Raw genomic sequence first — 134,013 nt, 5'->3', positions numbered from 1 at the left:
AAAAGAAGAACGTTGACGGTGTATGCAATTTATAAGCAATTGTTAACTTTGAGACAACACAAGAGGACAAATTAGATAAAAACTCAATCTTTAATTAAATTACTCAGAATCATGAAAGTTGATAAACTTGTATGAGAGAGGGCGACCTGTTACCGATTTGGTAAGTGCACTCCAGAGGTGGGACAAAGTCATTGTGATGCAAGTCCAAGTCGAGTCGCAAGTCATCAAATTCATGACTCGAGTCTGACTCGAGTCCAAGTCACATGACTCGAGTCCACATCTCATAGGTGGGACAAAGTCATTGTGATGCAAGTCCAAGTCGAGTCGCAAGTCATCAAATTCATGACTCGAGTCTGACTCGAGTCCAAGTCACATGACTCGAGTCCACATCTCATAGGTGGGACAAAGTCATTGTTATGCAAGTCCAAGTCGAGTCGCAAGTCATCAAATTCATGACTCGAGTCTGACTCGAGTCCAAGTCACATGACTCGAGTCCACACCTCATAGGTGGGACAAAGTCATTGTGATGCAAGTCCAAGTCGAGTCGCAAGTCATCAAATTCATGACTCGAGTCTGACTCGAGTCCAAGTCACATGACTCGAGTCCACATCTCATAGGTGGGACAAAGTCATTGTGATGCAAGTCCAAGTCGAGTCGCAAGTCATCAAATTCATGACTCGAGTCTGACTCGAGTCCAAGTCACATGACTCGAGTCCACATCTCATAGGTGGGACAAAGTCATTGTGATGCAAGTCCAAGTCGAGTCGCAAGTCATCAAATTCATGACTCGAGTCTGACTCGAGTCCAAGTCACATGACTCGAGTCCACATCTCATAGGTGGGACAAAGTCATTGTGATGCAAGTCCAAGTCGAGTCGCAAGTCATCAAATTCATGACTCGAGTCTGACTCGAGTCCAAGTCACATGACTCGAGTCCACATCTCATAGGTGGGACAAAGTCATTGTGATGCAAGTCCAAGTCGAGTCGCAAGTCATCAAATTCATGACTCGAGTCTGACTCGAGTCCAAGTCACATGACTCGAGTCCACATCTCATAGGTGGGACAAAGTCATTGTGATGCAAGTCCAAGTCGAGTCGCAAGTCATCAAATTCATGACTCGAGTCTGACTCGAGTCCAAGTCACATGACTCGAGTCCACATCTCATAGGTGGGACAAAGTCATTGTTATGCAAGTCCAAGTCGAGTCGCAAGTCATCAAATTCATGACTCGAGTCTGACTCGAGTCCAAGTCACATGACTCGAGTCCACATCTCATAGGTGGGACAAAGTCATTGTTATGCAAGTCCAAGTCGAGTCGCAAGTCATCAAATTCATGACTCGAGTCTGACTCGAGTCCAAGTCACATGACTCGAGTCCACACCTCTGGTGTACTCTACATAGCGCCCCATTGGTTTGTCCAAATTCCACAGGTTCTATTTCTGTCGCCAGCTCACCATTTCAGCAACCGTTTGATATTAACAGTACGTTAACGGTGTTAAACACCACACATGCTATTAACAATCACCTGCCTAAGGGCAATGAATAAAACATATATATATTTGATATGATCCGAACTTTTGATCCAAAATCACCAACATTGCTCCGAGCTCTTACCGGTTGTCAGCGTCATTAAACGTAAAACTATTTTGAGTTGCGATGCTTTCACCCCCACAATCCTTTATACGCAACATACAGTTGCCTCTCTTGGCTTTTCCCCACAATCCTCGAGATGCAACGTACAGTTCACCGTCTTGCCTGTGAAACGGCTCAAGCAGAACGCTTTGAATGAACAGACTGCATCGTGCCACGTGATGGTCAACCCCCATGAAGGCTCTTTAGTTGATTGGAAGGCATGCGTGCGTTACATTGAATTCACAGCTGTTTTGAGTTCAACCGGTGTTGATGTGCACTGACACAATCGTATGCATCCTCACATGCAATCTGCGTAACTGCAGCCGTCAGGTATTTGGATTATGCAATAATATAAAGTCACCTGAAATATCACAATGTATTGTGCATTCACATATTGTAGCCGCGGATGTGTTCTTTGCAAACGTGTTTTAAGATTAAAAGAAGTCTGCATGAGCAACACATGAAAGCATTAGATCAGCAATTATTTTGTTTTGCGAGGTTTTTTTTGTACACGGGAATTACTATTTTACCGAGCCTGATACGTACGTAAATTGGCAACTGCTTAGAGATAGACCTGTGGCGAGATGTGAACTGCCTCGCCTGGTATACATGAGGTCGTGGGTTCGTTCCCAACCCTGACGCCTGCTGTATATCTGGAGTTTGCGTGTTCTCCCTGCGGTCGCGTGGACTGTTCTCCGGGTCCTCCGGGCTTTCTCTCCACATTTAGAAACATGCATTTGGACGAGTAATTGCCTGCTGTACATTCCCACGTGATAAGCCATTTCGTTGAACCATCATTTGTGGCCAGGTCGCTTCTGAATAAGAGAAATATATCTCAGTGGGCCTTAAATAAATAAAAAGTTTAGTTTAAAAGAAACCCAGTATGGTAACAATTTTCTCACGAACCATGTGCCAAGATGCACTGCATATCCGGACACCGGTTGTGCAGGGATTTGCAGTTCAAAGAAAACGCCGAACCTGCCCGTACGTAAACCTTGGAAGCATCCCGCCGTAGTATGATGCACAACCAGATTAGTCATGCAATGGATTAAACATCCCTGTAGATTATTGCAATCTGTACAATAGTGGCGCGGCGCGTGCCAGGCGTGGGTAATTGTACAGGTGGTTCAATCTTGATTTGAAGCTTTCGTACCTGCAGGAATCCATACTCTTTGGTATAATTGTACAGGTGTTTTCCTGGATTCAATGGCCTGAGCATCGATTACAGCCAAACTGCAGATTAGGAAGGATTACGTTAAAGGAGCCTCACCCAGAGATTCCAGCCGTCATTTGCGGTTCGTTGAGTCAATGGTGAATTTCATTTTAAGTTCACAATACATGCATCGAATCATGCAAGGAATGTTTTATTAAAATATATTGTTTAGAATGGGTTCAAGTGACCCAGGAACTCGAGGCCCCCACACGAACCTCAATATTTAAAATAATAATCAATTATTGAAACCATTCATTGAATTGCACCATAACTGTCATGGGTAGCGCGTCATTTCATAGGCTTTCGCAAGCAACTTCAAAGCAATGAAAATGGAAAACATTTTTGAGGTCAGTGTCGCTCTTGGGTTCTCGACACCAGTGTCCTGCTGTTATCCGGTCCGATTTGCCCATCTCGATGGAATGCGTTTAACATTGTTGACCGACGGATGAGATAATCAGGTCCCGTATTGAGAAGCGGCAGCCAACAAGTAGCTCTCAGCCCAGTTTCCGAGTGCCTCTATATGCAGCAGCATGTACTTTGCTCTGGCTCAGTCAATAATCACCAACATTATCAAATTATGGCAGGTCAATGTGAAGCCCATCTTGTTTTTGTAAAAAAAACAACCGACCCATGACCAAAAAACTACTTTTAAAATTTATAAGGCTGTATTGTTATCTCAATTCTAAGAAAGTTTTAAAACCGGTACACGAAAAAATATTTTCGTACATTAAGCTTTCCGCTACGGGCTGCTCAGTTTTTTTTCTTAAATACATTTGTTTATGTTGGCAAGAATGGCTGATGTTCCGCAGATCACTGTGCCGCTGGGGAGTCATGCTCTGGCTTTCAGTTTTGCCTTATTTGGTCAGGCCGCCGAGGGGCCAGGGCCCAGGGAAGCATTACTACCGCATTTCCTCACGACAGCAAGGGTGTACCACATACCCGCCCCCACACACATCAGGAAATACCGTCTATAGCCTTACAAATTGTTGAGGCGAGTCATGTACGCGAGCACCTATTAAGGTCGGCATGGCGCAGAAACACGAGGGGGTGATGTGGCTAGCACAACGCCCAGCCTTTATACTTTGTCTCCCCCTAGTAGTGATGTTTTACACACATGTATCTAGTAGGAGACACCAAGATAAAAGTTTTGTTACCACTTGCAACTGATGTTATTCAAGGCCAGGAATCTAACTGAAGTCAGCAGGTTTGTCACTCAGCAAGTTAACCACTGTACCACTGCTCCACGCTTGCACCCAAACAGGGTTGGTGGGCAGCGGTGCCCCATCAGTTGATCTCAGCAGTGGGCACACAAAGCATGACACAGTCAGAACGAACCCCATTTTAAAATTAGGTGAATGTAAACATTTTTGTAAAAAAAAAACATCCACTACCTTATCCAAGGATTGTTTTATTTTTCGAACATTTTACAATTGGGAAGATTCTTAACCATCTAAACTCCCCGCCCATAAAAAAAAGATTGCAGTCAATACAAAAGTCCATAAAAGGCAGGGTTTGGTATCCACAGCATAAAATGTTATTGCTTGTGAGAATATGTAGTTGGTTCAATGGCGATGGGCAACGGGCCAGCTATGATCGTCCCAGCTCACATGGTTTGGTAACAATTTAAAGCACAAGTTACTCATGTTGCACAATACTGTTGTAATAAACCCGTGGCGTAAGTTTGTAAATGGACAAAGAACATTGGCTTTGGAAACTGGCAAGTGACGAAAAATCAGGTGAGGTCAATTATCTAGAAAATAAAGCCTCTGGTGTTCCATGGCATTAAAAAAAAATCAACGATGTCTGCAATCAAGAAGCCTTTTAAAACAACAAAGGGAGCAATTGACTCCTTCCCCTTTGAACACGCAACATTTTTCCACTACATGGCGCCACCGTTTCATAACCGGTAGCAATACAACAATTAAATCAGTGGATTACGTTGTGTTCAATATAACATAAACCAGATTACCACCTCCTAAAGGTGAACCCGAATTTTCAGCACAAAGTGTTTGCCACAAAGGAGCATAAACCATCACGTAAACTCCGGTCATCATCGCTTTTGGCTAACCATTGAACAAAGACGGTCACTGCATCACGTGCTTTCAGTTGCGTTTCTGCGGCCGTCTGGAACGCTCTTCCTTCTAATATTAGGAAGCCACTGGAGCTATGCTCTTTTAAATCGAAAACTCATTACTTTAGAACTACTTTTTGTGTTTAGCTTTTAGGCCACGAGTGCATCACCTGCGTTATCATTTATTGCCATCAAATGGCGAGGTTTTTTTGGTTGGCATATTTAGGTAGCCATTTGCTAAATGTTTATGCTACCATAAAACTGTAATATTTTTCATATACAGTTGAATATTATGAAGCTAATACTGCCAATTACTCAGTCGCCAACTCGTAACATGGCCGATCTGAATGGATAAAAACAGTACCCCACGTTTCCCTTCATATGGCAATGCAGTGACCTGTGGCCGATTGCATTAAGCACCTTCAGTCCCTTTTACTTTTTTTCCTCCATTGCCTTAGCACTGCAGGCTCTGGTAGCAATTATCAGAGCGCCTTTCTACAGTCACCGCTACTTTGTACCCATCGCTACAGATGTCTCCCTAGGCATCCACTTTTTCACATCGTCTAACGATGCCTTTATCGGACCTCAACCCCATTTGCCTTTGGCTACACATTCAGTCAAACACTGTTTTAAAGAACACTGGGGGTAAAATTATACCTAAGCTGCTTTAAACAACCGGCTACTGAACCCTGGTCTCCTGAACGAACGCAAATGTCCATAACACAAAGTGACTTTCACGTCCCCTTGGCTCATGGGCAATGCTCACACACAGTCTTTTGAGCACATCTCTCAAATTCGAGGGCTATCTGCAAAGCGGCGGCATTGAGGCCGACTGACTGCAGGTTGCACAGGATGCACACCGCGATGCCACGTGGGAGGTGCGGCCCTTGCTCAGGGGATGGCGTCCCTTCGGCAGGGAGCACGAGCAGCACGGAGCTGGCCCCGACGGCACCGCCAGTGTGCGAAGCGTAGCGGCGAGTGCGCCGACAAGCGCCGCACTCCTGCCGGCTCTCAACCACGCCCCACCCCATGCCATATCCACCCTCCCGGTCCCAAGACATCTCGCTGCCGGGGACAGGTGACCATAGCGCACGCATGGTCCCGGACTTGAGGTAGCCCGGCAGATGGCCGTTATCTACGTCCGAGGCTTCCGTCTGCAACGGGGCAATGGAACACAGGGCGAGAGACAGAGAGCAGCTGGATGGATGAAATTTGGGCTACTGTGTTCTGGAGGATTGCAGCAGCATGGGACTGAAAATGATAATGGTGTCGGTGTGAGGCTTTCATGCAGCAGCAGAAAAGGAATGGCTGCTCGTAATGGTGGCCACTTTAAAGATGCTTGAAACAATAAACTGGTTAAAACAATTAGCAAGATAAGATGTTTTGTCTTATGGGATATGCTATCTGGGAGTTAAAAAGATAGCTTGTAATGATACCTCATTAATTTAGCCCGGAAAAACTCTTGCGTTTCAAGAATATTTTCAGGATCCGACATTGGGATGATTTGCATGTGGGGAATTCCACAAAACTATGCCATCCACAAACTCGTACGTCCAATACATTTTCAACACAAATTATGAAAGCTACTGCAGTGTAAAAGACTTAGGTCAGGGGTCAGAAACTTGCAGCTCCGGAACCGGAAGCGGCTCTTTAAGGATTGCTTCATAACGTTATTTACATGCATTGCAGCTCTATAGTGATTTTTTTAAAAGAAATTCGAAAATGGTTCTTCTTGTTATGGTTGCTGACCCCTGACTTAGGGTGCATGTTGATAAAGTGCAGATGATGATACCTGATAGCTGTAAAGCATGGCGTTGGCAAACTTCAGCAGGTCTCCCACAGTGGAGAGGAAGCCACCCCCAGCCCACTTGTACGAGTTGTCGACATACTGGGCATTCACAATCCGACCCCTTTTGTTAAACACGTAATACCTACAAAGCAGGAGAATGGTGGAACGTAAACACACTTAACCTCAAGCATAATGCACGATTACTCGGCACACGACATGTATATTTATCAATTAAAACCGCGACTCTCACGCTCACGATACATTCACTGAAGCTCCCGACTCACGTCGTCAAAAGCACATCAGACAAACCATGGCGCGAACAGCCTAAGTAGGTAACTATGAATGTTTTATACATGCATTGCAATTAAATTCCTACAGCTGTGAAGGCACAGTCAGCTCCATGCCCGAGGCAGTGCGTGCCCCTGCATCCCATCCGGCTTGACGGTCAGGGAGACCCACCTGGAGCGGTTATAGATGATGGGCTCATTGAGATCGGCCAAAGTATTCAGCATGTTGAGCTGGCGGAACATCTTGAGCATGTGCTGCACGAAGTCGTCACCTGAGCAGCTCTCCACCACGCTGCTCAGCAGGGTGAAAGCGTGCGTCGAGTAGAGAAACTCGGTGCCTGGGCGCAACACGGGACGGGGCGATGGGAAATATGGCTCGGAAAAGTGTCAGGCTCTAAACAAAAAAAGATTAACATTGATTTGTTTGTCAACGACTTCATATTAGGTTTCTAATGATGCAGATGTTCATTGATCGAAATGATTACGCTTACGTTACATGCACTGAATTGTGCACTTGAGAATCAATTTAAAAATGTGCGTTTGGAGTATTTGGCTGCTATATATTTTCACATGATAAGCGACTTTGTTGAGCTATCATTTGCGGTCAAGTCACTTCTATAAAAAGTTATTTAGCTTCGTGAACCTTACCTGGTGACATAAAAAGTTAAGTAAGAAAATGTACATGAATTAATAATAAATGTTGCTTTGTATATACTATAGGCCATTGTTTCACATAGTTATTTCACTATGAGCTTGTCTAGTTTTTATGAAAGTTTTGATAGTTGAAAAATCCTACATCTTTTCTAAATGCTTACCTGGTCTGTATATGAGGGGATCATTTTTAAACAGTTTCAGCGAGTCGCTCACACTTGAAAATTTCTCCATCAGATAATATTCCTCTTTTGAAAACTCCTGACTATTGCCTCTGAGTTTTGGTGCATTTATCACTTTGTCTGTTTCTTTAGGGTTTCCTTCTAGATGCTTTTTCTTGTCCTCCGAGTTGTTCTTGCTGGCCAAACTTGCTTTCTTCTCGGTCCTGTCCACTTTCTGGCCACTTCGGGCTTTTTTTCGTTTTTCCTCTTCATCCCGGACTTTCTGGGGGTCCTTTTCGTAATGGCGAATCCCCGAGAAGTGAGACAAAATTTGTCGAGGCGTGATGGTCACCTGCCAAGAATGACTCGAGTTAGGCTTAACTTCTCTTGCAATCCAAATTCAAACACTGGCAGCACAAAATGTGCAACTCCATTCTATGCCCCAAACAATTGCAGCATAGTCGCTAACACAAAACACACATCCAAAATACAAAGCAGCAGTTTAATTTCAGACATAAGGATAAAAAAAAAACTCAGGACAACAGTGCACAAAGCCAGCCTGGTTTTTACAGAAGAGCATTTCCAAAGATTTTAATTTGTAATTTATGACAATGTCATCTCATACATGTGTGCAGCAGTTGTATCCTATTAACAGCCCTGAGCCAGGAGTTGGAAATTCTATTTCCATATGGCAGGGGTAAGTCCATCCATAGGACAACCACTGCTGACTGCTTGCAAAGTGGAACTCGTTTTATTTACCTCAGATGGTTAAAGACCTCAATCGGCCCCACACTATAATTTTAATATGCAACCTTTCAATTGCAATCCTTGCACCTAGCTGCAAGCCTTGCACTCTAACCAATTACCAGAACATTAATTAATAGTTTATAACATTATGTATTAGGCATGTAACAATGCATCACATCATTCTTTATAAGCTGTGATTAGGCTCACAATTATAAATCTATTCTTTTCAGAAATTATGATAATTATTAAAATTTTCTTTTGGCAAATGAACGAAGCATACCAAATAAGTATATTTAGTCTTGCACTGTGATGCCGCATCTTGCTGACAAACTATCGAATTACTGGGATGGTGAAATGTTCCACGCCTTTTAGGCATTCCACAATGCCAGACAAGGCCACAATGTGGAAAAAACTCCTGAAAAGTTTTGGTGACGTCAGGACTCACCTTTTGGCCCTGGAATTCCTTCTCGGGAAAGTCAGGCACATAGGTCTGCACGGGTGCATCCAGATCAACCTTTCCGGCCTCCCACAGCCGCGCTAAAGCTGCTGTTGTCAGGCTCTTGCTCACACTTGCGACGCGCATCACCGTATTGCTGTGACATGGCAGGCGGTTCTCCAGGTCAGCGAAGCCCAGTCCTGGAAGTCAAAGAAAGGTGGAGATTAGGGGCATCAGGCACAGAGTCTCATGATTCAGTTTCTCCAAATTATTAAAACTCATTGTTAGACATGTAATAATCCAACCACACATTGATTAAATTGATTCATATTTGCTTATCATACATGCTTCGAATTACAGATGTGAGAAATTATTACAATGTATGGAAATTATACACATGATATGTTATATTACATTTAGGATGTGGAAAACGAAATTGTAGGATACAAAATAAATAAATACGAGACAGTAAAAATATGTTAAGTTTAAAAATGTAGATTTCCATTAACCATGGGAAAAGGTAGGCTTTTGCTATGCTATGTAGCCAGGAAATTGGATAATATTACGTGCAATACTTGAAACTAAAATAAATGAGAAAACCGTGCTGATTTTTTTTATAAAGTAGACTACGTCTAACAAAGTTTGTACTGAGGAGTAAACACTATTCGACTATGTGGTTTACGTCATACTGCTGTGTTACACTGTGTGGAATTTCCAGTCACCTTCAGTCCAAACAACCTCTCCATTCACCGACACTCCAACAACCATGCCAGGCGCTCCCACTTCGTCCTCAATACCCAACATGTCCAAATAAGGGAAGAAGAGAAAACCATTGGAACATTCATTATTATTGTCCTTTTGAGATTGGGCAGTGACTGCAAAACAAATGCGACTCAGCTGCCCTCTAGCGTAGAATACAACCTTGTAATTTTTTTTAAACAAACTTCACCCAGATTTTAGCACTTTGTAGCTTGTTACTGAAAACGTCTGAGCATTTAACGTAGTTTTTGTGAAAATGATAAAAACATTCAATGAAAAAAATGATTTGCTAAGTACCATGCAGATTGAAAAATACCCCGTTATCATCTTGAAGGCTTTTTTAAACTGATAAAGAACATCCAAAAGTTTAATCACATTTACTAATGGAATTCGACCAAGTTCCCAATTTGGGTTCCAATAACATGTTTTAACAATTGGATTGGTAAAATCCAATAATTTATGTTATTAAATTGATTCAACTCATCATGGATGCAGTGGTGATGCATGTCGGCAAATACAGCTATTGGGAGGAAGGGTTGATGGATCACACATAGATGCATTGTCAGAAACCCACCGATTGGGCAACCAGATGATTCCTACAGCTGGTAGTATGGTAAGTAGGATTCTTACAGGCTGCATGTACACCAGTGTTGGAAAAGTCCTTATTTAAGACTTATACACTTTATTATTTGAGTTCTCTCAGCAGTTTGAGCATTCTTTCATTTCCGTGGTTCTTCTTTCCATTGCTGATTATAGTTCCGTCTTCAGTATATTGCAATGAATTCGGGAATGCCACAATGAGCCTCAATATATTTTGGGAGCCTGTGTTTGAGTGCCAATCGTATTTTGTGAGGCAAGAGTAGTGGCGCAATAGATAGCACACTTAACTCTGAACTCAGCGAACCGAGTTTGAACGCTTGCCACTGCCAACATCAGCGGTGAGTGAAACTTTGACCGGTCAACCCTTCACCAACTCTCACTGACAAGTGGTGTAAAGCATGGCCAAGCCACTCTCACGACTGACACGGTGTGGACAGGCAATTTATGCAATGGTATGGCTGTCATTCAACGCTTTTAAGGCAACGGGAGGTAGATCAAAGAGCTCCATCAAAGGTGGCCAAGAGATGGCAGTACACATCCATTGGATTGTTATCCCTCGCATTGTATGCCAGGGTTTTCCCCGGGTACTATGGATTCCTTCCACAAAAAAAAAACAACCACTAATTGGTTAATTTGGCGCAAATATCGCAAAGCAGGATTATCCTGAAAATGGGTCTTTGGACTTATTTTGGCTTTCCTTAGTAAAGAGCATTAATCATTGTTATCATTATGTAATGACCATTGCTGGATTAAAGCCTCCCTAATCCATAGTCCTCTCTCATCGACTTGAAATGCACCTGCCTGATGGATTGAGCCCAAAAGTGTTAGCAGTATGCCACCACACAACACAATTTATAAATTAGTCCGAGATCCCAGGCAGAACTCGGACCCTCTTAAAAATACACACACGCAACTTTGTACAGATACTTCAGGATTTTTCTGAACTTAAGCGACGGTATAAAATCAAAACAAGCCAAACTTGTGGGCCATCAACAATTAGCTCACCTTGACCTTTTGGAGTAGATCCCTGCCCGCCCACACAGCCGAGCCCCATGGTCCCATGTCTCTCTTCAAATTCCCCTCGCACTCCGTCCTCGGCAAGAGACCCATCCTCTCTTCATCACCACCACCACCATCATCATCTCCATCGTCGTGGACTTTCCATCTCCTGGAAGATTTCACCGCGGAGAAAAGAACTGAGAGGTGGCTAGGGCCATCACGGAGGTGCTCGGGGAAGCCCACCACAGCGAGTCCCACCAGCAGCCAGGCCGCCACCTTCACAAGCTGCCGGCCCCTGGTTCCTGGACTCCGTCTCTGCCACCAGGAGCCCGTCGAGTAGTACCCACAGTGCTGGCTTCTTATTGCCAGCAGCCGCGGAAAGACCGCACAGGCCGCGCTGAAGCCACGGTCTGTCCTGGAATGGCAGCCGAAGAGAGAGGGAGTCTGCGGGCAGAGACCGAGAGGCAGCAGCGGCGGCCCTGGCTTCGCTCGGACTTTGCTGAATGATAAACTTAGCAAACGAGCGGGTAGACGCCACTGCATTGTGGCGATGAGTGAAGAACACGAATTCGCCGGGTGGCTCAGGGCTCAGGGAGGGCTAGTGTAGCCACAGAGACGCTGAACCGGCCCCTTCGTGAAGACGCTGGGGCATAGCGAGCAAAGTGCAGTACAACAATGGGCTTTGGTGCACTGCCCCCTGCTGATGATGTGAGCCCGCAATGGCACGGGCAGCTTCTTGATTTGCCAGGGCCGCTTCTCACCCCGTGTGCTCGAACGCATTTGGGGAGGGGGGGCGACGGGGGAGGGGGGGGCGACGGGGGAGGGGGGGGGGGCGACGGGGGAGGGGGGGAACGAGGGGGGGGGGGCGACGGGGGGGGGGCGACGGGGGGGGGAAGCGACGGGGGGGGGAGCGACTGGGGGGGGGGCGACGGGGGGGGGGAAGGCGACGGTAGGGGGGGGCGACGGGGGGGGAGGGGGGGAGCGACGGGGGGGAGCGACGGGGGGGGGGGGGGCGACGGGGGGGGGGGGCGACGGGGGGGGGGAAGGCGACGGTAGGGGGGGGCGACGACGGGGGAGGGGGGGAGCGACGGGGGGGAGCGACGGGGGGGGGGGGGAAGTGACGGGGGGGGGCGACGGGGAGGGGGGGGGGGCGACGGGGGGGGGGGGAGATGGGACGTAGGCTGCGGCACGGATACCGTGCAGGAGAAGATGTTAACGCCGTTAATAGCACAAGCTAAGTTCACGGTTCGATTTCCAGAGGCCGCCCTGGTTAATACTGCATGCGTTTTTTAGCATAAAAAATTTATACGCGTCGTCTGCTTCACGATGGATTTTAAAGATCAAGGAACCTCTACGCCTGAGTAGGGTCGATTGTGTTGCTATGGTCCAAAATTTGCCAAAATTAAATAAATACCCGTAAATTACTCAATTGGGATTATACATAGCAATATTCGCTAAAATTTGTCAGGGCCCTGTTGAAAAAGAGTCCAATGAGACCCAGTGAGGCATTTCTGGATGAATAAATGCAGGAAAGCGTGAACATCTGTTCTCTCTCCATTGTGGCCTTTTAAACCTGGAGCAGTGGTCTTCAGAATCAGAATATTTATTGATACTATCCGGGAGGAATCCGATGAGCTATGAAGCTATTTCGGGACGGGTCAGAACGTTTCAACAACAAACAATACACACGCACGATAGGAGTGAAAAGTATAGGAAAGGTAAACAAATCGCTTAAATGTGCAAATAAAACTAAACTAGTTTTTTAAAGCTTTCGTGACTGCAGGGATTCACATTCTTGGTTCTTTCGGTAAATTACTCAATTGACTTTACCGAAAGAACCAAGAATCTTCTTGGTTCTTTCGGTAAAGTCACGTAGAAGGGAAGTAATAAAATAATAAAAATAAAACATAATAAAACAATTCTCACGACGTTTCGGCCACAACGCAAGCAGCCGTCCTCAGGCGAAGAATGAGAACATTATCAAGCTAGGAGCTTATATAGGTGTTGCGAGGAGGAGCGCCTTAACAAAAGAATGTGCATATGAAGAGGAATTTAGCATACCAATGGGCAATGCGTAGGAGGTGGGCGGAGGGGTTTCAAAGTCCCATTATGCCCATGCATTATGCAGGATCAACAGCACCACGGGGGGGCGCAAGGAACAGCGTTAATAAAGGAAAGGAATGTTAGTGATATGTAGCTGCATTTACCAAACAACCACGTAGAAAACCAAAGTAAAAACTACATAAAAAACTAAAATATAAACTGAAACTTACTATACTCTACAATAAGCTGAGTTACTAACAACAAATAATAAATTACAATTCTACGTCGTAAGAAGTATATAATATACTTCCATCTAAACTTTATTCTCTTAGCATATACAGTACTATATACTGCCATAGATAAACCCAACATTAAATTATATACTGTATTGCTGTAAACCACCCTATACTTTATACATTTTAATATAACACTATGTATTATTCAACTCACCCTAATGTGTATCGAAATGGTTTATTACGTCCTTCCAATGATTGCTAAGCCTGAATCCATCTTCTCGGTTAAAATTGTCTCTGTGTTTGTATATGTGGATCGCCTCATGAACGAATCTCTCATGATAGCCAGATGGCTTGCAGAGAACCTCCGTCTTGGAGAAGTCAATGTCATGTGAGCCCACTGAGTTGTAACAGTGGTCTGCCACGGCTGAGGTGTTTGTCCTACCGTGTTTTAGATCAGCTTTATGTTCACGAATGCGGTCTGCGACGTGTCGTTTGGTTTCCCCAATGTAACTGCTACCACAGAGGCAACTTAGTTTGTAGACGCCAGGGTACTGTATGTCTGGAATCACATCTTTTACAGATGGTACCAGATCACGGATTTTATGTACTGTGTTGAATCGGACCTGGATCTTGTGTTTAATCAGGATATAAACTATAAACTATTTTTTATCTTAACATGTCTTGATTTGGGGGGGGGGGGGCAGCGTGACTATCTCCAGAGATTGTGGAGCGGATCAACATTAATCACAAAAAAACAAAACGGCCTTTTGCTGATCACGACATTTACCCGAAAGCAACTGAAACTTAATTTAGATGTTTTTTCAAATGTATTTTTAGCAGTCTCACGAGCGAGCACACGATGTTACTCATCAGGAATTTGTACTTAGGTGTTGTTTGCTTGCCGGCCCGTGATGTTTTCCAGGAACACTTCCGAGAGAAGAAAGATCACCAGCCGTAACCTATCCACTGCTTGGTGAAGTTGTTCCACACGTTGTGCGGGGTGCGAATCGTGGGGATGGGTTGACCATACTTCACCACGATGGTCGGTGCGGGTTTGTGAAGGCAGGGAGCATAAATGCCGCAACATTGAAGTCCGGTTCATTATGAAAAAAATAAGATTTGCTGCTGGCCACCATGTAGCCCCAAGTGATGTAGCTGTTAATTTATGATATTGTTGTTTCCATTGCCAAGTTATGCATGCTCGCCTGTTACCAATGAAGTCAATAATGTACGCGTTTTATCATCTGGTATCTCGGTATAAATATAAGCATGCACTTATGCATGCTTCTTTGTGCACTTTTCAGCTTTTGTTTCATTTTATTTTTCAATGTCCATGTGCGTGCTTTAATTCGAATCCGCGTTATATAAACGTTGCATGAATAGTATACATTGACCAGTAAGTATTGCTCATTTATTACATATGAAACAATCACGTCAGAATCTGAATATTTCTTTCTACTGGAGAAATCCGATGAGGTATAAAGCTATTTTTCAAAAATGCCCAGTTGGGGCAGGTCAGAACGTTATAACAAACATTACAAAAACACAAGAGTGCAAAGTATTGAAAAGGTAAACAAATCACTTAAAATATACGTATAAAAACAAATAAACCATGTTTTTATCTTACCAGGTAAATCCTTCTGAGCTAATCTATTTTTTTCAGAAGTTACCTGGCCACAAACGATTGCTCATCGAAGAACTTATCACGTGGAAATTTACAGCAACAAAATAACCTGAACAACATAGACGCATGCTTCTAACCGCGGAGGGAAAAACCCAGAGGGATCCGGGTAAAAAAAAATCCACTTATGTTTTCTAGAACTTCTGTATGAATTTGTCAGACGCGTTTGGGAATTCCCTGCTTATTCATGGGGTGGCTTTAAACGTGACAGACGTCACACGTGGCGTAGAGTGTGGCGTCATCACGCGCTGCCAGGGATAAGTGATGTCATCGTGCACAATTGCGAGCAGTGACGTCACCACGCACAATTTACTGTTCTATTAAACAGCATACGTCACTGGCTTGTGATCTTCGATAATGAGCGCAATTAAATGACGTCACTAATTATGAACTGATCAAAATTGAATCTTTACCCATGTCGTGAGTAGTTAATTTAAAAAAATGCAGCCACTGCGGCTTATAGAGTAAAAAAATGTAGGGTCACACCTGTAATTGTAGGGTAGGGAGGGGAATAACTACAAAGTAACAACGCGCAACGTGACATCATCCTTTCACAATCCATGGCGTCGTTTAAGCGCCGCAAATGCGTCAGCGTGTTAACCTGGTGGATGACGTCACCGCAATCAGCTCACCCGTCTTGTCGGGCTTGCGTGGTGACATCATCAAGAGCTACTCACGCTGGGACCATTGCGCAGAGCGTGATGATGTCATGGCGGGGTGGGATTGACGTTCAAAGCCTCCTACTCTTAGGTTTTTTCGGTAAAGTCACGTAAGTAAAAAAGTATAAAAATAAAATAATAATAAATGAATAGATTTTTTTTAAATAATAATAAATGAAAATAAATCACATAAATTTTTTTATAATTATTTTTAATAATAAAAATAAAATAATAATAAATGATTTTATTTATTTCCTTTTTTTTACCTAAGTGACTTTACCGAAAAAACCTAACAGTATGAAATCCTTGCAGTCACGGAAGCTTCAAATCTAGAAAATTCAAACCCCTCATCTCGCACCGCTCGGTGACGTCACAAATGTCCGGAGCGCGATGACGTCATCTCCGCCTCCTCCTCCACCAAAATCACCGGAGTGACGTCATCGCTTGCAGGCGGCAGGAAGCGGCGGCGGTGGTGGTGGCGGCGCGAGATGCAAGATGGCGAAGACGTACGACTACCTGTTCAAGCTGCTGCTCATCGGCGACAGTGGCGTGGGCAAGACCTGCGTGCTCTTCAGGTTCTCCGAGGACGCCTTCAACTCCACATTCATCTCCACCATCGGTGGGTGAAGCAGTTCGAGCGGTCAGGCGGCGTCGGTGCACGACGATGATGATGTTGAGTATCCCTACCACCCACCCCCCCACTACCACCGCCTTGCTCCTCGATCTTGCGTTGGGCAAAAGGCCCCTGCCGCCTCTTGGCTCGAGAGTCAAGAGGCAGGCAACGTACAAGCAACGAGGAGGATCGTCGTGAGCAACACAACGATCGACCCCCCCCCCCCCCAGGGAGACAACCGAGTTTCACCTTTTTAGTTTTCGTGATATTTAAAAGGATAAAGTTGCGGCGGACGCGACATCGTAACGCTCTACCGACGTCGCTGCCGAAACGTTGAAGATTGCACTACAATTGTGTTGACATCACGAGCGATTGAGACGCGATTGCTTAACTTTGCATTGTGTTCGTCGGCCCCTAAAAGCTTTACAAGGGCTTAGTGTTGTTGTCCGAAGCGTGTCTGTTAAGTTTGCGTAGCGGTCAAGTTTGTGTTTACCAGCGTCATACTTATAATGTTTACAGCGTGGTCCGCACACTTGTAGACATGTATTTCCATGACATGGAACCGTAGTTCATAAAACAATTCGCAGTTCTTTGTTAATTTATTGCTATATACCACTAGCTTGTTGGCCCGTCCTAGGACGGAAGCTGTAATATTTACGAAAGAATTGGGCAGAGTATAATTGTATCTTGGCTACATTTAATGGCAGTGAACCTTGCACGAAAGTATGTCATCAAATACTTCACTGCATTTCAATGTAGCACTGTATTAATGGCAGCGAATCTTGCACAAACTCTGTCATCAAACACTTTACTTTATGTCACTGTAGCACTGTATTAATGGCAATGAATCTTGCACGAAAGTATTTCATCAAACACTTCACTTCATTTCAATGTAGCACTGTATTAATGGCAGTGAATCTTGCACAAAACTATGTCATCAAACACTTAACTTCATTTCAATGTAGCAATGTATTAATGGCAGTGAATCTTGCACAAACTATGTCATCAAACACTTCACTTCATGTCACTGTAGCACTGTATATAACTGACCTTCAATTTGTTCAAATTCGCTGCTCTGATACTTGATTCTCTTCTTTCGGTCGCTGGGGTTGAAATAAATTAGAATTCGATACAATATCTGGGAAATCACTGAGATATGTCTACTTGACCATAATGTAGAAGCATAAATTAGACTTGCCTTTTGTCTCAAGTGCTGAAAAAATAAAGACACCAAATACACTTTTTTGCTGCGTATAATTATTTATTATATTAACTTTTAATACTAAAGAAACGTCAAACTTAAAGCGAATTTGCAAAACATTTTTTTATTTCCGCTCGACCCGCGTGAGTAAAAATCCATCCGCTCATGAATATTAATGAAGGGGGGGTTCGGCATGTGGAGTGACGTCACGCGCGTTACACACAGACATTCTTAGCTCAATATAGTAGTAATATCCATACATATCAACCCATACTTGTTACCCGTATTCTTGTACAGGGAAATTGAGTTTTCAGCTCCACATGGCGTACAACCGTTTCAATACGGGCAAAACAATGTTTTGCCTATTTGTGTTTCTCCCTTGTGATGGGACTTTGTAGGTTGAATGTTGAGATTTATAAGGGCACGGGGTGACCAATGAGGTCTGATCTGGTCTGTAATACGGTAGTCACTGATTAGGGGTTGACAGGTGTGCATATCTGTACGTGTTGTCACGTTTGTGTATGTACTTATTAACAGGCGAAGGCAACAACCGCTTAAGTTAGGACTATAATGTATTGCATCTCTGTGTATGGTTTATTGTGAATGTGCTCGACAGGATGTCAACGGTGGTTGGAGCTTTCGTGACTGCAGGAATTACTCTTTGGTTCTTTCGGTAAAGTCACGTATAAAGAGAAAATATTATTAAAATAGTATTAAATTTATTATTTTCTCTTTATACGTGACTTTACCGAAAGAACCAAAGAGTAATGTCAACGGTGGTTGTATTATGGTGCGACTCATCTCCACCATAGGAATATGGAATTTACACCACCGATTTAGGGCAGTAAACGGACGAGCGTCTTGCGATGCTCATAGTTGTGAATCGCAAATATGAATGTTGTACGTGTATTGAGGGTCAACTTTACATCACTGCATGTACGATATACTTACACGCTGTATTTGTGGAAAGGACTGGCACAAATATTTTTAGGAAGGTATCTAAATAGCAGTTTTGGTTTAGCTTCAGTGTAGTGACATCTATCCTTAAACCGACTAAACTATTGTTTGAGCGGCTCGCAATTAGTAAATTAATAAACATGATGTGCTTATTCCTGCCTCAATTCTCAGTTACTCCAATACAATGTTTTATTAGAAAGAGACTTTAGGTCCACTTCTCAAAGTATCATGCTACTGTATTTAACAGTTCTGCATATATTTGCGATTGTCAATAGGCAGTTGTGAAATGTCATCATTTAATACTTCCCTCTAACGTATACGAGTAAACATTATTATTGGATGTTTACTGTTGTGGAATCCTTGTAATATGGATGTTAATTGCTGACAGTCTTTGCAGTATAGTTAAATAAGTGCAGTCATTTGGTCTCTGCTAGTGGATAAGAGTTTGGGAAACCCCACTTCTAACAATCTTCTGGCCACTATTCTATAATTGATTGACCAAAAGCCACTAAAAATGATAATCCCTGCTAGCATTGGTATACCTTTTGTATTATTGTTGCTGTTCACATTCCTTAAAATATTTCACCGATAAATCACATGTACACTTTTTGATAAGCACACAGGAGCCACTTGCAGTGCGCAGTATTCATCTGCCGCATTTTGGACCATACAGTACAATTCCAGGAAGTGGCTTTCCGGCTCTGGACAGGAAGTTTTACGGGTCAGGTTGCCTGGGTGTTACATGGAGCTATGCATGCCACTAATGATTATTTGAGAAGGCACACCCCAAATGATCTCCTTCAATTCAAACATTTTTCTGCAGCAGGAAAGCTATTTCCAGAAACGCATTTGAGCTGAGCCATAGATGGTCACTCCTATGTACAGTTCGTAATCTGATTACCGTTTTTAACCATGAGATGCCCTGTGGCTGCAACGATTAGTTGAATAGCTTTATCAAGATCTGCTTCACCTTAAGTTTCTCCTAACCCCTATTGTTTCTTGCAGGCATAGATTTTAAGATCAGAACAGTAGACTTGGATGGAAAGAAAATCAAACTTCAGATATGGTAAGCGGCTTCCGTGCTTTCTGAGTGAACACATTTTTCACCACTCCTCACAAGCTGCCAAGATTTTCTGCAAGATTAGATCTCGGTATATTACACATCTTTTGAAATTTCCTAAGGCTATTACAGTGCTTTGCTTTGTGAAACAGGGTGGCTACATATTGTCTACATTAATACATGTACAGTATAACTATTATTAATGCGTACACTATGACGTTTTTAAAGGGACACAGCAGGTCAAGAGAGGTTTCGGACGATCACCACAGCTTACTACCGGGGAGCTATGGTACGTACACACAGCTGTTGTTCCGTTCATTTTTGTAAACGGCAATAACATGCCCTTGCATCACAAGTGTTCAGCTGTGTAACTAACAGTTGCAGGAAATTAAACGGACCTCTTGTTTAAATATTATGTATGTGTATGCTGCAACTGACACTTGTGAGTGAAATGATATGTTTTTGTTCTTGTCTCCATTAGGGCATCATGTTGGTGTATGACATTACCAATGAGAAGTCATTTGAAAACATCAAAAACTGGATCAGAAATATTGAAGAGGTATAATGGACATCAACCGTTTGTGTTTTATGTGACGTTCCTCTTTGTACAAATGTAATAATCGTAGTTTTATAAAATTATCTATTTTCAAGTAATGAATAAAACAATTCTGGAATTAGAACTAGATTCGAAGCTTTCATGACTGCAGGAATTACTCTTTGGTTCTTTCGGTCAACTCACGTCGAAATAAATTAAATAATATTTAATAAAAACAATTTTTACGTGACTTTACCGAAAGAACCAAAGAGTAATTCTGGAATTCATAAGTATTACTCGGATTATTAGTGAGTAACCGGTAGCAGCCAATACCCACTTACTAGCTAAAATAATAGCTGTTGTGTTGCACTAGACGGGGTAAATTATTCAGTTTACTGATGAGGATTGTATATTTGTATGTATTTAGCACGAGAAAAAGCATTGTAGACTGTTAAGGTAACGACTCTGAGTATAACCAGTCAACCTTTAAGCCTTAATTTTTCTGGACCAAAATCCTAAAATATTATACCCAACTGTATTTGGGGAAATTTTAGTCTGTAATGTCTTTGTGAGTGACATGATATGAGGTGGGCTTTCATCCAGCAGGGGATTGGAATGAGCTGTACATATTTTTTTTTAACACTTTTAGAACATTGTTAGTATTTATATCAGTGAATGCTGACTTGAGCAAGAAATCACGATGACTCTTTAACTTGGCCACAATTGTCTGTATTAAGGATGTGAAACGTGTATCCGCATGTTTGATTCATTATTTTGTTCAATTTCAAACAGCATGCATCAGCAGATGTGGAGAAGATGATTCTAGGGAACAAGTGTGACATGAATGAGCGGAGACAGGTGACCAGGGAAAGGGGCGAGAAGGTAAGCTCTAATACCGAGCTTTTGCATGTGGTCACTTTGGCTTCTGCATGCATGACATCACTTTGTACAACCAATCTTGAGTCTTGACATGAAGCAGCCACATTGCATTGCATGAGTTATGATTGCACCACATTATGTTAGAGGTTAGAAACTCAAGTACCCTGGCTGCCATGTTACATTTATGTCTCCCTATGTTTCTGATCTAGCTGTGCTGATATCTTTTCCAAACGTAGTTGCACTTCCGTCTGACTTCATGCAATGCACGCATGTAATGACTTGTTGTGGATTTATAATATATTGTCAACAATTATTTTCAGCATGACATTTTAATTTTAAGTCAATGAGAACATGTGTAGTGTCGTGACTTCGGAAACGATATTTGTAGAGGCACCTTTTATTAACACACACAATCTCACCTGCACACACTCTACTTGCTAGCCTTGACACAACACTAGCTGTCTAGCATCGGCAGCGCTGACTGAGACAGTTAACAGACTATTTAGCAGCGCAATGTCGAGCGCAGACAGCAGCGACGATGGCGATGAGACGACAGCAACGACGAGATGATCCAATCCCAAACCAGCAACCTCGAGCTCCCGCTCTCGACCCCTTTTATCCTCGCAGCGTGGCCTGGCTCCGCCCTGGCCGCGCCTCCCTTCTCGAACCCACTATCAGGTTCCAGGGGCTTTCAGACGGGGCCCCCCATGACCTTTGCCCCAGTTCTTCCGCCCTGTTGACACACCCGTGTATATGCTCACTGGCGTGTGTACTGTTTGTACACCGCAGTTGCCACTGCTGGTCACCAGCCGGTGCTATTACACTACACATGCATTAATTAAATAAGGTGGTCTTCTCTAGTGAGCCCTCATCATAAGTGTTCAGAGGAGTATTTTATGGGTTCTGCACATTGATGGTAACGATTCTTTTCATATTGTTCATGCAGCTGGCAATTGAATATGGAATCAAGTTCATGGAGACCAGTGCCAAGGCCAGCATTAATGTGGAGGAGGTAAGCGTGCTATAATTTTTATTTGCAATTGTATCATCTAGTGCACAAAAGTGAAGACTGCTCTTTCAATATGGTTTACTTCTGAATGTCTGTAATGCAGGCTTTCTTCACACTGGCCAGAGACATCAAAGCCAAAATGGACAGAAAGCTGGTAAGCTTGAAAGTTAAATATATCATCTCTCTTTGAAGATTGATCGTTTCCAGTATAACATGGGAACGTAAATGTGTATTTATGTGAAGAGGCATTTGACTACAACACCAGTAACCGTTACCTGATCTCATATATAAAAAACTCAACACATTCATCAATCACCAAATAATTAATATCTCAGAATCTAAACAGGTTTGAGTCTGGATAGGCGTTGGGTGGGTGATCACTGCACAAAACTGTGTTTTTATTAACTGTAGGGCTACGTGCTGAGTAGCAAAATGGCTGTGCAGCAAAATCCCTCGTACGATATGTATGTCCCTGACCTTCACGAACCTGCTGTGACTCGTGACGTGTGGTCCTTTTACCACCATGACCTGCACACCATGGAGAGGCCCTTATCCAGTAATGCATTGACAAAGGGAATATACATCTACATTTTAAAGACAGCAGGATGCAAAAACAGGATACAGCATCTAGATCCATTTCACTGCGGCCTTTGGTTAAAGAAGGGTTAGAATGGTGTTTTGAACATCGATCAGATATGGCATAATGAAAGTATATTCTCAACTTAATATTTTAAAACTCTGTATTCGTGGCACTCTTGTAAAATAAAATTATATTTGATGAAGAATATTTTCCGTGCTTTGTTGTTGGGTTAAGAGGGAGGGATCACGCTATTTTCTTAGTTATACTGTGCATAATATCGTTAAACTGTTTGCAGGATTTATCATTTGCAAAGGTTGCTGTTAAATTCGTTACTTATTTATGATCATAACTACTTTGAAACAACACGTGCAAATGTGTACCTTTACCTTCGACTGTCGGTCCATTGTGCTACGCAGGAAGGAAACAACACCCCTGACAGTAACGCGGTGCGGATCACGGCTCCATCCCAGGGCAAAAAGACCAGCTTCTTCAGGTGTGCCCTGCTGTGACAGGGCCCACCCAATGTATGATGACAACAGCAGCGGCTGGGAAAATGGACTTTAACTCCAATGAAGAACGGCTGCATCATCCAAACGTCACCTTTAAGCATCTGCTGTGTTTTTTTTAATTGGGCTGAGCCTTTATCTGAAATTTAAAGCAGAGGATATGATTAACTACACACATTAAAACATGGACCAAATTGTTATTTTACTTTATGCATATGAATCATTTCAAACATTTAAAAAGAAATATTTCCCACAAATTGAGTGGTTGAAATGTAATTTAATGTTTAATAATTTAACCACTTATTTTGTCAACAGTTTAGGTCCCCTTTCCCCCCAAATGATTATTTTTGTGTTTGTGTCCACTTGACGTGATGCACTGGGGTCGTGGGTGAATCTAAAATGTATAACGGCAGGCGATTGTCGTGTATCTCTCCCCCAAGTTGGGCAGTCAGGCACATTGCATCATTTCTGATGTCGCGAGGTGTATGTTTGAATTTTGTAAAAGATAATTGTAAAGATTCCCTGGTCTTGCTAAAAATGCACATTGATATTTTTCTTATGCTTTCAAGTTGTTAAATATGGTATATATCGTAAGTAGTATTTACAAACTGACATTCCATTTAGATATTTTAGTGACTAATGAGTAACCACTTTGCCATTTCACATGCCTTCAAAATAATTGCGTAGTTTTGTACTGCACGCATTGCAAAAGCTGAGCACATCCAATTATACATTGTAAATGAATGTTGTGGTAGCCAGGTACAAAACCACTGTAGTGGGATTAAACCACATGAAATGCACCACTCAGTTTTGGATTCATCGACTCAGTACACGTTTTATGAAGAAGATAGGTGGCAATTTAATCCCAAGTGTTGTCTTAGGAGAAGACTGCTGTGTGTACTTGGTTCAGATTAGGCAGCTTAATTGTGTAATGACTCGTCAAGCTGTCATTCTGAGTCAAGTTAATGACTGGATTTGTAAACATGCTCACTTAATGTTTGCAATCGAGCTATTTAAATAATATTGGCGGTCTGCAACAGAAAAGGAGCACAATGTCAATTTACTGAACATCAAAATTAATGTGAAGGGGCTTTTGTTATTTTGTTTTTATATAAAGCACATGTAAAGCATCTTTAATGTAATATTAGCACACTTCCTGTTCTGTAATCTTTGTAGGATGTTACTAGTAAAGTCTCTTTTTAAAAAAAAGATGTTAATAAAGTTATGCGTATGAGAAACTTCCAGAAAGTGTGGTCAGTGGTAAAGCCACGTAGAAACTGTTTCGACAACAATCCCTTGAAAAATGTAGTTTTCCTAGCATGTGATTCACAAATAATAAATGCGGCGTGGTTTCCTGTTTAACTCGTTTGCAGAAACTAAAAACTAATCGACCATTGTACATGGTAGCCTAACTGCATGCCATTTCCCACGATTATATTTAAATTTAAAGTACACTACCCTAATACTGTTTTCTTGGTAAATCCCCTAACCATAGTTCCCTAGTATTGTACATTCAGTATCGATAAGTAAGGTACAGTATTTGAATAATTCACATGAACATTTCAGTTCCTCAAACATCTACAGGTGTTGATGCCATTGATCAGCTAAGGTTGTCGACCACTACGCACGTGTGTTTGACATGTTTGGCATTCCATGGATCCTTGAGAGTGAGTATATCTCCAACGATAATTCTACAGCCCCTTCGTAAACCCACTGCTGAATGAGGGCCCTCCCCGTGCTGTGGTGGGGTTTCTGACGTACTTCACGCAAGTCATCGCGGGTTCGTGAAGGCGAGGAGAATCCATGTGGCATATATACACAATGGGTTTTGCAACACAGGCTTGTTCTGCCTGCCACCTAGCCCACTATAACGCCAATCGTAGGGATTTGGCGATCCGTCACGTTGGTCAGTGCGGGTATATTTATTTTACGTTGTGGCTTCGTGGGTAAAGGCCGTTCGGTTTCGTTTTTCATATCACCCCGGCATGCCAGAGTACCACACGTTTACAGTCCCTTTGTAAATCCACTGCTGGATGATGGCTTCCCTCGCCTCTCCACGTCGTGCAGAAGGGTTACTTGACCATACTTCACCACGCTGGTCAGTGGAGAATGGAGAACACCGACAAGACGACACACTGGTTCACATTGAGTTGGTGAATGCGGAACAGACAAGACGACACAGTGGTACACACGCCGGATTGGTGAATGGGGAATACACTGAGTTGGTGAATGGGGAGTATAGACAAGACTACACAGTGGTACACACACTGGCATGGTGAATGGGGAACACAGACAAGATGACACAGTGGTACACACGCTAGCATGGTTAATGGGGAACAGACAAGACAACACACTGGTACACACACTGGCATGGTGAATGGGGAACACAGACAAGATGACACAGTGGTACACACGCTAGCATGGTTAATGGGGAACAGACAAGACAACACACTGGTACACACACTGGCTTGGTGAATGGGGAACACAGACAAGACGATACAGTGGTACACACACTGGCTTGGTGAATGGGGAATACACTGGGTTGGTGAATGGGGAACACAGACAAGACTACACACACAGAGGGCTTTGTGAACATGGGCAGCACAGACGCGTCAACTCTCACCACCACCACCGGTGGGTTACAACACAGCGAGAGGACGATGGTGGTGGTGGGTGGTCTATAATTAAACAGCTGTAAGGGCATCTTTAGGGGGTAAAGGGGCGAGCGTTGCGTGCGCCGTGGGAGGAGCGCCGCCTCTTTTTTTTCCCGTCCCTTCACGTGGCGCCTATGACGTCACAGTGCCGGCTTCCAGAAGCTTCTGCTTCATCACCACCACCCACCCCCCCGTACCAAATTTCCTCGTTCTCTCGTGAAGACGGAGCGGCAGGACAACCTTCCCCCTCCCCACTACTACCCCCATAGGCAAAACCCCGCGTTGCTCTCGCACGAAGCGGCGGCGAAAAAAAATCGGGCACCGGCAGAAACAACCACAACCACCCCCCTCCACCACCACAACCATCACCACCACCACCACGACAACAACAGCTCTACCACCGCTGGCTTCTCCCCCTGTTCTGAGCCGGTAAGTGTGTCTCTCTCTCTCTCGTGTCGTGTGCGGCTACGGGGAAAGTGACGGACGGGCCCGGTCAGCGATGGGTGGTTGACGGGACCCTGTGGCCGGCCGGCGACACCCGCTGACAACCATTACCCTCCTCCTCCTCTAGCCACCACCGCTAATGTGGTTGTACTGTGAACAGAGGGACGTGTGCGAGGATATAAAAAGGTTTTGCTCGTTTGAAACGTGGCCTCGAATGTCGTGCGTATCGATACTAAAGGTTGATTGATTATCGTCAAAATCCGCAGTTGGATGAAGGGCCCTCCCCCCATGCCGACGCTGCATCTCATGGCCAAACGTTGCCACGATTCAAATATTTACCCCCCCACGACTAAAACGGATTATTGCTCTATAACACACGTATTTGATTGATTGATTGATGATTATAATAATTGATAATGATCGCATCAGCCGGGCGCGTTAGGGGTTGACGGGCTGACGAGTGCCGGTCCCCAGTTTCGGCTGAGCGTTCGAAACTGGCTCCGAATCCCAAATGTTTGATCACCGGGGATGTGGTAATAAACTACTAAGTACGGAATGTACCCCGCAGATGTTTCGCAGAACTTGGTGTGCCGTGTATTATGCGGGACGTTCTGAGGCTATTTTAATTTCAACGATCTTGGTGGGTTGTGATGGTGGGGGTAGAATAAGAAAATGCCGAGAAGATGCCACACGTGTTGGCTTTAAAGCCACGGCGATTACAATTCGCGTGGCGTTTAAAACCCAACGAGATCGTGATGAATTGAGACGCTGTGAAACACTGTGCTAAGCAACAACAAGAACCTTAAACCTGAGTTGTTTTTCATCGGTTCGGCTCTGCGTATTCTCAGCTGGTCCGTTTCGCAATGCCTGGTGTGTGTGTGGTGTGGGGTGAATGCTCACACACAAATAAATAACCCGTGGTGCAACGTGAAATGCAAGGAGATGATCGTATCGATAAACAACTGAAGCCCGTTTCAATCCGTTGCCATTGAATCCACTGCGATGTATTGGTTACTCTGTGTGTTAAAGCCCGCGAGATCCACATTTCGGTAAACAAAAAAATGCCGGCGTTTATATAAGCGATGGCTTCATTCCCCTCCCTGCCCACACACAATGATTTTCAGTTATGTAATCGTTAGAGGGCCCATTGAGATTCAGTTTAAATGTTCTTTTAAATACGTGATATGGTTATCAGGATTAGTTCATTGCCCTTTGTGTGATCCTGTTAGTATGGTCTTTATTAAACAGGCTTTACCTGTTCAGAGCCTGCAGTAATAAGAGCATGTCATTGATTTTATTCATTGAAACACTGGAGTGGTCAATTTTTTGTAATGCACAGTTATAGGGATATCTTTTAAGTCTTTAGTTGATGGTGAATAGCAAGTGTTGAGGGTTTGTGGCCAAATCACCCATAATGCACCAAATCTTGCCAGATCTCAGAATCTAAGCAGGGTTGACCCTGGATAGTGCTTGAATGGGTGGCCACCATACACAAACAGGTTGTCAAAGGCCTGCCGGGGGGCTACGTGGTGGGCAGCAGGGGCCAGTGAAGAAACATTGATTGTCATGCTGTACGATGCTCCCACGCGTACACTGTCTGCACTGATCAGTGTGTTGATGTATGGCCAAATAACCCCCACAACCGACACAGCTTGTGGAATCCCTCAGACAACAGTGGATTGTGCTGGGAAATACACTAGTTTACTGTCCAAAACCCCACCTGTCACGGAAACAAGGAACTATTCACAATTTTCTGATATGTAATAATGACAAGCCGCCTTCAGTGTTATTTGCCATTGTGTCATGACGTGACTGCGTGTGTCAACAGGTGCCTCATCAACCTCAGCCTGAGCAACCATGGTGAAGGAGACTGCTTATTATGACACCTTGGGCGTGAATACAAACGCCACTCACGAGGAACTCAAGAAAGCATACCGCAAACTCGCCTTAAAGTACCATCCCGACAAAAACCCCAATGAAGGCGAAAAGGTGAGCAGTTTCATTTATTTAGTTAATCTTGTTCTTCTCAAACACGCCATTTGTTGAGAGGTGGAGTACAAAGGAGGTATCTATAATCTTAATCGATTCTACCATTAAAATGTATTAATATGCTTACAGCACACCCATCAATTTGCGCATGTAAGAATAAATTAAGGATACCAATTTGCATTTATTTTTCACTTATTAACAAAAAGTAACTGAATTCACTTCAATATATTCAGAAAATACAATGCACTGAGACACAAAGGGGAAATAAAGGAAAATAAAATTTACATGAATGATATGCAAATTTTAGGTTTCAGCTCAAAGCGAATGAGACGATACATACGAAAAAATACAAATTAGACTATTAAGTAGGTGAAAATATTTAATATAATAGTGAAATAAAATAATAACATAACATGTTGAATTTTGGAGGTGAATTGTTACATGCCGAGTGAAAAACCAGAGACTGAGGACATCCTTCACCCACCACATAACAACATTATAGCCACAGCTCTCGACAACATATTTACTGTCCAGGACAAAAATAAAACTGCAAAACTCCTTGGTCAGCGACCAGTAACCTCAGCACTCTCTGCTAAGCAAGATATGAATGTGCACTTTGTATAGTGATACGTGAACTCTGAGAGCTATGTGTGACTTCATAACTTTACAATAGAGTGACATGGTACATAATATTTTATATGGCGTTTGGTGACGCAGAAGGGTCGTTGCAATCTCATGTAGCTGAAAAGTCAGCTGTAAATTTACAGCAGTTGGCCACACTAGATAGGCATCTATTTAGAGCGCTGCCAGCCATCATGAGATTTAATGAAATTGAATACAAAAGTTTGCTTGGATTCTCACTGCAACTTGCACGTATGGGCTTGTAAAATAGATACCGACAGGCACTAACGTGCGTGTGTTGGCTTGTCTTCTGTTTTTGCTTACACAGTTCAAACAGATTTCCCAGGCATATGAGGTTCTGCTGGACCCCAAGAAGCGAGAGCTTTATGACATGGGAGGGGAGCAAGCCCTCAAGGGGGGCAGCAGCAACAGTGGCAACGGCTTCAGTAGCCCCATGGACATATTTGACCTCTTCTTCAATGGCGGCACCCGCATGCAGAGGGAAAGGAGAGGTACATTTTGTCAAGGTCATCACGATTGGACAAGCGGGCATGAGACCTCGCAGCAGATTTTGTGGCGTTGCCACCTCCATTTATTTCAGGATTAGAGCCAAAGTAGCAATTGGGCATATGTGTGACTTCTTACTTCACCACACAGAATTATGCCCCTATGTCATTCCAAGCAGCAGCTTTGAAATGATACATTGGTTTGAGCAAATAATCAATCTGGCACGCAAAACCAAAGTGTGCGTGTATAAATATTTGCGTGAGTGTAAAGTGCGTGTAAGCGCATACTACTTATAAAATACTCTAGTATGTGAGTGTATTTGTATCTTTCACTTGCAAAATGAGAAATATTTACTTGGTGTGCTGTCACATGGTTTAAATCAGGTTGAATCACATGTTTTAACTAAAAAAATCCTTTCATTTATCATTGTGAATGGTTTAAGGTTAAATGAATATTTGCTTAAGGAGTTGTATGTAACCAGCTATTAGATTCTTCCCTTTGTTTAAGCTCTTTGTTTAAAAGTTTTGTCTGACATTCTTGTCTCCATCAGGCAAGAATGCTGTACACCAGTTGTCTGTGGGCTTGGAAGAGATGTACAATGGCTCAACCAGAAAACTGGCACTTCAAAAAAATGTGCTGTGTGCAAAGTGTGAAGGTATGCCAGGGGCCAGCACATGACATTTGATTGTCCATTGAAACAAGTAATACTTACATTCTTTTGCAAAAATTGGCCAATCCACCCTACTTGGATGAAATAAGCTGAAAGTGAACATTTTATTGTTGGAATTCCATTTTAATCACCATGTTGCAAAATTGCGTCACTCGTGATTTCATTATTTCGCAACTGCTTTAAGGCATATGATCTAGTATATTTTCTCCATTACAAAAACAAGGTTTAATGTACATCTACAGTAGTATTTTGGTACAATAAGCATTCTTGTGTATGCAGTATCTTACATGCCAGCCTTTCTAACCCTGACACATAAATGTTGAAGCTGATCTGCCACACCGAGTTTCTAACAACAAATGGGGGTTTTGTGTGATTGCCGTGCCTGGCAGGTCGTGGGGGCCGCAAGGGTGCGGTGGAACGCTGTGTGCCATGCCGGGGAACAGGCATGTACCTGCAGATCCAGCAAATTGGGCTGGGCATGGTGCAGCAGATCCAGTCTGTGTGTCCCGAGTGCCACGGCCATGGCGAGCGCATCAACCCGCGGCACCGCTGCCGCTACTGCAACGGGCGCAAGATCGTTCGCGAGAAGAAGATCCTGGAGGTGCACATCAGTAAGGGTGAGGCTGTGTTTTGTTAATTGACATCTCTCTTAAATGTTGACCTGAATACAAATATTTTCCTGATTGCACTATCAGTGTAATGTCATGAGATGAAGAATCCATTTAGATCTCGTGCAGAGCAGTGCAGCCCTTCGTGTTAGGGAAGGCCCATGGCAGCGGATATCACAGAGTTACCTCCGAGATCCCTTCAAGTGATTTGTGGTCTATACAGTTGGGGGTAGCACATTTCCACTGCCCTACCAGAGCAAAAACATATATTTATCGAATTGTGACGATTCATCTAATCATGGAGGCAGGGAATGATTACATCCCTCCTGTTTACGATAGTCATCAAGTTCCTAAATGATGGTTGTTTTATTTTAATGCCCTCGATTTATTTTCCCCAATATCTGTGCTTATTAAGTGTGGTTAATGGAGTTCTGCATTGAGATATCTGTCTCTTGCTATAAATAAAACGTATTCATTGTAACCAAATGTGTGCCTTAGAATTTCTTAAGCTTGAAATATTTTGGCAGGCATGAAGGATGGCCAGAAAATTACATTGTATGGCGAGGGCGACCAGGATCCAGACCTCGAACCTGGGCACATCGTCATCGTTCTCGACCAAAAAGAACACCCTGTGTTTCACAGGTATATTGGTGACCAGACATTCATAACCATTCTTCACAAAACAGTCGATAAAAATAGTAACTCAGATGTTAAAATGGCTCTTAGGGAATACAGTGGCAAGTGTTGATTCTGTAAATCTAGTCTGTGTTAACGCAGCATCTTGTGATATTTTACAATTTTCACTAGTTTACTGTCTTATTACAAACCCAATACACAATGTACTCTCATTGCCACTGTGCCATTTATTATGCAGGAGAGAAGACGATCTGGTGATGAAAATTGAAATTGAGCTAGTTGAGGCACTGTGTGGTTTTCAGCGATCCATCAAGACTCTCGACAACCGAACAATCCTCATCACGTCTCATCAAGGTCAGTATACTGATTTAATGCAGTCATGAGTTTGCGCTAAGACATTCCAATACCACAATGTGTCAGCTTTTTGCAGTGGTCTAACATTTATGTTTTCCCTTTATTGTTAAATCCATCCAATTCAACGGATCTCACCTTGTTTGGGTCACGGCATCACGCAGAACGACGTGCTCACATTTTCAGTCTGAAAAAAAATCGTGGCGCCGGCAGGAACAACACCAATTCGCACCGTGCAGCTCTTCTTCCAATAGCCATCGTGCATCGCTGTCAAATACACGGCGACTTGCACAAATAACACCACTAATCTGACATCACTAGAGGTAGGGTGTGTGCTAGTCACTGTAATTAATTTATCTTGTAGAGGCTTTTATTCACTAAAGCTTGTCAGCAAGCTTTAAACTTAGTTGCTGCAACATTATTCAAAAACATTACAATTAGCATACTGCGTACTTGTTCAATTACATATTAAATGTTATTTTAGGCCTTCATTAAACCTATGCATGTGTAACGGGTTCGATTGAGGCGCACACCCAACTTGGAGGCAACACTATTTATTAACGGAACAACTTGAACACTATATATATAATAAATGTAACTAACACTCGGGGGAATACTATATAACGTGACCAGGGCAGGTTAACGGGCTGCCTGGTCACGGACGAAGATAATAGGACTGCTGATGGCATCTTCATCCCGGGGTTGAACAGCCACTCTGTCTCTTCACACCCTGCTTATAACTGCTGCAGTGTGGCCGGCCCCGCCCTCAGCCACGCCCCCCTTCCCGATCCTTCAGGAAGGGGGGCGTGGCCAGCCCCGCCCTCGGTAACGCCCCCCTTCCCGATCCTTCGGGAAAGTCAGGGCTCCTTACCACGTGACCACCAAGCTCCCCACTGGGGCTCCTGGCCCCCCTTCGTCCGGTCACGTGTTCTGTCGGGTTTACGCAGTGTCACGGCCTGATGCGACCTCAGTGACATGCCGCCTACAGTACCCGTAGACCCAACACAGTAGTGACTTCATGTCACTACACTCATAGTCCCAACACAGTAGTGACGTCATGTCACTACACATGCGTGAAAGCTTTTCAAGTATACAAAGTTGCATCTGCAATGGAATTTTGTGTTATTTCTGTTGTGGCAATTGTAACTTGTTGTACTTGCCACAAAACGTAAGATACTTTTTTATATTCTGGCCCCTGCCATTACACCTGTGCAACACTTGCAAATGCTAATTTTCCCACTTTCCTTACAGGTGAGGTCATCAAAGAAGGCGATGTGAAGTGCATACTGAATGAAGGCATGCCTCTGTATCGTGACCCATTTGAGAAAGGACGCCTCATCATCCAATTCAGCGTAAGGGACAACATATTGTACCAACTAAAGTTGGCATAACTGCAAATAAACCTACTCATTGCAAAGCACTTTTGTAAAGATTAACTTAAATGCAGGCTTGATCACACAATTTGGAAACCCAACCATTTTTCTCAACAAGCTTGGCCAATTGGTGTTTAGTTAAAAATACAACATTGTCTCTTTACTAATGTTTGGGTCCATTATTGTACTCTTGGTCTAAATGATGTAATATACAGGAGATAAATTGATTTAAGAAGGCTTCGTCTAGTCTCGATTATTTTTTTAGGATGGTCCTGCATGTGGGAGCAAACCAGAGTACCTAGAAAGTCCGTTTAAACGTTCATGACACACCCATGAGTTGTAATGCTTCTTCTGGGCAAATAACAGGTTTGGGATTTTCAGAAATCTGTAATATACCAACAATTGCTGGATTAATGGCGCACCACCTCCTTGTCACGTCAGGCAATTTGACACATTTCAAAGTATAATCATGACAACACAATTCAACTGTCGCTATAACCATCGATTTCTTGCACCATAGCAACTGACGTTTCTCGTCTCCTCGTGGTCGTGCAGGTGAAGTTCCCGTTGGCGGGATTCTTGCCGGCGCACAAACTGCCGCAGCTGGAAGCCGTGCTGCCTCGGCGTGAGCGCTACGTGCAGTCAGACGATACCGAGGTGGTGGTGCTTACAGAGCTGGACCCGGCACACGGGCGGTACCACAGCCACTACGCCGGACAGGTGTACATGGAGGACGATGAAGCAGACTACCATCAGCCACGTGGCATGCCATGTCAGACCTCATGAGCACTTTTATTTCCACGTTCAGCACTCGCCCCCCTCCGTTGCCTTCCAAATATAGAAGCGGATTTACGTGGGGGCACGACCAAGCCCAGATCAGGTTGACTTTGGTGCATTTGTTTGAGACTTGCAAAGCAATGACCACTTTTGTACAGTTGGGCAACAGGCCCCTTTGCAAATAACTTTCTCAGCAGGTTTGTACAAAATGCCAGCAACAAAAAACTTAATATCTTTGATCGTTTGTGTAGATTTAGGATGCATCAAGTGTGATTTCTATCGGGTTCTCAACCCATCTGGGTGTGGCTATCCTTCACTTTCAATGTATTTTATGTAAATGTGCAATCTGAATTTGTGTCAATATGCCCTTAATTGTACAAAAAAACCCTTGTGTTGGAAAAGCTTCAGGTAGATATTCCATTTCTGTATTTCCAAAAATGTCCCCACAAATGTAAATCGTATTACACTGGTTGTGGGTTAATCTGTATAAGGTTGACTTCAAAAGTTACCAGCAGCACAATAAAACAATTGATGTGACATATTGAGATGTTTCGATATAGTTTTATGAAATGCATTATGGATGTCTTTCCAGGTTCGGTAAACCGTGAATATATGACAATATATTGAGAGTATTTTTAAAACAATTTAATATATAAACTTTAATGCAATAATCGAAGCAGTTCCAGGAATTTCAAATACATGCCGCAACAATATTAAACGAAGTGGAAAGGGAATGAGTGAAAGCAAATTTGGATTAGAACAATGCTTGCAGAATGTCTACATTTTTATACACGAAATCGAAAAATACTTTTTACATTTACAGCTCAACTGTAGACCTTTGTCTAGTCCATTTGATCGCTGCCAGTTGCTGTAATGTGCCTTGTCATCACATGGGGCAATCGTAAATGTGAACTGCCCTGTCGTCAGAAACAGAGACGATCTTGGAGCCAGTGCTGTTGTACTTCACACCCCACACCTACAGAAATGGGTGGTAAAAAGGCACAGCACAACTGCATGGGCAACCAGAATCAAAGTCACTGGCATACCCATGGATACTAGACAAAGCAGTAGGAGGTGCTGCAGATACACAGTGATTTACAGATTAGGACAAAGGGGCAATGGTACAATGGTTTGTGTTTAAAGGTTTACCTGGTCCTGATGGTCAAAAAATGTGTGCACGCATGTCCTGGACCCACAGTCCCACACTTTTACGCTTTTATCCGAAGAGCTGTAAAAAAATAATTGGTTAATAAGCAAGCTTGCTTGCTTCAGAGGAAATAAACAACAAAAGAAAAAAATATATAAAATGTTCAGCTTGTATAAAAACAAACTCACCTGGACACAAAGTGGGTATTGTCAGGACAAAAGGACACGTTCAGAACCCAAGAGGCATGTCCGCTCAAAGTCGCTGCCAATTTTGCATGTTGTCTGCAAGAAATTGCGTAATTCTGAATTACACACATTTAATTCCACTTGCACAACTAGCTAGTATCCACTGCCGTTTGTTGTATACAATACATTTGATGCTGGCAAGAGCTTCGGTGAGCACTAAAAGCTCCTATAACCCGCACAATATTTGGTGATAGAAAATCAATACCACACTTATCACCTAAACCATTCAATAAAAATGTTGTTCATTTTAATTGTTCAACAATTAAGGGTTAGTTTAAAACGTTGCTCACAAAACGATGGCATCTCATAATTGTCCCGCCAAGAAGATCTCCTTGTGTGACACACTAAATTCTCCTCTGTATATTCCCAAACATAGAAGGTAAACATTCACAAGAAGGTGAATTGAAGATCTACTCACACATCATATATTTTGATGTAACCATCGTCCGAGGCAGTGATCAGAAGTTGGGAGTCCGGAGAAAAGGTCAGAGACCTAATGGGCATAGCATGGCCTCCACGTGTCCAAGGTAAAAGGAAATAACTTCATTGTTAGCAAAAATAACATTCAATATTGGTCAAGCAATTTTTTTTTACAATTATGCAGTATATGCATGTCTATGGCACGATATGCATCATAGAATGTTAAGTGCTCCTTACCTTCTAGCGTATGGAGAAGTTTGCCAGTTGAAATGTCAAAAATGTTTATGATGCCATCTATGGCACCACTAGCCAAGTGTTTACCATCGGGACTCTAGCAGAAGAGATAAAACATGTATATGAACTCAAAACATCTGAGAATCGGCCACACGTCATTTTGAAAACTGTAATGTGCCTCAAGTTACGAAGTGATGGCAACGCTTACGTAGGCAAGGCTGAGAATGAATTTTCCTCTTGTGTCGAGAGTGGACTCCTTTTTGCCACTTTCAATGCCGAAGATATTTATTTTCCCCATGTGACTGCCTGTAGACAAGAACCTTGAGTCTGGGGAAAACGCTACTGACCAGGCATCCACTGTCAAGGAAAAGAAAAGAGATAATTAATTACCTGTTGAATTTCCTTTGATACAATGGTAGCAGAATACTGACAGAAACGGACGGGTGTAGGTGTAGCAGTTATTCTGACAACACACAAGTGGCAAAGGATTGACTCATGGTGTGAGACCCAGAAGCAAGGGGGAAGAGTATGGAAGAGTAGTACCATTCTTGGGATATCCTATAGTCTACAGGCCGGCTGCTTGGCTAACAAAATACAAACTACCTCTAGCCTCTGTGAAGTGTTATTGACAAATGTGATGAGTTTTTGTTATTTGTGCTTGTGGACTACTGCCAATGCAGTATCACGAAATAAATTGTTTTACATTTACATGGTGCTGTAACCAAACGAGAAAGATACCTGCTTAGGAGAAGGGTATATACTCAAACAACAGGAAGAATTCATGCATTTGAAGTAGCATAAAAAGATGTCACTTCATAAAGCAGCGACAGTGCAAAAATGGTGGAGGATGTAATTGCAAGCAAGCAAGCATGCGGCAGTCGGCCAATCTAGACAAGTCTGTGGAAGGTAATTGCACAATTTCAGATGATATGACTTTTGAGAAGCACGATGTGTGCATGTTGCATGTGATCAATGCTGCTTATTTATCATGGACTGTCTTGTCAGTAAAGTGAAATGTTAACTGTCCTACGAACAAATAAAGTTGCGTGAAGTGTTGAACACATTAACAGTTAGGAAGTGTCCCAGCTTAAATAATTTGTATGACCTGGTCCTGCATCGATCGTTTTGAGCTCACTGCCACACTCCAGGTCCCAGAGGCGAAGGTTTGCATCCAGAGAGCTGGAGGCTGCTAGTGCCCCTGTAGGGCTGATATCCACAGACACCACTCCCAGCTGGTGGCCCTCCAATGTCCACTGCAGCTCCAGCTTATCATCCGCCCTGCACGACAACCAGAGGGAAAATGCCCTGTTAATGGCTTAGTTGGCTTAAGTTGGGACTTAGCTTGGGGAAAAGAGCTAGAAACGGATTGAATTAATGATAGTTCCTGTCAAGAGTTTTTTTTATTGTGGCTATTAAGCTGTTTCAAGCAAATACAGTAAAACATTGGCTAGCCAGGCAAATATGAATACTGGTCCAGCGAGCTAAAACGTCTAGCTAGCTGCTACAATGAAAACGTCTGTAATATATTTCTAAGAACACTACATTACACCTAACATTACAAACACATAAAAAAGGAATTGTGCATGCATTCTACTGCAAATACAGTAAAATGTGATATAGGTTACGTAATATAACCTACATGACTATCCATTACTGTTACGTTTATTAGTGTCACTGTGATGTACAGTCCTCACCGTTGTAGTATGTTGTGTTCCAAGACTTATATAACTAGTGCAAAATAGCTTCAAAAAGCAATCAATATGAAAGTGGAGGGATAAAAATAAACTAAACCTGAAAACATGAAAAAAGCTAAGAGGGAAAAAATGATAAACATAATCCTGAAAATAGCAATAGACAAAAATATTAAAACCAAGTAAGGAAAGTAAAGATGCTAACACCGAGTTAAACAAAACACGAAGCAAAAACACTCTACAATTACTGTAAAATAAAAAAAACACCGGTGCTAAATCCTAATCCTTTCACTAATGGGCTGCAAGGTGGGTGGTAGGGACTGCTTACACGTGCTCCAATGAGAGTCGTGGAGACCGCAATTATTTTATTATTTAACGAACATGGAGTGGCTAAATGCAAAATCCGGTTAGTCAGTGGCTTGCTGTGATTTTACTGTGTTGAAAGGGCATTTGGCCTTGTAAAAATTATCCATTCAACAATAAATGTGTTACCAAAATGCAATGCTTTATCAGACTTTTATTATGACACTCCAGACATTGGCATGGTTGTGTTTTAGAGCAAGGGCAGTGCATCATAGTTAAACTCCCTTGGACTCCCTTCTCTTTCTTCCTGTGAATCGCGCACCATTTCCAGCACTTGACGTGGTCATCCACGGAGCCTGTGATGATATTGTCCGTGCCGTCCTTTTCGTTCTTTCCCCACGCCACTGACCAGATGGCATCCTCATGGGCTGCGGCGGAAAGCGGTAAACATTGTACTTGGCTACTGCCATGTAATTTTGCTGTACTTGCATAGCACAGTGTAAAATGTGTATTGCAAATACGATTATATCATTCGAATTATGATTGTACAGAAAAAAATATAAACCCACCTTGTTCTTGCTTGAACTGGATGCTGTACTGCAATGGGGAAATTAGTATGTAAATATACATTGAACCAAATTTTTTGAAGAGAAATAACATCCATCACTACAGTACTCTCACTATACTATATATTGCACCAGTCAGGATTTTACACACCAAGCCAAACAAATGACCATTGTCGCAGCTAAAATGAATTATTTCCCCACATGTGATCACCTCTTGAAGTGAGTTTCACAATCCACAATGCTGATCCATTTGAGGCTTTCAAACATCGGCTGTCAGAAGTATTTGGTCCATGGGTATAGCATACATTACAACAAGGTGCAGCCCTGCAATTGCTCGCTTATTCTATTACAGGCAGGTCGTCTACTACCGCGAACATTAGATAGCACATCTTAAGAGGGTTAGTTGGCTTACTCTTTAACGATGGCCAGATGGAGAAGTTAGCAGTACACATTATCCCACCACATACGGACCTGCCATCCGACTGTGGTTCATTTCTACTGCTGGGTGGACAGAGGAGACGGATTTAAGACATGCCCATTGTTTCAACTGCTGCACTGCCCGGTAAAACCACCGACCTCTAAACAGTGTTCTAATCACACAGCCAAGAGTTAAGGGAGCCACACGTCAATGATATCAGTAAGTGCAATTAACATTTAATGTAATGTATTACAGGACTAATGTGTTTATTGCTCTAATTTGCACTATGCAAGATTCTGTAATACTCTAGTACATTTATGTCCTTTTCTGGTATGTAACAGACTGTCGTACTAAGTGCAGTTATTGTTTTTATTTATATGTAATATACTGTATTACTACAGGAACTCGTATTCCTCTGTGTACAAATGTAGTGAACTGCAGTAATGTCATATATTGCTCAGACTGTTCATACTCTTTGGTTCTTTCGGTAAAGTCACGTAGGTATAATGATGCCGTACGCTTGTGTTGCGCCCGAAACGTCGTGATTTATTTTATTTTATACCTACGTGACTTTACCGAAAGAACCAAAGAGTATGGATTCCTGCAGTCACGAAAGCTTCAAATCAAGATCAGACTGTTCATCTTTTGGAAAGTGCGAGGGGTAGATGAGGGGATGTTGTTGCTAAGATAACAAGATAGGACCGTCTTGAAATATAGGCGCGGTCTTCGTTTAAAAGTCAAAATTAAGCGAATTCCACCCGATTCGGGGCTTTAAGTCTTGAACGTTAACATCAAGTCACGCAGCTATAAATGGTCAAACCACAGACCTGGGTTCCAAAGACACAAGTGCATTTTGAAAAATCGACTTTCCTGTTCATCCATGAAACAAAACGCTCTATTGTCGTGCCACTGTAAATTAAAACATGCCCCCCCCCTTTACCTGCGTGGTCATGCTGGGCTGAATGACGTGACTCTATCGGGCAGGTCGAGTCTGTAAGACAGCACAAATTAACCAAATCTATAAGTACGTATGTATGTTGAACTTCTTTCTCACCATACGTAGCCAACCGTGCTTATCGGAGGTGTGTGGGGGGGGACAAAAAACTAAAAATACCGCATAGACACACCTATTGCAAACCTTTACCTAGGTCCCGCCGGGTGGCGTACGGCTTGCATGCTGGATTAATATCAAGAGCACCACTATGTGGTAAAGTAAAATTGGTATGGGGTGCAGTCAAAAAATCGTCCAAATGAATGTGAAATTGTTACCGCTGGTTGGGGCTTAAACAAGCGATACGAGCTGCATCGGCCAAGCACCCCAATGTAGCAGAGCCCTCCTGAATACAAGTCTTTAGACTCGCCGAGGCTTTCCTAGATATAAAAAGGAGCTATTGTAAATATCCCTTGTTTATTGATACATTTACACGAGTGTCAACTAGGAATTCAATGAGGGCCTAGTTATTCTAGTCCCACCACAGTGACCAGCTCAACTGACACGTAACCCGCGTTTTAAATTAAATCCAAACAAACATCGCGACAATACGGCGCCAAACAGTTAATATGCTAAACAAATAACTTAGCGCGCCCAATGACGTAACATAATAGTATTTTTATATAAACAAAATTCGCACATTTACCAAGCGGCGACTTCGTTGCCACCTCCACGCCGCCAACTCTCACGAGACTTCGAGAATGTCTCGCGAGATCTCGCACCGCGTGATTTTGCGGTCACGTGGACCAATCCCATTCAGCTGATCGATATTCAGTGTTCAGGGCTTGATATTCCCGAAGCCAGCACACCACATCGAGTATATCTCTCGCTGTTGCTGTGGCTACTACCGCTCTACCAACGACTCGGCAAATATTAATTGAGAAATTAAGCCGTGTATTAAATTAACTCATCAATTCATCAGTCGTTTAATGTAATGGCGTGAAAGCCATCTGATGGTAAAATATTGGTGTGAAAGTATGGTTGGGATACCAGAGCAAGACGTTTGGAGGTTGGGTGTCTGGTAGAAGGAAGCGATGGCGTGGTGTGGTAACATCAAAGCCACTGCATGTGATGAAATGCACTGCAAATCGGCGTGGAGTCTGACAATTGATCTCAAGGCCGTAGCCATGGAGTCAACATGGGGGGGGGGGGTGACCACATCTTCCCCCCCCCAGAAAAAAAAATCTAAATTTGAAAACTAATATCCTGCCATTTCCTGCCTAAAATATAAAAAAATTCTATAACACATAGGATGGACTTTTTTATTTTATTTTTTACAATAATGTCTAATAGTGTATTGTATTATATTGCTCTGTTTTTTTCTTTTTTACCTATTCTTGTTTCATTGTATGTAATGGCATATATTAGGGATTAATAAAGTACAACCATAACCACAATCATATAAACAAATCTATTTTATAGCAATACATGGGGGGGGGGGACATTTTGAGCATATTTGAATTATTGGGGGGATGTGTCCCCCCCCAATATAGATTATAATTACGGCATTGATTCATATTTTCTGGGCTGTGCCAATTGCACGCTTTACGGATGAACTCGACCCCGCCCATGGGAATGTGGCATTTTCAGAAATGCGTCATGCGTGAAAACAGATGAGCACCAACAATTTTATTCATTCACTACATTATGCTCTTATCCATTCCTTAATGGGTTTTATCTAATCTGTTAAGCGTGAATCGTAAAAGGGACAGGACACTTGGGGAAAAGGAATGTCCATAGGTCAACATTGAGTAAGTAAGCCGGCTCGTCTGCTCGTTTAGTTACAGTACAGTACTTATACAATCTACAACGACACTCGCGAAGACTGCACAATGTACTACTGAACAGCCTAAAGTTTTGCGTCGAACTCTGGTTCAATATATCCAACAGAGAGCATCTGTGCCTATACACGTCTGGCAATGCATCAGCATTGGTTCAAGCGAGCCCGAATGGAATGCTGATGAGACATTGACAGTTGAAAACAGTCTTATTGGTTCTTTCGGTAAAGTCACGTAGAAGGGAAATAATAAAATAATAAAAATAAACCAATAAAATAACATTTCATTATTTTATTACTTCCCTTCTACGTGACTTTACCGAAAGAACCAAGAAGATGAATCCCTGCAGTCACGAAAGCTTTAAATCGAAAAAAAAAGTTGAAAACCGGTCCATGGTTTGCTTACAATTTCAACGAATGAATGCCCTTGCGTCAATTGTGCCAGGGGGCACAGGAGGCGGAACGGACCGCATCTGTGTTGACCTTTTGTGCCAATTCAGCACGCAGTGACGTCACTGCCTGCCCCCTTCCTTCGAACCCCCCCCTTCAACCCCCCCCCTTCAAACCCCCCCCTCTTCAAACCGCCCCCCCCTCAAACCCCCCCCTTCAACCCCCCCCCCTTCAAACCCCCCCCTCTTCAAACCGCCCCCCCCTCAAACCCCCCCCCTTCAACCCCCCCCCCTTCAAACCCCCCCCTCTTCAAACCGCCCCCCCCTCAAACCCCCCCCCCCTTCAACCCCCCCCCCTTCAAACCCCCCCCTCTTCAAACCGCCCCCCCCTCAAACCCCCCCCCTTCAACCCCCCCCCCTTCAAACCCCCCCCTCTTCAAACCGCCCCCCCCTCAAACCCCCCCCCTTCAACCCCCCCCCCTTCAAACCCCCCCCCCTTCAAACCCCCCCCTCTTCAAACCGCCCCCCCCTCAAACCCCCCCCCTTCAACCCCCCCCCCTTCAAACCCCCCCCCTCTTCAAACCGCCCCCCCCTCAAACCCCCCCCCTTCAAACCCCCCCCCCCTTCAACCCCCCCCTCCTTTCAAACCTCCCCCTCCATCAGCTGTTTACATTCCATAGCCTGCACAGAACGCCGCACGGGTCACGTGGTTGCCGAGGGTGTCCGGGGCATGCGCAAGCGCAGTGGGATGTTTACGACTCGGCGGTGGCGGCAGTAGTAGTAGTGGTGGTGGTGGCGTCAGTGGCGGCATGGCGGAAGCCGTGCGGCCTCGTCGTAAACAAAGACAGCGCGCGGCCCCGGCCAAGGTGGGTCGTTCTCTCGCGGGGCCCATCGCGGGTGACCGGGGGAGTCTGTGAGACCCACAGACTTTGGGTAAACGGGTCTGGGGGGGGGTCTCAAACTCGGGGAGTTTCTGGGTTTCCCCACGGACATTTCGTTTCCCCGGGGTCATGAACCCTGGGGTCATGGGGCACAATGTATTCATCCAAACATTGGCTGCCTTGGTTCTTGAGCCTTGGTGTCCCTGGTGTCCCTGGTTCCTGAAGTATTTTGGGTCTCAAACTCGGGGAGTTTCTGGTTTCCCCACGGACATTTCGTTTCCCCGGGGTCATGAACCCTGGGGTCATGGGGCACAATGTATTCATCCAAACATTGGCTGCCTTGGTTCTTGAGCCTTGGTGTCCCTGGTGTCCCTGGTTCCTGAAGTATTTTGGGTCTCAAACTCGGGGAGTTTCTGGTTTCCCCACGGACATTTCGTTTCCCCGGGGTCATGAACCCTGGGGTCATGGGGCACAATGTATTCATCCAAACATTGGCTGCCTTGTTTCTTGAGCCTTGGTGTCCCTGGTGTCCCTGGTTCCTGAAGTATTTTGGGTCTCAAACTCGGGGAGTTTCTGGTTTCCCCACGGACATTTCGTTTCCCCGGGGTCATGAACCCTGGGGTCATGGGGCACAATGTATTCATCCAAACATTGGCTGCCTTGGTTCTTGAGCCTTGGTGTCCCTGGTTCCTGAAGTGTATTGGTGTTGTAGGAAGTGAAACCTTTGTTTTGTATGTATGTACAGTACAGGATTGAACATTGGTGTCTCAGGTTCCAAAGAGGTGTCTTGTTTACGTGTCAAAAGCCTGGGTACCATGGGTCCCGAAGCCTTGCATCTTTGGATGACATAAAATCTGTCCCTTTGGTCCTTAAACCGCGGCTCCTTGAGTCCTAATGTCTGTGTTTCTCTATCCTAAAGTCTGGATTCTCAGGGTGCTAGTCTTGAATTTTGGGGTATCCGCAGGGACCCTAAACATTGGGGTCACTGTTCCAAAGCCTGGGCTTTATTGGTCCAAAGGCCTGCAGTCTTTTAGTCCCAAATTCTGGTGATATTTAGGACTCGAGACTTTGCGCCTCTGATATCCAGACTGTATTTTCTGAGTGTTAAAGCCTGGCTTCCTAACGTCACAAACCTTGATTTTACGTGTCTTCTTAATTCCTGGGCCCCAAGCCCTGGGTTTCTGGTTCCGAAATAATGGGTTTTCAAGAGTTCTAAAGCCAGGTTTCTTGATGCCTCAAACCTTGGATCCTAGAATCCAAAATCATTGGTTCTTGGAGCCTAAAACCTGATCACTTCAAGATTTCTAGCCTATATCTCTGATCCCTGTAATTTCTACCATTAATGAACACCTGTAGTCTCTAATCTAGAACTTAGAGCCCCCATGACCCAAAATCCAATTCCAAAGTCTTTTGCTTTGTATGTCATGGAAACGTAGCATAAGTTTAAATTCCTGGGGCTTTACAGCCCCAAATATTTTCGCCAGCGCTTGTGTGGGAATCTAGTGTGCTTGTCATGTGCCTCTTACATTTTTTCCGCTGTATTTTTTTGACAGATTACGTACTTACTATATTCAGTACTGTGCAACGTTTTGCTGGTTGACCGAACGTGAATCAACGGAGGACATTTACATAGCTGAGTTTATTGGCAAACATGCTAATCATGGGTTCTCATGTTTGCTACTGTAATTGCCTCCATGTGTGTATCTCATGAAGAAAGACCCACTGTTGTGTGCCTGCGTTCTAGTTTTATCGTTTTGTCACTTCACCGTTTATATACTGTTGTAGAAGACGCTGATGACCAAATCAACTGGAATGCACGTCATCTCTTCAGAGCTCAGAAGCTAGGCTATATTGACCCTGGCTAGTACTTGAATGAGTAAGCACATTGCATAACAGGTGTTGTAGGCTGCAGCGCTACGTTGTGGGCATTGCCTTAAAATCCATCGTACTGTACTACTACGGTGCCACAACTATGCTCTCTTCATCAACACGCACTAACCAGCGTGGTGATTTATGGTCTGATAATCCCCACTGCCCGAACGGTGTGGGGAGCCTTCATCCAGCAGTAGATTGACAAAAAGCTGTACATGTGCATGACAAGAGTAGACAGTGAGGAGGTTAATTTTGATTTGTTACCCACATGTTGTGAAATTTTAACACGTGTTTTTGTTCTCAATGGACAATATTTTTGTGCATGTATAATTTCATGTCTAACAGTTCACAGACATAATGAAGTCAACATTCAGTAATTAGACACGTATTAAAAACAAGTTGTCATGCTGGGCTATAATGGGAACTTCCATTTTTGCGTGTGGATTTATTCGTACAAAAGGATTGTGGTCACGGAAAAATGCACATGCACTTCAAATAACACTCATGCACCGCACGATCGAACCCACACAAGTTAATGTATCAACGTTACTTTGTAAAAATCTAAATACCTCTTTATTGCCAAACTTACGCAACTCTACACAGATATGGGGTTTGTTGTTGGTGAGCTGCGTTGTACTTTGGTATTAGTTCAGATGTTCTTTAATTTTATTTGATTTTGAAATCGGCCTCTGACTGAGGGACGCATTCAATATTTCCCAAGAATATTAAAAGGAGCTTATTTGGCTCCCTAAAATAAAAAACAAAACAGTACTTTTATTAGTTATTCCACATGATATGAAGTGAATCCATGTTACAGCTGCCATTGGTATTCTAAATATTGCAAGTAAAAGTAACATTGCTTCATCTCTGCCTAGGACAAAAACAAGTTATCAAAGACCTACGATGATGTTGATGTTGAACAACCCGGACCTCCCAAAGCCACAAGAGAAGACTCTCAGGTGGACAGTTCTCATGAAATCGCTGGCGAACACAGAGTACGTGGGGAGCAACAGCGTGAAAGAACATGCGCTGGACCAGAGGCGATGGAGAGGACGCCAGAGCCCTTGCCCAAGGCGCCGGAGGAAACTGCCAAATTGGAGAGCGCACAACCAATTCTCCCGGACGCGTGGAAGGCTGGCGATGTGGGAAAAGTACAAAAACTGCTCCCAACTGCCCCCCCTGATGTCTCCACGCATGTAGACTTGGCAAAGGATTCGTGGACAGACTTGGAGTCAGAGGCTCGCGTTCCCGAAGGCCGACTGGTTGGCACCAAATGTCGTGTTCCGGCTGAAGCGCCTGCCCCTTTGTATCCTGCGCTGAGCCAAGTGGAAGGAGAAGGTGCAGCACTTGTGGAGGTTTCAGAGGAGGCAGCGGACCTTGTCGAAGCATTCCCAAGCATGGACGTGGGGGCATCGTTTGAGTTGGGCAAAAGTACGGCGGTACTGCACGTTGCCAAAACTGCTGAGAGGTTGCGGTCCCACAGGGAACTTGTCGCGCAAATGAGCAGCGTGACCATCGAGAAGCTTTACCCGGAGTTACCGAGGGAAGTGGCAGACGAGAGGGTTCACGCATCACAAGAGAAAGAAATTGAAGAGGAGAAGGTACAGTTTCTCAAATTTTCAACGAAAGTTTTTATGTGTGAAAAAATTCACACCCCAACTATTAGAAAATTGCTAAGATTGAATCAAGAGTCGAATCATTCATTGTCTATTTTTCCCTTTATATGCCTAGTTTATTTTCTGTATATCATATAATTTCCAGAAATTATAAATGATCAAATCTCGCATGTATGATTTGCTGCATGTGTGTATCATGCGCCTCAAATATGCCGTCAAAAGTGTGCCTCTTATTTCCCAAACTGGTCAAATTAAATATCCTTAAACGCCTTTTTCTGTTCTGAGATTAACAGTAGGCATGCAATAATTCTGAGATTCATCTTTTCAAATCAATTCTTACATTCCAAGTCATGCATGTGAGAATCTGACTAATTTTTGTGCATGCCTATTAAATGGCGTAAAAACAACTGCTTCCACTAACCTGCACCGTTTATACAAATTCAGTTGCCTACCCTAACATGTCTCTTGCCGCAATTCCATGTTCCTGTTTGCAGGAAGCCGATGCAGCTTTCTCGTACGAGCAGCTGCGCATGCTCTACCCGTGCTCCTGGCTTGAGGGCCCGGTGGCAATGGTGACCATGGAGGAGGAGTTTTCGTCGCAGGCGCGGCAGGAGGGCCACGAGCTGCACGAGCTGCTGCTGCACTACCTGCGCTGCCGGCGTGAGCTGCTCTCGGCCCAGGCTCAGCTCCAGGCCATGCTGTCCGAATACAAGGCCCTCAAGCGCCGCCTGTGGATCTTCACTGAGGGCCAAGCCACTGCACAGGTTAGGGGGCAGCTCCTGTGCTTCTATAGCCACCACAATACTACTGTTGCCTCTGATGTCAAACCTTTTAAACGTGTCGTGGCCACTTTGAGTCAACAGTCTTGTTTTTGTGGCTCTGTGGCAAAATTAGAGACTTGATAGAGGATTGTGACCCACTGATGTTCGATGGCGTTTTGTTTCCGTTGCACACTTCATCCAGGGCATATGTGCAGACAAGGTGAAGGTTACTGGGAAGCACCACTTCCAGACGGTGGAGCTGAACGCCGGGGCGTTCACGGAGCTGCAACGGCTGCTCAAGGCCCGGTCGGAGCTGCTTTACCAGACGCTGGCTCTGCACACGTACACTTCGGTGCTGTCTCGCTTGCAGGTGGAGTCCTACCTCCACCACCTGCTGCGCCAGACACCCGCCTTCCGTGCCTTCACGCACAGCGTCGACAGCCCCCCAGGTCTCGCCTCGCACCAGGGTCTGCTTCAGTGGCGCAACGATCCGGTTCACCGCTTTTTCTCTTACATTTGTAACTCTTGTTTCCCGACAGTTTCACTGCCCCACAATGTTATAATTAATGTAAAAAATTGCTGCTGAATTGTTGATGCTGTTTTTCATATTTTGGTGGTTGCCAAGTATTGAGGGTGCAAGTGCATGAAGATGATAGAATTTGATATTTATAATCGAAACCAATCTTTAGAGAAACCTATTATACAAATTATTTGGCAAATGATGAATGTGGTTAGTTTTTATATTATTCAAAAATTAACTAACTGTTACCCCTGTGTTTCCTCCCGGTGTTTTAACTCTGCATTGTTCACTAATATTTTAAGAACAAGACAACTATCCAATCGACTGGAGTTGCGTGCGTCTTCTGCGATTGTATTTGCGTCCATCGGGAGTTACTCCTGCTCACAGATGACCACTTCTTTCTGCCCGTTTCAGAACGACGCACTGTGAAGTCTAAGTGCACGGTCAGCGAGCTGCTGCAGCTGACGAGAAGCGTCAGCGTTCTGTTCGGCTTCAAGCGTCGATCTATCGCCGATGCACAGTTCAACTCGGACGTGCAAGGGTGGCTGCAACAATTGGTGAGCTGTCGTCGGCTCTCCTCACGCTGTCAAAATCCTCCCAATCACCTGTGGCTTTTCTTGCTTTCTCTACGATTCGTGAGCGAGCAGGATGTATTCTTCCATTTGGTTTTTAATCTGTGTTGTTTCTACACAGGTGGCTGTGCTCCTGAGGGTCGGCTCGATAAATGAGGATATTTTTCTTTTGAACCACGTTCTTCGCTGCCCAGCAGGAGTGGCTGAGTGGGCTGCGCCCTTTTTGCAGGTAAGGCAGTTGCTCAAAATAAGCTCAAGAGCGACACAAACAAAAAAGGAGCCATAGTTATATTTCACAATTATTTATCCATCTTCTTGGTTCTTTCGGTAAAGTCACGTAGAAGGGAAATAATAAAATAATAAAAATAAAACATAAAATAAAATTCTCACGACGTTTCGGCCACAACGTTCATTCAGACGCTGTCTTTCCGACAGACCTGTTCTTCACCTGAGGACGGCTGCTTGCGTTGTGGCCGAAACGTCGTGAGAATTTGATTTTATTATGTTTTATTTTTTATTATTTTATTATTTCCCTTCTACGTGACTTTACCGAAAGAAGCAAGAAGATGAATCCCTGCAGTCACAAAAGCTTTAAATCTAAAATTATTTATCCATTTCATTCATCTAGTACTGCTCTACAAAAGATTGAGGTTTTAGTAATGTGAAGGAAAACATCCTTTTACAGTGACAGTAGTTGTGTTGTAGCACATATTATTTCGCTGTTAGGGCTGCTTTAGCTTTTCATGCATTGTCTTGACAGTGATATCACCAATGTATGTTGTTGCTCACACCTGAAAGTGAATTTAAGGTCTTGCTCCTCATGACCAAATCCCAGGACACATGCCTAGGAGCTAGTGGTGTGACATTGTATTGATGCATTGATTAATATCTAATCTACAGTTTATGATGCATGTGTCGAACCGCATGTGTAATTGCAAATGTTTTTAGGTTCTTATTGTTTGTAATGGGTTCCAATCACCCTTGCGCCCACTGTTGGCGGGTACTTTATTGAAAGTGTCGAATTAGCAATTGAACTACGACTCTAAATCGCGACAGTTCATTGAATCCCTGGGAGTGTGAATCGTCACACCTCTGCTAGGTACGTATCTGCATAAGTTTTGCGTTGACTTGTAAAAAATATCAAGCCGCACACACCGTGTGTAGCAAATAGGTTATCATGAGCATTGGTGTCACGATCTAACAATTGGCCGTTTGTGTGATTTTTCAGATCAGAATGGGCGAAGGGCCAGGAATTGTGTCTCGGTTTATGAAGCCTTTGGCAGTGCTCATGTCACCTGTGCGGTAGGTTTTGTTACACTGTATGCACTCCCAGGTTTTGTTGTGCCTATTATAAATTTCTTGATTTAATTTGAAGGCTTTTTCTTCAACTGAGATTTTCGGCCCTGTCCGATTTTTAGCAACCGCAGTGAGTTCCTGTGCCAGCTGAAAGCGCTGGAGAAACCGCCATTCCCCGTGTCGGCTCAAGCCGCCGGCGAGAAGCAGCAGCTCTGGACGTTTGTGGATGAAGTCGGAGAAGAGGTGAACTTCTTGTGCCGGAATTCATAACTCTGTTGACGATGGCTGTGCCCGAGTTGGGCTTTGTACGCGGACACCAAAGGCACAGAAACTGGCTCGCTTTGAGCTTTGTTCCACACCTTGCCTGTGTTCTCATCTCGGCGCTGGCTCACGAGAGACCCACTGGCTGAGATATCTAGTTGTTTTGGATTTTTTTGTCTTTTTTAAGCTACCCAGCCTCATCAACCATTTGTATTTAGAAAGTATGTGTTGCTCAATTTATTTATTTATAATGAGACCTTTTAAAAAACTTTTATTCTTTACCGTTTATTATATTTATTTTCTCGCACTGCATTTTGAAATGTGCGTGTTTGGTTTTTTGGATTTGTACACACTCTCACCAGCTTATACATTTTTCTTACCGGATTTAGTGACTGCTCCCCTGGCTGAGTTGACGCTGTGTTTGTTTAGGAAGAAAATGAAGACAGCTGGCTTCTACTGCTCGAAAATGACCTGGTCGCACTCTTCTGCCAGTTCCCTTTCCAAGAGCTCTTTCAGAAACTTCTGGGAATGCAAGGTAGCCAGCCGACTTGTCTTCATTTGCTTTTCTGCTGTCAGAGTAATTAGTCTGCAGCGTAGCTTTAGTTAATGTTCACTATGACTCGGTATAAGTCCCAGTTTTGGAATTTTGAACTGTGTCATAACTATTATTTCTATATGAGATAGGTCAATGTAGCATATTGAGCCTTTGCAATTAATATTGAACCATAGGAATTATCATAGGGCCGTATTTTTCTGAGGATCAGGCATTAACACTGAACCCAAGGATTTCCATGGGTCTTATGTGGTTGCTCCCTGAATCTCGGCAATTATTTGTATAGGAATTAATCAATGGAAAAGAGATTTTTTTTCAATGATTTGATACACATATAATTGTTTTATGATTCAATATATATTTTAGCAAACTTTGAATTGGTATCTCGTTGCTGGTTGAATTATGCTTTGTTGTGCTAACATTATCAGGTGCTTGCTAACATTAGTCGACATTTAACTGAGTCTCCCTGGAACCGTGGGATGCGATCTGACACGGAGCTTGGCACCGCGTCTTCGGTCTGCAACATTGCGCGGGTTATAAATTGTATTGTTATAGGCCAAACAGGACATCTTTCCAAAATGTTTACAGCATGAACATTCAGATAATTTATACACCTATTGATGAATAGTTTTCAAAGCATTTCACAATGTCAGGTGTATGTGTGTGTCTCTATATATATGTGTATTATGTGTATGTGTGTGTTTTAGATGATGGCACGTTCACAGTGGCCCAATCAACAAGCGGTGAGATGATGAAGCTGCTGGCTGTGGCTGGAGCTGTCATCGAGGTCCTGGCCTCAGGCCTGGAAACCTTCAACAGGGTTCGCTATCGACAGTTTGTCAAGCGCATCGGGCAGACGATGAGGTGAGGTGCCGGTGGCACGTGCCCCCAAGTCACCCTTTGATCAAATTGTGTTGTAGTTGTAATACTCAATTTGATTTTCTGAGATGCTTTAACTTGACGTGAAACTTAACACCCAGTGGGGTAGCCGGGTGGTTCAGGGGGCTAATACTGTGAGGACAGAGCCAGCACCACTAAGGTGCTGGGTTTGTTTTTGATTTTCAACCACCGAAAATGAAATTGGATTCTGAACTGTAACAAGTTGATGGTTTTTCCCAAGTCACCAATGATTGTACAATAAAATAATCATATAAAATGTGTGTAATGATAATACTGCCCAGTTAACAGTATTGATTTGTCTCTGCTAGTCATCGTCGATTAACTAAGATGTTTATATACCTCCTCGGATAGACGTACAACATATACAAAGTAAATATAAAAGATTCCTACGCACACAATCCGATGCCTTTATCACGAGCTCACTTTGCGTTGCGCTGTGCCACCCGTGCTCGGTCCAGGCTCACCGTGTCGCACGTGAGCGACTGCTGGAGCCGCTTTTCTCAACAGCACCGCGATTCCGTCGCCTCGGCTGCCGCCCTTCGGCAGTACGGTCTGGGCAAGCTGCAGGCCGAGTTTGACCAGCTCTTTCTCCGCACGGCCGCGTTCGTGATGAGGACTAAGCGGTTGGTGATGTCTCCGTCAATCTCCACTCTTTTTCTTTCCCTATTTGGGCCGATTGATTTCCCTCCATCTTTGTTCGCGACCAGCTTTGTTGCTTCAGTCATACGTACACCCCAGATTATTCAATGTTCTTTATTACATCAACGCATATTTTGTCTCGCGCTACTTTTTATTTGTACTTCAGTAAGGATTGTGAGTTGTGGTACATTTTCTGTGTTCATTTGTGAAACATGTCCAAACCATTTTGTCTTCTTGAATTTTTTTAATGGATGTTTTTTTCTTGTTGTATGTATGTTGAACTTCTTTCGCACCACACGTAGCCAACCATGCTTATTGCAGGTGCGATGGGTCAAAAGAAAAATGTTCGCGCGTTGCAAAATGTCAAGTCAAAAAGTCTGAGCTTCTCCCTGCTCAAATGAGCAATGAAAATTCCTCATTCACGTGGCGAGCATCTGCGTGGCATTTATAAGCAACTGCAATATTAAGGGAATGAGACAAATGATGGCAATGATTTTACTTTGCACAGCAGAGACAGCGTACAAGGCCATGTGCACAGTTACATTGCTATTGGTAGAGATGTTGGTGGGAGGTACGCATGTCGCTGCATGTCAATAGGTTGATAGCATTGGCTGCCCATGCTAGAGAGAGACCATGTTGTGGTGCAGTCATGAATTAGTAGGACACGTGAATTCATGTGAGCTCGTTTAGACTAAGTTTCTTGCAAGAGAGAACTCAGCTGCAAATCCATACATTGTTCATGAAAAAAGCTAAACTACAAGGAAAAACAGAAAAAATGTTATCATCTTACACGTGTGAAGCTTTTTTGCGACCAGGTGAGATCCCATTTCGGCGAAATTCTCGAAACCGGGAGACCTGATTTAAGGGAGATCTGACATACAGCATTGCACAGTTGTTGTTCATCGGCATACCACCGTGTTGTAAAAAGGGGACCTAATATTTAACCAGTTGGTGCAGTTTTTTTTCTAATTGTACAACACCCTTGCCTGAATTGTTTTTGGGCGGTTGTGGTTACGGTTGATCTGGTGCGTTGGGTTTTTTGTTAACTCGCTGTGTGATGCCGCGTGTGACCTTCGCCGTATGCTGCACGCAGGTTGGGAATTTGGCAGTTCATGTCGGAGATGCCATATGGAAGGCTGTCCATGCCCATACTGTGGCGGCTATATTGCAGCTTGCATCTCTCAGAGCGTGAGGGGCTGGAGCCATACATGCATCTGTCTGTGGCCGAGTGCAAGGCTAAGCTACTTGGTAATTATAGTCAACACATTTGCAGCTCGATCCAGATGCATTTTTTATTCTCTACATATTTTTTTTTCTTGAATTTAGTTCCTGATGTGCTCAAATCTGTTATTTGCAAGAAAATCAATCGGTACACAAAAATACGTGTTGTTAGTGTCATGAGATGGGAAATGTTCCTTTCAGAACTATTTCAGCTTCATATGTGGAGCTTTGAGTGTTTTCTCCTGATATGCCTGGATTTTTTCCTGGTTGTCCGGTTTATTTTCACAAGCCAAACACATGGGAATTGGCCAATCATCCCAATGCTGTGTTGCAGTAAATGAAGTTGGGATAGGCCAGCCCTGTTAATTATTTTGTTGTTGGTGTTCGTTTTTTTTATCCTGAAGACAAAGAGTTTTGCGACACATTTGAAGAGTACCTGTCCGGCCTGGATGAGTCGGAGGCGATCTTCCTTCTCACCGCTTTCGGAAAAATGGCCCAGGCACAGAGAGAGGATGACGACGAGGAGCTTGTGAGCACCATAACACTGGAGATATACCGGGTAAGAGCTGCTCATCATTATGCAGGGTTTATGATTGTCTACACACAACGTCTTCTGTACAAATTAGGAGTTCCTAAAGGGAGATGCAATGGTAAAAATAAAATTCTCGTAGATACTTATAATCTATGAGGGGGTAGAACCACTGGCGGAGCCAGTGAGGGGGGGTGGAGTGGCACATGCCCCCCCAATGATCCAATCGAAATCCCTAATTGCGATCGGATCATTGGGGTTTATTAGTAATAAATCGGCATTTTGCGACCCCCACTGCCACTGTGTAGCATATTATTATGTGCCAGGGACTCTATGAGATGATAGGACAATAGTCTGAGTACATAATTGGCAATAAGTAACGGCAAAGTGGTTATAAGTGACTCACAGAATTGTGCGCAGTTGCGTATACAATACACGACTTCCCTGAAGGCAAACACCTTCAGCGAGTGTGATGCCGATCACACACGGTTCAAATTCGACCCTCAATCAATGGCTGCGCCATCGCCGTATACGCGTCAAATAAAAAGCAAGGGACAAGTCCTCACTAACAATTCCTATCATTTTCCATTGCTTGAGGGGTTGCCCCCCTACCTGAAGGCCTGGCTCCGCCATTGGGTATAACGAAACACCTTCATTGGTGATTCAATGAATTGTCACGATTCAAGGTGGCAGAGTCGAATTCTAGAATCTTTTTTTATTTCAACATTGGTGATAAATCTACAAGACAACAATAGCTGCTTGTCTGTTTGTTGGGTTACGTCTTCCTTTTAATCCTAGCAGTTCAACCGAAGCGGATGACTGCGTTGTGTTTTCAGCGTCTTGCCTCCTGGGTCTGTGCCGTCAGGTCGCATACGTGAGCACCCAGACCAGGGAGCTGTGCTCCAAGGTGGGCCGGGAGCTGCTGGTGGTCATCGCCGGTGCTCACCCATACGTCGTGTCGCTGCTGCTGGCGCAGGCAAAAGACAACCTGGACCAGGTCGGATTGGTGCGTCCAGTAGACACGATCTTTTCAAAATAATAATGCTCATTTCTATAACAGTGTTATCTATTATTGTATGTATGTTGAACTTATTTCGCACCGTACGTAGCCAACCGTGCAAATCGGATGTGTGGGGGAGGAAGGACAACAAAAACACAAAAATCAGTTCTAAAGAAATTCGTTTTCAGTCTAGATTTAAAAGTGCATAGCTCCAGTGGCTTCCTAATATCGGAATGAAGAGCGTTCCAGATAGCCGCATAAGCGCATCTGTAAGCGTGCAGTGCAGTGACCATTCTTTGTTCGATCACCAGCCACAAAGGAAGGCCATCTTGTCGTTATAAAATTGGACCTCCAACCATCACAGGAGACGTCTGATTCGGATGATCACCCTGAGTTGCAATGATGTAGATTACACCAATTTAAATATATTTGAATGACATGTAAACTTGTGCATTTGCATGTTTATGTTGTTTGCCAAAATTATTACTTCATTAAAGCGGTGGCAAAGGTATTAGTGAGCAAGTATGAATCTGCAAATCCATTATGATTTGTTCCTTGCAAGAGTTTCAGAATGTAATGCCTGTGTTTAGATTATTTGGTAAGCCACTTCGATGTGCCATCATGTGCAGGCAGGTCACTTCGGAATAAGTGCTAATAGCTCAGGGTGCTTGACCTGGCAAGGTAAGGTTTTGTGTTTGACTCTACGTACGTGGTGTTCAAGTTATTTGTACTTGTGGTTGTAATAGATATACGTGAAGCCCATCAGCCGGCTCTTTGTGACCTTATCCATCTCTTTTTCAGGATGTGAAAAAAGTTAACCCACGTGTTATGGTTATCCAGTGCTTTCATCTATTTTACTTCCGAGGGATTTCGCTTGTTTGCAGAGCAATGGATCCCTTAATTTATCCTTAATTTCCTGTAATCCCCTTCCATATTCACTGCGGTTTCATGGCTTCCTCCGGCAGGCTGCTTTGTACCTCTTCAAGGAGCTTCCGTTGACTTGGTGGCGGCCCACGTCAGAAGACCTGATCCTGCTTGGGAACTGGTTGGTTGAGAATGGGCTCCTGACTGTTCAGAATAAGCTCACGTGCCTCATCTTGGAGGGCATGAACTGGGGCCTGAATGCACAGGTGAGTGAGTTTAGTGGACACCAGTTTTTAGGCAACCCATCGTCATTCACCATGGTTTATGCACCGGATGATGGCCTCCTGATTCCATCGCCTGCGATGCCACAATGTTTCTCACTCTTTATCATGGCTTGATCTCATCTCTCTCAACAGTGGTCCTTCTGTCGAATATTCTTTTTGGCTGTCGCTCGAATTGTGTATTGGCTGTCACCTTTTCTAGCGATGTCTCTTACCAATCAATCCTCCTTTTCTTGATTGGTAATATTTTTAGACTTTATATTTATATGGGTGGAGCGGTTGCCCGGAGTTTAATGCACTCCACTGTCAACCTGAGGTAGTTTCTCTGCCACGGCTAACATCAGCAGCGAGTGATATCTGAATTGGTGCTGGCTCTTTCACTTACCTTCTGCCCCTTTACAAACCTGCACTGATTCGCACGGAATGCAGTGCCCTTCATACAACAGTGGATTAACACACGTATGTAAATTATGATATGCTTATTCAAATGAATTTAAGCTGATTATTTCATTTACATTTTCAAAGCAAAGTTATATTCATGACCAAATGATAACCACTGAATATCTTGGACGTAGAATTGAATTACGTCTTAATTCTGTATTTAAAGTGTCCTCTATAATACTGTGTCACTTTAATCGACTGCATGTCTGCTACAGGGCACTGGCCTCGCTGTGGATTCTTCTGTACATCTGGAGGTGGCCTTGCTGGTGATGGAGGCCTACCAGCGCTTCCTCGCCAACAAGCCGTACGGGGGCATCATCAGCGAGAGCATCAAGCAGGTAGCTGCGCTCGCTTTGAGTGAAACCGATTGAGACATGCATGTATGTATGTATGTTGAACTTTGTTTGCATAATACGTAGCCAACCATGCTAATCGGAGGTGCAGGTGAAGGACAACAAACTAAACACAAAAAGCAGTCCTAAAGAAATTCGTTTTCAATCTAGATTTAAAAGTACGTAGCTCCAGTGGCTTTCATATCAGAAGGAAGAGCGTTGCAAACGGCCGCAAAAGCTTTGACAGATCAACATAACACATTATAATTGATGTTACTAAATCAACCCCCCGCTGATCTTCACATCTGATAGACATACTGTGATGACATCATCTTACTCTATTTAAGACCGGAAACGAATACTTTTTTACAATTCTGACAAGTTGCTTGATGAAACTGGTTGTAATCACCAGCGAAATGTTGTACTCAAATTGTAAATGTTGTGGGTTTTCTTTCCAACACACTGGTGTGCTGAACTAGGAATAATTGGCACATTTTGTTTACATGACAAACCTTACTAATTGGTTCTGTCGGGTGGTGATGCGTAACGTCACATATTTACGTGATCTAACCCAAAAACCTTTATTATGAATAATATTGGTCGCAAAAGTTTACGTGCTCAACATGCTATTGATCCTTGGCAGTTCCAGTAATGTAGTTCTATATATATCCAGTAAGAGCACTTTACCAAAAGGGGGCATCTGTGCACTGTTGGTAATGACTCAGAAGTTATGCATCTTGATGTAGAGTAGAGAGAGGTATCGTTGGCATCTCTGTTGGAGTCCCTGAGCTAGTAGGGACAATTCCATATTCCTAAGATAACAGCCAACTTCACCATATATCAACCATTGTAAACTTCCCACAAAACTGTTTTAATTTTATCAACCATAGAGACATTATATGAGCTGAGTAGCCCTGCCAAACAGGATTCAAACTCATAGCCTTCCACTCTCTGCACTCCATCACCCGGCCGCATCCACCGTAGATCTTCCCCATTGCTTTACTGGGCAGCTAAACCTAGAAACCGCGCTCGCTCACGATGGGCACATCTTGCCTGATCGCAGGTGTCGTACCTGGCCAGCGTGGTGCGTGCCAGTCAATCCCCCGAGAGCATCTTCAATGCATGGGCGTGGGAGCTGGTGCTGCGGCTGAAGCTGCACCACATGGACTGGATCCTCCCAGGGGGGGCGGGGGTGACGACGCCACCGCCACCGCGCGCCGTGCCGGACTTGGCGGCCGACACAGAGCTGCACCCCCTGCGCAAGGCGGTGGCCGCCGGGATCCCGCTGGGCTGCTACCTGGCGTTGTCCATCACCACGCTGGGGCACAGGTGCGGCGGCTTAACATTCATGTGCAGAGAAAGCTCTGTTATCTGGCACTTTACCATCCGGAATGCTCTTATTAGACGGCATCTGTCGTAGACGGCAATACAAATCCTCCTCCATGTATCCGGAAAAATTCCAGCAGCCATCCGGCATCTTGCCGTGCGCTTATTACGGAAGTTTTAGGACGCTGCCGAGTGATAGCAGTGATGGCAGTCTGTACAGTAAAACCTTGGATTGCGAGTAACTTGGTCTGCGAGTGTTTTGCAAGACGAGCAACATTTTAAAATAAATATCAATTTGATAAACGAGCGAGGTCTTGCAATACGAGTAGTATGTGTATACGCTTTGTCTGCCGAGCGTCACGTGATCACAACTGATATACGAGTGCTTTGATATATGAGTGCTTTGGATTACAAACACGTTTCCGGAACGAATTATGCTCACAATCCAAGGTTTTACTGTACGTATTGTACTGTCCGATAATATACTGTACTCTAAACGGCCCCACTGCTGATCTATAATCAACATAGAATTCTGTACAATGTGACTGGTGGGTACCTCTGTAAAATAGTATATAATTTATAATATTGTAAAAATGTAGGCTTAGTTTCTTTCTTGAAAAGTACTTGGGAGTTTTGTTGAACCATAAATATTACTCTCAGATAACCGGCATATTTGATTAACTGGCACCCTCCATTCCCCATGGGTGCCCGATAACAGAGCTTTTGCTGTGCATGTCTTAGCCCTTTTGTCAATCCACTGCTGGATGAGGGCTTCCCCACTCTGCGTGTACCGTGTTGGTTATTTTATCACACCGCACCGCGCACTGGTCAATGCGCGTTGGTGAAGGCGGGTCAGCATAGACGTTGGCACATCGGCGCACAGTTCAGCGATGGCGTTTCGTGCGCTGCCCTCTGCTACCTACCACGTAGCACAACTGAGGAGATGCCTATGACAACCTGACGTGCATGGTGGTTGCCCACTCTGAGATCTGATGAGATCTTCCTCATTCCATGTGACTCCTAGTGATTCGGTCGTCGGTGTTGTTACACTATTACGAATGAGAAAAAAGCCTGCTAAAATTCACATTCAGGTGCTTTGTAAAAGTCCTCGTTTCTCTCGTGACTTCACTGCATTGACATTGTGGTGAAACGTATGGGAGTAAGTATGTATGTTGTACTTCTTGTGCACCGTACGTAGCCAATGGCACATTGAACCAGAGCATTAGAGTTGTTGTGGGTCGCGTCTTCCTCTGATCTTTTGCGGTTGTCTTTGTCCCCCCAGTGTGGAAGAATTCTGTGCAAAGGGCGTTCTTCTGCTTTCCGCACTGGTGGACGCTCGCTGCCTCCGGGCCACCGTGTTCACTCTGGCCAAGATCCTGCCCCGGTTCTACTCATGCCCATTCTACCTCCTCAAGAACCAACAGTTGCGTAGCCGACATCACTGCCTTACTTAAATAGCCACTCACGTATCCTAGCAATTGACTATCTAATGGTTCACTTTCCACAAAATGGGCGAAACAGTTTTTTAAAATACATTTTCCCCATTGTTATCATTAAGACATTCTTGTACCAAAAACTTGGACGAAACATACTCTTTGGTTCTTTCGGTAAAGTCACGTAGATAGACAGTTGGCAACAACACTTAGTCTTGGCTCAAAGTGAATTTCCTCAAAGTTGCTAAAAGTAGGGTTAGAGCCACCAGTAACAGCTTGGAATTTTTGTTGTAATTTGATTGATTGTCGGCGTTGCCCGTCCCAGATTTCTGCAGCTGGTGCAGACGTTCCTGCAGGTGGACGGCGGGGTGGCGCAGGGTGTGACTCAGCAGGTGACCCACAAAGTCACGCAGCATTTCTCCAGTGCCCCGGCTTTCGGAGAAAATGTCCGGCTCCTGAACAGCGTCATACAGGTGTCTGTGTGTGTGTGTACGCACCCCGGTAGTGTAGTGGTTAGTGCACTGCGCTACAAAACCAGTGACCCGAGTTCGATTCCCGCTCACCACCAGTGACGATTATCTGAACCGGTCCTCAGATGAGATGAGGTGCGTTATGTAAACATTGCCACTAGGGAGACAAAAGCGGCTCGCCATGGTGTTGGCCACCCACCCCCTCGTGTGCTGTGCCAGCCCGAACAAGTGCTCGCTAACAGCGCTTGCCCCAAACAGTCTTGTTAAGGCTTTACGGCGGATCTTTGTCTTTTGTGCGCACCGCACTCCATGTCTGGCTCACTGCTGGTCATGGATCCAATTATGATCTTGTTAGCCAGTCGTGCAGTGATGATGTCAATGGAAAGATACTTTTGCGGAAGGCAAATAGATGTCATTGCAATTCTCCTTCAATAGTTCTGGCTCAAGAGCCTCGGCACATTGTGTGGTGTTGCAATGCGTTTGGAGGGAATTGACATCGGATAATATGGGAGGCAACTTGATCCAGGAACCTGTGCTTGGGCAGAGAACTCGAGAATTAGAATGTGTCGTGAACTGTGCAACAGTTGCACTAACTGGCAGATTGAAGGAAGTAATGTCGGAGGTATTTTGGCAGAAACCATTTTAATTGACGCTTCTTCACTTGCCTAGCGCAGTACTCTGTCAATATTCATAGAAAATGCCTGTTGCATTTCAGACGCATAAAAGTTGACGTTGACAATTACAACGTACAGCCTCTTAAATTAAAGTCACAAACATCTGACCTCAAGTGTGGCTTTACGCATAGACAAGAAAGGAGCGCATTGTGTCCAGTGCCTTAGAAGTGACTGGAATGCACCTTGGTGCGAGGAATTAAATGGGAGAAACCCCCCCCCCCCCTTGTCGAGTATTCCCCTCTTCATCGCCCGGTGCCTGTGGGTTCCATGCTGCCCCTTGTGCCCCCTATGCATCACCTGCACGCTCAATAGCCCCCCCCCACTGGTTGTTCCTTTCTCAGAGACGTCCGTCGCAGCCTTCTCCGTTGTGACGCCCCTCTTTTTGCCCTTTTTCTGACGGCCCTTTTCCAGGCCCATGCTTCCGACAGCTGCCACCCGGGAGCTGTGGGCCCTGCGGCCGTGCTGGACTTCTGGTGCCAGCTGCTCACGAGTTTCGGGGGCTGGTACCGCGAGCCGCTCGGCCTCTTCCTGCTTGACCAGCTGTGCAAGGCGGCTTTCTACCACCGCCAGGAGGAAGTTCTGCACAAAGTCTTCTACCTCCTCCACAAGGTGACCCAGGGGAAGGAGGGCCAGTGGCTTCAATTGTATAACCTCATTAAGCTGCCTACGTGAGCATCTCTGAGTCTCAAGAACCCTTTTTTAAGGTGTGTTCTGCATTGGAATGTTTGGCCAATTTTTATTATTTTTCGTGTGAGGAAATTGGAGTGCCTGGAGAAAACCCGTATTGAGCCTATTTAGTAACGGGATGGATGACTTCCAGTACATACCGGATTTAACAATACAGTATATAGTTTGGATGTATATACCATTTAAATATAATTGTGTCCTAAGATGCTTTAGGCATGGGCCCGCAAGATGGCCAGCATTGAATTAAATCCACATATTGTTCACTGGATGAGATCTATTTGTGGGTTGATTCTATCTGCACAGTGCTCTGAGTGATATCCACTCGCATACATGGGTTTACTTTGGGTATTTCAATTTCCTTCCACATGCACAATGCTCATTAATGGAATTGGCCTAACATTCCAGAACCCTCGAGAAAAAAAATCTTGAGACTTGGTGAGGCTTTACCAGGAAAATGCAAATGGCATGGTTAAAAGTGATGGGTTTTCAATGGAATGACCGGTATTATTCATTTAAATATAGTATAATTTTTTCCTGTGTGCCTTCTGTTGGTTTGCCATCACAGACCGCCCTCGGGTACCACGGGGACAAGGGAATTGTCTCGTCCCTGATCAGCTGGGTGGTGTCAGGAAATCCAACGCCATCTTTCATAGAGGGAGAGGCGAATTCTTCAGAGGTGAGGGAACAGTGACGTAGATAAAAAAAAAAGATCCCCTATATAGCCTTAACAGACTGTTGGGGCAAGTGCTGTTAGCGGGCACCTATGAAGGCCGGAACAGCACACGAGAGGGTGGGTGGTGAGCACCACGCCCGGCCGCATTTGTCTCCCAAGTGTCGATGTTTACACACCGCACCAGGTACTCGTTTGAATCGACCGAGCGGAGGCCCAGGACCGGTTCAGATTATCGTCACTGGTGTTGGCTGTGAGCGGGAAATGAACTCGGGTCGTTGGGTTCATCGCGCAGTGTGCTAACCACTACACAAACAAACTTGTGCTCTATGTTCTACTTATGTTGAACTTCTTTCGCGCCTTAAACATTTGTCATTTGGTATTATGCGTGTAAAGATGCATCGATTGATCGATTAATATATGCAAGAATCCTTGATTTTTTTAATGCACATATGTTGTATGTCATAATAATTATTCATTTTTGATGTATCACCCTTTTTGCCGGAGCATCTCGGACCGCTTTACCTCTCATCTCTAATCAATTTTGAAAGGCACCCCAAGTGGCAGCTGCCCCTGTGGACACAAGATGACTCAGCACCTGGTCTACAAACAGGCATTGGTCTGCCAGTATAAGGACAATAATTGCTCCGTGTAATCCCAAATTAGTAATTTGCGGATCATTTTCTCCTTTGGAAAATGTGGATCCTGACGCTGGAACACAATGGCCAACTCTTGCGAATGACGTCAGGAAATCTTTAATGTCCGTTGTGAAACAGATGGCTTTTATTGAGGCTTTTACACCCACAGTGATAATTGTGGCTGCCGCTGGATTTGTACTTGTGACCCTCTGCACCAAGGATCGAACACGCTTCCACTCAGCTGTGTCACTGCCCAATAGGTTCACATGTCCCCACGCAGCCACTTGTGGCTGGCACTTCTACCATGCCATGCTTCTGGTGTTCTGGCTCCAAATTCCTGTTTACCCAAATTGATTTCTATTCTTAATTGAATTTGTGGTCTGTAGTTGTCCTCGGTCGACTCAGCCTAAAATGAACATCTGTTACAGTGTATCATTGTCTACCCCGGAGAAACAAAGATCACCAGGAGTGCATGGCTTTGGTTATGCCACTCTACGAAAACACGTGCTGTGCTAACCGAAATAGGTGCCCGCTAACGGTCCATATGCCTTCACGAGGAGTATTTTGTGTTTTGCAGGTGTGGTTTGCATGGACGGTGCTGAACACAGAAGCAATCTTCGAGGAGGACTCCCAGGTCAGGAAGCACGTGGAGTTGGAGTTGCAGACGAACCCCATGTTCAGCCCCGAGCAAGCCCTGAAGGTGCAGGATTCACAAAACATCTCTAACCACACACCTCTGTTGTTGCACCTTCTTCATTAACACCTGTTAAAATAAACATGCAATGCGGATATTAATACTGCTACTTGGCTTGTAACCGTGCAATAATTAATCAGTTAAAGTCATTGCTTTGCTCTTGGTACCTTGATACATCGTTATTTTAATTGTTGACTTTTTCACTTATCTCTTGCATGTGATTGTTAACGTGTCCCTGCAACTGCTAGAGATGCTACATTCACAACAAAGTAAAAAAAAAGTTATTGTGTATTGTTGCATGCCTAGTTATTACACAATACAGGAGTGCGTTTACAACATTTATTTTCGGGTTGCAGTTGTTTATAACACTCGATGGTCGGTGGTACGCGTTAAATTGCTGTTTTCGCAGAAGGCACAGAGCAAGCTGAAAATGCCAGTGGCGCCATCGCCCCAGCGTCTCATGGTGTACCGCTGGGCACAGCAGGCTCTGGTCACACCAGAGGACCACCCCGTGCTCCCTCTCATCTGGCAGAAATTTCTCCTCCTCTACCTGCACAGGCCAGGCCAGGAGACCGGGTATGGGCACCATTCACAGTTGTAAGCAATGCAGTTGGAGGTGACCTGGTCGAGCAGGGGTCAGAGCACTGAGCTGACACTGCAGAGATCCTGGATTGTGAACCTGGGTTCTAGCCGCCACTGATTAAATCAAATTGGTTAATTGGTGGTTTCAACCTGACTGACAATGACTGCACAAAACAAACATCACATTCGCTGAGGTTTTTCATATAAATTGTCAGAGGTCTGGCTCTGATAAGTCAATATAGGTCTCAGTGTCATGCGATGAACATTTCACTCTGTAGCAGGACATGCCAGAAATTGCAACGCCCTACTGTGTGGATTAAAAAGGTCACTTGAAGAGAAGTAGTTCTTTGATATCTCCTTCAGCGGACTATTAACATCAGGTGACATGCTGCTCTGCAATCATTCAGAATGGTCACTTCATCTCATATTTTGACAGCGATATCACAGTATTCATAAAATCGGGAAACACATAAAAATTCATGCACAATGAATGAATACATGCTCGCTGTGCGAGTCATACGCACGCTGTGTTTGCAGGATGCCATACGGGGGCAGCGTGGGTAGCCGCTTCTTCCAGGCGCCGGCACAGCGCGCTCTGCTGGACAGGCTGAAGAAGCGACTGGCAGAGCTTGCCGACTACCACCATGGTGCCAGCAAAGCGGTTCGAGCCCCGCAGACCTTCAATGTCGGCACCACAGGTCCACCAGCGCCTCCGGTTCCTCCATCATCATCGTCGCCTGCACGGCCGCAGCAGCCTCACACCTCTCCGTCCGCCCCTTCTGCTACGGCTGCAGCGACTGCGCTCGAACTGCACAAGGAGCTTGTGAAGTATGCTGCTGGTCTTAAGTTATTTACTTAATTGCTGTGTCGCTGTCCTGTTGTATCAAAGTATCGTCACAGCCACAAAGACCAAAGATTCCCCACATAGCCGTAACATACTTTTGGGGCAAGTACTGTTTGCGGGCACCTATTAAGGCTGGCACGGCACACGAGAGAGAGTGGGTGTAAAACACCACGCCAGGCCGCCTTTGTCTCCCTAATGGCGATGTTTACATACCGCACCAGAAACTAATTTGAGGCCGAGTCGACCTAGGGAATGCCCAGGACCTGTTTAGATAATCATCAATTGAACTCGGGTTGCCGGGTGCGTAGAGTAGCACGCCGACTCCTGTGAGAATGCTCCCCAGCGTCACAACCACACGCACAGGCACACACTGCAATAGGAAACATGCACAGACATCCAGATACATCCACAGACATGTATATAGATACACTGACACAAAGATAAACATGCGAAAATGTGTACAAATATACATACAGAAAATGGTAAACAAGCTATACTAATAGGGTTTTTCCCCTTTTTTCTGGAAACAAAACTGACACCTTTTGCAAGGAATCATGCTTACATTAACCACAATACTTGCAGTCATTGTCTTTGAAACTGATTGGTCCATACCAGAGACAGCTTTCTTTGGAGCCTAGTTTCATATGGTGTTCGACCAGATGACGCCAAAAGGCGCTGTTGAGCGAGAACCTGTTAAGGCCTGCATGGCACACAATGGGGTGGCATTGCCAATACTGTGCACAGCTACCTTTGTCTACCCCACTGCTGATATTTACACACTTCACGAGGTACTAATTCAAGGCTGAGTCGCCTTTGGGGAGTCTCATAAACACTTCAGGTATTCGCCACTGATGTTTTCCGTGGCTGGGAATAGAACTCGGGTCACCAAGCTTTGTAGCAAAGTGCACTGACCTCACCATGCCACCTCACCCCCACAAAAGACAAATATCCCCCAGTATAGCCTGAACAGAACATTGTGGCAAGTGCTGTTAGTGAGCACCTCACCCCTACACACACATGCACACAGATATATACACAGAGACAAAGATGCACACACAACTTGTTAAGGAGCCTCACCCGGGGATGAAGGGTTGATGTAGTAGTGAAGCACATTCACCTCTGGGTCCCCACTGTGATGTGTGCCTCGTGTGTTTCACCTTCTGGCTGCCCCAGGCTGTTTCACCTGTTCCATTGTTGGCTTGATGACGAGAAGCTGCAGGGCGCCGACCTGTACCTCCCGTCTGTTCCTCTGCACTACGACCCCCACAGGATGGTGCGCATCTTCAACAACGACCAGGTGAGGGTGCTGTATGCTTACTCAGTGTAAGTGTTCACTCACGTGGTTGGTGCTTTTCTTTGAAAACTGACATCGTTGTGGCCATCAATATTGTCACTATCATCGTAATAAATATAAATGTTTATTTTTTCATAATCATACCAAATATTGCGGAATGGTAAGTTTGTGGGAAACCATGCCTGTTGAATAGGATTGTGTGGATTGTTGAGATGTTATTAAGTGTCTGACACTGCTTGTTATTAATGATATCAGATAGTTGTGACAGCAGATAGGTTTTTAACAGACCATGTGTTACCATAGAGTGATAGACTGATAAGGTGATAAGATATAATATGATAGCAGATAGTGGTATGAAGATACTGTACCTTAATGTGGTAACATAGTGTGACAGCAGATAGTGTAACAACAGATAACGTGACAGGTGATCGGTATTGTAATGAGTCTGAGTTTGACACGTTTTTGCTGCAGGACCTGTGGCTGGAGTTTGTGGACATGACCCTGATAGGTCGCGACCTTGCGGGATGCCGTAACGATTGGCTGAAGGAGCTGCAGAGTAATGGTGTTTTGACCCCTGGCAGCAACACGGCACCTGGGGGTGAGTGTCCAGTGTCCAATTGACCCCTTCTGTTACCGCTATCAATAATAACGAGGCTTGCACAAATGCGTCAATTATCATCGATTCTTCCGCTCTCGAGAAATTGCATCAAATCACATGTGTACAGATAGATTATTTCTTATATGGGCATATTATTAGCAAAGATATGCCAATGCGGGATTTTGGCTGATGGCGTGAACTTGGCTAAACAAATGAGACAGGAAGAATTGAAGGAGGTGTTTTAAAGAGATGAAAAAATTAACCCGTAAAAACAAAGTTTTTCACTATAAATCCTTTATATGCGTGGCGGCTAGAGTCCTCTCGTCCTCTGGCTTGAGATGGCTGCCACTTATGGGTCAGATGATTGCATGCAACCATTAAGCAATTGGTAATTAAATATAATATTTTAGTCCTAAAAAGTGTAACATTTTGGAATTTTTTTTTCACGAAAAGTAATTGTCACGCACAACGAGTCTGTGTGGAAAATGTCAGCTTGATTGGATCACGGGAAGTGGGTTAAAAAACGACCGAAAGATTTGCACGGTCGTAAGCAAGCAAGCAAGCATGCAAGTGAACTTAATATAAAGGATTTAAAAAGAATAGACCCGTGAACCTGATTGCAACCATGAATTGTGACTTCGTATAATCAGTGTGGGGCTGAGTTATTAGTGCTTAATAATGACTTGTCATAAGCGTTTAAATGTTTCAAAAAACATTCCTATTAACGTTTGCCTAGGTGAACCGAGCAAATAAAATTATACATCCTCTTGCAAACCTGTTGTCACATGGAATTGCAAGCTGTTGGAATTAACAATATTTGCCTCTAACCACCGAAATTATTGTAATCATTTTTAAATGTCCACGTCGCCTACAAGACCCAGGCAGTCTCCCTCGCGAGCATTGACCAGACTCAACCCTTGCTTTGCCACGTTTGTCGTTGAGCAGAGCTTGGGAAGAGCGTAAGCCGGGGTTCACCTCCGAGACCCAAGCGGCCTTGTGAGCCTCCCCCGCTGCCCTGGCTGAAGGCCCCGGTGCCGGCTGTGGTGGCGTCCTGCCTGTGCGACGACCGGGTCGCCGAGCAGCTCGTCGCCAAAGACCTGCAGGTGCTGCAGCAGCAGGCCTGGTGAGTTTGGGAGGCCTGCTGAGTGTGCGGGGGAGTGTGGTGGGTCTGGTGAGTGTGATCGATCTGCTGAGTGTACAGGGCCCTGGTGAGTGTCGGGAGGTATGGTGAGTGTATTGGGTGAGTGTGGTTGGTGATTTTAGTGTGTGGCGAGCAGGTGTGTGTAATGGTGAGCATGTGTGGTGAATGCCCTGAAAAGCGCAATTAATTGCATCATCAGAGCAGAGCATTTGTCTTGAACAATTTTGCAGCTATTGATTTCAATGCCAGTTTTACACTGGTGTTGACACAGCTAAAATAATTGAACAACACATTGCTATGCCCTGATGTAGCACAAAGAATAAAACATTTTTGCAAACTCAACTGTGTTTTCATTTACATTGAGCTGACGTATTGCCACAGTGCGTACGGGGTCTCCGTGAGACTTATGCTCATCACATGTTGACGCAAATCATTTGAAATTCTCTTGATGATGATTGTGATGATGACACATTGATGATATTCTCAACCATGGTTATGTCATGACTCGTTGGATTTTATTTTTCCTTTTCCACGTATTTCACAATTATAATATACAGATAGTCCCCGAGTTACGATGGTCCGACTTACGATATTTCGATCTTACGACGGCAGTTAAGTTAAGTTGTCTCAGTGTTCAATACATGTTCAAAGTTTTTATAGCAGATAGGATTGTTTCCTGAAAAAAACTTTCTATTAAATTGCAGTTCATATCGGTAGGCTAAGAATTTACCTTGTTTTTTTTACTTTACATTTTACTGTGCAATACAGTATTGGAATTAATAAATACAGTATATAGTTGATACAGTACGGTACTGTAAATTGCTCTGTTTTGCTAAATTATCACCATTCTTTAAGACTCCTGGGTAGGCTAGGCCATCTTCGACTTACGATATTTTTGACTTACGATGGGGTCGTCGTAACGCATCTCCATCGTAAGTAGAGGACTACCTGTACATTGCTAATTTAATTGACCAACATCCCAATGCAGATTTCCTGGGTAAATAAAGGGCCATATATTTACAAAACCAGAAGCCGTGCCAAATGTTATATGTGTGGGACGGAGTGTTCTTCACACGGCAGTCATATATGAAATGTTTAATCCATAGAGCTGGAATTGCTGAAAAGAGTCGAGTTTAATCTGATCATGTTGAGAGACGACAGGAAAATTACGTGGGTCAGAAGGTGCTAGTGATGCAAGTGTAAGGAAAGAGATCAAGAGAAAGGCAGAAGCAGAAGTGAGGCAATGTGATGCGATCAGACATGGTGGCCTGAGGAGTAGAAAGAGAGATGGGACAGGGCAGGGCAGCATAGAGAACGTTGGCAAGGACAGCAGAGATCCCCACATGAGTGCGAGAAAAAAGCGTGGCAGAAGAAGTGAAGTTTAATATGAGTCACTTCGATTAGTCCATTAACTCTCTGCACTCGAAAATACAGTTTGAGCACCGTTGGTTGTCCGGATGTGAATTTGGAGCGAGGGTTCTAAGCAGTGCTGGCTCAGTTCTGTGCCATGGCATTGACCACCTGAGCTGCCCATTCACACTGGAAATTAGGAAGTTAAAGATTACCTTAACACACCCCCCTTGCATCGTTGCATGGCTACTGGAAATATTGTAGCTGAAAGGACGGTCAGTCTCTCTTGTGACATCCCTGTGCACCTTGGGCTACGTGGTCCCACATGGCTAATAAGCCTTTTAAGTGGGACGTGGAAAAATACAAAAATAACTTGATCTGATTTGTGTGCACGTGGGGCGTTTGCTGCATGGAAAGAGGGTGGTGTTCATTTTACATAGCTCTGAAGTAGTTATTTCAACTGACATTGCTTCGCATGATCTAATTCATGCATTTTTTATTTAGCTAATGGTTTACATGCGATCGAGGGGTATGAATTGAGCGACCTGAATTCGATTACCACTCATGGCTAACATCTGCTTTAAGTGGTATCAGAACTTGTCCTTGGACTCCCTGGGGTTGACTCAGCCTGCAAACATCAGCGCTGGGGAGACGTAAGAACTGTGTTTGCTGCTGGCCACATCACCCTATCGCCGTGCCAGAATTAATAGGCTCACGAGCAATGCTCAATGGTCTGTTAGGCTACACTTGTGTGGGGGGAGTTGTAGTGCAGAGATTAGCGCACTGCCTTAGGAACCCGGTGACCCGGGTTTCAATTTCCGCTCATGAGGACCACCAGGGACGATTATTTCAACTGTTCTTGGCCCTCCCTTAGGTCGACTCAGCCTCAAATGAGTTTCTGGTGGAGTGTGTAAACATCGCCACTGGGGAGACAATATACCGTGCTGGCCTTCATAGGTGCTCGCTAACAGTACCTGCCCCAATAGTCTATTAAGGCTTTGTCTTTGTGTGTGCAGCCAAGCAACAGTGCGGGAGTGCAGGCAGGTGGCGCTGGACCAGGACCTGCTCGAGCTGCTGCCCGGGCTTTACTACAACGGGGAGGACCAGGAGGTGCTGCAGCTGGAGTGCAGGCCCGGCTACACCTCCTCCTCCACGCACTCCTGCACTGGGGCTGCCACCGTCACCATCAAGGTCTGCCTCCTCCCATGTTCATGTTACCAGTGTGAGCAATACTGGGGTGGGTGAGTGTGGTTGCTGGATTGTGCTTCTATCGGCAAACTCACCTCTCTTGTCATGTGCGTGTACCTCCATATTAGGTTTTCATCGGACCGCAAAATCCATTGATGTACTCTCATTTCCCCATGTATATGCTTCCCACCTTCATCACCGCCCATTTACCAGCTTTGTGAAGCATGGTCAAATAACTTCTATGACCTGCAGAGCATGGGTACGTCCTCATCCAGCATTGGATTTACAAAACTGACTGTTCTTGATATGCGTAGGCTTGACTTCTGCAGCAGCCTACTCATTATAGACATTCATTAGTGGATAGCAGCAGCAGCTCTGAGAGGGTTTATTCTGCTTCTCTCCGTGTGCCTCTCATCCACCGCGAGCAGTTCGAGCGCGCCTACATGAATGAGCGAATCAAGCAGCAGCTGCATGACACACGCGTGGAGGCCAAGCAGCTGCTGGCTGAGACGAGTCAGCTGCCACACCGCCGCGTTCCCGAGGCCGTCGTGCACACAGAGGAGCTGCTCACGTGAGGAATGCGCACCTGGGGTGGCCGTGTTACTACGGTTAACATCCTGGGTTTCATTTTGGGTTTTAGCCACCCGTTATTAACCCAGGTTCTCGAGTGCCGCTCGTTAATGGTCCCGGCCCAAGTCACTCGTGTCTTAGGTCGAGACCCATCGGTTTAATCGGGACTCGAACACTGAACTTCTCTCCACAGAGCCCTGATCAATGAGTACAAGGTGCAGCCCAAGGTGGGGATGCGGGAGACGGGGGTGGCGCTCTTCTACCTCATGGTGTCGTTTGTGAGCGAGGAGACGACGCGATACCCACCCAGCCGTCAGTTCCTTTCCTCCTGCCTCGAGGTCCTCGGACAGGTACAAAGCAACGCGACTCGATTTTGGACAGCATCTAAATATGACCTTGTCTCAAGACGCTGTGCAGAGACGGTGGTGGTCAGCCATGGGCTGAGTAAAAGAGGGAGGTAGGGAGTAGACCGCACAGTTGACTGGGGGAAGGGACTTCTAGATTTTTATGGCAGTAACTTATTGACTTAAATGTTGAGCATGAAATGCTCTCAGATCACATGCTGATCTTATTCATATTATTACTTTTAAATGCCTTATCTGGGGAGCAATTTGAAAATAGCCAAATAGGGATATTGTACCTGTCCGTGAACAAATAGGGACATAATTATTCAGTGATTAATTGAAACTTTCGATGGTCAACACTAATAACATGTTTTTATCATGGATTAAAATCAGTGCTTACATCCATGTATTCATGTTTTCGAAATCATTAAGGGAAATGTTGCAACCGCTGTAAATTATGAATGCCTATATCGATGGTGATAAACTGAAAAGTCATTCTGAACCGTGACAGCTGTCGGAATGTGGAGTGAGCGACGCCGTTACGTTCCTTGCGCCAAAGCTCACCGTTTGCTTGGTGGCCCACAGATGTTCATCTCTGGCGTGGAGACCGAGAGTGAACGGCTGCTGCAGACCGTGCTCAAGAATAGCTGCCTGTGCAGCCTCCTGTCGCCGCACTTCACACCCAACGCCGCCCCGCGCGCCTTCGTCGGGATGTACGGCCTCGTGGCCGCCACTCTGAGCACCGACACCAGTGACACGGTCTTCATGCTTCTCACTAAGGTGTGCGTGGGGCCGTACAAAACCGTGAGGGTCACTGCCACCGTCACTTTGTGGGATGGTCTCTGCTGGCGCTTCTGGTTGTCAGTAGTTCCAGCTGAGGCACCTGAAATTGCATACACACTAGACTTAAAATACAGAAAAAATTTTATTTTACCAAGTAAGGCCCACTGAGCCATATAGCTCTTATCAGAAGCGACCTGGCCACAAATGAAAGCTCAAAAAAGTGGCTTATCATGTGGACATTTTTAGCAGTCAAATACTCTAAACGCAATGTTTATAAATATAGAGGGAAAACCGAATGACCCGGAGAAACATCCATGTGACCAAAGGGAGAACATGCAACCTCCTAATATTACGGCATCCGGGTCAGGATGGAACCCATGACCGACTGCACTCCAGGCGAAGTAGTTAACATATCTCGACCGTGGCACCCTATTGGATAGCCAAGGTGGCTAAGTTGACTAATATCACTTCAGAACAATAAGCTGGCACAGATTAGGTCCTGGAATTGAATCTGGGTTCCAGACATTTGTGATTAAACTCACTACTCGGTGGTCTCACTTTAATGCAAAAAATGCATTAAATTAGGTTTTTCACCTATATTGGATAAATCCCAACACGTATGGCTGAATTTTATGTTTGGTTCCGATTTCCAAATTGATGAACATCTCTACATAGGAGGATGTGAGATGCTACAGCGTCACCTGCCTGAGGCCCTTCTCTTAACATGGGCTGCTTTTACAAAATTTCCTGTGACAGTTCCAAATGGAAAGATCTTTAGTTTATAACAGCGTGATTATGGTAGAGCAAGCAAAAAGTAGTTCTGTGCACAGATTCAATGCATCTAGTCCTAGCATTTCTACCATTCATATTCTTAGGTTTTTTTCGGTAAAGTCACGTAGGTAAAAAATTTTAATTAATAAAAGTAAAATAAAATAAAAATCACGACGTTTCGGAGACAACACAAGCTTCCGTCTTCAGGTGGAACCGTCACAGCACGATAGCTGTATCAAGTAATTGAAATTTTTTACCTACGTGACTTTACCGAAAAAACCTAAGAATATGTATCCTTGCAGTCACGAAAGCTTCAAATCTAGAATTTCCACCATTGTTTAATGTCAACTGATGCGTGGCCCTCCAAGGATACTTAAAAATCCTTTTCCACTCCCGGATATGGAAAAATCCCCGGCGTGGAAGACTCCGAGCCCTTGTCTGTCTTCTTCCCAGTTTGACGTCTCGCAGTGGCTGAGTGTCGCCCGCCCTCCCCTGCCGTGGCGGGGCGAGCTGCTGGCAGGTGTGTGCGCGGCGCTGTGCACGTGCGGCGCCCAGCCCTCGGCGGAGATGGTGGCGTCGTCCGGGCTGCTCCGCTCACACTGGCGCAAGCTGCTGGCGCACCACTTCCCCGACCACTATGGCGAGACTCTGCGGATGCTCGTCGATGGTGAGGGGGGGATCTTGGTGCTGCGTGAAGCTCACGTGCACGCACATGTGTTCCTTCCGTTGTGCCAAATGCTGCTGCTCTGGATGACGTGTCGAGGCTTGACCACCTCGGATTCGCCGATGAAGAAGTCATTGTAACAACCGGTGGAAATTAACTGCACCTCCGATTTAGCACGGTTGGCTACTTATGGTGTGAAAGAAGTTTAACGTACATGCATACATGCAGGATGCAATCGGTGACTTAACAAAGAGAGATGCTAAGTTGGGCTCAAGATAAATATGAGTGAAAATTATATATTTTTTTAAATACAAATAATTAATTGTTGCAGGGGCAACTGGAAAACTGGCCGTTATGGGAAAAAAGGGGTCTCACACCCTGCAAACAAGCACTTGGCACGGTTATAATTACCCAGGTTATTTTAAAAGGGTGTAGAACGTGTGCAGTGCATTTATTTGTGCTTATGTATTATAAAAAAAAACATTGGCTCCAAGACACTAAGGCATTGAGTTGTTAAAACATTCGAAATGTTTAAAATATGAATGGCACAGCCCACACTAAAGTCTTAGCGCTGCTGCCTTTCAGTATGAAAAAATATCGCGGTCTCAATACCCGTGGAGATCTATTACCCCGTAATTAACGGTCCGCCGAAGTTGCGGTGTTTTCTCTCGAAGAGTTTGACGCCTTGTTCGAGCACAGGTGGTGGCAGGTGCACTTGAGTAAACAGCGAGGCGCTGCTTTTAGAAGAAACTCCCATTCGAACAGTAACAAAACGTTTCATTCACGCTCGTGTTACGCAACGGCGTTCTCAATGCTAGGGGTGGAACGATTCATCGCCGCCTCCTTTGCCACCGGGCCCCCCCCCCCTCCCTTTCGACGCCTTTCGACGATTAACTTTTATGCTTCGTGTTCTGCATTAAATTCAGAGTATACGTTCCTTTTTAAATCCTTTATATTAAGTTCACCTGCTTGCGCGCTTACGACCGTGCAAATCTTTCGGCCGTTTTTTAACCCACTTCCCGTGATCCAATCGAGCTGACATTTTGCACACAGACTCGTTGTGCGTGACAATTTATTTTCGTGAAAAAATGTTTCCAAAATTTTCCACTTTTTAGGAAAAAAAAAATTTCATATTTAATTTAAAATAATGATAAAAATGAAACTCTTACTCAAGAAAAACAGAAATGAATAATAAAATAAAACCGATGCCACGCATATAAAGGATTTATAGTGAAAAACTTTGTTTTTACAGGTACATTTTTTTTTTGTCTTTGTTTTAACCTCTGCTTTATATTTATTCTCATTTGTCATGTTTAGTTTGTGCGAGTATTTATTGCTTCATTAGCCTCAATGTAATTTGAGCTTATCAATTGCATATACATTTCTATGAATTAGATGTAATAATTTCTCATGTGCACAATTCATATTGTGTATCATAAACATCAACTTTCATGGATTAATCGATGTATCCTTGCATGCTCAGCATCTATCCCATGCCCCCCTTTGGTGGCAAGGGGTGCCTACTCAACACTGCTGCCTCTGTGAATTCGCAATTCAGCATTTGAGCATTCACTGACGTTAATAAACATCGCGAAACTAGTTTTTATTTGTTTTTATATTTGAGCAGGTATTGCCTACTAAGCTACATAGCTCTTTCTCAGAAGCGACCTGGCAACAAATGATAGCTCAACGAAGTGGCTTATCACGTGGAAATTTATTGCAGCCAAATACTCTATCACACATATTAAAAAAATGTGGATGGAAAAACCGTAGGACCCTGAGAAAAATCCTCGCAACCATTGGGAGAACATGCAAACTCCAAATATACAGATATCAGGGTCGGGATCGAACCCATGTTCTTCTGTACACCACGTGAGGTAGTTAACATCTCGCCTCCGTGACGCCCCACGATGGTGTCGACCATTCACCCAGTGGAGGGACGGTCGGGAAGGGACACGGTATTAATTGAAGATGCCTGGGTTGCGTCGCGTAGGATCGGACGAGCAGAAGCTGAGCCCGGAGGTTTGGAGCGACGTGCTGCTCACTCTGGGCTGCACGGAGGCCGGCCCGAACGAAGCCTGGACAGCACCAGCCGCCACCATCACCACTGCGACCGCTGCCGCTGCTATCACCATTGAGTCGGACCGCGCGGGGTTGCTGTCCGACGTGCAGGTGATGTGGCACCATCTCCCAGGATTGCGATGACCGATGCGCGATGACTTTCCGCATCATTAGAATGCAACTGCTAGGGTCCTGACCCAAGCTCCTTGTCCAGAACATATCTCCCCTCTTCTTGCACACATCTTTTTTTGTGTGTAAAGTATCTTGAGTTGCCTTTAGACGCGATACACAATGGAGATAAGTTGTTGATGTTAATCTGGTGTTACAATTACTTCCTTTTCACTCCGCTGCAGTCAAATCTCGACGTTGGTATTTTAGCGTTACCACTCCTCGCCTGCGCAGCTGTTGCAGTTTCCTAACCAAGGTTGAGTTAAAACTACGAATAATTACAAATTCTCCCAGGTAAGGCCCACTTGAGCTATATAACTCTTCTTCAGAAGCGACCTGGCCACAAGTGATAGCCCAACCAAAGTGGCTTATCACGTGGAAATTTAAAGCAGCCAAATACTCCAAACACACGTTGATTCTAAATGTGGAGGGAAAAACGGGAGGACCTGGAGGAAAAATCCACACGACCACGGGGAGAGAACATGCAAACTCTAAATATACAGGAGAGGTAGTTAATATCTCGCCACCGAGTTCCGACCACGATAGCCCTGAACGTGCGGCCGTGTGCTCGGTCTGTCGCCCGCACGCCGCAGGTGCGGGAGACGATGGAGTGGCTTGCGCGGCAGCTGCTGGCACTGCGCCTCTTGCGCCAGGGCCGCCGCAGCTTCGGCCTCTACTCCGCATGGCGCCCGTACGTTCCGGCCATTGCCTCGCTCTGCGGGTTCCTGGGCCGGAACCTCCTCCGAGCCGAGAGGGCGCGGCTGGTGCGGAACGGCAAGGCCGGCACGCCCGATGCGGAGGCCGGTAAGGGGTGGTGCTAGCGGCGGCGCTGCAGGGGAGCAGGATGAGCTATTGAGCCCCCCGCAATCTGACAGACTGAGTGTGTGTGTAGGGGTGGAGGTTAGGTGTATATACAATCCAATGAAACCCAACTAAAAATCCTTGTGGGCGATGATAGAGTTGGTGGGCCAAGACATAAGTCCAATTTGCTTAATGTTAACATAAGCAACAAAGTATTTTCTGTTAATAAGAAATCCTCAATCGAAAACGTGTCCCATGTGTACCGAGTGATTCTTAGACACTGACAAACACAGCTTAAGAGTACACAAAGAAGCGTGGAGATGTTTCATCCTCCATGGGGGGCTGTAGCTAAATTAAACCAACAGGACCCTAGTGCGGCCGCTAGAAATGTCGGTATAAACGCGCTGCCCCGTTGCTGCTCAGCTTTGGGCCTGGCCGCTCCGATCGGTGTTGATCAGTTGAGCCGACCCCCCCCACCCCCCTAACAAATGGAGCTGTCCCACTGTGAGCTGTCACAATACCGAGTGTTAAAACAGATAAATCAACAACTTCAAGCAGTTAAGAAAAGTTAAAATTACGTGTGCAACAAAAGAAGCAGCAATGTGGCTCATGTAGCAGTTAAGTTGTACGTTTAATGAACTTACATCCTACTCCAGTGGTCTTTAAGTAAACAAGGAAATAATACACAGAAACATGTTGTGCTCTCGTGCAGCTGTTCAGTCGATTTATTCGCTGTTGACTGATCTCTTCAAACCATGGATCCTGTACTTGGAAACAGGCGACAAAAGGTGAGGCATTCTCTTTGTGATGTTCTCTTAAATTCTCTAAAGTAGTATTTTCTTCATTTGGCATATTTCTCTCTCTGGGGCATAAACAAAAACAATGTATGGCTGCCATGTGATGAATATCTCTATCGAGTTAAGCACCCCAAGTAAAAATATTATAGAAATGTGAAGGAACCTCAGAAGTAGTTCTATGATAACACCTTCCAGAGGCTGTTCTCTAATGTGGAGTGGTATTACACTACTTTCCAAAATGACAACTTAAAAAGAAATTCACTGTGGTGCACTGACTAACACACTCTACGATATACCCGATGACCTGCATTCCACTCCTGGCTCTGACTAACATCAGTGGCAAGTAATATTTGAAATGGTCCTGGGTGCTCTCTCAACAATCGTCATTGAATAACATGGAGAAGTATGGCCAAATGACCGACGTGGCATGGGGGAGGCCTTCATCTGGCAGTGGATTGGTAGAGAGGCTGAACTCTTGGTGGACTTGCACGCCCGTCGTGCGGCATGTGACTAAGAGCCCTGGTTTTGTTTGTGTGACTGCGAGCCCTGGTTTTGTGCGTGTGGCTCAAGATCCCTGGATTCGTGCATGTGGTTCAGAGCCCTGGTTTTGTTTTGTGAGTGTGGCTCAGCCCCAGTTTTTTGTGTGCGACTCGGAGCCTCGGTCTTGAGATGATGCACCTCTCTCGTTCCGCAGTTGCCCACGGAGTTCTCCGTGGCTCGACGTTGACTCCGCTCTCGCCTGCACCATGGTCCACCTCTTCTGCGACTGCGTGCGTGCGCTGCACGAGCTCTTTGGCGGTACGTACGTATGTATGTTGAACTTCTTTCTCATAGTACGTAGCCAGCCATGCTAATCGGAGGTGCGGGGGACAGACAACAAATTAAATGCAGAAAGCAGTTCTAAAGAAATTAGTTTTCAATCTAGATTTTTTAAAATTGGTGCTGCGTGTGCCTCCCAGGTTTATTCTATTAAAATAATCGAGTCAATGAGTGGAGCGGTGGTGCAGTGGTTAGCACACTGGGCTGTAAATCGTGAGTTTGATCATTTCTGACCACGGCTAACACCAGTGGTGGGTGATATCTGGAGCGCTATTGGGCCTCTCCCTTCACCAACACTCACTCGCCTGCCTGTTGAAGTGCGCGTAAACAACCACCTTGTCCGACCTAACACGAGCGGCTTTCGTCCAGCAGCGGATTGACACATGTCTATAAAGTTAGTGTTATCATTATACATTCATGCAACTTCATTTAACGCCATCATCATTTCATTGATGTTATCAAAGCAAGCATTTTCCTAATTCGTATCTCCATGCCCATCCTATAGATATGCTGCCATTTGGAGGCAAGGGCAGCCTCTGGCTGCACTGGCAGCACTACTGCAGCACCATGGCACAGCCCGGCATCCCCGATCACGTGCTGGCTGTCTACCACTCCGAGTTTTCTGCGCTGCCCTGGGCTCACTTCCAGCCGGACATTCAGGCCATGCAGGCCTTCTTCAAGGTGAGCCATCGCATCGGTCCCGAGAGCCGCGCCTTTGCACCTATTTAATCCCCTTCTGTCAGCTGTCGGCAGGAGGTCGAGGATAAGGCTGGATGGAATTTCTTCACTCTTTCTGGTCTCTGGCTACGGCAATTGCTTCCTGCATTCCCAGTGCGTTTGTATATATGTTGTTGTTGAACTTCTTTCGCACCGTACGTAGCTTACCGTGCTAATTGGAGGTGCAGGGTAAGTACAACAAACTAGACACGAAAAGCAGTTCTAAAGAAACAAACGGTGTTCATGTACCTCCCGTACTTTAACGCTGTTTGTTTGCTCCGTATAGGCAAACGCATTTGAAAGCAGCAATAAATGAATTTCTTATGCCCATGAAAGCCTCCCTAATTACTTTGGGATGTATGGCCATTTACATACACAATTCAAAACGTGTGTCATGAAAGCAATGATCTGTTTTAATGTAATAACTGACGCACTATTACAGGAACAGTGTATATCCTACTTACGGCATGATGTTATCGTTTTTCACCTAAAGCTGGGAGAGCTATGTATTCTTCACCTCGGTTATATGTTTTTCATTGTCATCGCAAAACCCAGAATACCGTGCTGTGCATCACACGCACCCACGCTGTCTTGGTTTGTGTGATGTCGCGGATGATCGTGTAAGCATTTGGTTCACCGGTTCTCGTCAGTCGTGTCACTACCGGATTGCTGTTGTTGAGCCGAATTTCGCGCGACACAATCGTCGCTCCACGCGTGTCGCTCCGCAGGTGGAGTGCGGGGGGCAGGCGAGCTGCTTCCGCTTCCTGGGCTCGGCGCTGTGCCAGGTGAACTGGCTCGAAGTGCTGGCTGGCGCCTGGGGCCCCTTCCCGAGCGGAGAGACGTGCGCCATGCTGACGTACCTCCTGTACACGCTGGCCGCGCTCGCAAGAGAGAGCAGCTTCCTCGACGCACCCGTAAGCTTGGCATCTGCTGCTGGCTCCGCTATCGCACGGGCACAGTTACACACGGGGAGAAAGGAGACGGTTACACACAAGGTAAGGAGAAGTGGCCTCGTGGCGCTCCAGTCAGAGCCCTGAACCAGCACTTGATGAGAGCCTGAGTTTCAACCTTGCTGTGATTCAACTGGGGTCTCAAGTTTTTAAAGTTTACGTTGACAGCCCAGTCAACCAATGACTGCATCACATTTGGTTTTCCACGTAACTTGAATTGTTCCAGCGACCCATGCAGACACAGATAGTTAACCTCGAGTCCCGGCACCAAGTCGAGAAAACACGATAGAAGAAAAAGCAGCCAGCCCGGGGCCACTATCTTAACACCCCACCCAACCACCACCACTGACAGTCACCAACCACATATCTACACCGCAGAGGTCGCAAACGGGTTTTGATTCCTTACCCGTACCCGGCCGCACCAGGGTCGCAAACGGGTACCCGTACCCTACCCGATACCCGGCTACCCGTACCCGGCCGGGTATCGGGTAGGGTACGGGTACGGGTACCCGATTGCGACCTCTGGGATGAAGCCATGTTGCAGGCGCGGGTGGGTTGATTCTAGGAACTTGAATTGTGAGAAGAGACAAGACGTTGGGAAATGAGTGACAAATGGTTACTCACCAGTGACTCACGGCCTACCCGTACCCATACCCGGCTGCACCAGGGTCGCAAACGGGTACCCGTACCCGGGTATCGGGTAGGGTACGGGTATCGGGTACCCGATTGCGAACTCTGCTACACCGCCACATCAAACGTAGCGATGAGAAAGCGCCATGAGAGTCCACGCAACAAGATGCCTTGCGGCAGCCAGGCCCCAGAAGAGTACCCGACAAGTTGAACATCACAATGCGACGATGCGTACACAACTATAATTCAACAAACACCACCCGGCGACTATTTTGAGCCGCGTCCTCCGATTAGCATCTCCGATCAGCACGGTTGGCTACGTACAGTGCTAAAGAAGTTCAACATACACACAAACCGGTGGCCCCCCGCTAACCCCACCGCCCCCGCACCCCGCAGGATGGCCCCCTGCCGATTCTAATGGCGCAGGCAGCCGCCTTCCCCTGGCAGCTGGTGGATCCCGCCGCATACGAGTCGGTGGCCAAGTACGTGGGCGAACACTTCCAGGCATCGCTGGTGCTGGGCGCGCCCGGGGACGCCGCCTCGCGCCTCCTGCCCGTGCTCAAGGCGGCCGCCGGGCTCACGCCGGGAACTTGCGCTGGCCCACACCCCGTAGGTGCCGGCGTGCGGCCGCAACAGATGTGTCGTCTCCCCCCTGCCCCCCCCCCCGTTCATTCGATCGTTCATGTGATTATATGTTCATTGTGGCTTAAACAGCATGTTAAATATGAAAAGCTATCAATTCTTGAATCGAATTGTGGCCCTGAATTATTAAACAAAAATCATTAAATTGCTGAGTGTTTGCCCACAAGAAGTGTGAGAGAACTTACTGAGGAACTCTACTAAAATTATGCACGGATATTTCAGGAACCTACTTGCTGTACTCCATCTGGCAAATCAGTAACTGAGAGGCACAACTCTGTCTGTAAAGCATCACATTTGTCGAATAATTTTGTTTTTCTTTTTTAATTCGTACAAACATAAATTATCGTCAGCCATTCTCTCGCTCGATTGTTGGATGAAAGAGCTTCTCTGTGCCACTTGTTCACAACCCCCACCTCTGTACCCACCATGCATGCCTTTTGTGTCACTGCATCCCACGTTGTCAGCCTCTAATTTAAATCTTAAAGACATCCTGACCTTGCCTACCTTCAATGCTCTGGTCCGGAAGCTATTTGAATGTAGATGTCACGGTAATATCCAACACGAGTCTGCAGACACCCTGTAAAAAAAATTTCCCCTTGTGGTGTCATTCATTTAATCTATTCACTTCACCTTCTGTAAATGACCACTCTTTGCAATCCAGTGACTGGAATGATTGTTGTCATTGTATTGGCATGTGTATGTGTTCTTATGATTTTGTAATTTATAATGAACATCTTTCATTACCTCCTTGTTCCTTTCCCCTATATTTATGGTAACTTTAAATACCTTGCTTGCTTGCTTTCGTTATATCTTCGCTTTAATTGTATGGTCAACTTGACGGGGTCGACTTTGTAAAATTTCCCAAGTAGACTAAATGTATTCCCCGGTCAAACAAAGTCTCTTACTCTGACGTCAACCTTCTCGTCGTCACGCCGCTAACTTCCTCCCTGTACGGTAACACGGCTCTTTTGTTCTACAGTTGACCTTTAAACAAAACATGTTATTCACATGAACCAAATTGGACCCAGTGTTATTTTGCTAACGAGGTCGCTGACCTTTTTTTGCCGTGTGGCCACGTGGTTCCTGTAGGACGCGTTGCCCAAGTGCCGGGCGTACGTGAAGCTGCTGGTGGGGCTGCTCTCCAAGGAGATCGCTCACCCCAATGCCGCCGCCACCCTCACCGGCCTGCTGGAGGACGTCCAGAACTTCGCTCCACCAGGTAATGAGTTGGCCGGGAACCTGACCTAACAGGGCCGTACAACTCGCGTTTTGTTTAATTATATTTAGTTTATTCACGTTTTTTATAAGGCGCAGCGGACCCAGCAAAGGGCTTCGTGATTGTTGTTGTTTCGCCGATGGCTCAAGAACGAAAACAAGTGCAAGGATAAGCAATCTCCAACTGCGTTGCTTCATTGTGCATCACTGCATTGTAAGAGTAGGAGTTGGTTTTAGTCAATGAATTGTAAGTCGTTACTTCCCGATCTAATTTGTCAATGGACAGCTTTTACACTCGCTGATTGTAAGTTAAACTCTTAGTTATTTCTTGAAGAATTTTTACTATTCCGCTTCTAGCTCAAGAACCAAAGTAGTACAAGGATGAGCAATTCACCATAAACTGTGCAAAAAGTATCCCCTTTGCAAATGCAATTTGGCTTTTGTAAGAGAGTGTGACCTGACCTGCAGAGCAAGCAATAATGTGTAATGGAAAGAGCTTACAGATTGGCAACCACCACCTCACTGGCACATGGACATACACACAGAGATATACAAACACAGAGGCGCATACACAGATACACACAAACTCACCTGGTTCAGATGTAACTGGCGATTAATGCTAGCCATGTGTGAGAACTTAACTCAGGTTGCACGAACCATTGCACTCCCGCTCGCCCCACAATCACAAAAAATCCCACATTTCGCCTTCACAGAATATTAGGGTCAGAGCCGTTGGCGAGCACCTATGAAGGCCAACACGGCATGCAAGGGGTTGGTGTGGCTGGCACCACGCCTGGCTACCTCATATATTCCCTCGACCTAGAGTAGGCCAATGACCAGTGCAAATATTGAGCACTGATCTTGGCCATAAGTTGGAATTGAACTCGAGTTGTCAGGTTCGTAGCACAGTTACGCTAACCACTGTGCTTCCGCTCGCCCCACAAGCGCACAGCCACCACGCCCGGTGCTAACACCTGCGCCTTCTGGTTGGCCGCACTTCTTGGCTGGCAGGCTTGGACGTGCAGACCCTGTATACCATCCACACAGAACTGGTGGTGGAGCTGCTGGTTTTGCTGAACCAGGGCAGCCTAGAGAAGTCGGCGCCCCTCGTGAGCGGCCTGACCGCGTGGCTCGATGGGCACCCACACAGCCCACTCGTGCTGCCCGTACTCACTGCTGCTTGTCGCAGCCTGGCGTCCGTGCGGCACATGGCCGAGCTCGTTGAGACCAGCATCGCTGCACACTTTGCAGGTACCCACCCCACTGTGGCTTGAACCTAAGTGTGGTTGTAATTGTCACCATTGTCGTTGCAGTCATCATCGTTGTCACCTTCGCCACTACCAACATCACCACCATTGATCGTTCATTCGTTATCGCAACATCATCACTGCTGCCACCGTTATTATCTATTCATCATTATTTCACCTACTGCACATTGGTGAAAAAGAACTTCATAGCTCATCGGATTCCTCCAGTCTAAATAAAGGTTCTGATTCTGATCTATCCATCAACATCATCGTCGTAATTTTTCTTTGCACAATTCACCAATTCCTCGGGCGTCCATATGGGGGGCCAGGGTGCTTCACCAACGAACTTTGCTCCATTGACAACATCCCCACCTCCGTGCTCCCACAGGCATCCAGGCGGCGCAGGGGAGCGAGGCTTGGGCGCCCGTACTCTCCGCCCTGCACATGCCCGAGCTGACGCTCAAGGCGTTTGTAGACGAGTGCATGTCGCTGGGTGCGTTCCTCACGCTGCACGCCCATCTTCTGCAGCTGCAGCACCGCAACGAGACGCTGGTTTACGAGATGCAGCTGCTGTTGCAGGTCGTGGGGTGGATCGCGCGCGCCGTGCCCAAGTAAGGGAGCCGGGCAGTGTCGTGACCTTGCTTGTGCGGCCCGCTTTCCTGCATGTTGTTGTGAAAATGTGTGGTGTCGCGGTGCCAAGATGTTATCTCCCTCACCTGGTATGCAGGAGGTTGTGGGTTTGATCCCGACCCTAACGTCTGTGTATTTGCAGTTTGCATGTTCTTCCCATGATCGAGTTAATTTTTCTCTAGGTCCTCCAGTTTTTCGCTCCACATTTATAAACATGCATTTAGAGTTTTTATTTGGCTGCTATAAATTTCTACGTGAGAAGCCACTTCTTTGAGCTATCATTTGTGGCCAGGTCACTTCTGTAAAAGAATGATGAAGTTTATTGGGCCTCACCTTGTAAAACTTAGTTGAGTAGTGTTTGAGTTTGTGAGGAAGACGCTTCGTCAGGACGCGCAATTAATGCTTTGGAACCTCTCCGTATTAGTCCATGGAGCCCAGCACGTACAGGGGAATGTGAAACCCATTACGATGGTATACGGCCTTGTAGCCGGCAGCCCAGATTTGAGATGTATATGTGAGTCTATTTACAGAGGCTATCGATCAACTCCTAAAATTGCCATGGATAGAAAAATCCTATTGACAGTACCATAAAATATCACCCTGCAGTTTTCAGTCAAAGTGGTGCCTCCATGCTCAGTCAATGTTGGGCAGAGCTCATTTGCATCTATTGGTGGCCCTGAGCCAGAGGAGTCACTTCCACAGTGCTATGGCAAGGACCAGTCAGACCTTCATGACAATGACTGTTGATGTTTCGCAAACTGGTGCTTGGTTTATTGGCCCTATGAGCTGGAATTTTAACTCGCAATCCCGCTAGTTGCGAGTTATATAACAGCGTTGTTGTTGTTGGGACCACCTAAAGTCTGACGCATAACGTCGGGGATACCATTACTATTTTGCACTATTCGTGCGTTGTTGGTATTTGTAAACGGCTGTGTAAATATGTACGAGGTTTGTTTAGATGCCTTGCTTGAATTCTTGAACGCATGCATTCTGTCCTGGCAGAATGCACGACCGTGAATAATGACACTTTGAAGTGCCCCATAAGGGCATGTCCGATGCACAAATTAAAGCCAAACATTGATTTTTAGCTGGGAATGCATCTGTGAGAACTCTGCAAGTCTGCCGTTTGACCTTGTGCAGTATCGTATTGGCTTCACATCACTGTGCAGACTCAATGTTGAAGCTTTCATTTCATGAAGCATTTATTTTATTTTTCGGCCTCATGCCGTGGAATTAATACATTTCAGTTGGCAGCATTCGCAGAGAGAAGTCCGCCACCTTGTCAGGGAATGACAGTCGGCTTCATCTCGCGAGACGAAAACGATTCCCTCTCACAGCAAGTAGTGCATCACCCCGGGTTAGAAAAAGGCTCGATGGTGAAGTCACACAAGTATCACTTTAAATGTCTTCTTTGAGGCGCCGTGGTGGCGGGATGTTGGAGCGTGTTTTTAATTACGCTGAGAGACAGGAGGAACGTGTGAAACGGAGGACATGCGCAAGTTGGAGACATCATATATTCGCTGTCAAGAAAATAAGTTTGTTTTGTTGGGACACCATGCTAGTAGGGATGATGGCCAATGGTCAAGACTAATGATGGAGTACCAGTGGTAGCAGGGAACATGCCCAGATGATGTTGATCTTGGAGGCGGAATGATGAAACCGGCTCGATTGCAGGAGCTAGGATTGTGATAAATGAAAACGAATTTGGGAAGCCTTAATCTAGCAATGGATGGATCATGATTGATAATGACAAACAACAATCTCCGTCATTTTAAGTATGTGAAATACAACTGCAGTTGGTGATTTTATTTGACAAATTATGAAGTAATAGAGCAAGTAATGTAAGTGTTCTATAGCTTTGTGTTAATATTTTATGTGGCAAGGGGCAAATCTTTTTTCCGTCTGTCTATGGTAGTAGTGGCATGAATTACTTAATTGATCCGTTCATTCATCTTTCCAACTGTCCATTTGTTCAAAAATCTATCCGTCCATTCATCCGTTCTCTCGTCTGTCTCTCCATCTGTGATTATCTGCCTGTTTTTCCATCTATCCTTTTCATCGTTGTTCATCCATCTATCCATTTGTCTATCCATTCAATCGTTTGTCCATCCTTACGTCTATTCGTCCACCTCTCCCAGGACTATGTCCCAAGAGCCCAAGCTGCTGCTGTGGTGGCACAAAGCGTTGGAACTGCTGCTTTTGCAGCTGCAGCACAACAAGAAGCTGCCGCTGGGAGAGATGGCTCGCGTCCTCCGAAGCCTTGTGTCTTCCCTAACCCAGCTGGCCGAGGAGCGAGTCATGTCGGGTCTGCTCGGGGTGCTGGGTCTGGGTCACAAGTCCCCGCTGTCGCCCAGGCACGTTCCGGGGTCATTCTCTGCTCAGTGCTGTTGATCAATCTTAGTCAAGTTGCCCAGAGCCCCCAGGGGTCTGGAGGCAAACTGTATTTTCCTGTAACGATGCTGCAAGTCTTGGCCCAGCGCATAGAGCACGATTGGTGAAGCAGTTTTTACTCTATGATTCCTCCTTTACCAGTGGCAAAATTTAATAGTGGGTTTTTACCCTTTCAACTGGTACAAAAACTGACACCTTTATACAAGGCATCATGTTTGCAATAACCACAACACGACTGCTTGTGTTGTGGTTATTGCAAACATGATGCCTTGTATAAAGGTGTCAGTTTTTGTACCAGTTGAAAGGGTAAAAACCTATTACTATTACTACAGTTTTTACTCATTCTGCAAAGACACAAAAAATCATGGTTTCCTCCTCCATGCCCTTAGGTACGTTGAACTTCCACATTCTTATGAAAATGGCACTATCCACAGAACAACACATATTCATACCCAGAGTAGTCTAAATTTTACCAACCTCGGAGGGATGCTTGGCCATGACGACCCATATCTTTGCAACCTAATGATACATCAAATTAGTTTTGCCAAGGAAAGATCTTTCCACTCATTGGTTGTCAGTTATGCTGCTCGAGGATTGATTTTCTTAAGAGGTTTGCAATTCCGCCTACAACTTGAGAAGAGAAAGTGGAAAATGAAGTCAATATTTTGAGAGAGGGTAACCTGCTCTGAACAGCAGACAAAACATGTTTAATAGACGTAACAGCTTGATGACCAACCTCTTACTGCCATCCGCGTCACAGTAGATATTTAGCAGGTAACAGAGAACACACAACAAGGCACGTTCGCATAAAGAAAAGTGAGAGAGTCGGAGAGGGGTTTGCACACCCATCTCCCACGAATCGCGGCTGTGCTAGCGGACAGCAGCTGCAGCGACACGGTGGCAAGGTATCTTTGGTAGCGCGGTGGTGAGCGCGCCAATTTTTTGTCGTTGCAGGTTCCGGCTGGCGGCACGGAGCATGGCCGTCTTCCTGCAGGCACAGCTCGTTGACGAGCACACCCTGCGTCTGCAACCAAGCTCCCTGCTGCAGCTGACCCCCCGCGCCGCACAGGTCCGCTCAAGCAGGCGTCTTTGAACTATGTTATCCACAATAACAGGGTTTTTTTGGGGTTAGATCACTTTAAATATGAATGTCGTTAAAGCTGCCACCACCCGACACACATTTAGTGAGGTTTGTCACGTACACAAAACGTGCCAATTTGTTACCAGTTCAGCACACCGGTGTGTTGTGGAGGGTAAACCCACAACATTTACAATTCAAGTGCCGTGACGTTTAGCCGGTAATTACAACCAGCTTCATCAGGTGACAGCCAGAGCTGTGGAGAGAATCCTCCTGATTCAGTCTTAGAGGGATAAATGTGATGTCACTTGAGCCAATCAGGTGAGAAGACCGGGGGGGGGGGGGGGGTAATGTATTCATAGAGATTACAATGCATAGCTATTATTAGTTTGGTTATTTACAGTTAATTAACATACACAATGTATGTACATCACTAATTTTAGGCGGGTCACAAAATGTGCTGGGGTGTCATCATGGCTCTCCATGTGACCCCACTGGTTTGTGCTTCCGGTCTCCAGCTCTCGCATCATCATTACCTCTCGTGTATTATTTTAAAATAAAATTTGTCCGTTTTTGTCTCGTCTCGGCGGGCCACTCCTGAGAGCCTTGTAATTCAAACGGCACGGCGGCCTAAGTCACCGCGCGGTTACATTTACCCTTGTCAAGGTGCAACCCTGCAATGGTTTACTTACGCCACACCGCTGGCATAAGAGGCTCCCAACTAGAAGGAGCTCTGGGGAGGGTATTTGCTCTACTCTTCCACACCGACCAAGATGTTGTAAAAGATAAACAATGACCACAATTTACCCCAGCACGTGACCTGCCAATGGTGTGCTGCACTTTTCTATACTGCTGGGTGCAGAGGCAAAGGGTTTAAGAAACTTGCCGGTTCGTTTAACTATGTCAGGAGATGGGATCCAACCGGCAGCTCCCTTTCGCACTTAAAAAGATAAATGTTTTAATCTTGATTTGAAGCTTTCGTGACTGCAGGAATCCATACTTTTTGGTTCTTTCGGTAAAGTCACGTAGGTAGAAAATAAATCACGACGTTTCGGGCGCAACACAAGCGTCCATCATCAGGTGGGAAAGCATAGTCTGCTGCTGAGGCAGACTGTTTTAATAAAATAAAAGACCTTTTAAAAGTCTGCCTCAGCAGCAGACGATGCTTTCCCACCTGATGATGAATGCTTGTGTTGCGCCCGAAACGTCGTGATTTATTTTATACCTACGTGACTTTACCGAAGGTAAATGTTGTTTATTGCTGGACGTTTCTATACGTGCGGGAAACCGGTGACACGTTTTTACACGGTTACCGGTAATGTCAAAAGAAATAGCTAAAACCCTACCGACATCACAATGCTACCTCTTACTGTTCCCATGCATAGGCACTGTCTTCCTTGGAGGTGCTCGGATTGAACAAGCAGTACGTGGAATTCCAGGGTGAAATCCAGGGCGTGTGCCAATTCACCAGAGAGCACCAACACTGCCTGCACGACGCCAACCGCCTTCTCGCCACGTTAGCCACCGCGCTGTTTCCTTCTGTCCGATATTTGGACATCATCCGATCCTAGCCTCAGATCCAAGTGCGCCGCTGCTGCTGCTGATACGACATTATAAAGTTTGTTGATTTGCGAATCGGATGTGCGTGTTGTGCTATAAGTGCAATGTTATGGAGAATTGGGGATCGGAAGTGTGAAGTGCAATGATTTGTGTAAACCTTTTAGAAAAATTAAGAACAATGTTAAGTGCCGTAAGAGGCCACGAGACCTCAATACTTTGTAATAATGTAAAAAAGTGTATATAAAGCACAAAAAGCCAACTGCAGTAATGTATCATTTATTGAAAACAGCGTTATCATCGACTGACTTCAATCTCACACTAAAAGATGATAATAAACGGTGAAGTCTGAACACAGGAGTCTGAACTTTCTAACAAAAGGAGGGAAGCCACAGTGGGTAATGCAACGTACAGCGACGTGGCAGCCTTGTTATGACGCATCAGGAGCTAAGGGTTTCACGTCGTATAGGAGCTTCACAAAGAAGCCTCAATTTCTGTTTAAAATGTTGTCTTCAGTGACTGCTGGTTTGATTGAATATTGTGCATCTTTTCCTTCGAGAAAAGGTTCAGATGAGCCAAATATGCAAACGACACAAAACTGCTGGGCTCAGAACCTTGAAGGCTTGATTTCAGTGCAGTTCTGAACATAATTATGAAGCGTGCCTTAGGTATATTTATATATTTTTTATATACTCTATGGATTTTAATCATTTAAATTTGAAGTACTATATTACAGGATATTCATTACTGCTAGATTAAAAAAAAGAACACATAAGAAAACGGCGTTTGCATATGGCACTTTGGCTCATTTTACTTCATGTTCTGAACCCAGTCGATTAAACTCCGAACGCTCAACAGGTTTACACGCATCGGCATCCGCCACCTCCAACTATTACAAAACAATTCGCCTTTACAGTAATCTTTATCCAGAAGTTAGCCACGTTTCGAAGTGCACAGTTTTTATTCCATGCACTTGGGGGGGGGTCTTAAGTCGTGCATGTCGCAGGCTGTAAACCATCAACGCTGCCGAGCACCAAGCTGCTGTGAATATTGCGGACGGTGGTGGCGACGATCAGCGACCAACTCGATGGTCTGTGGTGCCAAAAGAAAATAAGTTTTTGCAATAATTCCTGAATGTAAATTCATACATTAAAACTTTAATAACCACATCTTGAGGGTGCTTTATGGTTTCAAATCCTTTATTTTAAAAGGGTGTGATATCGTGAAACTGCAGTTTTAAAATTTAAAGTAAAAATTACTTTAGGTTTCATGCATTCGATGCCTTGATGGCAATTGACATCATGCCCTTAATTACTAGAATCTAAGCCTGTTTATCCAGGAAAGTCTTACCGAGCATCAAGACTCTCTTTCACAAAGGTTTTGACAAATTGTTGCAGTCGTGGGTGATATGGTAATCCCAATTGAGTAATTTTCAATGTTTTATCGTTGCGTGGCCAATACCAGTTACAGTGTTTTGTTAGATAGAGGAAACCCATACAGAACAGGGGAGAGAACACAAACTCCACACAGAAACGAGGCCTAAAAAGGGAATCCAACCCAGGGCCCTTTTGTTACCACTGCGCCACCCTGCTGCCCAAAAGAACCAATGTAGTGTACAGTGCTCCAGACACCTCGAAGGTTAAAACATGTCATGGGCCTGGTTGGCTATACCCCTTAATGCATTTCAGGTGCCCAACTCTCACTTCATAGCATGCCAATTGCATGATGGCTCTGCCAATGTTTTTCTCTTTGAAAGCTTTTGCCTCGATTGCAATTGGTAAATACAATCCTCCATAAAGCTTTAAGTATTGCGAGATTAATCTTATTAATTGTTGAGAATTTCTTAATTTAGGTACAGTAATAGGGAAATATTTTCTTAAAGATTAATGTTATTTAGAGTTGTTAACTGTGTTAACGTTCTTTACAGATACTCTGACTGGAGTGTCCTTAAGAATATCTGTGGATAACACTGCCGGTGGGGGGTTTAATAATTTACACAGCAGTAATTAAAAGTTGTGCACAAAGAATGACAAAATTTAAAGTGTAATGTAAATTAACATTATTTGCAAAAATAAGCTGCAAGCAGTGTTTCAGATTTTATTAATGCTTTTTTTTCCCATTACAAAAACTGCACAAGTATGTTTGCCATTTGAAGGAAGGCAGAGCAAAACAAGGCTTTGGTGATAATCACATTTCCATTCAAGAGAAAATGAGCAGCTTGAACATTGTCAGATTTTCAATTTACATTTATCCAATTTGTTGCAACAACGAAACAAATTGTGCAAAGCCTGTGCCACCCGCCCTCTGAACTTGGGGATGTTTATTAGCAAGCCCTCCGGCATCGCCACACCGCGGCCACCACCTCCCGTTGCCAAGGGGATGGTTGTCACGCCTTGAGCAGGTTGCGCACCATGTAGTTGAGGATGCCCCCGTGCTGGTAGTAAGCGAGCTCCACCTCCGTCTCCAGGCGCATGATGGCTTGGAACGTTTTCCCTGTGCTCAGCTGAGCAGCACATGGGACAGCAAAGTGCTAATGAGTGAAATTCGGTTACACGCAACGGGCACAGCACGCTACACTTATTCGTATGCGTAAATCACAGTTGTAGAGCTCATGTACTGAATTTAATCATGAAAACAAAATTTTACCAAAAACTAAAATTTGGGTCATTTTGGTAGCTATTGGGTCTGAGTCGTATGTTTGGGGAACCACTTTTTTGCAATAAAAGGCCAATGGCCTGGTCACTACGAGTGGACCTTGTTCTCTAACATTTCGGACAGTAAAAATGTTGGGCGACACCGGCAAATGCGGACAACCCACCACGGTGTGGATGGCCTCCAGCCCCACCTCCCAAAATCACGACCCGTTCGCTCTCCCCACCCACCGCCTCTCTCACCTGCACATCAATCGCCATCCCCGGCATGGGCCTCTCCGGAATGAGAATGGTGAACTTCTCGCGGCCCGTCAGGCCAAGGCTCTGGGCGTTCTGCTTGGGCATGAACTGCAGCGGCACTATGCCGACCCCCACCAGATTGCTCCTGTGCACGCGGTCGTAGCTCTCGGCAAGTACAGCTCTCACGCCCTGCCCCCGCAGACAAACATACACACAGTTTAGCTTGCGGGGGTCGCCTAGCAAGGCTGGCTTGGGTATGGATGGAGAACTTCTTTCGCATTGTACATAGCCAACGGTGCTAATCAGAGGTGCGGGTAAGTAGAGATATGAGAAAAACATCACCACATGTATCATCAACATTGTCTCATCACCGTGACGTAATGAATTGGCCAAGATTTGGAGTGATGACTTTCATGTTTTCTATCTCATTTGTAATGTTTTCTCGACTAACCTGAATACATTAACACAATTTGCATATGATCATTATATGCAAAGAAAAGTTTCTCGCATGCACAATTCACTATTTTATCTTGACCGTAAAAATCGATGTAAAGAGATGCATCATTGCATGGGTTGTTTTGATTAATATCTCTTGTCCGTTTAGTCTCGTTCTACGAGTTTAAAAGGTAACATTTGAAAGCTCTACAGTGAATTTAAGTTTTCGGCCACAGCCCTTCATGTCAGAAAGAGGATGCAGATAGATTTATCAACTTCATGGTTGGAGATTCCAGTGTCCAGTGTGGTGATTTGAAAATAATACAAAATGTTAAGAAAATTGTTATGAATTGATAATATCATTTTGAGACAGTAAGACTGCATCATGAGGGGTGTTTTACACAACTAAGTTGCAGGAGCTGTTTAATTTTAGTTCTGGATATGATGGCATGCAGAGCACTGCAAATGATGCCGGTGTATTTAACATCCGCTGATTCAGCAGCAATTTCAGTTTGGTAATACCACGAGAATATACCAAGTAGCTGTGAAAAATAACATAGATTCCCACGCACACTGGTGTGGTGACAATTTGCGTACACAGTTGGGCTGTCTAGGCAAAGGACTCTCTTCGTCAAGACTGTCTAGACAGATTTCTCAAGACAAACTGCCGACAACTCTTTACAGGCATTCAACACGGTGACCGGATAACGTGCGTTGTTACCAGGAGGTAAGGCCCTTTGGCTGCCCAGTCTCGGGAGCTGCCCGACCCGTAGTCCTTTCCCGCCAAGATGACGAGCGGTTGCCCATGCTGCTGGTAGCGCTCAGCTGCATCGTAGATGTCCAGCTGGCACAACACAGGATCGCACGCGCAGGTTTCAGCATCTACCAGGCGGCTTTATTTCCATTTTTCTCACCCAGTTTTATTGAAATTGTGTGCTACTGTGGGTGTCATCTCTCTTTTGAGATGAATAAATATCAGTAAAGGAACTTTTGAAGCAAGCATTGCACTACCGTGTGTAAAGAATGACCCTTAAATGTCAGACAACTACTTCTCAAGTCACTTCAAGAGGCCTCATTATTACACGCTTTTATTTAACTCACTTCGTCCGTTGTATCCTCAAAAAAGAAATCTTGTAACTAAATTTTGCAAATTTCGTATAGCTATGTCATACTGATGACAATACTATATTCTATCATTAAAATATATATTTTTAAACAATATTTTTTATGGCTCTAATTGTCCACGCTCAACTCACGTTGCCTGTAAATCACCAGGGCAAGCCTCGAGGAGCCATGCCCAGGGGTGGGGGATGTGGAAGGAGGGGAGGTTGGGGAAGGGGGCAGGGGGAGGGGCAGCTCGGACAGTACATTTCATTAAGTGTTTTTTTTTTAAGTATTTTTTATATTTTATTCAAACTTATGTGCCTTGCAAAGCTAGAATTTAGCCAAATCAAGTGGAAACCCAAATTTTTTAGATATTTATGCAGTTATTAGTGATTGGGCTGAAAAGATCAACTCGCTACACTCGAGAAATGTTTAATCACAGACAGTTGAAACCTGGAATGCAACACAAATGTAGAAGTACCGGCTCTCTGTTCCGACACAGAATCACCCTCAAGCCCCGGACACCAGGCCACATCCCGATGGCTATGTCTGATCATGTGCAGGAATTCTCCAGGTTAGACCTTGCTGCAATCTGCAGTCCCAGCTGCGTACCGTGTCGCCTGAAGGCACGTGCAGTGTCTTGGGTCCCGGCTTTCCAACGAGCTTGTTTAAGAGGCGGGCATTGGCGAACGTCCCCCTTGTCATTACGGCGTCATTGCCCCGTCGAGCACCATACGAGTTGAACTCTCGTGGAGTCATCCTGCACAAGAGAGCGGTGGGGGGGGGGTTCAGTGAAGGTTAACTGTGGCGCTGGAAATAATGCGCGAGTGACTGTATAGTTCCGATTATGAATGGGCGTGCAACAATCCGATTGCAGTCAATTCTTTTCGACACAATATATGTTATCGAACAATGCACGCAAGAATTATATACGGTTTTTGCAAATTAAATGCGAATGTATCTTTAGACAATTGGAACAAGAAAATACAAACAAGGAAGAAAATACGAATTAAACATCACGCACGAGATGAACAAAACCCAAAACATTTTACGATTATTGAATCAAATGGAGACCCAGAATTGTAATCATTCATAACATTACTGGGGATGTGTGGAGGGCCGTGAATCACTAAATGCCTACTTAAGCAGCTCAAATAAATAATAATAGTTACCCAAGGTTGGCAAGGAAGCGGGCAGCAGGGCTGTTGCGGGGAATGCTGCCAGCCGGAGATATGTGGTCCGTGGTAATGGAGTCTCCCAGGAACAGAAGCACGTGTGCTTCCACAATCGTCTCTACCGGCTTGGGCTCCAACGACTGTGAAAAATAAATCTTGTTTAGAAATAAGTGATGGTCAACCTCACTTTTAAAGTCAACAGCTGTGTATACACAGTTTTTAAAAGCCTAATTTCTGCAGAAGTCTACTTACCAGCTTCTCAAAGAAAGAAGGACTCTTAATGAAGGTAGACTTTGTGTCCCAGGGATACAGTGTCATGTCTGGGTACGGCAGCGAGTTCCAGCGATCATTCCCTTTCTGCGGTTCGCACGATAAAAGGGGAAAAAGACAGTCTCTCTCAGTCACTCGCCTCGCGTGGCTATGTGGGAAAACAAAACTCCCGCGCGGCAAGTTACCCTGACCTCCAGCTTGTCGTAGACTTCACGGAACATGGACGGGATGACAAACTGCCTTTCAACTTCCTGGATCTCCTCCCGGGTGGGCCATATGTCTTGTAGGAACACCTCCTTCCCCTCGGCATTCACACCTGCGTCAGGCACAACCAAAGGGTACCAGTCACAAACACCACCACGAGGGGGGGCACCATCAGCAGGTTAGTCACTCGCCGAATTGCCGCGTGGATTGGCAGGTGCAAGTGAACCAAGCAGTGGCCCGTGTCTACGCTCAGGAATCTCACCAAGCGGCTCAGACTTGAGATCAATGCTGACGGTGCCAGCGATGGCGTAAGCGATGACTAGGGGCGGAGAGGCCAGGTAGTTGGCACGGGCAGACGGGTGGATGCGTCCTTCGAAGTTGCGGTTTCCCGACAGCACGCCGCACGCCACCAAATTCGCCTAAGTGAGACGAAGGCATGGGTGAGTGGTATGCTGCTTTATAATGACAGGAAAAAAACTAAGGAAGTGAAGAAAAGTTAAAGCCAGCGCTCGAGTTATAACGCTACCTGAGAGATGGCCTGAACAACAGAATCCGGTAGAGGCCCGCTGTTCCCGACGCAAGTCATGCACCCGTAGCCAACAACTTCAAACCTGGAACACGGACGTGAAGTGACACAAAATGACAAACAGAAGCTTTTCGTGAGCCCCATGTTCTGATGTGTGCAACAGGCATACATCAAGGTCAAGAGGCCTTTGTTATACTAAATCCCACGGCCGTTGCCAAGTTGACACCTGTTCCCCAAGGTCAGCAGAGGCAAAAGGATGGATTATAAAATGGTGAAACCAGTTTCTCCGAGCGAACACCCGTGACGGAGAAGCAGTTGTTATAGTTGTGACGCCCACCCGAGCTTCTCCATGTAGGGCAGCACGCCGCTGGCATTGAGGTAGTAGGTGACCACGCCGCTGCCCGGGGACAGGCTGGTCTTGATGTACGGCTTCACGCTCAGGCCTGCTTCAACTGCCTTTTTCGCCAGCAACCCTGCACAAAGTCACACAAATCCACACCACAGCTGTGAGCCGAGACCCTTCTCCAAGCATGCGTAATTAAAGACAAAATGTTTAAAAGTGGTATCCCCCTCGTATGCGTGGTGTGCGTTTTCTTTGGGTATGCTCGTTTTCTCCCACAAGCCAAACACTCATTCGGAGCAGTTGGCCAAACACCGCAATGCAGGACCCTCCTGAAAGAACAGCCTCGAAAACTCGGCGAGGCTTTGCTGGGTAACTAAAGGGGCATTATTATAAATAACTATGGTGTGAGGACTACAGAGAACTGAGTGGCTACAATTATCTGTTTCACTGGGCTACATAAGGGACTTTAATTAAATGAGAGTGGCAAACAACACAGCACTCAGGGGTCTCATGGGGTTTCCAATGGAACTAAATGTTCTGTGAAACAATATAGGACTGAGGTATAATAACGGCACCTTTCTAAGTACACATTAATAGCCTACTGGTCCCAATCCAGGAGTCGCTTTCAAGTGAGCAAATGTATAAAAATAGCTAAACTGTAAACAAAAAGTTAACAAACAATATACCAATTAAGATACGTTTCCAATCAAATAAGAAAATATATAAAACACAATAATTGTGCATTAAGACTCCAACACCTGCTTATTCCCAAGCAATCTCCCATCCAAGTACTATAACCAGGCTCAATCCTCATTATCTTCCCAGATCCGATGAGATTGAGGGCAAATTCAGGGCGATTTGGTCACAGTGCTAAGACGTGAAATGAAGCCTTTACCAGCTGCAAGCATGACAGACGGGTTGCTCGTGTTGGTACAGCTGGTGATGGCGGCGATGACCACGGAGCCGTGCGCGAGCTCGTACTCGGCCTGCTCCACGTCTTCCTCGAACCGGAACGGGCACACGTCCCTCTGCCTCTCGGGAGGCACCTGGAATCCCTTGAAGCCAACCTGCGCAGCAATCGCCCGACGCACACCCCGATTTGATGACACGGAGTTTAGATTTTCAAATGCGCAAGAAGTCATGTGGCTTAACTTTGAGGTTGCCAAGCTGATCGTGAAGCGACGTTCGTTACGCAGAAGTTCATCTTTCAAAGTCAGCTTTGTGAGAAGTGGTTTCCCAATCAAATAAGCACCCACGTGGTGTTCATGAACAGCGTTAGTATATTCTTTGTTGTATTTACTACTGCTGTGTAGATAAGTGCTCACTAAACTTTTACTGGAAGTGGTAGTCTGTAATTTGATGTCAAGTAAGCCTTACTTTTATTCTCTGCACAGCCACCTACCCTTCCAGTGTACAGCCCTTGAGCAAGGATGTAAATTCCACATTACCAAGATGGGTGGGAGTCAATGCATAGGGCATCTATTCCTAAGTGCATTTATAAACACGTCTATTAACTTCTCACAGAGTGGTTCTCCTTTAATTGACCCGAGGGGAATTAAGTTCCAAGTCAAGGCTTGACCTCGCATCCTTCCAATTGCAAGAGACATTACATGCATTGCATCACTCGACCATTAGTTTATAAGTAGCTCATGGTTATAATTGTCAAATTCAAGAGTATTTTTTATCATTTTTGACATGAAACTGTGAGACTATGGCGTTGTAAAGCGTTGTGAAGTGACCTTTACACCAAGCGTTAACTTGCGACAATCCCAGTAGGTCTCCTGACATCCGTAACTCATCTAAAAAATCTGATCATGCCGACACATTACCTTCTGGTTGAGACAGCATTGGAAGTCTGTTTTCATGTCTTCCACGGCGACGCGGTCCTGGGGTCGCTTCGGGCCGCTCACCGATGGCACGACCGACGCTAGGTCAAGCTCCACCACCTGGTGTCCGCACGCACACACCAGTATTGATTACAGTGCTCCTCTCCCAGGGACAGAACAAGACAAGAGCTTCTCTACGTTATGTTGAGTAATCAGCATTTGTTCTCTGATCCTTTCGGCACATCAACGTTGATTTTATCATTTTGATCCGAGTCCGCCCCGAGTAACTGTCCCAGGTATACACACTCCAATGGATTTTGCACGTTAATTTTGTTTTGCTCACATTTATCTTAAGCCCAACTTTTAAAACCTTGAATAACATTTAATTGTATCGAGCGGGATCAACTGCAGATGAGAAAATATTGACAGGATTTCCCTTTGTCCCAAGTAATTGGAGCAATATACTTCAAAAAAGACATGTATATATTTCAGAATTATTTTTGGGACTTGGCATGACGATTGGTTATATGCAATTATCTTTAAGAGAGAACCAACTGGAGAGCCCTGGTGGTTAATCTATTTAGGTTACTTAACATTTCCGTCTTTCTTAACCCAAAAGTGAGGGGGGGGGTCCACATTCCTATTGCAAGAACAAAGCTGACTTCTCATTAAAAGTGACTCAACTGGTATCAACAAATTAACCTGAAGGCATGGACACTGCACCCAAGCAAATCTGCCTGTCCTGCATTGATACTCGAGTAGTAAACACCGTGTTAACCCATAACACATTCCTGCGGAGGGAGCTGGTAGGAACGTTGGGTTGCTCGGTCAATGGCCAGGGTCAACGGCGGCGTGGTGTATTCCGCAAATATGGCCGACTGTGAGGGCGGGCACAAGCCGGCGTGAGTAGGTTAAATGTTGAGTTTTATAAGGGCACCACGGGGTGACCAGCCCCTCCCCACCCAGCCCCACCCTCCCCTCCCCTCCCCACCCAGCCCCTCCCTCCCCACCCAGCCCCTCCCTCCCCACCCAGCCCCTCCCTCCCCACCCACCCCCTCCCTCCCCACCCCCTCCCTCCCCACCCACCCCCTCCCCACCCAGCCCCTCCCCACCCAGCCCCTCCCCACCCCACCCAGCCCCTCTCCACCCTCCCCACCCTCCCCTCTCCACCCAGCCCCACCCCTCCCATTTTTGGATGCACGACGGACGGACACAATAATCCCCTGTGGCCTGGTGTAACCAGGAGGTTCCTACCAGTAAAACCAGGCTGTATGGGTTACCTGAGAGTAGTCGGGATCCTGCGACGTATCGCTGTAGTCCCTGAAGAGTTTGACAGCCTTTAGGTAGTCCTCGACATATTTCATTTTGGCCTCTTCTCGACCTGTAGACAAAAGCACGGATGAAACGTCTCAATTACAACTTGCTTTGGCCACGGTGCGTTAAAGCCTCAATGGTTCATTGAGCTTAAAAGCTTGGTCACATGTCGAAGCTTTCCAGGCGCTAATGCTGCTAAGGCTGCCTAAGCCAGGCGGTGTGGGGAGCAGGGCGACGCACCGGTCTGCTGAAGGTACATCATGCCGACGGTGTCGAATGGGAAGAAGGCGGCCGTGGCTCCGTACTCGGGGCACATGTTGGCGATGGTGGCGCGGTCGGCAATAGACAGCTGCACCACTCCTGGCCCGAAGAACTCCACAAACTTGCTCACCACCCCAACCTGTCGCAGGTGCTGTAAATGGTTTACACAAATACAATTTAAGGCTTGGAATGTTAAACACTGGAGCTAACACAGTGGTGGGGAACCATTGTCCTTACTTATGGCCAAATAGGTCTTTAAAACACCTTTGGATGTTCACACAGTATAGCATTTATATATGTTGGACATGATTTGTTCATGGGAATTCTGCAGCCATAATATATTACACTTGCACCTCAAGAATCAATGTAGAATCAATTCGTAAAGTGAATTATGCGAGCTGCATTGTGAAAGTCTAGTGGTAGCCAATATTTTCATGGAAAATTTGAGACAGGTGCCATCCAGGCATCCATCCTACGTCCTTCCTTGTGGAAGAGATACGTAGATGGCACGTTTGTCATCTGGCCACCCATCTCAAACATATATAACCTTTTGCTGCAGCAGCTCTCCCGCAATATTTCTCCTGCCTCAGCAGTCCTCCTGCTGTATTTTTTCACCTGAAGACGATCGCTTGTGTTGCGATAGAAACGTCGTGATTTTTTATTATTTTTCTATCTACGTGACTTTACCGAAAGACCCAAAGAGTATAAAGTCTATTGAATTGTGGAGGGAGTGAATTGTTCCATCATAGACCCATTGACTATTAACTGTTGGATGAAGACATCCTCATATCATTGCCAACCCCCCATCGGTTACGATGCCACAATTCAGTCGACTACTGCGAATGAATTGACCTCAAAGCTCCATTCTTTACTTTGGAGCATATTCGCTCCTTTGACTGGAACTCCATCATCAGCCTAATCCATTCGCCATCACCTCTAATAGCATAAAATGAATCATCACATCTCCTACTACCGAGCACTTTTATATTACGCTACAGGCCCAGGAAAGGGAGCAACTGCCTTGCCTATGTACTCACCTTTGTGATGGTGAGCACCACATCGGTGGAGGTGGCCAGAGGGCTGACCCGTCCTGTTAGTTTGTATCCAACCACCTCCGGCAGCATGAGGCTGATCGGCTGGCCCAGCATCACAGACTCAGCCTCGATGCCACCCACACCTGATGAACAAGCAATTCAATTGATAATGCAAATTAGATAATGGCAGCTAATCGCAGCAGCATCTCAAACTTATACATTTTAACTCATTCTTATTTGAAGGATGACTGCCGGCTCAGTTTCTTTGTAACAATTTTACTGAAAATTTCCCATCAGCGTTTTGCCACAAGATTAAGAATTTTCACTTCAGACTCACAGTGAACAGAACATCACCCTTCGTTTTACAGAATGGCCCCAGTGGATGACAGCAGATAGCTAGGCCTCTCTAAAACCACACTATGGCACATCTTTCATCTACCGTGTAAAGATTATTCGTCGCATGTCAATCACACCAAAATGCTAATCCTCAGTGGTGGAAAAAGCTAAACGAAGTGGAAAAACAAACTTATTTTGATGTATTTGTGTATTCCTTGGTGATCAGGCCCACACCATAAACCATCAACAACAGGGAAAGGATACACATGCTATCAGTCAGCGCTCATCTACGTGGGCGTCAACAACCAATTACAACACAACGATCTCTCATGTAACAAGAGTAGATTTTTACAAACTGACCCCAGCCAAGGATGCCAAGGCCGTTGATCATGGTAGTGTGGGAGTCGGTGCCAACCAGGCTGTCGGGGTAGTAGAGCCCGTCGAGCAAGAAGACGAGCCGGGCCAGGTACTCCAAGTTCACCTGGTGAACGATGCCTGTGCCCGGGGGCACCACCAGCATGTTCTTGAACGTGTGAGACCCCCACTGTTGGCACAAACGCAAACAAAGACAAAAGATCCCCCATATAGCCTTCAACAGACTGTTGGTGCAAGTGCTGCTATCGAGCACTTACGAAGGCCAGCACGGCACACGAGGGGGGTGGGTGGCCAGCACCACGCTCAGCCACCTTTGTCTCGCCAGTGCTGATGTTTACACACCGCACCGGGTACTCAATTGAGGGTGGGTCGAACTAAAGGAGGCTCAGGACCGGTTCAGATAATCGTCCCTGGTGCTGGCCGGGAGCAGGAAACCAACTCGGGCCATCGGGTTCGTAGAGCAGTGCGCTAACCGCTACACTACCACTTCCCACACACGCACACACACGATTTATCGATTCTTATAACTTAGTAAGCTCACGATACAAATGGTAATATCCCAGCTAGATGGATTTTACACTTGGTCGGCTCGTAAAAAATCTCAACTCTATATGATATGCAAAAATAAGAGACGTGACAAACTAAATACTTTGTAATGTGCCATTAAATATAATGCATAATAAAATGCGTAGTCCAAGCGTGTTAAATTGACTTAAAATAATAGGTTAGTTGTGAGGAAGGGCTGGTAGAGAATTGTGGGGAAGGGGATGGGTGGTCACTTAGGGCACCCTCGGACCAACATACAAAACTACAGTACAGTACTCAATAGCAAACCATACCGTAAACATTTTGGTCTGTACACTAAGACACGACACACAATCGTGTATAGCATACTATACAGTACATGTGTATTCATATATGCAATATGCATAAACTTGTGTATTGTTTTATTTATATAGCTTGTATTTCAATCGTGGCTTGCTAGACTTTTCAGCTTTTGGAAACCTCAAATGTAAACTACATTTAAAGTTTAACTTGAACTGTACCTTAAGGAACTGGAACCTCTCTTTGTTTCTTTCAAATTCCAGCTCTTGGTTTTTCTGCAGGCTGTCAGGCCTGCAACAAAAATACAAACAAAAAAGTTTGTTGTTGTTGCCCAACTCATAACACCTTCAGAACTCACAGGGGCACCTTCAAATGTAAATGCAAATGTGAGGAATACACTGCAAGCCAACAGCAAACAATGGCAAGATTAAGAAAGGGTAATAATCTCTTAACCACCACCACCCACCAGGTCCTTCCACCCACACATGTAAGTTTCCCCAGTAATACTCAGAAAACCAAACAAAACAAACAAAAGCATTTGCCCAAATTTGGGGAAGCCCTCTAGACAAGGAGAAATGCTAAAAGACAGCTGTACCCTGGCAGCGGCTGTAAGTGGAAGGGGCAGAGTGAGCTGCTGTCTATGTGGCCGGGCAGGCTGGCTGGGCTCGGGTCTTTGTGCCTCATTTTCTGACACAGAGCGCTGCAGTCCGCACAGCCCGCTGCTGTTGTGGCGGGCGCCCACGAAGCTGGGCTAGCGGCAATCGGGGGGGCGCTAGCACACCGGCAGCCGGAGACATGGGGTGGGGGGGAAAGAACAGGGAAAAGGCAGACAGAACACGGGGGGACGGGGTGGGGGTGGGCGCATTTGAAAAAAGCCTCGAGTTTTAACGGATCGCACCACTGCATATTAATGCTGCCATTTCATACGACAACATGCGTGTGATTATATTATAGACCGAAATTGTCCGCTAGTTTTACCAGTGCGATTCACCAAGAAATGGCACAAACCAAAATGTTATTCGAGGTGTTTAAGAGTTTGGCTAAATCGAACTATGACCGATACCTCGTCAATGTCGAGTCCAATAAACATCAAGTTATATCGGCATAAATCCCACTCCTTCAAAACCCAATTGGCGGTTGCATTGGCAGATGGGCTTCACAATAGGTATTGCCAGGATATAAAACTATGATCCTAAATCAATTAAACTCTCACACAGCATCTGTATTATTCATGAATATTTCATGTTTTTTTTTATCACTGAACCCACCAGACGTCATATTATCTTTCATCGAAATAAGCTGGAATGACAATGATACTAAAATGATGTGGCTATAACCAATTTGTAATTAAATGCCACGTCTAAAAATAGGAGTTTTCATAAAACTAGAGGACAAGCCCAGGTGTAAGTTTGTTGTGGGAGGTAGAATCGCCAGGTACACAAAAATGGTTAATGTCACTTGGGAGAACGGCAAGCCAGAAAGCGAGTAGCAGTGTGAGTGGGAGACAAAGGTCAATAGAGGTGTTCCAGGCAATACAAATAACAAGAGGATGGCACGTGACAACCCGTAGCAGCAGCTCGCCATCATATCCTTCCCTGAATGTAAAATTACGGACTGGACCTTGCCTAATGCATGTGCAGTCATTTCGTTAATTTACTGCTGGATAACAGCATCCTCACCCCGTTGCATGGCGTGGTTATTTGATCATATTTCACGATGCTGGTCAGTGTGGGCTCGTGCAGGTGGGTCGCACAGATGTTTAGAGCAGAGTGCGGTAAAACAATGGCATTTGTTGCCCGGCTCTCTACGAACAACATAGTTCTGGTCCAATGCATCAAAATATACTTTAATAGGCATGTAACGATGATTCTCGTACCATGTGATTCGATTATCTCAAATCGGGGTTGCAATTGCATTCAAACATAGATTATTTTATTTCATGCCTTTAGACTGAATGTGCAATGTAAAATGGTTTACGTGAACTAAAGATGTACCACAACTATGAATGCAAAATAACACTGTCACAAACACGATTTAGCACAATTCATGAGTGTAAGAATCTATTTTAAATCGACGAATCGATGCATTGTTACATGCTTAATACTACAATTTAACGTCGGCATGTTATATTCGCAACGGTTGAAATTCTACGACTGAGAGGGGGCCAGGTCCCAGGATGCGCAGGGCGGTTTGGGGGAGAGGGTTTCTTCCACTCACTTGCGGCTCACATCCACCTGCACTGAGTGGTCAATGACGAGGTCGGCTGGGCACGTGGGGTTCACTCGGCTGGGATCTCCGCCCAGACGCTGTACGGCGTCTCGCATCGCCGCAAAGTCCACCACAGCGGGGATGCCACTGCAAATGTGTGCGATCCTGTGTTAGTTCCATTGTCGGCATCGGTTCAACAGTTTGGCTTCACCAATCGCTGCACTCCCATTGGTGGTGGTGATGATGATGCTGGCAGTACTGCTAGCAGCTGGTTTGTGGTGAGCACACTGCGCTACGGACCCAGTAACACGAGTTTGATTACCAACATCAATGGTGAGTGATAAGAGCTGGTTTTGATTCTACCTGAGGTCGACTCAGTCTTAAATGAGTCAGTACCTGGTGTAGTTTATAAAAATCAATAAAGGAATAATAGGTGCTTGGGTAATGGCAGTGCTGATGGTGCTGGTGCTAGTGGTGATGGTGCTGATAGTGAGATGAGAGTTTGCACATGCTGTTTAACAGTGAAAGCAGAAAAGTGGTGGTGGCAGCAGTGAGGATAATGATGGAGGGTGGCACACTCACGTGAAATCCTGCAAGATGACACGTGCTGGGCGAAATGGGACCTCCAATTTACATGTCCCTGTTTCTCTCCAGTCCAGGATGTTCTCAACATCGACTGGGCGAATGTGGAAGCCATCACAGTGCCGGATCGTGGACTCCAGCAGGATGCGAATGCAGAAAGGTAATCTCTCTGGAATCATATTCATAAACACACAAAAAATCCCTCACTCATGGACGTTAACCAAAGAACTGATTTTTAATCAACGGTTTTATTTAACTTCACTCTTGTTTGTTGTGGTCAAATCTTGTAATCAAAAGTTAGTCTACTTCCTGTTGTCCAATCAATAAAAAATTTTACACACTCTCAGATCCGGAGACAATACATGCCCGTATCAAAATCGGCACGAATTCATCAATTAATTGGCTCGTTTCAAGCAATTACAATGTTAGTATGGACGCCTTATTAATTATATATTTTTGCGTAGGTAAAAAACGCCGCGGTCCCTAAACTGTCACATCATTTTGCACAAAAAGCAGGCGAGTGTATCTCAGGCGCATCTGCTCCGTGTGAACGAGTACGGGCACCATCACTCCACACAAAAAATAGTACATTGAAGATTAATTTATAAAATAACCAATTATTTCAAGTAAGCGTTGATGTGGGAGCAGGCGCAGCATCATTGAGGTACTTCTCGAGGGCGAGTTAAACGAAGTTGTGAATAAAACCGTTGTTTAAAAATAAACTTTTTAAAGGAGTTTATTGTATTAGTTATATTTATGGGCATCAAAAGTGTACTTGGCTAAATCAGGATAAGTTTTCTTACCGTATCGGGGATCATTCAACTTTAGGAGGTTAAAGAATTTGTGGTCTGGGTTGTCTTCATGTAGAGGTTCCACCAAGTGCAGATATGGATTTTCTGAAAAACCAAAAAAATTATTCAGTTGCGCAGTCATCGAATGAAGATAAGCAAATGCACAATTACTATAAATGAATTTAAATTATGGTGGTCATAAACATGAAACAATACACAATCTGAAAAGTTAATTAAAATTACACGTCCAGTTCAACAACGTACAGTATAGCGTTACACAACTGACGTCCGGACAGCATATTAGCCAACGTGCAAGCATTGAGCAATCGAACAAGCAAAGCCACCACAAGAAGAAGTAAGTAGGCAACTACCTTGCAAACTGGGTAGCTCTCAAAAGTAGAAAACAATCATTGGAATTACACTCGTATATTTTACCAGTATTTTCACCTTGTTTATTAAACTTTAAAAAAACTCCTTTTTAAGCCGGTCACTTTTGACACAGCTGAGGAATGTTGCACAACTCCACAAGTTTCTGCCAGCACTGTTTTTATCTCCCCTCCAACCAAGCTATCAGTAACAGAACATATGCTGTCTGTGCACAGTTCAACCCAACAGCGCTTGCATAATTGAGACAAACATGGATGAGAGTATCAACATGTCCCTAAACAGAGCATTTTAAAATGACCCGAGTTGATACTCTACTTGGATAAAACAACAGGCAGGCTTGTCACGAGTTACGAACATGCTCTGCACACCCACATAATTACATTTTCCCATACGGCACACTCATTTAAAAATTGTGGTTAGACATGTTATGGACTGGGGGTGGGCGAATGGTGGCCCAGTGGTTTAGCGCACTGTGTGATGAACCTGGTGACCTCAGTTTGATTTCCAGCTACAGCTAACATCAGTGGCAAGTGGTATACGAATTGGTGCGGACCTCCCACCAGATTCATTTAGCAACCTGCACTGACCAGCGTGAAGTATGGTCAAACGACCATCATGACTAACATGGCACCGGAGGCCTTTATCTAGCAGCGGATTCAGACTGGCTAGCAATCAATCCATAACATAGACAAGATCAAATGAATCTCATCAAAAGCTATAACCACATTTACTGCTTTAATTTCACGGCTTAACTGCAGAAAAAACGAAGCTCTCATAAAAACTACACTTTGAGTTTAGTTTTAGATTGATAACAGCAATTTGGAAGTGACAACGAACAAAAAAACCTGACGTGAGAAATTCAGATTTTTCTCAGAACAAGGTCACCATGATAACAAGGGTCTTAACAACACACACCAAGACAACTGTTTGTCCAGGGCTGTAAACATTCCCAGCTCAATTGTGTTTTGTTGTAAGGCAGCGTTTGTGTAAAGCTTCCAATGAATACTGGGAAAGCGTTAGGTAACGTGTCTCCGAAATGGACAAGATATCAAGAAATCTCTCTCAAACTGCTCCAGCCTGACTGATGACATTCCTTAAAATTTAGAAGCAAACTCATTTGATGCTGCTGCCAATCTCCTGACAAGCTTCAGTACATGTATGCGTGTTTACACATTTACAACGAGGAATAATCATGTAATTTGCTGATAACAGCTTAATATATAGAGGATCTCAGAGCTTTGGGGGAGGGGGGCGAATTTGGCCCAGGCCAACTGCGTGGCTGCCTTTCCTGCTTGTCTGTGGTTCCTCGTGTCTCCCGAGTCCCTCTTTATTAGAAAGAAAGCGAATAGTCAATTCGAGTCTTGTCATTTTGTTCTTATTAATCTGATATATTTTTGGTATAGTGCTGTGAGATGTTGAAATTATTGTTAACATACTAAATGTCGCAATTTTGCCTTTTTGCTGTCTAAACAAAAAACTACTTTTGCGTGTATTATCACTTCTTTCTTTCCAGCTTGTTAAACACTTTTCCGTCAGCTGTGTTTCTCTTCATTTACAGAAAACTTTACAACCGTGTATTTGCTCAGTCGATAATCAATCGGTCATCACTGCATGACAATCGAAAAGTTCGTCCTACTTGAACTCAACGCTGCCACAAATGGCGGCTCACGGCTCAAGGTAAAAAGTCACAAAGCGATCTATTTGGAGGGGGGGGGGAAACTGAACCGTGAAACACGAGTTTCCGTGTAACCCAGAAGTAACCGCACACACAGCCTCGAAAGCATGTTCATATTTTGTCTTAACCCTCTCCCCACCCCCAGGGGGTCTACCGATGGGCTCCATCGGAAAAAATTGTTTTCTCTAAACTATTCGCCATGGGGAGGGGGGGGGTGTCCCGTGACAACGCCGATGCGCTTCCAATCACAGTGACTCAGCATAACGTAAACTTAAACGCAGAGCATGCATATTTAACAATGCGTATGGTTCATGTATTCTCTAGCCACATTGAATTCCTGAAACACAATTAACCAAAGCTTACTTTTCCAAGAGTGTTACCCAATACTCCTGACGTCTGCCGGACTCGTGTTCACACCTAACGTACATAAATAGCCTTCAAATTGTGTACCTAGAAACTGCGCACTTAAATACGCGAGTAAACCTGTAGGGAGGTTCAGGTAGTGACACACAGGTGTGCTGACTCAAGGAGTTTTTAAGGTTGAGTTGGGGGGGGGGGAGAAGACATTGGGGGTAAAAGGTGCCGATGTTGGGCAAGGGACACTAAAAGTAGGTTAACCATTGTTTAAACATCGTGACCATGACACAATGACAAGTGACGACTTGACCTAGCACAGGCTCGGTGCAATAATAATGTGTCCTTACAGATGTCCAAAGCTCTTGTCCACCACAGCATACACTGTGGTGGACAAGAGATTTGGGCATACGTTGTGTAAATGAAAAGGTTTCTAATGATTCGCGTTTGTGATCGTCAATTTTATGTGTACAGCACAGCTTAAATGGAGCCTTTGCATCAGCTTGTCCATTGGCTGGACGAGCATTAAAATAAACCATTCAAATTTAAGCACAAAAAAACGCTAACGATTAACCTTTGATATTGAGATGCGTTTTCAAACGGTTCGCGACTGCAGAAAATTGAAAACACAAAATTTGCTTTTGTAACGCAAAAAAAAGACCGTCTCAGAACCCATACATCAAAGCATATTTGGAAGAGAGGTTTCTAACTCTGAATGTATGTATATTATAGTACCGACCAGACAAGGATTTTCCTTATTTTAAAAGCAAGTGTGCTTGAATGCTTCATGGAAGCCACATAAAGGGGACAGGATGCAGGGCCCAAAAGATAGATTAGTATGGACATGAAAAATATTCAGTATAATTGGTTATGTGAATCAAGTTGCAAAGTAAAATGTGCAGTCACAGTAGTCAAATAACGACGAACATATATTTTAAAGGTCTGACAATATGGAATATGGGAAAGTGTTCAGCCATGAGAACATATCAATACGATCAACACTACCTACATCACGATTAACAGTAACCTTCACCAATACCACAGCCATCAACACCACACTATAAATATTACCTGCAACACCATCGACACCAATACATCACCACCAACACCATCATCAATATCACAACAGAAACATAACCATCATCAACACTACCTTCAACTCATCACCACAATATAACCATCAAACCACTAACAGAAATAGAATAAAAACATGGCCATAAAAAATAATACTACCTTCAACACCAATTCCACCATTACCAACATTATCACTATCAAAAACAAGTAGAGTATATCGATAACATCATCATGACTATCACTCCACCATAAAAAGTAACACCACCACGATCAATGTCATAAGTAAACATTAACAAAAGCAATAGCGTATTATAACTACCATCAACAGTATCACTAGCCTCATCAGGATCACAACCATCACGATGAATACATCAACAAAATCACCATCATCAATAATATTAGCAACACCAACATTTACAACCATAACAATATTACTAATCACACAAACTATATTAAAGCCATAAAAAAACACCCCATACAATCAATATTAAATGCCCACCCGCCATCATCGACACAAAAAACACCATCCAATATGAATATTAGCAACATCACCAACATAAATCTTATGAACAACACCCATCACCGCCATCCATCAACACTACTGATACTACCTCCCATCAACATTAGAAACACCATCACCACCATCCACCAATAAATGTACTAATAATACCATCAATATTACGAACGCATCACACCACCCAACATCAACAGGCTTACGAGCAACACCGTCAAGATCACCTTTAACACCACTAGCCACTACGCTAGTACTATCATCACCAACACTGTCAACCATCAACAACATTGTCTCAAACACAGCAACCACTGCCAACATGATCACCACCACAATCACCACGATCAACACCGTCACAACAATGACGAGTAACTTTTCATCAGGTACTCCTGGCGGTTTCCTCCCACATGAATCTACCGATTACAGTGGCTGTATTGACAAATATCCGCCCTCCTTGGAAGTGAGGCTTTCCTGGGAAAATGTTCCAAAATTGGAATACATTTACCAAAACTAAAAGCACCATCACACACACCACCCAACAACAGCCGTTAAAACAAACATCGCTACCCACAAACAACACAAACCCAACACACATCATTGCAGGCCCTCTTCCAAAAAAATTCAAGAAGAGGCACAAACACGGAGAGGACACACAAAGCCACTTTGGCAAACACAGCCACAGTGTCGAGGTCGGCTCACTCCGCAGGGACTCCTCGGCCTAGTGGTGAAGGCGTTTTCCAGTGTCGGTAGTGGTGATGATGATGATGGCGGTAGTGGTGATGATGGTGTAAATTGTGAAAACGACGGTGATTTTTGTTTATGGCTGCGACTGCTGCAGTGGTTATGTTGATGGGCGATGGTTGTGGTGGTTGTTGTGGCGATGATAGTGGGTTATGTATGGTTGTAATGAAATTGGTGGTTGCAGTATTGGGGTTCGATTCCGGCTCACGGTCAACAGCGGTACTGGGCCTACCCTAGGTCGACTCAGTCTCAAATGAGTACCTAGTGGGGTAAACATCGCCACTAGGAAGACAAAGGCGGCCTGCCGTGGTGCTGGCCACTCAGCCCTCGTGTGCCGTGCCGGCCTTTAACAGCACTTGCCCCAACAGTCTGTTAAGGCTACACGGGGGATCTTTGTCTTTGTTGGTTTTAGTGATGATGGTTTTTGTGGTGATGGTTTTAGTGGTGATGGTTGTGACGATGATGGCGGTCGTGATGGCTTTACAGTGGGTGTGGTGATTACAGTGGCTCTGTATATGGTGATTGTGATGATTGTGGTAGTTGTGGTTATGTTTTTGATAGTTTGAGATGGTAGTGGTTGCGATGGTAATGGTGGTCGTGATGACAGTGACGTTTATGATGGTGATTCTGGTTATAATTAAGGTGTTTGGTGATGGTATTGATGTTGATAATCATTTGCGGCTGATAATTGTGGTTAATTATATAAGAACGGCGATGGTGAATGAGTATGTTGTGGATGTAATTATGTTGATGTTAATGCGTTATGATGCAAATGGTGGAAATATCGATGATCGTGAATTACAATTATTAATGATTTGATGACGTTCCCGATGATGCTGTTGACGATAATGTTGGATTTTATGTTGATAACAATGTTGCCGATGACGGTCATAAGTACGATATCGATGTTTGTGTTGTTGACGTGATGTTTACGATAAGAATAATTATGATCGTGTGATGATGAACATGACAAAGGTTACGATCGTGGTGATGCTGTCGAGTTGATGGGCGATGTTGTTGACCACGATGCTGGTGGGTGATGATACCGGTGTGGTCCTGATGACAGATGCGAGGACGGTGATTCAGGTTGCGATGTTGTTGTTGTGGAGGTGATGATGATGATGAATCTCTCACCTGCGACCGTCTCACCCTCCGCCGCCGCCATCGCCTCGCACTGGAGCCGCACGAAGCGCTTCCGATTCTAGAGCGAGGCCTCAGGGCCCTCCCCTTACGAGCCACGCCCACAGCAGGTCAGGACACGCCCATATCAGACCAAGCCACGTCCATATCGGACCAAGCCACGCCCGCATTAGGCCCAGTCACGCCTACATTAGGACAGACGTCGAAAGCCGGGTCAGGCCACGCCCACCAATGAGTAGCCACGCCTACCGACGAGTAGCCACGCCTACCGTAGGTCAGGCCACGCCTACCGACGAGTAGCCACGCCTACCGTAGGTCAGGCCACGCCTACCGACGAGTAGCCACGCCTACCGTAGGTCAGGCCACGCCTACCGACGAGTAGCCACGCCTACCGACGAGTAGCCACGCCCACCGTAGGTCAGGCCACGCCTACCGATGAGAAGCCACGCCCGCAGAAGACAAGACCCAAGCCCCAGTTGACGAATAGCAACGCCGAATAAAAGCCTCGACGAAAAAAAGTCTACCGGACCCAATTGGCTGCGCCCAAATAAAAACTCACAATGCCCACCCATCGAGACGACGTCAACGACTGCCCAGCCAACCAATTGGAATTGTCCATAGCTCGGCCCAGGCCACATCCCACAGACCAATAATGCATTCCCCAAGTTCTCCAGACCGCGCCTACCAAAAGCCGAGAGGCCACACCGACCAATAGCTACTGCCCCACAGCAGCCCACATCGCACGCACCACCACACCACCCACCGAGAGAGAGTTCCTCATCCGACCTTGGGCGAGAAGTCCAACAGCAGGCGAGACCTACCCCCTGCCGCCGAGCCACGGCAACAGCGCGACCTCGCCAAATCTCACTGAGATTCGTACACTTGCGTACGTAACGTGTATCGAGTCGTGCGTGTTAACAATAATAATCGCGTGAACGTGAGATTATGCTCGAACAAAGGAGCAGCGACGCTTGTAACAACGAGCGGAGCGCCGGGCGGCTAAAACACAGCAAGTTGGCACGGTGCGGCTGGTGGTGCATCTACCTATCATCTCAGTCAGCCAACCCATGGCACCTGCTGGGTCTGTCCCGAGACCTCCTCCTGCACATAGCCTGGCACAGTAGAGGGGTACAGCTGGTGGTGCATCTACCTGTCATCTCAGTCAGCCAACCCATGGCACCTGCTGGGTCTGTCCCGAGACCTCCTCCTGCACATAGCCTGGCACAGTAGGGGGTACAGCTGGTGGTGCATCTACCTGTCATCTCAGTCAGCCAACCCATGGCACCTGCTGGGTCTGTCCCGAGACCTCCTCCTGAACCTAGCCTGGCACAGTAGGGGTTACAGCTGGTGGTGCATCTACCTATCATCTCAGTCAGCCAACCCATGGCACCTGCTGGGTCTGTCCCGAGACCTCCTCCTGCACATAGCCTGGCACAGTAGAGGGGTACAGCTGGTGGTGCATCTACCTGTCATCTCAGTCAGCCAACCCATGGCACCTGCTGGGTCTGTCCCGAGACCTCCTCCTGCACATAGCCTGGCACAGTAGGGGGTACAGCTGGTGGTGCATCTACCTGTCATCTCAGTCAGCCAACCCATGGCACCTGCTGGGTCTGTCCCGAGACCTCCTCCTGAACCTAGCCTGGCACAGTAGGGGTTACAGCTGGTGGTGCATCTACCTGTCATCTCAGCCAACCCATGGCACCTGATGGGTCTGTCCCGAGACCTCCTCCTGCACCTAGCCTGGCACAGTAGGGGTTACAGCTGGTGGTGCATCTACCTGTCATCTCAGTCAGCCAACCCATGGCACCTGCTGGGTCTGTCCCGAGACCTCCTCCTGCACCTAGCCTGGCACAGTAGGGGGTACAGCTGGTGGTGCATCTACCTGTCATCTCAGTCAGCCAACCCATGGCACCTGCTGGGTCTGTCCCGAGACCTCCTCCTGCACCTAGCCTGGCACAGTAGGGGGTACAGCTGGTGGTGCATCTACCTGTCATATCAGTCAGCCAACTCATGGCACCTGCTGGGTCTGTCCCGAGACCTCCTGCACCTAGCCTGGCACAGTAGGGGTTACAGCTGGTGGTGCATCTACCTGTCATCTCACTCAGCCAACCCATGGCACCTGCTGGGTCTGTCCCGAGACCTCCTCCTGTACCTAGCCTGGCACAGTAGGGGTTACAGCTGGTGGTGCATCTACCTGTCATCTCACTCAGCCAACCCATGGCACCTGCTGGGTCTGTCCCGAGACCTCCTCCTGCACCTAGCCTGGCACAGGTACAGCTGGTGGTGCATCTACCTGTCATCTCAGTCAGCCAACCCATGGCACCTGCTGGGTCTGTCCCGTGACCTGTCAGCAGCAAACTTTCGACACTTCACGTGGCCTCAAAGTGCACCTAGCCTGGCACAGGCGCCGTGGTGACGTCACCGTTACTTAGTGGCGAATGGCGGGTTATTGGTATTGGACAAAGGAGACTGAAAAGATGAAACTTAAACGTGAAACTGTGATTAAAAACAACACTTGGGCAATCGATACATGACGCTCTGCCCTTGAGCAGTGACTGCTAATCGCGCGCCCCTTTTATCACGCGTCACGCCCTCTGTAATTAACCACATCAATATAATCAATAGCGTCGTTGTAGAGAATAAACAAAATATGCCTGAATATATCCGTTTCCACGTAAAAGTAAAGTATTGCTGAAACAATCCATCGGCAACACAGCCTTTCGAGTGTGCATCATTTCAGCAGCATTGATTCAAGGCAAGCAAATGAGACGGGTTTCCCACATTCAGTATCTCATCAGCAACAGCCAGGCTTGATTGAATCAATGCCGTTGAGATTATGCACTTCCAGAAGACCGTGCTTGCTGCTGATGGGTTGTGTTTAAAATACTTGTGGTGTGGGGAGAACTTCATCCAGTAGCGGTGAGACAATGAACGACGATACAGATCTGAAATCGGTCTGCCACATATGCCTCAAGTGGAACCACTTCCTCTTTTATTTATCCAAAGTTGTTCGTATGGTTTATATTAATTTAAAACAATTGTATATACCAAGGCCGTAATTATAATATATATTGATTATGGGGGGGGGGGGATGTGTCCCCCCCCCCCCCCCCATAATCAAATATGCTCAAAATGTCCCCCCCAATATATTGCTATAAAATATAAAAATTGCGATGCTATGTAAATAAAAACAACAATTTGCTAAACCTTGGCCACAATATCTGGACTTGTCTTTATATAACAATGCATATATTTACGTTTATATGATTGTGATTATGGTTGTACTTTATGAATCCCTAACCTCTGCCATTACATACAATGAAACAAGGTAAAAAAAGAAAAAAAACAGCAATGTAATACAATACACTATTAGACATTATTCAAAAAAATAAATAAAAAGTCCATCCTGTGTGTTAGTGAATTTTTTATATATTTTAGGCAGGAAATTAGTTTTCAAATTTAGATATTTTTCTGGAGGAGGACCCCAGACCCCCTGGAAGATTTGGTCCCCCCCAATGTTGACTCCATGGCTACGACCTTGGTATATACGAAGAAGAAGACAATGCGGATTTATGTTGTTACATTTGCTTCATGCTCGGTCAACAAAACCTTAAAAATGTATCCGGGGCCAGTCAACCATCCAGGCGGCGTTGGCCCAGCAGGTACCCTGGGTTCGACTCCCGGACTTGAGTGACCTGTACGGATTCTAGATTTGAAGCTTTCGTGACTGCAAGAATTCATACTCTTAGGTTCTTTCGGTAAAGTCACGTAGGTAAAAAAAATAAAATAACTAAATTAGTTATTATCTTTGGTTCTTTCGGTTAAGTCACATAGATGAAAAATAATAAATGAAAATAACTAAATTAAATCACGTTTCGGAAGCAACACAAGCCTCCGTCATCAGGTGTAACTACTCCAGTAAAATTACTGTAGCGTGTGAAGAAAGCTATTCAAACTATTCAAGACACGTGTTTTTTATAAATATTTTCATTTATTATTATTATTTTACCTACGTGACTTTACCGAAAGAACCTAAGAGTATGGGTTTCCTTCTTCTGAATCTACATTAAAACGTCTCGTTCCATGGAACTCAAATCTGTCGCCCCTGGATATGGGAAGGGACCATCAGCTGGGGATGTCTTCATTCAAAAAGTCCTCAAAGAAATCTGTCAATTACCTGAAGGATCATTTACCTCCGCGAACTCTCTCCCGTAGCACCATGTCTCCTTATTCCGATAAAAAATCTATTTGGGTAAAACAAACACCTGCAGCCTGGTTCTGCCCCAGGCCTCTCTCTTTATGTCCCTGTCAGACCAAAACAACGCTTATTTTACAGACACCTGATTCTAGATTTGAAGCTTTCGTGACTGCAAGGATTCATACTCTTAGGTTTTTTCGGTAAAGTCACGTAGGTAAAAAATAAATAAATAACATAAATAATAAAAATAATAGGAAAAATAATGCTTTATTATATTTTTTTATTATTATTATTTATTTTTATTTATTTTTTTCCTACGTGATTTTACCGAAATAGTGTATTATTATATTATTATTTCTATTATTGTTGTTATTTATTTTTATTTATTTTTTACCTACGTGACTTTACCGACAAAACCTAAGAGTACAGACACCCAACTTTTTCTGGTGCCTCTTACTCTCACATTATATCTGCGCTGTTTTTTTTTAAACCTGAGCGCTTCGTTTTCCAGCGTTAAATACCGTACCTCGATTCCTAACTGTGCAATATTCATTATCGAGCCTATATAACTCGTTCTCTGCAATATTGATTCGTTTGTCGTTTATTTTTGTTGCTGCTGCTGTAAAGTAACCGGGAAACTGACTAAACGGCATGATCCGTGTAGCAATAAACAAATAAAAACCTCAAAACTAATTTAACCAAGACACAACACTTTTCACAATCTTCAAAGTTAATGGCACGTGACTTTACCGAAAGAACCAAGAATATTAATTCCTGCAGTCACGAAAGCTTTAAATCGAAATTTAATCTTAAAAAGCTTTACGAAACGCGTTTGTATCCCTCTCGTCTTGCCGTAAGCAATCGATTTCCAAACGCGCGGCAATGACGTCACCGACCATCCCACTCCCCTCCCCTCGTCGTGACGTCACCGCAAAGATAACGTCGAATGATGTCATCCAGCACCACTCGACGCCGCGGTGACGTCACCGATCAGCTGAACGGAGGCCCTCTGCCTCCCGGTGAACGGCGGCACAGTGGCCAGCGTGGGATCGGCGTTTAGCGACTTCGGCGCCGATTGCTGCCGCTGCTCCACCTCTTAACCCCGCGCGAAGAAGGCGGGGAGGTGAGGGAGGGGGGTCTGACACCGCGCCGAGTCTCCCGGGCAAGAGAGAGAGAGACGGACAGAGACACGGGGACCCTCGTGGTTCAGCCGACGCCGGACGAAAGGTACGGCTGGTTCTTCCTCGGCCAGGGCGTTGTTAATGGTATCGAACTGATGGTTACTGTACGAGCAGCAATGGACTTTAGCGGTCACGCAACGGTCGCTGCTGTCATTGATGCTGTGTTTTAGTTGTTTTACGGCTGGGTTGGTGACCATTGTGGCGAAGTGACATGCAACGTTGTAACCCAGTGGGGCTGCTGTGGAGAGTGTGTGCCCACAGGCTCCCCTGCACGAGGGTTGATGTCGGATGAGTGGAATCAAAATGACCGAAGTTACTGACATTGTCCGCCCATAAAGACTCATGGGCGGACAATGTGCATTGACGTTTGGGAACGTGAAAGGAGCGTCACTAGAGCGCCTAAAATGACCTTCCTAACGCTGATGTGGAAGTTTAGTTTTTCCGTAAACGTAACTTTTGTGAATTATGTGTAAAAAAAAAAAACACGATTTTTTGAAGAAGTGCATTGTTCTTTTTTTCTCGGGTCACCATTTAATAAATTTGAGTAAACGTGACCGACTCACAACAGCGATGAACAGATGCACGACTGTGGACCGGTTTCGTCTGAAGAGCTATTTCAGTATTAGTGACCAGTGCTCACTGCTTGCAGCAGTGGACGTTTGTGATTCTGCTTGGTAGATGAAACAACTTATTCAGCCCACGTTCAAATTCCGGTCCGGAGTTGACTCGATTGACACAAACACGGGCCACATGTAAGTGATCAGTGGTTGTCATTTGATGTATTGAACGCCAGTTTCTAATCCTCACCACGCCTGGCCAGGTGAGAAGTTTGTGTCGAACTCGTCGACAAAGTGAAGTTTGACTGAACATTGATTCACCTTTGATATGCTCCATTTTCAATTCCTCATGATTCAGAATGAATTTTTTTAATGCTCTTTGGTTCTTTCGGTAAAGTCACGTAGATGAAAAAGAAAAATAATAAAATGAAAGTAACTACATTATAAAATGAAAATAACTAAATTAGTTATTTTCATTTTATTATTTTTATTATTCTTTTGCATCTATGTGACTTAACCGAAAGAACCAAAGAGCATTAAAAAACGAAAATAACTAAATTAGTTATTTTTTTTTAATCTACGTGACTTTACCGAAAGAACCAAAGAGTATGAACTTCAAATCTTGAATTTTTTAAAAATGTCTTTGTTCTTGTTATAATTCTGTAATTTTGGTGACCGAGTAAACTTGCAATTGAGTCTGTCCTGGTCTCTTGAATGTTCCCCTGGTTAGACACAATAAACCCGGACTTGACGTCGACACGAAAAGCAGCCTTTAGTTTCCCGAGGGGAAAAAAAACACCTCCTAAATGTTACGCCTTTTGACCCCGAAACCTTTTCACTTGGCACTTTGATCATCCTTAAATCGATTCGACATACTTAAATCGACGTCAGTTTTGCTCGTGTGAAAAGACCCAACAAGTATAGTGTGATTCAAGCTTGTCCCATCCTAGCCTTCTATATGTCCTCTGCATACAGCCGTACAGCCCATACCGAGAGACGGAAACATTGATTGGAGAACATTTTCTAATTAGAGGCATCATTGACTGTTGAGAAAAGTAAGTAGTAGCCTTGGGTAGGATGCATCACGAAGAGATGAGGTCCGATGGACAAGACTAGCTAGTGATGGCATGCTAAAAGGGAGCATGCACCCAAGAATAGGATGTGTTTATGTTCAGGATTGACATGGACTCAGTGATCACAGGACCATGAGGAATGACGATGGTGTGGAGAGACCTTCATCCAGCAGTGGGTAGACAATCGATGATGATACAGACCTCAAATCGGTCTGCCACATATGCCTCAAGTTGAATACTTCCTATTTTATTCGTCCATGGTGTTCGAATGTTTATAGTCATACATTTTTTTACCCATTTCAGTGGTCGTTGTAGGCTTGAAGATTTGACAGTGGAAGACCGCAGCACCTCTTGTTAGCACCGCACGCTGCAAGCGTGGAACAATGCAGGAGAAAAGGAACATTCGCGTGATCGAGTGGGCAGACCTGGACAAGCACAAGTTCTACTCCCTGGGCGTGTTCATGATGCTGAGCGTGCGGGCCACAGTCTACCCCTTCACGCTCATTCGAACGAGGCTGCAGGTAGGGTCCCTTTTAGTGTCCAGCAGCAGTAGCCTGCCTATTCAGCAATATCAATCATATGTATTATACAGGGTGTCCAAAAAGTCCCTATGTATTTTATTGAACTCACGGTATATATAATGTTTATTTTCAGGACCATATGAATATATATATACAAGAATGCGTGATGGTAATACGACTTTTCTTAAGATGGGGCTCCTTGTCATTATACAAACATGATTCAGGAGCACCTTAACAAACGTTTTCCAAATTTCTGGATTGGACGCAGTGGCAACAAAGCCCCAAACGGCTCCATCTCCGGATTTAACACCTTGGGATGTCTTTGTATGGGGCCTCATCTAGTCAGAGGTGTATCAAACGAGAGTTACAGATCTGCAAGATTTACTAGATTGTATAGCGGCAGCAGTTACAAAAGTAACTCCACAGATGCTGTAATGCAGCTGACAGATTTGGGCTGTGCAAAAATATTGAGGATGCTCATGTATAATCTAATTCTTAACAGTTATTAATAAATATACCTTTGATTATATTATTGCATAATTTGCCCTGAATTGCTTTGATTTCAATAAAATAGATTGGGATTTTATGGACACCCTGTATTAAAGTATTATTTTGTTTCATTTGGTATTTTTATGTTACCACTGTCGTAGCAATGTGGGCGTGTCTGTTAAGATGATGAACACATGGTGGCATGTCAACACGTGTGAACATCTGATGTGTGAATGAGTGGTGACATTTGAACACTTGTGAAAACGTGATGATGCATGGTCGTCTGGCAACTGACTGTGGCGGCATGTGAGCCGAGAATGGTTTGTGAGTTCATGTGGTGTGTGGACATACGGTTGCATATGAGCAGTGTGAATGTGTTGTGTATCATGTGAGCGTCTGGTGTGTGAGCAGGTATATGAACATGGAAGCCCATGAATGGCATGTGAATGAATGTGAATGTCTGTGTGAACCCATTATTGCATGTGAATAGGATGTGAATGTTACAACATATTATTTTTGGTGATTGTGAATGGATGGTAATCTGTAAACACCTGTAAATATATTGTGTCAACTCGTAATTGGATATGAATATGTTGTTCAGGTGCAGCGAGGCAGCAGCCAGTACCGCGGTACGGCAGACGCCTTCATCAAGATCCTGCAGAGGGAGGGAGTGCTGGGTCTCTATCGGGGCTTCGCTGTCAACGCATTAACTCTGGTGTCAGGACAGTTCTACATCACGACCTATGAACTCGTGCGAGACCAAGCCGGCAGGCTGGGAGCTGACAACACATTGAAGTACGCAGCCCCTGTGGGAAGCTTTTCTTTATTTCCTACACCTTAAGTAAGATTTATACATTTCTAACACAGTTGGGAGTCTCACACACCTGATGACTCCGTCCTAATTTAAAGTCCTCTTGTCAATGCACTGTTGGATAAGGCTCTCCCTTTGCTGTGTGAGTCGTGGGGATTATTTGACCATGCGTCACCACGCCGGTCACTGTCGGTTGGTGAATGTGGTGAGCATCGACAGAGCATACGAGAGTACGAAAAATCATTTCTGTACTGCCCTCTGCTGCCCATTATATGGCCCTGCAGCATTTGTTTGCACCTATATTATGCATAGTAGTCATTCTTCCAAGCAGAATCCAGGCTGAATCCTGTTTATCATCCAGGATCTGACGAAATCGGGCGTATTCTGGATGATCTCGTCATAGGCAATCCAACAGCACTACTTTCAAATGCTCGATTACAGATGCACGCTTCCGTTGGCACACCAGCCTCACCGCCGGTATTCCCTTCAGGTCACTGGCAGGCGGCGGGGTGGCTTCACTGGTGGCGCAGAGCATCACGGTGCCCATCGATGTCGTGTCACAGCACCTCATGATGCAGGGCCAGGCCGGGGAGGGTGGCGGGCGCTTCAAAGTGCAGGACCATCCCAAGCGGGGTCTGAACGGCCACGCGGCCCAGGTGGGCACCGATCCGACGGAGGGCCGACGGGGGCGCCCTTCCTTCGGGCAAGCCAGGGACATTGTGAGGCAGATTCGGCAGGTGGACGGCATGCGAGGGTTCTACAGGGGCTACCTGGCCTCACTGCTCACCTACATTCCCAGCAGCGCCGTCTGGTGGCCCTTCTATCACTTCTATGCCGGTGAGTTGGTGCTGTACACCTGATACTTTAAAAAAGATGATTGTCTACATTTCTTACAATTGAATCGTTTGCTTTGCAGTGTCTCGGAGTATGCTCGTGCACTTTGTTTGACCAGTCGATTTCAGTTTTGCTGTCCCAACTCAAACCACTTCCCACGTTGCTGTGCAGAGCAGCTCTCGAGTAGGGCCCCCAGCAACTGTCCTCACCTGGTCCTCCAAGCAGTCGCCGGTCCCATGGCGTCCGTCACAGCCTCCGTGCTGACAAACCCCATGGACGTTATTCGGACTCGTCTGCAGGTGAGCCCGGGTGGAATTGCGTTTTGTATTGCACTTAAAAAGTAACTTTCAGTCAGGGTATTTTTCCACGCTCCGGCATAGATTTTATTCGCTCTTAAAAGAGTGTTCTCGTCACGTGAAGCGTTTACATTTTTTACCTGTTTCGTGAATGCTGCTACAAAATAATCTCACCATATTTGCGAGCCCAGTTAAATCACAGGTGGTCAATACCTAAATTCAAATTCTCTGGCGTTGGCTTAGTGCTTCACAGACATTATTAACATCGTAAGCCACCCAGCCACCAAAGACTTAAGTTGCAGTCAGAGACGATGTGCTGTTACACGCACACTGTGCGTTGCTTATGCTTTGTGTGCTACCGGCTTTGCAGGTGGAGGGCCGTTCTTCCATCTTGGAAGCATTGCGGCAGTTGTGGGCACAGGAGGGCATGTGGGGCTTCACCAAGGGCCTGTCGGCGCGCATCGCATCCTCTGCGCCCACGTCAATGCTTGTCGTCCTGGGATACGAGACTCTGAAGCGCCTTAGCCTGAGGGCTGAGCTGGTCCACACGCGGCATTGGTAGCGATGGTATCCGTCGGCTCGCCGCTTTCGTTCGATTTCCCGCAGCTCTTGTGGGCTTCTCGGAGACATTGGCGGCTCTCGCAAGTGACAGCTGTGTGGCCATCGGTGCAATTGAGGCTAGGTTTGCAGACAAGCATCCATCTGTTCTGCAAAAGGTTTTTTTTTAATTGCCTGTGAACCTGCCAAATAGCTATGAATCGCAAAGCGAAATGTATTTTGCGGAAATCTTTTGATCGGTAGGAATGGACTTTACTGTATGCGAGTGGCAATAATGTCCTTTGTCTGCACCAACTCTTGAATTTGTTAAAGCATTGATGTGACTGCATAAGTAATCAAAGGTTAATGGTTCTGCTGGGCAACCACTGGCAGTAACAGAAGACGAACATGATTTGACACCAACATCGACAACAGAGTGGGAAGGTAAATGGGTGTAAATAATTTTTAATTTATACAAACTTAATGTGTTTTAGGAAATTGATTTGCGCTTTCATTGCCGATTGATGGAACGTGGTATTAATATTGTGGGTCCAAAGTGCAGTGCAGTTTGGTGACACTTGTTATCGATATTATTTTTAAAAGCTGCATATTTCAGTCGGGTAATTTGTAACAATTTTACTAAATAAGATCGCTGCTTGAAAAGTTATTCAAAATGGTACATTTTGTGAGAATGTAGTGCTCCATTTTTATTTCGATGGGTTAAACTTGAATTGTGACCCAGCTTTTATGTCGCTGATGTAGATTAAAAGTAACAACTACAATTTGACATTAAGGTAGTGAAGCCAGATAACCGCGTCAGGAGTATCAGAGTGTATCGCTGTGATGTCTCTTTGGTATTTGTCGATCAGGCATTACATTGGTATATGTTGTATGGTCTGTTCTGGACGACCACAGTCACACACTGGAGAGTTTTTAATTTTCCATTTGTGCATCGGGTATCTGCATCTGCTATGGTTTTTGTGGATGCGGTTTAGAGTGGACCATGAACTTCGTGTAGGATCAAACCCAGAGATCTTTGCGTTGGGTCTTTCACAAGGTGTTTGTGAGTTATTTTGAACTCCATTCAGCTCTACAAGCTTCATTGCGGTTGTACTTGTGACTGCAAGCTGCATACGCGGTGGATCAGTGAACCTTGAATGTCACAGCAGCCTATCTATTGAACACCTCTGAGGTGGCGTTGCAAAAACAGCATTATTGTATAAACGGTGTGTGGTGAAAGGCAGTGCTCAGTTATGCTGTTGATATGCTTGGTGTTTTATGTGATTGAAAAGTCTTGCATCCCTAATGGCAATCAACTTTTACTCTTAATTAGCCAAGTACTGTAACAACTCATCGATGCATCGATAAAAATGTTAACACCATATACGCAATGAATCGTACAATGGGATTACTTGCGACTTAAAATTGTAATGCAAATGAAGAGACTCACATTTTGGCAAATGGAATGTCAAAAATAAAAGGCAAAAACAAAGTTTGCTATGAATTACAATCCCAAGTTATGACCGTTGATTTGATCGTTTTTAGGAATGGAACGGGGGTGCAGTGCTGTATCATGTGTTATTGAGCACTTGCTGGGGCCAGTAATTATCCTTGTGTTAAACACAGTCCGTTCACCCCTATAAAAGTAACGATCGTTTTGTGGTGTACACACGTCGGCGTACCTCTGCTTCCTGGATGCTCTTGTTTGTCCGCTCGCATCTCACTGTGTTATCTGTGGAATATTCTATCAAAACATGTTTGAAAATTGAACTGTCGCTTACTTTTTTGAGCCGCAAAAGTTGTAACAACATTCACAATAACAGAACAGGACTCTCTGTGAGAGACGCTTAGGATCACAAGGTGGAAAGCATCTGTCATGAGCATTGACCCTCAATTATGAGGTTGACACTGGATAGAAGATAGGCGTTGACACAGGCACATTGATAGGCATGACAGTGGCTGTACCGTAACTCATGTGAGTGCCGATCTCCACAATCAGTGCTGTAACGAATGCCTAAGAGTCTCTTGTGCATGTGTGTGAGCATTGTATTGATGGCTGTGTTGACTCGTGTAAATACAAAACGTGTGTTATTTTGGTAGGTTGTGGATGATCAGATAATAAATGAACGTCGATTTTGTAAAAAACTAAGTACATTTTATTTCAGTCAATTTGGCGAAAGGGTATTCTGCCCCAATGTTTTCTACCGCTTAGCATCATGAAACATTGTGTGTTCTGCCATAGCCCAATGCACTTATAATGTTATTTGGTTACGTGATGAAATAGACCCTTGCATGTTAATTTTCTAAATCATGTGAGTTGTAATTATGTACAAGTAACTATTGCAGGCAAACTATTTTCAAACTGTCAATACCAACATGCACTAATGAGATTAATTATTTGCCACTGGAGTACAGGAAAACGTTTCTCGAAGACTTAACAGTAACACGTGATGTTCACTGTCAAAGGCAACCTATTGAACAACTATTACATTTAAATTAAAGACTAAAAGCCCATTGAGTTCGTGGTTTATTTGAAATGCCGTTGAATTGGCTTGTCTCGTACAGGCAAAACATCCACAATGTCTGCTGGCTCGATAGTGCGTTTTAAACGTGTTACATTTTCCCATGAGTCTTACACATTGAGAAGGCTTTTTATGAATAAATGACATTGTGTAAACAAACATCTTCAAATGCAATAACATTGTTCGAAATAAAATGTTTTTTTGCCGCTGGCATTTGCCGTGGAGAGAGGGGAGGTTGGACAGGAACGAAGAGCCAAGAAGTGAGAGGGGAAACGAGAGATGGGACGGGTATTGAAGAGGAATAAGAGATGGAAAAGATGATAATGAATGACCACATCAGAGGAGGGAGGCAATCGAGGACTAAGAGACACGGGCAAGTGGCGGAGAAAGTCGAGTGGGAGGGGAGTCCAGGAGGGGTGAGTGGATGATTTAACTGGGACCACATCTCGTCCCGTTTAACTGAAGCCAGTGGGCCCATTTCAAGTCAAAACTCCCGTTTGTGTAAAGCATCAAATAACATCAAAAGCAAATCACAGCGTGTTATTTGCAAAAGACAAACAGATATGTACATCACGTACCATCATTCTGCACACCAAACAGCACTGGGGAATGGATCATGCAACACTGCCATTGAACGCACACCCTCTTCATAAGAGTGGCTCGTTTTGAAAGTTTATTCAGAAAGTGCGATGGTTTGAGGTTTTCATTTACAGGAAAGCTTTTGAAAAATAAGAGGAAGTTTTACCCTTTCTGGCAATACAACAGGTGTTGAGATGATCAAACACCAAATAGATACATTTTGCAAGTAATTAAGTCTGCATTAATCACACGTGCGTGTGGTGAACATGCAAACAAACATGCTCTGATCATATTATTGTTTTTTTCGGTAAATTTACGTAGAAGGGAAATAAAATAATAAAAATAAAACATTCAATAATTCTCACGACGTTTCGGCCACAACGCAAGCAGCCGTCAGGTGAAGAACAGGTCTGTCGGAAAGACAGCGTCTGAATGAACACCACCACGCTTGGCAGCGTATATTTAAGCTGGGTTGGAGGGGGAAGAGCGCCTTGACAAAGGAATTTGCATATCAAGAGGAATTTAGCATATTTATGGGAAATGCAGATATGGGATTAGTCACTACTTGTGGAATGCGTAGGAGGTGGGCGGGGGTTTCAAAGTCATATTATGCCCGTGCAGTATGCAGGATTAGCAGCAACAAAGGGGGGGGGAGTAGGGTTAGCATCAATAAAGGGAAGGAATGTTAAATTTCGATTTAAAGCTTTCGTGACTGCAGGGATTCATCTTGGTTCTTTCGGTAAAGTCACGTAGAAGGGAAGTAATAAAATAATAAAAATAAAACATAATAAAATGAAAAAATTTTCACGACGTTTCGGCTACAACGCAAGCAGCCGTCTTCAGGTGAAGAATGAAACACTACCAAGCTAGGAGCTTATATATAAACTGGGTTGGAGGTGGAAGAGCGCCTTAACAAAAAGAATGTGCATATGAAGAGGAATTTAGCATATTCATGGAAAATGCGTAGGAGGTGGGCGGGGGGGGGTTTCAAAGTCATTATGCCCATGCATTATGCAGGATCAGCAGCACCAAGGGGGGGTGCAGGGAGTAGCATTAACAAAGGAAAGGAATGTTATTGATATGTAGCTGCAGTTACTAAACAACCACGTAGAAATCTAAAGTATAAACTACATAAAAAACTAAAGTATAAACTGCATAGCACCATCAGTATACTTACTATACTCTACAATAAGCTGAGTTACTAACAGCAAGTAAAACATTACAATTCTACGTCGTAAAAATTATATAATATGCTTCCATCTAAACTTTATTCTCTTACATCACACGAGCATATACCGTACTATATACTGCCATAGATAAACCCAACATTAAATTATATACTGTATTACTATAAACCACCCTATACCTTATACATTTCAACATAACACTATGTATTATTCTACCCACCCTAATGTGTATCGAAATGGTTTATTACGTCCTTCCAATGATTGCTAAGCCAGAATCCATCTTCTCGGTTAAAATTGTCTCTGTGTTTGTATATGTGGATCGCCTCATGAACGAATCTCTCATGATAGCCAGATGGCTTGCAGAGAACCTCTGTCTTGGAGAAGTCAATGTCATGTGAGCCCACTGAGTTGTAACAGTGATCTGCCACGGCTGAGGTGTTTGTCCTACCGTGTTTCAGGTCAGCTTTATGTTCACGGATGCGGTCCGAGACATGTCGTTTGGTTTCCCCAATGTAACTGCTACCACAGAGGCAACTTAGTTTGTAGACACCAGGGTACTGTATGTCTGGAACCACATCTTTTACAGACGGTACCAGATCGCGGATTTTATGTACTGTGTTGAATCGGACCTGGATCTTGTGTTTAATCAGGATTTTGGAGATCTTTTTTGTGACCCCAGCAATGTAGGGTAAGGATCCTTCTTGATGGTTGGAGTGATGGCTTTGCGGATTGTGTAGTCGGAGTAACCATTAGCCTTAAGAGCTTGGCGTACGTGTTTGAGTTCACTGGAAATGTGTTCATGGTCGGAGATGCATTGGGCTCTATGATATAGAGTCTTGATGATTCTTCTTGATGGTTGGAGTGATGGCAAAGCCATCACTCCAACCATCAAGAAGGATCCTGTTGAGGAGCCTTTCAAGACCATCACCTTACCCTACATTGCTGGGGTCACAAAAAAGATCTCCAAAATCCTGATTAAACACAAGATCCAGGTCCGATTCAACACAGTACATAAAATCCGCGATCTGGTACCGTCTGTAAAAGATGTGGTTCCAGACATACAGTACCCTGGTGTCTACAAACTAAGTTGCCTCTGTGGTAGCAGTTACATTGGGGAAACCAAACGACATGTCTCGGACCGCATCCGTGAACATAAAGCTGACCTGAAACACGGTAGGACAAACACCTCAGCCGTGGCAGATCACTGTTACAACTCAGTGGGCTCACATGACATTGACTTCTCCAAGACAGAGGTTCTCTGCAAGCCATCTGGCTATCATGAGAGATTCGTTCATGAGGCGATCCACATATACAAACACAGAGACAATTTTAACCGAGAAGATGGATTCTGGCTTAGCAATCATTGGAAGGACGTAATAAACCATTTCGATACACATTAGGGTGGGTAGAATAATACATAGTGTTATGTTGAAATGTATAAGGTATAGGGTGGTTTATAGTAATACAGTATATAATTTAATGTTGGGTTTATCTATGGCAGTATATAGTACGGTATATGCTCGTGTGATGTAAGAGAATAAAGTTTAGATGGAAGCATATTATATAATTTTTACGACGTAGAATTGTAATGTTTTACTTGCTGTTAGTAACTCAGCTTATTGTAGAGTATAGTAAGTATACTGATGGTGCTATGCAGTTTATACTTTAGTTTTTTATGTAGTTTATACTTTAGTTTTCTACGTGGTTGTTTAGTAACTGCAGCTACATATCAATAACATTCCTTTCCTTTGTTAATGCTACTCCCTGCACCCCACCTTGGTGCTGCTGATCCTGCATAATGCATGGGCATAATGACTTTGAAACCCCCCCCCGCCCACCTCCTACGCATTTTCCATGAATATGCTAAATTCCTCTTCATATGCACATTCTTTTTGTTAAGGCGCTCTTCCACCTCCAACCCAGTTTATATATAAGCTCCTAGCTTGGTAGTGTTTCATTCTTCACCTGAAGACGGCTGCTTGCGTTGTAGCCGAAACGTCGTGAGAATTTTTTCATTTTATTATGTTTTATTTTTATTATTTTATTACTTCCCTTCTACGTGACTTTACCGAAAGAACCAAGAAGATGAATCCCTGCAGTCACGAAAGCTTTAAATCGTAATTTAACATTCCTCCCCTTTGTTGCTGCTAATCCTGCATACTGCACGGGCATAATATGACTTTGAAACCCCCCGCCCACCTCCTACGCATTCCACAAGTAGTGACTAATCCCATATCTGCATTTCCCATAAATATGCTAAATTCCTCTTGATATGCAAATTCCTTTGTCAAGGCGCTCTTCCCCCTCCAACCCAGCTTAAATATACGCTGCCAAGCGTGGTGGTGTTCATTCAGACGCTGTCTTTCCGACAGACCTGTTCTTCACCTGACGCCTGCTTGCGTTGTGGCCGAAACGTCGTGAGAATTATTGAATGTTTTATTTTTATTATTTTATTATTTCCCTTCTACGTAAATTTACCGAAAAAAACAATAATATGATCAGAGCATGTTTGTTTGCATGTTCACCACACGCACGTGTGATTAATGCAGACTTAATTACTTGCAAAATGTATCTATTTGCTGTTTGATCATCTCAACACCTGTTGTATTGCCAGAAAGGGTAAAACTTCCTCTTATTTTTCAAAAGCTTTCCTGTAAATGAAAACCTCAAACCATCACACTTTCTGAATAAACTTTCAAAACGAGCCACTCTTATGAAGAGGGTGTGCGTTCAATGGCAGTGTTGCATGATCCATTCCCCAGTGCTGTTTGGTGTGCAGAATTATGGTACGTGATGTACATATCTGTTTGTCTTTTGCAAATAACACGCTGTGATTTGCTTTTGATGTTATTTGATGCTTTACACAAAGGGGAGTTTGGACTTGAAATGGGCCCACTGGCTTCAGTTAAACGGGACGAGATGTGGTCCCAGTTAAATCATCCACTCACCCCTCCTGGACTCCCCTCCCACTCGACTTTCTCCGCCACTTGCCCGTGTCTCTTAGTCCTCGATTGCCTCCCTCCTCTGATGTGGTCATTCATTATCATCTTTTCCATCTCTTATTCCTCTTCAATACCCGTCCCATCTCTCGTTTCCCCTCTCACTTCTTGGCTCTTCGTTCCTGTCCAACCTCCCCTCTCTCCACGGCAAATGCCAGCGGCAAAAAAACATTTTATTTCGAACAATGTTATTGCATTTGAAGATGTTTGTTTACACAATGTCATTTATTCATAAAAAGCCTTCTCAATGTGTAAGACTCATGGGAAAATGTAACACGTTTAAAACGCACTATCGAGCCAGCAGACATTGTGGATGTTTTGCCTGTACGAGACAAGCCAATTCAACGGCATTTCAAATAAACCACGAACTCAATGGGCTTTTAGTCTTTAATTTAAATGTAATAGTTGTTCAATAGGTTGCCTTTGACAGTGAACATCACGTGTTACTGTTAAGTCTTCGAGAAACGTTTTTCTGTACTCCAGTGGCAAATAATTAATCTCCAAGACAGAGGTTCTCTGCAAGCCATCTGGCTATCATGAGAGATTCGTTCATGAGGCGATCCACATATACAAACACAGAGACAATTTTAACCGAGAAGATGGATTCTGGCTTAGCAATCATTGGAAGGACGTAATAAACCATTTCGATACACATTAGGGTGGGTAGAATAATACATAGTGTTATGTTGAAATGTATAAGGTATAGGGTGGTTTATAGTAATACAGTATATAATTTAATGTTGGGTTTATCTATGGCAGTATATAGTACGGTATATGCTCGTGTGATGTAAGAGAATAAAGTTTAGATGGAAGCATATTATATAATTTTTACGACGTAGAATTGTAATGTTTTACTTGCTGTTAGTAACTCAGCTTATTGTAGAGTATAGTAAGTATACTGATGGTGCTATGCAGTTTATACTTTAGTTTTTTATGTAGTTTATACTTTAGTTTTCTACGTGGTTGTTTAGTAACTGCAGCTACATATCAATAACATTCCTTTCCTTTGTTAATGCTACTCCCTGCACCCCCCCCTTGGTGCTGCTGATCCTGCATAATGCATGGGCATAATGACTTTGAAACCCCCCCCCCGCCCACCTCCTACGCATTTACCATGAATATGCTAAATTCCTCTTCATATGCACATTCTTTTTGTTAAGGCGCTCTTCCACCTCCAACCCAGTTTATATATAAGCTCCTAGCTTGGTAGTGTTTCATTCTTCACCTGAAGACGGCTGCTTGCGTTGTAGCCGAAACGTCGTGAGAATTTTTTCATTTTATTATGTTTTATTTTTATTATTTTATTACTTCCCTTCTACGTGACTTTACCGAAAGAACCAAGAAGATGAATCCCTGCAGTCACGAAAGCTTTAAATCGAAATCATATATGCATTGTCTTTGAAAGGTGTCTATTTAGTGTTTCAACATCTTAACACCACCTGTTGTTTTGCCAGAACGGGTAAAACATTCTTATTTCGAATACCTTGATCCTGGCAACAAGGTCCCATGATACAATCTTAATTTTAGAACTTTCGTGACTGCAGGAATTATTATTTGGTTCTTTCGGTTAAGTCACGTCTAAAGATAAAATAATAAATTAAATTAAATAATAGAATACGACGTTTCGATTGCAACACAAGCAATCATCATCAGGTATAATCAAATAGCGACATAAAATCTAACCAGAAAACTATAGACAGACATATTAGCAGACAGATATTACCAAGATACATAGCGAGAGCAACACAGGTAACAGAGAGGGGTGATCGTCTCTGTGTGGTGGCCTTAAATAGACAGAGGTGGCGGAGGCAGAGAGAGGGAGGGGGGGTTAGAGAAAAAATTAGCATATCAATTGGTGCTGCAAGAACGATTACACGGCAAGCAAGCCTGAAAATCAGGAGAAAGACACACTAAAATTAAATAACCTAGTAAAATATCGAAATGTAATGTAATACAACACAGAGGGTCGGTCAACACACAATTAACGCATAGCCTGGTTGATTACGTATTTCAAAGATTGCTAAGTTAGAATGATACAGGCGAGCTCTTATAACCGTTCTCAATTCGAGATCCGTGTTACATCTTATCTATTTACGAGATCTGTGTAATTTGTTTGGGCCCTGTGCTCAGCAAGCGCGGAAAAAATCAAAGACAGCGGCGACTTGGGACAATCGCAGCAGCAGGGAGAGGGGGGGTCAGGGGAGGGGGCTACCGTTAGGGGGAGGGGTGGGGCGTTGGGAGGGGGCAGGGCGAGCGTTGGAAGGGGGAGGGGCGAGCGTTGGGGGGGAGGGGCGAGCGTTGGGGAGGAGGGGGCAGCGTTGGGGGGGAGGGGCGAGAGTTGGGGGGGAGGGGCGAGCGTTGGGGGGGAGGGGCGAGAGTTGTAAGGGCGCGGGGCGAGCGTTGGGGGGGAGGGGGGAGCTTTTGGGGGGGAGGGGCGAGCGTTGGGGGGAGGGGCGAGCGTTGGAAGGGGGAGGGGCGAGCGTTGGGGGGGAGGGGCGAGCGTTGGAAGGGGGAGGGGCGAGCGTTGGGGGGGAGCTTTGGAAGGGGGAGGGGCGAGCGTTGGAAGGGGGAGGGGCGAGCGTAGGTGGGCGGGGCCTTGCAGGGGGCGGGCAGAAGATTGTAACGTCACAGAAGCACCCCACGTGGTCGCGGTGACGACAACAGCTGTGGTCGAGACGCGTGCTTGGTGGCGAATCGAGCGCCGCGCCTTTTGTCGACGACGGGAAAAAAGTTTCTCGACATGAAAACGAAATACATCAAGCGGGTTGTCGAGGCCTACGTAGGTACCACAGTGTGTGGGTGTTTGTGTGTGGGCACAGACAAAGATCCCCCCCCCGTGTAGCCTTAGGAGGCTGTCCGGCACGGCACACGAGGGGGTGGGTGACCAGCACCACGCCCGGCCGCCGTTATCTCCCCAGTGGCGATGTTTACACAACCGGTCCTGGGCCTCCCCTATGTCTGTCTATGCTGTACGTGTCTCCATCTCTGTCTTTGGACCTTGCCTTTCTTTGTCCCTATCTCCCTGTGTATATGTTGCGTCTCTGTGTCTCTCTCTCTGTTCCCGTATGTTTGTGTTTGTGTGTACCTCTGTGAATGTGTCTCTGTGTGTGTCTCTGCGTCTTTCTGTGTATCCACTTCTCTGGGTGTCTCCAGGTGTATTTAGCACAAGACTTATCTTATCCGCAATAAACATCACGGATGATGGGTTTCCATTCCCCAAAAACGTAAAGAAAATAAGCCACAAGTAATCCAGATTACAGTGGTACCTCGGTATACGTCGTTAATTCGTTCCAGAAGGTAGGAGGACTTATACCGAAAATGACGTACACCAAACGAATTTTTCCCATAAGAAATAAAGGGAAAGGAAATAATCCGTTTCAGAGTATAAGAAATGATATTTTATATGGCATATTATACATTAATGGGGTTGTATTAAATAATTTAGACACTACTTCTTCTTGGTTCTTTCGGTAAAGTCACGTAGAAGGGAAATAATAAAATAATAAAAATTTAACATAATAAAATACAATTTTCACGACGTTTCGGCCACAACGCAAGCAGCCGTCCTCAGGTGAAGAACAGGGCTGTCGGAAAGACAGCGTCCGAATGAACACCACCAAGCTTGGCAGCGTATATTTAAGCTTGTTTAGAGGAGAGCGCCTTGACAAAGGAGTTTGCATATCAACAGAGGAATTTAGCATGTTTATGGAAAATTCAGATATGGGATTAGTCACTTCTTGTGGAATGTGTAGGTGGTGGGGGGGGGGTTCAAAGTCCTATTATGCTCGTGTATTATGTAGGATTAGCAATAATAAAGGGAGGAAGTAGGATTAGCAGTAATAAAGGGAGGGAAATTTTAATAGTAAGGAGCTGCAGCAGCCAAACCACCACGTAAAAAACTAAAATATAAACTGCATCAATATCATCAATATACTCAATATACTCCCCAATAAGCTGAGCTACTACCAGTAAGTCATACATTACAATTCTATGTCGCAAAAAATATAATATGCCTCCAGCTAAACACGGATATATCCCGTACTTTACACTGCCATAGACAAACCCAACATTAAATTATACACTGCGTTACTTAGACTATACATTGTAATATTACACTATGTATTATTCTACACACCCTACTGTATACCACACTGCTGTATATTCACTATACAATTACGATACTATATGTTACCTTATACATTATATTAAACATTACACTTTTATACTATTTATTATTATTATTATACAATCTGCTATACACTATACCATTGACCGTCGCGTGAAAGGTACTAAGAGGAAGCAACGAAATATGTCAATGGGAGAGTGGTGCGGGAGACTTGCAGCGGAGCAAAGACTCCATTCCCTGAGGAGAATACAAAGGATATATAGTCAATGCCAGCGAGTGGACTGCAGTCTTAAATATAAATTTAGACACTACTTATTACTAAAATGCATACATAAATTAAAATAAACGCATAAATAAATAAATAAATTTTAACAAACTTTAACGTCACTTTACCTTTCTGAGAGGAGTTGATAGCCTATGAGGATGGTGGTGAGGAAGGGGAGGAGGAGGAGGAGATGTTATTTTTTGTAAGGAGAGTCCCCTTCCAATTAAACTTCAGGAAGCTGAAATTCTGGGTTTTTTTCTCTTTCTCTTTTCTGTCTTTTGTCTCGACATGGACTTGGTTGAGGTTCACCAGGTTTGAGTTTTACTTTAAACCTGTCCATTGAAGTTTGTTTTTGCCTTCTTCTAAGAATGTTCCTGAA

General features: G+C 44.8%; 7 protein-coding genes across 14 annotated transcripts; 4 read left to right on the top strand and 3 right to left on the bottom strand.

Annotated features, from left to right (window-relative positions):
• Positions 1–4,255: 4,255 nt before the first annotated feature.
• On the bottom strand, positions 4,256–12,130 carry LACTB (lactamase beta). The gene is made up of 7 exons (XM_078862059.1): positions 11,351–12,130; positions 9,709–9,775; positions 8,996–9,186; positions 7,807–8,155; positions 7,164–7,329; positions 6,708–6,846; positions 4,256–6,069 (listed from the first exon to the last, which is right to left on the bottom strand). The coding sequence occupies exons 1-7, from the start codon at positions 11,885–11,887 to the stop codon at positions 5,665–5,667; spliced, it is 1,854 nt and encodes a 617-aa protein (XP_078718185.1). The 5' UTR covers positions 11,888–12,130; the 3' UTR covers positions 4,256–5,664.
• A 4,261-nt stretch (positions 12,131–16,391) lies between these two features.
• Positions 16,392–23,812, top strand: LOC144935430 (ras-related protein Rab-8A). Its single transcript, XM_078862058.1, has 8 exons — positions 16,392–16,582; positions 19,740–19,800; positions 20,023–20,083; positions 20,276–20,353; positions 21,122–21,211; positions 22,155–22,220; positions 22,321–22,371; positions 23,214–23,812. The coding sequence occupies exons 1-8, from the start codon at positions 16,459–16,461 to the stop codon at positions 23,304–23,306; spliced, it is 624 nt and encodes a 207-aa protein (XP_078718184.1). The 5' UTR covers positions 16,392–16,458; the 3' UTR covers positions 23,307–23,812.
• A 2,336-nt stretch (positions 23,813–26,148) lies between these two features.
• Positions 26,149–34,474, top strand: LOC144935428 (dnaJ homolog subfamily A member 1-like). The gene is made up of 9 exons (XM_078862054.1): positions 26,149–26,386; positions 28,230–28,390; positions 29,340–29,523; positions 30,069–30,173; positions 30,578–30,805; positions 31,324–31,438; positions 31,671–31,786; positions 33,035–33,135; positions 33,712–34,474. Exons 2-9 carry the CDS (start codon positions 28,259–28,261, stop codon positions 33,940–33,942), a joined length of 1,212 nt encoding a protein of 403 aa, XP_078718180.1. The 5' UTR covers positions 26,149–26,386; positions 28,230–28,258; the 3' UTR covers positions 33,943–34,474.
• Positions 34,475–34,478: 4 nt separating this feature from the next.
• On the bottom strand, positions 34,479–40,692 carry SKIC8 (SKI8 subunit of superkiller complex). 2 transcript variants are annotated; one of them, XM_078862056.1, is made up of 11 exons: positions 40,595–40,692; positions 39,898–39,948; positions 38,543–38,570; positions 38,296–38,401; positions 37,085–37,257; positions 36,188–36,336; positions 35,983–36,076; positions 35,744–35,837; positions 35,269–35,361; positions 35,083–35,161; positions 34,479–34,909 (listed from the first exon to the last, which is right to left on the bottom strand). In XM_078862056.1, the coding sequence occupies exons 2-11, from the start codon at positions 39,907–39,909 to the stop codon at positions 34,820–34,822; spliced, it is 918 nt and encodes a 305-aa protein (XP_078718182.1). In that variant the 5' UTR covers positions 39,910–39,948; positions 40,595–40,692; the 3' UTR covers positions 34,479–34,819. The 2 variants fall into 2 exon arrangements, with proteins under 2 accessions (XP_078718182.1, XP_078718181.1); XM_078862055.1 differs by having other exon boundaries at positions 40,589–40,672.
• Positions 40,693–42,816: 2,124 nt separating this feature from the next.
• On the top strand, positions 42,817–89,348 carry EPG5 (ectopic P-granules 5 autophagy tethering factor). Of its 3 annotated transcripts, none has more exons than XM_078862061.1 (45): positions 42,817–42,980; positions 45,743–46,468; positions 46,978–47,247; positions 47,447–47,693; positions 48,179–48,321; positions 48,458–48,565; positions 49,565–49,638; positions 49,755–49,875; positions 50,323–50,428; positions 51,154–51,310; positions 51,805–51,969; positions 53,079–53,233; positions 53,611–53,765; positions 54,601–54,732; positions 55,701–55,865; positions 56,537–56,659; positions 57,717–57,982; positions 59,262–59,402; positions 59,738–59,885; positions 60,968–61,165; positions 61,809–61,919; positions 63,129–63,251; positions 63,655–63,821; positions 64,365–64,655; positions 65,845–65,968; positions 66,437–66,563; positions 67,509–67,686; positions 70,071–70,245; positions 70,671–70,813; positions 71,006–71,162; positions 71,742–71,936; positions 73,164–73,377; positions 75,368–75,546; positions 76,197–76,407; positions 77,117–77,192; positions 77,896–77,999; positions 78,526–78,701; positions 79,466–79,651; positions 80,714–80,926; positions 82,049–82,178; positions 83,186–83,425; positions 83,810–84,032; positions 86,190–86,405; positions 87,397–87,511; positions 88,906–89,348. In XM_078862061.1, the coding sequence occupies exons 1-45, from the start codon at positions 42,924–42,926 to the stop codon at positions 89,089–89,091; spliced, it is 7,917 nt and encodes a 2,638-aa protein (XP_078718187.1). In that variant the 5' UTR covers positions 42,817–42,923; the 3' UTR covers positions 89,092–89,348. The 3 variants fall into 3 exon arrangements, with proteins under 3 accessions (XP_078718187.1, XP_078718186.1, XP_078718188.1); XM_078862060.1 differs by having other exon boundaries at positions 54,601–54,741; XM_078862062.1 differs by lacking the exons at positions 42,817–42,980; positions 45,743–46,468 and having other exon boundaries at positions 47,117–47,247; positions 47,447–47,614; positions 54,601–54,741.
• Positions 89,341–111,580, bottom strand: LOC144935433 (cytoplasmic aconitate hydratase-like). 2 transcript variants are annotated; one of them, XM_078862063.1, is made up of 22 exons: positions 111,454–111,580; positions 105,590–105,682; positions 104,787–104,955; positions 104,214–104,351; positions 102,592–102,768; positions 102,218–102,287; positions 101,157–101,340; positions 100,464–100,603; positions 99,406–99,577; positions 99,132–99,232; positions 97,855–97,971; positions 96,921–97,092; positions 96,020–96,155; positions 95,683–95,767; positions 95,419–95,575; positions 95,144–95,268; positions 94,935–95,039; positions 94,680–94,822; positions 94,120–94,267; positions 93,125–93,247; positions 91,972–92,157; positions 89,341–91,580 (listed from the first exon to the last, which is right to left on the bottom strand). In XM_078862063.1, the coding sequence occupies exons 1-22, from the start codon at positions 111,482–111,484 to the stop codon at positions 91,464–91,466; spliced, it is 2,889 nt and encodes a 962-aa protein (XP_078718189.1). In that variant the 5' UTR covers positions 111,485–111,580; the 3' UTR covers positions 89,341–91,463. The 2 variants fall into 2 exon arrangements, with proteins under 2 accessions (XP_078718189.1, XP_078718190.1); XM_078862064.1 differs by lacking the exon at positions 102,592–102,768.
• A 5,053-nt stretch (positions 111,581–116,633) lies between these two features.
• On the top strand, positions 116,634–124,280 carry LOC144935427 (solute carrier family 25 member 44-like). Of its 4 annotated transcripts, XR_013637308.1 has the most exons (7): positions 116,634–116,884; positions 118,772–118,989; positions 120,080–120,273; positions 120,780–121,126; positions 121,295–121,422; positions 121,790–123,148; positions 123,197–124,279. XR_013637308.1 is itself a non-coding variant. In XM_078862051.1 (6 exons), exons 2-6 carry the CDS (start codon positions 118,852–118,854, stop codon positions 121,979–121,981), a joined length of 999 nt encoding a protein of 332 aa, XP_078718177.1. In that variant the 5' UTR covers positions 116,634–116,884; positions 118,772–118,851; the 3' UTR covers positions 121,982–124,279. The 4 variants fall into 4 exon arrangements, 3 of the variants coding, with proteins under 3 accessions (XP_078718177.1, XP_078718178.1, XP_078718179.1); XM_078862051.1 differs by having other exon boundaries at positions 121,790–124,279; XM_078862052.1 differs by lacking the exons at positions 121,790–123,148; positions 123,197–124,279 and having other exon boundaries at positions 121,300–121,390.
• The last annotated feature ends 9,733 nt before the right edge of the window (positions 124,281–134,013 follow it).

This window comes from Lampetra fluviatilis, chromosome 13 (assembly GCF_964198595.1).
Source record: "Lampetra fluviatilis chromosome 13, kcLamFluv1.1, whole genome shotgun sequence".
Lineage (NCBI taxonomy): Eukaryota > Metazoa > Chordata > Hyperoartia > Petromyzontiformes > Petromyzontidae > Lampetra > Lampetra fluviatilis.
Note: the sequence above shows the minus strand (reverse complement) of the source record. Positions and strands in the feature narration are given on the sequence as shown.

Excerpts from the sequence above, each read along its gene's own strand:
- LACTB (XM_078862059.1), bottom strand. The coding sequence starts at position 11,887 with ATGCAGTGGCGTCTACCCGCTCGTTTGCTAAGTTTATCATTCAGCAAA. Across the intron at positions 6,847-7,163 it reads ATCATCTATAACCGCTCCAG|GTATTACGTGTTTAACAAAA; the intron begins GTGGGTCTCCCT and ends CCTGCTTTGTAG. Across the intron at positions 6,070-6,707 it reads CCATGCTTTACAGCTATCAG|ACGGAAGCCTCGGACGTAGA; the intron begins GTATCATCATCT and ends GCCCCGTTGCAG.
- LOC144935430 (XM_078862058.1), top strand. The coding sequence starts at position 16,459 with ATGGCGAAGACGTACGACTACCTGTTCAAGCTGCTGCTCATCGGCGAC. Across the intron at positions 16,583-19,739 it reads CACATTCATCTCCACCATCG|GCATAGATTTTAAGATCAGA; the intron begins GTGGGTGAAGCA and ends TGTTTCTTGCAG. Across the intron at positions 22,372-23,213 it reads CCAAAATGGACAGAAAGCTG|GAAGGAAACAACACCCCTGA; the intron begins GTAAGCTTGAAA and ends TGTGCTACGCAG.
- LOC144935428 (XM_078862054.1), top strand. The coding sequence starts at position 28,259 with ATGGTGAAGGAGACTGCTTATTATGACACCTTGGGCGTGAATACAAAC. Across the intron at positions 31,439-31,670 it reads GAACACCCTGTGTTTCACAG|GAGAGAAGACGATCTGGTGA; the intron begins GTATATTGGTGA and ends TTTATTATGCAG. Across the intron at positions 31,787-33,034 it reads CCTCATCACGTCTCATCAAG|GTGAGGTCATCAAAGAAGGC; the intron begins GTCAGTATACTG and ends CTTTCCTTACAG.
- SKIC8 (XM_078862056.1), bottom strand. Across the intron at positions 35,362-35,743 it reads TACATCAAAATATATGATGT|ACAACATGCAAAATTGGCAG; the intron begins GTGAGTAGATCT and ends AATTTCTTGCAG. Across the intron at positions 35,162-35,268 it reads AATACCCACTTTGTGTCCAG|CTCTTCGGATAAAAGCGTAA; the intron begins GTGAGTTTGTTT and ends ATTTTTTTACAG.
- EPG5 (XM_078862060.1), top strand. The coding sequence starts at position 42,924 with ATGGCGGAAGCCGTGCGGCCTCGTCGTAAACAAAGACAGCGCGCGGCC. Across the intron at positions 71,937-73,163 it reads TCTTCATGCTTCTCACTAAG|TTTGACGTCTCGCAGTGGCT; the intron begins GTGTGCGTGGGG and ends TCTTCTTCCCAG. Across the intron at positions 86,406-87,396 it reads AAGTCCCCGCTGTCGCCCAG|GTTCCGGCTGGCGGCACGGA; the intron begins GCACGTTCCGGG and ends TTGTCGTTGCAG.
- LOC144935433 (XM_078862063.1), bottom strand. The coding sequence starts at position 111,484 with ATGGCGGCGGCGGAGGGTGAGACGGTCGCAG. Across the intron at positions 101,341-102,217 it reads AGAGGTTCCAGTTCCTTAAG|TGGGGGTCTCACACGTTCAA; the intron begins GTACAGTTCAAG and ends TTGTGCCAACAG. Across the intron at positions 97,093-97,854 it reads AATGCTGTCTCAACCAGAAG|GTTGGCTTCAAGGGATTCCA; the intron begins GTAATGTGTCGG and ends ATTGCTGCGCAG.
- LOC144935427 (XM_078862053.1), top strand. The coding sequence starts at position 118,852 with ATGCAGGAGAAAAGGAACATTCGCGTGATCGAGTGGGCAGACCTGGAC. Across the intron at positions 118,990-120,079 it reads TCATTCGAACGAGGCTGCAG|GTGCAGCGAGGCAGCAGCCA; the intron begins GTAGGGTCCCTT and ends TATGTTGTTCAG. Across the intron at positions 121,127-121,294 it reads CTTCTATCACTTCTATGCCG|AGCAGCTCTCGAGTAGGGCC; the intron begins GTGAGTTGGTGC and ends GTTGCTGTGCAG.